Source organism: Brassica napus, chromosome C6, assembly GCF_020379485.1.
Source record: "Brassica napus cultivar Da-Ae chromosome C6, Da-Ae, whole genome shotgun sequence".
Taxonomy (NCBI): Eukaryota; Viridiplantae; Streptophyta; class Magnoliopsida; order Brassicales; family Brassicaceae; genus Brassica; species Brassica napus.
The window spans coordinates 16659297-16769380 of record NC_063449.1 but is presented as its reverse complement, the minus strand read 5'-3'; the positions used below and the strand labels follow the sequence as shown (position 1 = coordinate 16769380).

General features: G+C 34.6%; 10 protein-coding genes, 2 long non-coding RNA genes and 1 other non-coding gene across 20 annotated transcripts; 6 read left to right on the top strand and 7 right to left on the bottom strand.

Moving 5' to 3' along the window:
* Positions 1 to 14717: 14717 nt before the first annotated feature.
* LOC125589296 lies at positions 14718 to 14824 on the bottom strand. Its single transcript, XR_007325484.1, has one exon. It is a non-coding gene; the product is annotated as a small nucleolar RNA R71 (small nucleolar RNA).
* Positions 14825 to 17539: 2715 nt separating this feature from the next.
* On the top strand, positions 17540 to 17948 carry LOC111208331. Its single transcript, XR_007324988.1, has 2 exons — positions 17540 to 17619; positions 17722 to 17948. It is a non-coding gene; the product is annotated as an uncharacterized LOC111208331 (long non-coding RNA).
* Positions 17949 to 22541: 4593 nt separating this feature from the next.
* LOC106402411 (PTI1-like tyrosine-protein kinase At3g15890) lies at positions 22542 to 24394 on the top strand. Its single transcript, XM_013843133.3, has 4 exons — positions 22542 to 22776; positions 23035 to 23182; positions 23272 to 23534; positions 23605 to 24394. The coding sequence occupies exons 1-4, from the start codon at positions 22730 to 22732 to the stop codon at positions 24209 to 24211; spliced, it is 1065 nt and encodes a 354-aa protein (XP_013698587.2). The 5' UTR covers positions 22542 to 22729; the 3' UTR covers positions 24212 to 24394.
* BNAC06G09750D lies at positions 24271 to 25965 on the bottom strand. Of its 4 annotated transcripts, none has more exons than XM_048760671.1 (3): positions 25846 to 25965; positions 25654 to 25741; positions 24271 to 25448 (listed from the first exon to the last, which is right to left on the bottom strand). In XM_048760671.1, exon 3 carries the CDS (start codon positions 25363 to 25365, stop codon positions 24406 to 24408), a length of 960 nt encoding a protein of 319 aa, XP_048616628.1. In that variant the 5' UTR covers positions 25366 to 25448; positions 25654 to 25741; positions 25846 to 25965; the 3' UTR covers positions 24271 to 24405. The 4 variants fall into 4 exon arrangements, with proteins under 4 accessions (XP_048616628.1, XP_022562873.2, XP_048616629.1 ...); XM_022707152.2 differs by having other exon boundaries at positions 24271 to 25408; positions 25846 to 25959; XM_048760672.1 differs by having other exon boundaries at positions 25654 to 25738; positions 25846 to 25895.
* An 8589-nt stretch (positions 25966 to 34554) lies between these two features.
* Positions 34555 to 37194, bottom strand: LOC106402639 (protein FAR1-RELATED SEQUENCE 6-like). Its single transcript, XM_048760668.1, has 3 exons — positions 36831 to 37194; positions 34707 to 36691; positions 34555 to 34666 (listed from the first exon to the last, which is right to left on the bottom strand). The coding sequence occupies exons 1-2, from the start codon at positions 36858 to 36860 to the stop codon at positions 34739 to 34741; spliced, it is 1983 nt and encodes a 660-aa protein (XP_048616625.1). The 5' UTR covers positions 36861 to 37194; the 3' UTR covers positions 34555 to 34666; positions 34707 to 34738.
* Positions 37195 to 39917: 2723 nt separating this feature from the next.
* LOC111213371 lies at positions 39918 to 42663 on the top strand. Its single transcript, XM_048759686.1, has 4 exons — positions 39918 to 40193; positions 40288 to 40531; positions 41730 to 41978; positions 42176 to 42663. Exons 1-4 carry the CDS (start codon positions 39918 to 39920, stop codon positions 42661 to 42663), a joined length of 1257 nt encoding a protein of 418 aa, XP_048615643.1.
* A 411-nt stretch (positions 42664 to 43074) lies between these two features.
* On the top strand, positions 43075 to 46365 carry LOC106406039 (cis-3-alkyl-4-alkyloxetan-2-one decarboxylase). 2 transcript variants are annotated; one of them, XM_013846631.3, is made up of 11 exons: positions 43075 to 43381; positions 43474 to 43549; positions 43618 to 43703; positions 43798 to 43891; positions 43962 to 44038; positions 44114 to 44241; positions 44309 to 44380; positions 44482 to 44552; positions 44632 to 44851; positions 44935 to 44992; positions 46135 to 46365. In XM_013846631.3, exons 1-10 carry the CDS (start codon positions 43115 to 43117, stop codon positions 44972 to 44974), a joined length of 1131 nt encoding a protein of 376 aa, XP_013702085.2. In that variant the 5' UTR covers positions 43075 to 43114; the 3' UTR covers positions 44975 to 44992; positions 46135 to 46365. The 2 variants fall into 2 exon arrangements, with proteins under 2 accessions (XP_013702085.2, XP_013702086.2); XM_013846632.3 differs by lacking the exon at positions 46135 to 46365 and adding an exon at positions 45156 to 45387.
* Positions 44946 to 47571, bottom strand: LOC106406040 (formamidopyrimidine-DNA glycosylase). Of its 2 annotated transcripts, none has more exons than XM_022706342.2 (10): positions 47266 to 47571; positions 47107 to 47158; positions 46975 to 47032; positions 46819 to 46887; positions 46604 to 46729; positions 46377 to 46427; positions 46157 to 46234; positions 45930 to 46029; positions 45580 to 45614; positions 44946 to 45483 (listed from the first exon to the last, which is right to left on the bottom strand). In XM_022706342.2, the coding sequence occupies exons 1-10, from the start codon at positions 47492 to 47494 to the stop codon at positions 45121 to 45123; spliced, it is 1161 nt and encodes a 386-aa protein (XP_022562063.2). In that variant the 5' UTR covers positions 47495 to 47571; the 3' UTR covers positions 44946 to 45120. The 2 variants fall into 2 exon arrangements, with proteins under 2 accessions (XP_022562063.2, XP_013702087.2); XM_013846633.3 differs by lacking the exon at positions 45930 to 46029 and adding an exon at positions 45765 to 45867 and having other exon boundaries at positions 47266 to 47570.
* Positions 47572 to 50659: 3088 nt separating this feature from the next.
* On the bottom strand, positions 50660 to 52391 carry LOC106449387. Its single transcript, XM_048760667.1, has 5 exons — positions 52210 to 52391; positions 51963 to 52067; positions 51759 to 51876; positions 51587 to 51672; positions 50660 to 51452 (listed from the first exon to the last, which is right to left on the bottom strand). Exons 2-5 carry the CDS (start codon positions 52051 to 52053, stop codon positions 51391 to 51393), a joined length of 357 nt encoding a protein of 118 aa, XP_048616624.1. The 5' UTR covers positions 52054 to 52067; positions 52210 to 52391; the 3' UTR covers positions 50660 to 51390.
* A 14286-nt stretch (positions 52392 to 66677) lies between these two features.
* On the top strand, positions 66678 to 78535 carry LOC111207899. Its single transcript, XR_002660128.2, has 2 exons — positions 66678 to 66961; positions 78113 to 78535. It is a non-coding gene; the product is annotated as an uncharacterized LOC111207899 (long non-coding RNA).
* On the bottom strand, positions 78480 to 81720 carry BNAC06G09690D. Of its 2 annotated transcripts, XM_013847332.3 has the most exons (5): positions 81601 to 81720; positions 81408 to 81508; positions 80070 to 81062; positions 79229 to 79989; positions 78480 to 78913 (listed from the first exon to the last, which is right to left on the bottom strand). In XM_013847332.3, exons 3-5 carry the CDS (start codon positions 81028 to 81030, stop codon positions 78614 to 78616), a joined length of 2022 nt encoding a protein of 673 aa, XP_013702786.2. In that variant the 5' UTR covers positions 81031 to 81062; positions 81408 to 81508; positions 81601 to 81720; the 3' UTR covers positions 78480 to 78613. The 2 variants fall into 2 exon arrangements, with proteins under 2 accessions (XP_013702786.2, XP_022562155.2); XM_022706434.2 differs by lacking the exon at positions 81601 to 81720 and having other exon boundaries at positions 81408 to 81530.
* Positions 81721 to 83087: 1367 nt separating this feature from the next.
* LOC125588826 (TSK-associating protein 1-like) lies at positions 83088 to 87482 on the bottom strand. Of its 2 annotated transcripts, XM_048760665.1 has the most exons (23): positions 87251 to 87481; positions 87116 to 87173; positions 86997 to 87038; positions 86779 to 86903; positions 86611 to 86680; positions 86391 to 86450; positions 86260 to 86307; positions 86114 to 86170; positions 85981 to 86028; positions 85805 to 85873; positions 85684 to 85731; positions 85500 to 85568; positions 85380 to 85427; positions 85224 to 85292; positions 85099 to 85146; positions 84956 to 85015; positions 84827 to 84874; positions 84694 to 84744; positions 84555 to 84602; positions 84410 to 84469; positions 84290 to 84337; positions 84035 to 84219; positions 83088 to 83959 (listed from the first exon to the last, which is right to left on the bottom strand). In XM_048760665.1, the coding sequence occupies exons 1-23, from the start codon at positions 87338 to 87340 to the stop codon at positions 83276 to 83278; spliced, it is 2133 nt and encodes a 710-aa protein (XP_048616622.1). In that variant the 5' UTR covers positions 87341 to 87481; the 3' UTR covers positions 83088 to 83275. The 2 variants fall into 2 exon arrangements, with proteins under 2 accessions (XP_048616622.1, XP_048616623.1); XM_048760666.1 differs by lacking the exon at positions 84694 to 84744 and having other exon boundaries at positions 87251 to 87482.
* A 923-nt stretch (positions 87483 to 88405) lies between these two features.
* LOC106404156 (zinc finger BED domain-containing protein DAYSLEEPER-like) lies at positions 88406 to 90324 on the top strand. Its single transcript, XM_048759685.1, has 5 exons — positions 88406 to 88855; positions 88898 to 89096; positions 89143 to 89261; positions 89340 to 89867; positions 90250 to 90324. The coding sequence occupies exons 1-5, from the start codon at positions 88406 to 88408 to the stop codon at positions 90322 to 90324; spliced, it is 1371 nt and encodes a 456-aa protein (XP_048615642.1).
* Positions 90325 to 110084: the final 19760 nt, after the last annotated feature.

Below are 110084 nucleotides of genomic sequence, written 5' to 3'. Positions count from 1 at the left end.
AGTTTGAGATGATATGGATAATCTGAACAGAATAAAATAACCAATAAAACAAAAAAAAATTATGTGATAAGATCTAATGGTTTTAACTAAGAAATCTAAAGTTTCATTTTGTCTCATAAAAATATAAGGTATCTTGAAATCATAGAATTTTCTCTTCAATCTTATATGTATCTTTTAACTTTGTTAAAAAATTTGGTCATACTTGCAATTCAACTAACATCGCTATTAAGTCTTTGCAGTCCGTCCTCAATTGCTCGTATATCGAATGAAACAACATGCTTTTCATTGTTTATCGTAGCGCTTCCAGCTCTGAATGCAGACTATTTTCCTATTTTTTTCTTTGTGCTCATAAACTGTGTTTTCCAGTGTTTTCTTAGAAAATTGTTATTTTTTTGTCGTGAAATGTTAAAAACATATCTCTTATATATTAATCCTAAAACATTACAACATGTTTTCGTAGCCACGTGTCATCACTAGGATGATTCTTAGAATCTTTAGAAAAATAAGTTGGTTCATATAAATATATACTATTTTTTTATTAAATTAACTATCAAATTGATTATTAGTGTACAAAAGAATTTTTTCAATTATTTTCTTAAATAAAAGCTACGGAATTACTTAATATGGTTAACATATATATGACAGTTAATGATTATGAATAATACATATTTGATAACAATTTTTTTATCCTCTCTCTTTTGTTTAATTTTATATTACTAAAAAAATAAACAATCACATTAAGCATATAATAAAAAACTTGACATTTTTTCTTACATGTTATATTTTGAATTTTTTAGAAGGACTAGAAATTACTAAATATGGTAAAAGTCTCACATTGAAATTTTTTATGATCAATGGTTTAACGTTTTTTTGTTCAAACAAGATACAAATGATTATAAATCGTATGAATATGGAATCTCAATAGATTCTCATATATATATATATATATATATATATATTAATATCATTTAAATTAAATTATAAACTATATAAAAATATAAAATTCAAAATTTGCATTGAAAACTTATTGAGATCTTGATATTTTAATTTTGAAATTTGTATTGATAAATCTCACATTAAAAGTGCTGTGATTAACGGTTTAAATTTTTGTTACAACAAATATACAAATGTTAATAAAATCATATGAGTAGGAAGTGTCAATAATAAATATTTATATTGAAATATACTATATATATATATATATATATATGTATATCTATGTCAATATCACTAAAGTTTAAGTATATACTATATAAAGTAAATAAAATGATTTTTTTTTTATTTATTTACCAAAAACAAGATTGTAAATAAAGAAAATGTATTGGTTTTGATTTATGTGTTTACTCTAATATATATATATAATTTTATGTATACAAATTAGTTTTTAAATATGTGGTTTCTAATATGTTATTTGATCATGACAATCTCAGAAATAAAAGTCTTCAAATCGAACTGATTTTTAATATTGGAAGCATTATATATATAAATATTATTTCATTCAAATTAAATATTTTAGTCTTGATTTTTATTTCTAAAAAGTTTTTAATAAAATATCATTATAAGATTCCAATCACCTCCTTTTGAGTTTGTTCAAAGAATGAGAGATTTAATCATTCGTCTAATATTTGTTTTTTTTCTAATATATATATATATATATATTTATCGGTTTACTCTTATGTAACTAAACCTCAAAAGCGTAGGTTAATAAAATAAGTAATTTGTTTTATTGTTCTAGAATAGATGTTTTTAGACCGAACTAGTGAATATATACTAGACATACATTTATATTTCGAGTTTGCACTTATATTTTATAACAGTTTGATAAATAGATTTGAACACTAACCTAAGAATAGAGTTTGACGGTGATTTTCTTCAAAAACTTAATTTTTATATATGTATCTGGGGTGGAACTAATTTTTCCAGATGTCCATCTTTTTAAATTGACAATTGTGTAACTCACCGAATTCACAGAAGAAATTAAAAAAGAAAAAAACTCATATCAGTGAAACCAAAACGAGAACGAAAGCACAATTTTATAGAGGTAAAAAATGAAATCACTTATGGAGAGTTAATAGTAAGCAAATCGAAAGCAGAAAACCTAATCTTCTTTCGTCATTTTACAATTGATGTTTCCTATCTGTTTTTTGTGATTTATGTCGGCCGCAAAACTTAATTTTTTTTTGTACATATGAAGTCTTAAAAATAATTAAAATGAGTGTTAATATTTTAACTCTTCAACAATGATGATACAATTAAGATACCAATATTTGTATTTGTCATTTTATGATAAAAAAAAATCGTGGTATTGCAAAATATTAAAACTATTTAACGAATAAATTTATATTATAATGATTGAGTTTTTGCTCTCTCCTCAGCGCGCCACGTCAGCATTTTGTGGGTTCCACTTTTAAAAAAGTGTGAAAAAGTGTCAAGTCTATGGCTCGAACCCGGGTTATTGAGATATAAACACCAACATTTATACCACTAAACTAAAGGATACTTTGTACATTGATGGCCGAAACTAATATATATTTATGAAGGTCGGAAACCTTTGCTTCTTCGGCTTTCTCTGTGGACCGGGCCTAGGGAAGGAAAATAATATAGATTATTTTTAATTGATTTCCTGATTCTTTGTTGAATAATATTATTTGCAGATTCTGTGATTCATGAGTTTATTCCAGCCTGACGTGCTAATCATTACATGCCATCTTTGAAAGCCAGTTCCATTGTGTAAGTCGATCGTTTTGAGGTTGATAGGTTCTCAAGCATGTAAAAGATAACTGATCATTCATTCCTCATTCGTTTCATCTCACCAACTATTATTGATGAAGTCATCATAGATGCTCCTAAGATCAATCTCCAGTCATAATTAGATTGTTTGACAATTTTCAAGTGATTGCGAACACAAACCTAGAACTCTCAGGTATATTATCATATTGCATCTGAGTTTATATTATGTTTCGATATCATAACTGATATTTAAACTCGCATATGTGGTTGGGTAAATTCGTTCTGTCCAGGGCTCTGACCTTACCAAATAAACAACCCGAGTCATTATCCGTCTCCTCATTGATCCGTAAGAAACAATCAACACACAATTCCCTTTATATTATTATCTATATTGTGCTAACATCAATAATCAAAAATATTTCCTACCCAAAATATGTGGTCGTCTATTTATCTCTCTTACTTATCAAACTAATTTTACACAAACCTTTATTTTACAGCTTAAAAGAAACCACAACATCCCAAACAATCAAAACACCAAAAATTAGAATTCCAAAAAAGACAAATCATTAATGATCACCTCTGTTTTTTGTCTAATCTTAGAAATAAACTTCAAAACAAATATATCAAATCAATCACCTCAACTAAAACTCAACGACACATACATCGAGTCAGCTAAACAAATACAAACTACACGGCCAACTATTTAACAATTTACAAACTTACTTTCGCAAAGAAAAAGACGAAGACGACAACCAAGATCAGTGAAATTACCTAAACAAAAAAGCAGAGTAGACTACGAACTCTGATAAATACAACTAACAATGATTTTTGTTTACATATTACCCATCAAATAAAAGAGAAACAAACACAACCAAACTAGAAGATACAAGATAAAATCCTGACAGACACAAAGGCGGCAACAACATCTCCACCTGCTCACTCCTTTTGTCTTATAAAAACAGCTTACATGCTCAATGTCAACAGGTCAATGTTATTGTCTTCTTATGAGAAATACATAAATTCGTTTAAAGCGCATTAATGCCCAAATACTCAGAACTGTCACTCATTTTGTAGTTATTTCTACAAGTCTTCATGTATTTGTTTTAAATAACAACAAGTTTAAAAATTAAAAAAAACATATAACAAACATAATAAGGATAATAAAAATTATTACTTAATACACAAAACTTACACAACTAAACTGGAGAAATAATATCGAGAAAGAAAAGGTAATCTCAACAACTTTAATATAATTTAAGTACTCTTAATAGTACAAGAAACAAATTTAAAAGGCAAACAAACAATAAGTCTCAGTGACACAACAAACAACATCACGAACTATATCAATCACATTACTAACAGAGTTTAGTACTTCATAAGTGGAGAACAATGCATACACAATTCGTCATCATAACTCTAACCCTATAACAATAAAAAGACTTGAAAAAAAATTCAAAACGCAAGATTCACAACTATAATAACCCTAACAAATATTGAGATGAAACAAAAACTTTGTCCACAACAAGCGCGGAGGCAATGCTCCTGGTATTAATATAAAAATTCACTATGCCCATGCGCTCACGTTAAAGTCCAATCACTCAATCGTTTGCATAAAGTGAAGAGTATAGTGCAAGCATGAGTGTGAATATATATTCCGAATATTCGGCCAACGAATAATAAATGACATAACTTTAGTCTTTAGCATTGCCATATAAAAAGATTAGGGCTACAACGGATCATTCATTTGAATTAATCGATTGTTAGCAACTTTTCAAAATCGAATGACATGCATGACAAATACTATGTACAATTTAAAAGTCAAGTCTCCACATGTGGGGGGTTTGGTGAACCGGAACAAACCATAAGGGCCACACTGTCAACGAAACACAGGCGGTCCGAATCGCAAACTTTGCTGGTAGAGCTAAAACCGAAACCACGTGATGGTCCACCAAAAACACCACCTTTCGTGTCCACTATCTTTTTTCAGATTAAACTATGGCAATTATATATGAAAAATTATAAAATATGTTGCATGCAGTTAATACCACTAACTCAATAGTTTACAACTTATAATTAATCATTTGATTTATTTCACCCAGTTTACCCTCTAGGCTCTAACCGTTACCTAACCTAACATACATACCTTTAGCTTTTGAGAAAGTAGTTTTTTTTTTTTGAACAACTTGAGAAAGTAGTTAATTTTGCTTTCATTTGGCAACAGTATTTAATTTTGTTTAGGAGTATTGTATTGTAAAGGAGGATAAAACAAAAGTACTCCGACGCACTAATAAGCCAACGGTCTAAAGGTGGATAAAGTCGGTCCAAAAGCAAATAATTCGACAATAGTCTGGACACATGGCTTTCTAGGTCGTTTTACCAACCCCATTGTGTTTTATTGGAGAAAAAAAACAACAGAAACGGTTGCAAACCGGAGCATGGAACATGCCTTTGCACGATCCTCTCTTAATTTTATTCTGTTTGTGACTTGTTTTTTTCACATTAAATGACTATCGTATTTATCCCGTTGGTGATTTGTTATTAAGGTGAAACAACTTTTAATAATATAAATATAATTCACGATTTTGTCGGAATTGCTAGCTTAAGACGGTTGCTCTCGTCAAAGTGTCATGAATTTCTTTGTTCAGCTATTCATCTTTAATGCTAAATACCATTTCAGCTTTCGAATAATAAACTAAAACTAGATGATAATCAGCTGTCTGCGCAGAGTGAATTTTTGTAAAAATAGTGTACTTAAATATTATAAACAATACACATTTTGTTATCAATAACATTTTTACATTTGATTAGAGGTAGACATTCAAGTATCATTTGGTTCGATTCAAATTTTTGAGGGTTTAGTGCAGTTCGGATCTTTGTGGGTTTGGTTTGTGTTTGGGTTCGGATAATCTAATTATTTTTTTTTTCAAAAAAATTAAAGTTCATATATACTTTAAATTTTTTAAAAATCTAAAAATAAAATAATATGTAGCATATAAATTTTAATAATGTATTGTAAAATATTAAACTTGACATAAAAATTGGTTTAGCTTAAAATATTTGGATATGAAATCAATAGATATTTTAAGTATTTTAGGTATTATTAGTATCGTTTAGCTATTTTAAACATGTACTTATAACTATTTGTATATATTTCCAAGTATTTTGGACAACTTAAAAACGTCTTTTATATTTTGTTTATTCTTTTAGATATCAAATTTAAAAATAATAAATATATTTAAGTAAATAAATCTTGTTCGGATATATTTGGGTACCTAAAATATTACAGTTTGGATCAGGTTCGGTTCCAGTTCTCAACATACCAAAATTTAGAACCCATTCAGATATCTAACTAATTTTGGTTAAAGTTCAGTACTATTCTTTGGATCGGCATTGGTTCGGTTTTTTGGATTCAAATTTTTTGCCCAACCCTATATTTTTATTGTGACAAAATTTTAAATGGAAATGATGATGATTCATCTTGATTTTCGGTATGCAACAATTTTAAACCAAACCACATTTTACTATGTACGTAGCCCATTTAGTTAATCATTAAAAATTGTTCTAGGCCCCATTTAAGAAAAAACAATAGGCTGAACTTAAAAAAAATGTTACCATTTCAAATTGTCAATCGACACTTCCAAATATTATCTATCGGTGTTGTGACGAATATAAAAGGGGTTAGGGTTAGGAAAGCAAATTTGTTGTACAATACATATTCTCGCTAGGTGATTTCAATAACTTCTAATCTTAGTTGTATCGATCTCTTGTAAGATTTTCAAACAATTTTAATTAATAAAATCTTACACTTTCTAGAGTAATCAATTGTTTCTCAATTAATATATAGGAGATTATAGTAATCACATAAATCAAAACAATATCTCTTGTTTATTTACAATATATTTATGGTATAAATCAAAATAATTATTTTATTTATTTATTTTATATGGTATATAATTATATTTCAAAGATATTGAAATAAATATATAGTATCTTTTAATATAAATATTTATTATTGAGACTTATCACTCATGTGGTTTTATTAACATTTTTATATTTGATGTAACAAAAAATTTAAACCATTAATCTTAAAATTTTCGATATGGTATTTTTTGATGCAAATTACAAAATTAAAATATGAAAGTCTCAATACTCTTTCAATGCAAATTTCAAAATTAACATATTTATGTATTTTTAAATGGTACATAATTTAATTTAAACGATATTAAATATATATATATATATATATATATATATAAATTCAATATGAATATCTATTAAATAAAAATTTATATTAATACGATTGTATGATCATTTGTATCTTGTTATAACAAAACAATTAAGCCATTTATCACAAAATTTTCAAAGGGATTTTAAACATTTTTTGTAATTTAAAGTCATTTTAAAAAATTCAAAATATAACATATTTGAAAAGACATATTTGAAAAAATCTAATTTTTTTATTAAATGGTTGATGTGATTGCTTTGTTTCTTTTAATAATATAAAATTAAACAAAAATGAGGAAGGATGCAAAAATTGTTATCAAATCTTTATTATTCATAATCATTAATTGTCATATATATGTTAATCATATTAGGTAATTTCGTAGCTTTCATTAACGGAAAGAATAAACATTCTTATATTTTGGGTTAATATAATGTTCTCCAGTAATTGAATTTTGGACCATTAGTTTTTTCAATTGATTCTTAAGCTGCTGCGTATGCTAAATTGTCATCCTAATTATATGACACCTAAGCATGATCTCTTTTTAATTAGTACAAACTTAAGGTTACAACTTTTTAAATGATTCTCAATTAATATATAGAGGATATTCAAAAAAGAATAGAATATTGTGATTATCCAGAAAATGGTCGAATGAAACTACTTGTAATTAGAGATATCAATTGGGTTGTCCATGTCCAAATGAGTTTGTCCAGTTGAACAATCTCATTTTTGGACATGTATTGTCGAAGCTCAAATAGACAATGTCCAAATAAGACCAATCTCAAATAGGATCATAACCAAATGGATTATTCATGGGCCCAAAAATAAAATTTTTATACCTTTGTTAGAATTTTTTTTTGTGTGATTTTACAAAAAATGTAACTTCACAGTTTTAGTGGCAAAAACATGATTTTAATGGATTTTCCATGTTTTGGAAAAACACCATTTACAAATTTGGCGGGAAAACGTATTTTGTGGTTTTGGCAGAAAAACTTGATTTTACAGTTTTAGCGAAAACATGATTTACGGTTTGGGCGGAAAATATAATTTTACGGGTATGGCGGGAAAGTGTGATTTTGCGATTTTGGTAGGAAAACATGTTTTTGCCATTTTGGCGGGAAAACATATTTTGTAATTTTGGTGGGAAAATGTGTTTTTGCGGTTTGGCGGGAAAACATGATTTTGTGATTTTGGCGGGAATGCGTGATTTTCCGGTTTGGCGGGAAAACGTGATTTCCAGTTTTGGCAGGAAAACGTGATTTTTCGATTTTGGTGGAAAAACATGATTTTCCGGTTTTGGCGGGAAATCGTGATTTTGTGATTTTTTTGTCATCTGATTTTGTGGTTTTGGTGGGAAAACATGTTTTTGCGATTTTGATGGAAAAACATGATTTTGCGGTTTTGATGGAAAATGTGATTTTGCGGTTTTGGTGGAAAAACATATTTTTTATTTTTTATTTTCTGATTTTGATTTTCTATTTTTTCTCAACTTCAAAACCCCTAAATTTTTAATTTTATTGGACGCCATGTCCGAATAGTTTTAGCCCATAAATTTTTACTTAAAATTGGTTTTAGCCCATTTAAACTACCAACCCTTTGGATCTGACCATATCAAGACCATTTTAATTTGAACTGAGTTAGCCCATGGTCATCAGACCCAATTGACATCCCTACTTGCAAGCACTCTTCTTGTCTCTGGGTTTTCACAGCAAATGGGTTAAATGGATCATGACTTGTGTCACCACTGACCAATTCTAAGTAGGTGTTATTGGTTTATATATTTTGATTGATTTAAAAATCTATACAGTATTTATAAATCCAAGTAAAATATACAAATTTTCAAATTCTCTCGCATTAGTATTTACAAATCCGGAGGTTTTCCCTTGGATTTGAGCCTTTGTATTTTTAACAAAGAAATCCATGCAAATTCATTCAAATACATTATGAAATCAAATATATTAGTAAATCCGTATGATTGAATAACACTTGATTTGAATTAGAATTTATAAATCATTAAACGAATAACACATGATTTCAATACATATTTTAAAATCACAGAACCAATAACACTAGATTTAGTTTGGATTTTCAAATCCATCAAAATACACCAACCAATAACCCCCACTAAATTCTCATTAAAACTTAATTTCAGCTATGGCTGCTTTATGGTGGAGATTAACAGGAGACAAAGAAAAAATCAGTTGGCTTAGTTGGGATAAACTCTATATTCCAAAAGCTCTAGGAGGAATGGGTTTTAAAGATATTGAAATCTTCAATCAGACACTGCTAGCAAAACAAGCATGGCAAAGCATTCTTCACATGGTTGGAAATGGTCAGTCTCTTTCGGTACGGTCAACTCCTTGGTTGGTAATGGAGAAAAAATGTGTATATCTCTCATGAAGAATATCTTAATTGATCCTAATCTCAGAATCAATGATCTCTTGTTACCAAATTCTCATCTTTGGGATATGGTAAAACTAGAAGATTTGTTCTTCATGCATGACAGAGATTATTCTTAAGATCAAGCCGATTATTTCTTTATCAGACTTCTAGTTGGAATCATACTTGTCTAGAGAATATTTAGCGAAGTCTGGTTATTGGTTTGCAAAAAGAGATGCCATAAAGGACACTCTTGTGGCAGGATATATCATCCCCTCATTAAATGGTATAAAAGACTGTATTTGGGCTTTGGAGACTGCTCCAAAAATTAAGATCTTTCCTTGGAAAATAGTTAGTGGAACTATTCATGTGGCAGATCATCTCATTGAAAAATGAATGAAAGTGGACTCTTGTTGTCAGATATGTGGTTTGGAAGGTGAATCAGTTAATCATGTCCTTTTCACTTGCACAATTACTAAACAAATATGGGTATCCTGCAACTTTCCTATTCCGAACAATGGCTTTGATTTTTTCCCTGCAACTTTCCTATTCCAACATTTATTATGTTTGAAAGATGGAGAAAAAAATCAAAGAATTCCTATAAACATCAGAATGAGTGGTCCATGGATTATGTGGTCAATCTGGAAAAATAGAAAATCATTCTTCTTTGAAGGATTTTCTTTGAGTCCAACCTTCACAAGATCAATTTATGAGGAAGTGGATCACTGGTTTCTAATCAAAGATGTGGAAAACAGGAACTTGATTTGGAAAGAAAAAAGAGGATCATCTTTGGCTGGGAACCTCCTCCTCTTACTTGGCTTCAGTGTAACATTGGCCTTGCCTGAAATAAACAGCGTAATGAATGGTAGAGCTTCTTGGATTCTCAGTAACCATGAAGGAAAAGTGTTACTACATGGATGAAGTCTTTTAACAACACCCTTAGTAAGTCGGACGTTTCTTATGAAAGTTGGAACTGGGCTATTGATAGTATAAAGAACCTCCATTTTGATTCCATCATCTTTGCAAGTAAAGATCACAACATTGTAGGCTCCAAACCTTCTGCTTGGCCCTCCCTTGTATTTTACTCTAGTAAGATTCTCTTAAGGATTCAAGATTTTTTGAATTGGTGTCTCAACCTCGTCAAATTTATTAAAGGAACGTTCCTCATAGCAGATAGTATAATCAAGGAGGATCAATTTCAATCTTATATTGATGTGGGTTATCTAGTTTGGCTTAGAGAGCTCTTTTCTTAAGTCTTTTACTTTGGTTTATCCCATGTTGTATTTGATTTGCTGTGATACCATTTGTACTAGACTATTCTCAGTTAATGAAATGAAAGTATTTACAATGTTAAAAAAGAAAGATTATCCAGAAAGAGGTTATAGAAGAAGCAATAAGCTACATTGTATTTCAGGTTTAGACCTAGAAACTCTTAGAAATTTCCCTATCTTTATAAACATGTACCCAGTACAAGAAAACACGTGAATCCTGACGGACAAAATCGTCAAAAATTCATCGGGAATTTGTGAAAATTAACAAAAATCCCAACAAGGTCCGTCGGGAATTTGTGAAAATTAACAAACAAAAAAAAGAAAACAATTAATTTTCTTTAAATATTTTAAAATTAATTAACATTTACCAAAAATTAAATTAATTTATAGAAAAACTTTTAAATTTTCTCATAAGATTTTATAATTATATATCTTTAATCTTACAAATTTAACATATAAATGCTAAATTTATATATTTTAAACTAAAAAATTATAAAAGCAAATTATTTAATATTTTTAATAATAATTAAAAACATTTTAAATATTGGTTAAAAGCATTTTCAAATATTGAGCTTTTAATACTTTAATCATTGTGTTTCCTATTTATTATATGATCCGATTAATTTGTAAGAAAGCAATCATTGTTCTGAAAGATCGTAAAACGAATTTTAAACCGAATTTTAGGGTTTCTGTCGGGATTCCATGGAGAATCCGTTGGTAACTCCCTACAGATTCCCGACGGAAGCCCCGAAAATCGGATTTCCATGGAAACCCCGTCGGAATTCCTCACGGATTCCCTACGGAAACCCCCCCCAAAAAACTGTCCATCGGTATTCCGTGGGGAATTCCTAAGGGATTCTCCACAGAATCTCCCAAAATCAGTTATCCATCGGCAATCCATCGGGAATTCAGTAAGTTATATCGATAATATCTAATTATGTTATATCATTGATATAAATAAGTTTACTATCCTCATACACTATATCAAAACCACTAAAATAATTTTAAAATATTATCGAATAATTCCGTAAATTTGTTTATGTATGTAAACATATTAATACCTCGGAGTTTATTATTTAATCGTGTTACCTTTTGGTGATTTTATTTTGAAAATATATTGTTTCCTGTTCAAAATTATTTTTATACTTATCATATGCCATTATAATATTTTGAGACAGTTAACCTCTAAACTATTATATTTTCAATACTCTCAATTGACTTTGAAATTAAAAAAAAAATTGGCTTCGGTCGAAAATACCAGTAGAGAGGTTCTCAACTCTAATCTCTACCTTCTCTCTGACGTTCAACGCCTCCAGCATGCAGCCATCGAACCCATCGTTTGTCTTCCTCCTTTGTTTTCCTATTTTCTCTTCAAGAGATTATCAATTGTGACATATCCGTCATTTCTTCTTTAAATCTGGAAGTTTTACAATTTTGGAGTTCTTTGAAAACCAACTCTCTTTATTTTCGTGTTTGTCCTCTATTTGTTGCAGATTCTCTGATGAGAGAGGAAATGCTTACTGTGGATACCTAGGGACCCAGAGACGAGGAAGGGCGTAGTAAGCAACAAAATGCTTATGGAGTTAAAAATAAGCGTAGATCCGGAGATTCTCGAATATGTTAACCTTTTGAACTGCTGCGTTTTTTCTCTCTCTTATATGCAAGTAGCTCCGAGTATGGTGGTGACACGTAGGCGCCTTCAATCCTATTTGGTGCCTAGTTTCTCCTCCATTGTAGCAAATGGGGTGTGTGTGTGTGTTGAAAAGCATAAGGGTGTCTGTAGAAGGGTACCATGTTTCACTGTCTTGGGTGAGATCCATGCTATCTGCTCATTTTGGAGTTCCTCATCCGCTGGTTCTCTGGTGGTGGTGCATCTGCTGTGTTACCTGATATCTTGCATATTTCCATTATCTTATCCATTCATCCATGTGCATTTTGATCATATAGACTAGGATTTAGCCATGTTTAGGTTACATTTTGCATACATGAGTCTCTATCAGGTGTTGGAGTGCCACATGGAGTTCTTGGGGCTATTTGGATGCATTTGGAGCTCAAAAGAGGTGAAATATGTGATCATTGGACGAGCAGAGCAGGGGAGCGAGGTTCCGCAGCGACGTCATGAGGTCACTCCAAAGCACCTCTCAGAGCGACCTAGCTGGAGCGACCCCGTGAAGTCGCTCGCCATATTCACCCCGTGAAGCGACTTGCCCAGAGCGACACGCCGAGGTCGCTCGCATCTCACACCCCTATGGGAGCGACCTCCCGGAGCGACATCACGAAGTCGCTGTGTCCCACTTCTCAGAGCGACCTTCCTAAAGCGACGCCATGAAGTCGCTCGCGTTCTCGTTACTCCGAACAGTCTTAGATGAACCTGGAGCGACCTCTCAGAGCGACCTACCAAGGTCGCTCCCGATCCAGAGCGACCCGTTGGAGCGACACACCAAAGTCGCTCGGGACCTCTCGCCCGGAGACACCAAAAATCGGCCCTGGAGCGACACCTGCAAGTCGCTCCGCGTTATTTTGCTGCCGAAAATCATGATTTCTCGAGGACCTTTTTGCAATTTATTTTGGACGTTTTGCACTTGGAAAAACCTATGTTTTAAACATCTGGGGTAGCCATCAGGCAGACTATCTTTTGATCTATTGAAATACACAAAAACTCTCTTGAGAAGTTCATCTCTTGGATTTTGATTGTTATGTTCTTGTGTTCTTGTTGATTTCTTATCTATTTCTCTACATGATTAATCTGAAATCCAATATGGGTTTAAGAGGAATCATGGAGATTAGTGAGTAATCACCTTTTGAATTCATGGGTTAGGGAGATCAAGGGTGATTAGGTTAGTTCTAGGATGTTTTAGTGTAGATCATTCTTGTTCCTTGCTAGTAGAGTATTGATAATGCATCTTCTGAGTTGGCCACTCAAAAGTTGATCAATAGACATTTCCCAACCAAAAGGTGTTTGATGAAATGCCTGAGACAACTCTCCTAGGCTTTTAGTATACTTTGCCAAAGACATTTGTTGTTAAAGATGCTAAGATAGCTAATAGACTTGTTAGTAATGATTGCTTTCATATTATTCAACCAAAGACATTTGATGTTTGAGATATGTTACCAAATGAGCATTCATCTAGACATAGAGCTTGCTTAGAATTGTGTCTAGGCTTAAGGTTGATAGTTTGATTGATCATTTGCCATCCTTAGTTCGATACTTGATCACCCAAGGTCTAATCCCTATGCCCATGAGTTCTCTTTTCCCTTAGTCAAGAAAGTATAATTCTGTTATTGCTTTTTAGTTTTAATCATAGCTTAAAACTCATCTAAATCATTGGTTGCGCTTAGATTAAGTGAGTACTTGCATTCTCGGTGCTTTGATATCCCTCAGAACTGGTTCGACAATCACTATACTACAACATTTGTCTTAGGAGCCTTGAAAACTCCTAACATCAAATTGCCGCCGTTGCCAAATTCTGAGTAGATTTAAACATTGAGATTTAGTCACTTGCTTGAGACTAAGTCATTTTAATTTTGTTTTGTTATTGATTCTTCTTCTTCACCTACCTTTCACTTTCAGGTGTATGAACTTGAGGAGCAGAGGTCCATCAAACCTAGTTCCAATAGTAGCAGACATCAAAGCTTTCGAGAGGGAGTGTGCTAGAGCTAGAAGAGAAGAAGAACAACAAGCCCACTTGCAGAGATTGGATATTGATATGGCAGATCTACCGCAAGGGGCAGAACACCAACCGCGGGCAGCTCGACCCATTGGTACTTATGACCGGCCCAACATTCTTGGTCATAGACTAGGAATCCGAGCACCGGCTGTGGCAGCCAACAACTTTGAGGTCAAGTCAGGACTCCTCAACGTGATCGAGAACAACAAGTATCATGGCTTAGCTCCAGAGGACCCATTTGACCACTTGGACAAGTTCGGCAGCTACTGTGGGTTGTCAAAAACCAATGGTGTGTCCGAAGATGCCTTAAAGCTCAAGCTATTCCCTTTCTCTTTGGGGGATAAGGCACGTCAGTGGGAGAAGTCTCTACCCAGCGACTCTATCACCACTTGGGATGATTGCAAGAGAGCATTCTTGGAGAAGTTCTTCTCTACTTCAAGAACTGCTAAGCTGAGAAATGAGATTTCCAGTTTTCAACAGAAGAACTTGGAAGGCTTCAGCGAAGCGTGGGAGAGATTCAAGGGCTACCAAGCTCAATGCCCACACCATGGTTTCTCTAAGGAGAGCTTGCTGAGCACATTCTACCGTGGTGCTCTTCCTAAGTACAGGGCCAGACTAGATACAGCTAGCAATGGGTTCTTCTTGGGGAGAACTGAGGAAGATGCAGAGGAGCTGGTTGATAACATGGTAAAGAGTGATGCAATCTACAGTGGAGACCACGATAGAGGCAGTCGAACAGATGATAAGCAGACGAGGAAAGAGTTGAAAGCTCTACAGGATAAGATAGACATCCTCCTTGCTGATAAAGCCACACAAGAGCAGCTGCACTTTGTTGGTAACCCAAGCCAAGAGACACCACCTGTTGTCCATGAGGTTGAGGGTTTGGAAGGTCAGGAAGAGCTGTGTTTCATCAACAACAATGGTAGCTGGTACAAAAAAGAGTCCAACTTTTGGTACAAAAAAGAGTCCAACTTTCAGTACAACAACTAACAACAGAAATCCTATCCCAACAACCAACAGAGTGGTTATCCGCCTCGAAACAACCAGCAAGGCAGCTATCAACCTCAGCAAAACCCCTCATCTGGTTCCTCTGCTCCTCAAGAGAGCAGCACTGACACCCTGCTGAAACAAATCTTGGAGTCTCAGACTAGAAGTGAGAAGCATGTTGGTTATGAGTTGAAGAACCTTCATTCCAAGATTGATGGGAGCTACAATGAGCTCAACAACAAGTTCTCACATCTTGCTTCTACAGTCAAGAATTTAGAGGATCAGTTTGCTTCCATGAACACTCACCAGACTCGCCAGCAAAGATCTCTACCTGGAAAATCTGACCAAAACCCCAAGGAGGCCAAAGCTATCACCCTTAGGAGTGGTAAGCAGTTACCTCCTACAACCCTCACAAGGGATGCTGAGAAACTATGTGAAGAGGTGGCCATAAACTTAGATGATGAAGTGGTGATTGTTGATGAGAAAATCAATGATGAAATTTTGGAGAAGATTGTGGAAGCCAAGGGTAAAGGAAAGGTTGGGGAAGCGAAGAAAACAGTGAAAGATGGTGAAGTTCTTGCTCCAGCAAGTGAGAACTCTTTTGTTCCTCCTCCCTATCAACCCAAACTACCATTCCCTGGTAGATTTAAGAGGCAGCTGCTAGAGAAGTACAAGGCTTTGTTTGAGAAGCAAATGAGTGAAGCTCAGGTTGCAATGCCCATCATCGATGCTTTCATGTTGATTCCTCAATACAACAAGTTCCTGAAAGATGTTGTAGCTGCAAAGAAGAAGGAAATGGAAAGCATGATGATTCTTACCCATGAGTGCAGTGCCATCATCCAAAGGCTTGATGTTCCAGAGAAGTTAGAGGATCCAGGATGCTTTACACTACCTTGTGCTCTTGGACCTATGGTATTTGAGAAATGTCTCTGCGATTTGGGAGCTAGTGTCAGCGTGATCGTTAAGTGAAGTCGCTCGCCATATTCACCCCGTGAAGTCGCTCGCCATATTCACCCCGTGAAGCGACTTGCCCAGAGCGACACGCCGAGGTCGCTCGCATCTCACACCCCTATGGGAGCGACCTCCCGGAGCGACATCACGAAGTCGCTGTGTCCCACTTCTCAGAGCGACCTTCCTAAAACGACGCCATGAAGTCGCTCGCGTTCTCGTTACTCCGAACAGTCTTAGATGAACCTGGAGCGACCTCTCAGAGCGACCTACCAAGGTCGCTCCCGATCCAGAGCGACCCGTTGGAGCGACACACCAAAGTCGCTCGGGACCTCTCGCCCGGAGACACCAAAAATCGGCCCTGGAGCGACCTTCCGGAGCGACACCTGCAAGTCGCTCCGCGTTATTTTGTTGCCGAAAATCATGATTTCTCTAGGACCTTTTTGCAATTTATTTTGGACGTTTTGCACTTGGAAAAACCTATGTTTTAAACATCTGGGGTAGCCATCAGACAGACTATCTTTTGATCTATTGAAATACACAAAAACTCTCTTGAAAAGTTCATCTCTTGGATTTTGATTGTTATGTTCTTGTGTTCTTGTTGATTTCTTATCTATTTCTCTACATGATTAATCTGAAATCCAATATGGGTTTAAGAGGAATCATGGAGATTAGTGAGTAATCACCTTTTGAATTCATGGGTTAGGGAGATCAAGGGTGATTAGGTTAGTTCTAGGATGTTTTAGTGTAGATCATTCTTGTTCCTTGCTAGTAGAGTATTGATAATGCATCTTCTGAGTTGGCCACTCAAAAGTTGATCAATAGACATTTCCCACCCAAAATGTGTTTGATGAAATGCCTGAGACAACTCTCCTAGGCTTTTAGTATACTTTGCCAAAGACATTTGTTGTTAAAGATGCTAAGATAGCTAATAGACTTGTTAGTAATGATTGCTTTCATATTATTTAACCAAAGACATTTGATGTTTGAGATATGTTACCAAATGAGCATTCATCTAGACATAGAGCTTGTTTAGAATTGTGTCTAGGCTTAAGGTTGATAGTTTGATTGATCATTTGCCATCCTTAGTTCGATACTTGATCACCCAAGGTCTAATCCCTATGCCCATGAGTTCTCTTTTCCCTTAGTCAAGAAAGTATCATTCTGTTATTGCTTTTTAGTTTTAATCATAGCTTAAAACTCATCTAAATCATTGGTTGCGCTTAGATTAAGTGAGTACTTGCATTCTCGGTGCTTTGATATCCCTCAGAACTGGTTCGACAATCACTATACTACAACATTTGTCTTACCAACCTTGAAAACTCCTAACATCATTTCCCTGGTGGCTTCGCGTTTGGTGTGGTGTGTAATTGTGGCATGTTGCATATGTGAGTTTGCCTCTGACTCTGTTGTGGTATGCTCGTTGTCCCTTAGATTTTCATGGCGCAGGTTGTGCGGCTCTCTCTAATACTCGCTCTTCTCCAAATAATCACATCAATTATATCTGGTTTTTTAGGAGGCTTCTTCGAATCTGGTGTTTTTTGGAAAGTTAGTCAACGGGTCATTTAGCTTAACTGGCTTGGTGTTTCCGGAGGATGGGTCGTTTTCATGTCCAGTTCTCTATATGAGTCCTCGATTTATGAGTGTACACGATCACATTGAAACGTTCATAAGGCAGCAAACTCTGGGTTGAGAACTTGCTTGATACATAAAAAAAAAAAGCATGCTTAAACTTTCGCGTTTCTCGAGATTGCAGCAATAAACATAAAAAAGGGTCGCATACATAGACTGGAAATAACACAATTTCATTTGTACCAGTCACGCCCACAGAGTAAAACTTGTCCCCTCTAACTTCATTCCTCGAAATGAGAAACTTGTAAGTATGCTTCGACCATTCTTGCTTTCCAGGGTCTTGTAGAACCCACATGTCAAAACTTATAATTGCTTCAGCATTAATATAATACCTTTCCACCATAAGTGAAGCCAATTTACCGTTGTATAAGTTTATCAGAGTTGTTGTAGGATGCAGTACTGCTCCTATGGAACTTTCCCTAACTCTAATAAACTTGTATTTCTCAGATCATAAGTCAAAGCACACAATCATAGAAGCATTTGAAAAGGCTTTCTCAGAAGCTCTGTAGTACAAAACACCACTGATGCATAGACTGGTACCAGAACTAGGAGAATGGGGTGTACCACATTCAATCCTTCTCCATGAAATTTTATCAGTTTCTAATGTCAGAACATGATGCTCGTCATCAGAGATCGCATTATCCTCTTCTTCATGTTCCCCTGTTATTGTCAATACCTTGACTTGTTTCTCAATTGGATCATACCCAAAAATGGTTCTCACCAAACTGAATTCCTTGTGTGTCTTCAGTTCGGGTAAAGTAAAGCATTGTCTGGTACTAGGGTTACATATCTTCCACACAAACACATCTTCTCTAATACATAGCAAACCACTGATATGTATTACTGTCCAAATACTTTCACATGGCAAACTCATATGATAGTTGGCTGCTATGGAAGACGAGTTCTCGTGTGAATTTTAAGGCTGAGGTGAAGAAAATAATAACAACGTGCCATTATCCTTTACGCAGGCGAACAAGAGCTGATCAGGTTGACTAAATTATCTTGCAAAGAAAATCTCGGTAAAATCTTGACGTCTGAGTGTGGAAGGCCAGAACTTGGATACACAACGACATCTAGCTACAGATTTGGTCGGTAATCTCAAGACTATCTCGATAATAAGATCAGCTGGGATTGGTTCTGAATATTCTTCAGCATTGGTTGAGTTTGAAGATCGTGTAAGAAAGGTTTGATGATCCTTCTGCTGCCGTGATTCCATGGCTGCTAGACTCTTTGCGTTAAACCTAGTTTGTGTTCCAAACTATATACTGTATATGTTAAAATATTGGTTGTAGTTATTTATGATATGAAAATAAATATATATCTTATAAAAAACTGGAATGATGAAATTAACCAGCTCATGATTTGGTTGGACCTATTATGTTAGATATGAAATGTTTGTGGTAAGAGCAAGTTTTATTTCTAGATCTCAAGTAAATATCTAGATGATGTATCTAGATACAAATACTCAAATAATGTTCACTAAGTGATAATCCGCGCCCTGCGCGGAGCGAGTAGATTTAAAAGTATTATAACTTTTAATATGTAGACATAATAAAAGTTAAAGTCATAGTAAGAAAAATATATGTAAGAAAGTACGAGTTATAGCTAAAAATTTTAGTATGTCAATATAAATTTATATGCGATGGACTTTAAAATTGAATTGTATATTTGTTTGCATAAAGGTAAATTATAAATATAATATTAAATGAAACATAAGCAATAGTCTAATAAAATATAAAAGGAACAATATATCAGAAAACAAAAGAAAATGAAAAGTATAGACAAAATAACTGCTGTCAATATTGTCTTCGGAAGTCTTCGTTTGCAATCCTATTATGAGCAATAGCAAAGAGATCATCTTGAGAAATTAAAAACATTATTTAACATGTGAATGCATGTATTACATCAATCGTAAATCATCAATTTCTGGAACACCAGTAGGGTCGAAGACAATTTCGGAAAACCCATCAATGTTAGTAACCTTCTTAAGTCGGCCTTATTATGAAATATGAAAAATATTAGCAAGATATACATATAATATCAGCTCCAAAAGCTTTATTATATACAATAAATACAATAGATTACCTTGTCCCCAATAAATTTGCCAACACTGTAAAACACATAATACTATGTCTGCATCTATAGAATTCCATAAATCATTGAAAACATGAGCAAGTGCACCATAAGCGACACACTTAATGACGACGTTACTGTAAAAAAAAAAGGGGATCAAACCATGTGATACTATACAAGTTCTGGTCACGCAAACTTTATTTCACAAATATTCTCCGATCGATTAAGGTAAGTATTTCAATTCTTCGAATTTTGTTTCCTTGAATACGTTAAAATTCTCATTTTTCTTTTCTATAATATATTCGATCCCGTGATTAATTCAATTTTGTTTCCTTTTAAATTTGAAGTATTAAGTTTTGGGAATAAAAAAGGGATTTTCGATGACTTGAATCTAAAAGATCATAAAACGATTTGAAGCTCATATTAGTTTTTCAAAACATTATGATAAACATGGTTTACTTGTTGCAAGATTAGATATGAACATCAATACATGTTATGATATTTTATTACAAATCGGCATATCAAGTTAAAATAACCAATTCAAACCGTAAAGAACTTAGTTGTACGAAGTTTAAAGAATCAATTATTTACTCAAGCGTAAATGACTTAAAACACACATATATTTTATTGTCTTATTTAAATGAACCACTTCCAAGTTTTCGAACAAACAATAAAGTCTCTCTTTGAATGGTAATAATATGTTGTCTTAGTTAAATCCCCGTTTTTTTTTTTTTAATCCGAGTGTAATGTTGATCGAAAATCTTATAGTATAATGTAATGACCAGTGGCATTTGTTTGTAATTATTCTAGTTGAGAAAGAGCTTTTAAAAAAATGAGGTGAGAGTGCATGTGGTGATGACACCTATGAAATGACACACATGTAATAAACACATGAAGCCAAGGTTATTTTTATGAATGATTCTCAAATAATAAAAAAAAGGGATTTGGACACAGTAGCATCAATATCTTGATAATGTATCTCCATGCAAAATCTATAGTATTTCGCATATCTGATATTTAAGATACAAAAATATAAAGTTTAAATGCAAAATTTGCATATTAAAATACTTAAATACACTCAATACAAATATAAAATTAACTAGATTAATTATTGTAATTATTAGATAATATCTTCTTTTTTCTTAAGTGAAATCATATTTTTCTCGGTAAAATGGTAAACTAGAGATTTTCTGCTAAAACAACAATTGAGTTTTTCCATCAAAATCGCAAAATCGATTTATGAATCAACTTTGTCATTTTGGCTAGAAAAATCTTTGATAGAAATTAGAGTTTCCTACCAAGACCAAAATTCAAGTTTTCTCGCCAAAATCGAGTTTTTCGTCAAAGTGGAAATTAAGTTTTTTCACCAAAACCGCAAAACTTGGGGTTTTCACCAAAACCCACAAAATCATATTTTCTCGCAAACCCGCAAATTTTTTTTCTGCCAAAACACACAAATTAAGTTTTTTCGTCAAAACTGCAAAATCAGATTCTTTCACAAAAATTGCAAAATTGGTCGGACCGCTAAATTGGATTTCCCCACCAAAACTATAAAATCAAGGTTTTTTACAAAAATCATAAAATCAGATTTTCTCTCCTAAACCATAAAGTCGGAATTTCCCGCTAAAATCGGGATTTTCCGCAAAAGCCGCAAATCAGGTTTTCCACTAAAATAACAATATTCGCTTTTCTACCAAAACAACAAATCATATTTTTCCACAAAAACATAAAATCAAATTTTCTCTTCAAAACATCAAAATCAGATTTCTCCCACCATAACCGTAAAATTGAGTTTTCCCGGCAAAACAACATAATTGACTTTTCTCGTTTATACTATTTTCCGCCAAAATTACAAAAGATTTTCTCCAAAACCGCAAAATCGGTTTAAAATTGAAAAACAAGTTTTCTATCAAAATCCCAAAATATCATTTTCCGTAAAAATAACAAAATCATGTTCTCATATTATTGATAACTTAATGTGAAAATTATTTTTATATAAAATTATTTTGTTACCAATATAATTTTAAACATATTTATTCAAATATACTTATTTTCTCATTATTAATAGTATAAATCATATTTTTTAGTCTTTCCAATTAGTAGCATTCAAATGATATTATAAAATTAACAAACTAACAAATTTAGGATATAAATATTGTATCTTGATATAAATTCTAACTACGAAAACGAAAACATTTAGATGAACATGTTAGAAGTATTCAGATGTTGCATCCAAATACCAAAACATTAAATTATATATTTTTAATTTGATTATAATAAACAAATTTACATATACCTTGGGATTTTCAAAAATAAAAGAACTAAAAAAAAATTGATTAGTTGTCATGAGCCATTATCATCAACAGGTCATAAAAAGCTAAGCTTTAAAATTCCAAATAATAATTTTAATATATAAATAGGGACCATATAAATAACACCTAATTATTTTTAACAATACACTATTTATTAAATAACCATATATATGTAGATATGTACAATCATCACTCACACTAATATTTTAATAATATTATAATTTTCAAAAATTAAAAACAGCTCGACATCCCCATTAAAATTCAAAGGCGACAAAAGCCAACCGGGTTTTAAAATTAAGAGAGAGAGAGAGAGAGAGAGAGAGAGAGAGATTCTATACTAAATATTCGTTTCTCTTCTTCAAGAAGTAAACAAAAAAAAGTTCATTACAACGAGATTTGAGTACCAAAGGAGTTTCCTTCGCTTTACTGTTTCATTCTCCAGGCAAAAAGGCGTTACCTTTTTGCTTTAACCCTCTCTCTCTCTCTCTCTCTCTGGCATCAACGAGGATGATGCAGTTTTTTTGTTGCTTCTGTTGTGGAAAAGGATCTAATGGGTAAGTACAGTTTTCTTGTTGGTTTGTGGGTTCTTCCCAAGTCTTTCGCTTGGTTTCATCGGTTTCTGATGTTCTTCCTAATCTGGGTTTTGAGATTCTTTAGAATGCTTGAGTTTAGGAGCCTACGCATGTTCAAAATCTCTTCTTTTAGTGTTGGGATATTCGGACAAGAACCCACTGTCGGATTAGCTTCAGTTTCAGATTTGGTAACACAAGGATGAGGAGGAAGTGAGAAACTAATGTTTTGATGTCACACAGGAGAAAGAAGGTGAAGACTGAACCATCATGGAGAATTTTTACACTGAAGGAACTTCACGCAGCCACAAACAGTTTTAATTATGATAACAAACTCGGCGAAGGTCGATTTGGTAGTGTGTATTGGGGTCAGCTCTCGTCTGGATCTCAAGTAATCTTTGAATTTTTATCTAGAACATGCTTGAACTTGGTCTCCTTTGGTATTCATTTCTAATAATGAGCTCTTGTCCTTGTCTGTAGATTGCAGTCAAGAGACTCAAGGAATGGAGTAGCGGACAAGAGACAGATTTCGCTGTAGAAGTCGAGATTCTCGCACGTATTCGCCACAAGAATCTATTGAGCCTGCGAGGCTACTGTGCGGAAGGACAAGAGCGACTCTTTGTTTATGAGTACATGCCAAATCTTAGCTTGGTTTCACATCTTCATGGTCTGCATTCCTCTGAGTCCCTTCTTGATTGGACTAGGCGGATGAATATCGCAGTATCCTCTGCTCAGGCTATTGCGTAAGTCCTCCAGAATCAAGATACGTTCATATAAATATGGAAACTGATTATTCGTTTTCATTTTGTATAGATACTTACACCATCATGCAACACCTCGGATAGTCCATGGAGACGTTAGAGCAAGCAATGTGCTTCTCGATTCAGAGTTTGAAGCTCGTGTTACTGATTTTGGATATTGTAAGCTGATGCCAGATGAAGATGGAGCTACTAAAACCACCAAGGGTGCTAATAACATTGGATATCTCTCACCAGAATGTATTGAATCAGTAAGAGGATCATATATGGGAGATGTGTACTGTTTTGGTGTTGTTTTGCTTGAGCTTGTAACTGGTAAGAGACCTATAGAAAGGCTAAACCAAATAACAAAGCGGGGTATTACCGAATGGGTTTTACCTCTGGTTTACGAGAAGAAGTATGGCGACATTGTGGATCAAAGACTGAGTGGGAAGTATGTGGAAGAGGAGCTGAAAAGAGTAGTGTTGGTTGCGCTTATGTGTGCTCAGAATGAGCCAGAGAAGAGACCAACAATGTCTGAGGTTGTGGAGATGCTGATGAATGAATCTAAGGAGAAGATGACTTATCTTGAAGGTACTCCTCTCTTCAATAGAAACAATGGAGGGGAAGCTATAGATGAAATCCCTGAAGAGAAGGAACATCAAAGACAAGACCAAGAATAGATAAAAAAGAGTCTGTTGTTCGGTTTCACACATTCTTTGTTTCTTTTGCAAGAATATGATTTTGGTTTTTCTTTTTCGTTTTTTTAAAAAAATCATTGATGCTTGAGAGCTTGTAAGGGAGTGTAATGTAGTACATATATGGTCTTAACGGAAAGTCTTTTTGATAAAAACAAACTACAAACACTCAATAAGATTTAGTTGGAGCCAGGATCCAAGACAGGAAGCCGGCAATGCAAACTGATAGATTTGTCGGTTTGGCGAGTCCCTGGAACCATGAACTGGAAGATGACAGTCAAGCAAGCACCTTGAGGAGCAATCCCATAGAAAGCTGAGTCTGGTTTGGTTAAGTGACACTGAAGGCTCTTTAAGAAGTGCTTAACACTCACCTGCACAGACTGAGCATCTCCTCTCGCAATCGCTCTCTCTGACCGAGCCTGAGCGCTCAAGTTCCTATCCTCAGCAGGAGCTTGAGACTTGTCTCCAATAACCGAAAGCCTCTGGAACTCAGAGCCAAGCCTTATCAATGTCGTGGAGGTCTGCACCTGAAGATCACCATGCTTGCTTATCGTGACGTTAAGAACATCGCCCACATGTTTCATACGGTCCACAAAGTTCAGTAACTGATTCGGATCCTGGACCTGAACGAGAGTGGGAGGCAGGTCTTGAGCCGAGTCAAGAGCCGTCTGAAGCTCAACAACCTGAGACCGAGAGAGCGGTTTGGAGATGGGAACATCTTGAATGACAGCAGATTTATACCCTTTAGTCTCAAACGTCAAGAACGGCATTGGTTGCGTACAGTTAGAAGGCAGTTTCTTCACAAGCTTGATCTGAAGCCTATTGGAAGCCAACCCGCCGCTGAACTCAGTGCAAATGCTGACACTGCTCTTGACAGCTCGGTAGAGAAGAGAAACGTCTAGGGAGAAGGCGATACGGTCCTCGTTCTGGCTGGAGATACGGTAGTCGTCGAAGAGGACGTCAATGCGGAACTGAGCAATGCATTGGACTCCGTCGCCGTTGAGAAGGTTGTGGAGGAAGAACAAGTGGTGTTTGGTGAGGAAGAGGTAACAGGTCTTGCCCATTTTGTCAAACGCTGCAAGGAACCTCTTCTCTAAGAGATTCACTCCGTTTTCAGTCAGAAACGCCTTGAACTTCATCTCTCTCTCTCTCTCTCTAGCCGAAATCGCTACTGTGAGTCCACTGTAAAATTCATATAAACGCAGTAGTTCCTCTGAAGCAGCTACAGTTACCAATTCGACAGATTATCATCGGAGATCAGTCAATTGAAAACGATTTAGCTAAGTGAATCCACAAACATAGGTTAAATTGCGAAAGACTATCGAGTTCCCCTAAAGCAGCTACAGTTACTAAATCGAGTCGAGGGATTATTATCGGAGATCAGTCAATTGAAAAGGATTAAGCAAATATTATCTTCATCAGCTTACCAGAATTTAGAGTTGATTAGATCTGTTGCTTCTGATCGGACTTTTTCCCGGAAACTGAAGAGATTATCGGAGAACAAGTCCCTAGCTGCTGCGCGAATCAAAGAAGGAATCAAACAATCTGTATCACAATTCGCGATATGTATATGAAGCAGGCGACTGATTCAGAGAAACTTGTGAATTTGACGAACTCACCGGCTAACAAAATATCTGGGGTTTTGCGCCAAAAGTGAACTTGAACTTTATCCCAAGAGAGGGAATCGTCAAATTTCCGGAGACATTTTTGTTTTCTTTTTGTAATTTTGGAAATTAATTAGAGAAAATGACTAGGATAGCACTAAAAAAGTTTTTATCACAAATATAACCTATAAAAATAAAAATGATCAAAATAGCACTTAATGTTTTATCAAAAGAGATAAATATACACTTATACCCAATGGTAAATTAATTTAGACATTAGGGTTTAGAATTAAGGGGTGAATTTAGGATTTAGGGTTTAGGGTTTAGGGTTTAGAGTTTAGAGTTTAGAGTTTAGGGTTTAGGGTTTTGAGTTTAAGGGTGGGGTTTAGGGTTTAGGATTTAGGGTTTAAAGTTTTAGGGTTTAGGGTTTAGAGTTGGGAAGTAGGGTTTTGGGATAAGATTTCAAATTTTGGAAAATAAAAAAAAATTAAATTTTTTAAAAGATAAAATGCTATTTTGATCATTTTAGTTTTTATGGGCTATTTTTGTGACATAAACTTAAAAGATGCTATTTTGAAGATTTGCCCAATTAATTATACACATAAGCTTAAAGGCCGGCCCATACCCATAGGGATATACGGGAAACTGATCATGAAATTTTGGATCAGCTATACCATAAACATTTGAACTCATTAGTAAAAAAAAGGTTACTGATAGTTTGCATATACAAATAGTTTGTGTTGTTAATACATATTCATGAAATTTAAAATACACTAGGTTTTTAACCCGCGCTTAGCGCAGATAAGAATTATTCAAATAAAATTAGTGTTCTTGAAAGGTCATTTTACAATTTTTAAAAACTTAGAAGATAAATTTAGGGCAAATCTCCAAAATATCACATTTCTAAGTTTATATCACAAAAATAGCACTCATAAACTAAAATGACCAAAATAACACATTTCTAAGTTTATCCTTTGAAAATTTTAATTTTTTTTATTTTTCAAAATTTGAAATCTTATCCCCAAAACCTCATTTCTCAACTCTAAACCCTAAACCCTAAACTCTAAACCCTAAACCCTAAACCCTAAACTCTAAACTCTAAACCCTAAACTCTAAACCCTAAACCCTAAAATCTAAACCCTAAACCCTAAACTCTAAACCCTAAACCCTAAACCCTAAACCCTAAATCCTAAACTCCACCTTTTAACTCTAAACCCTAAGTTTGTGACTTTTGATAAAACATTAAGTGCTATTTTTGTGATTTTTGACCTTGATTGCTAGTTTGGGAACATAAACTTGATTTAGTGCTATTTTTGTCTTTTTCTCATAAATTTATGACAGAAAAAAAAAAAAGAGAAAACAATAGCATTTTTAGGATCAAAAGAATGGCGTAAAGAGGTAGGATGGAGTTTTAACAACAGAAGTTTCCTTCTCACCTTCGTTTTTGAAATTGACTTTCTGACCATCTCTAATGCACCTATAAATACAGTAGGTCTCCCATGAATCTACGGCAGCAGTACTACAGTTGAGAGATTGTCGAAATATCTTTGGTATTTTTCATTAACTCTATTCCTATAAGATTTTGTATAAGAATGCATGTTTATAAATAAAAGGATTTTGGTTAGTATAGGTTCAGTCTCATAATGAAAAAAAAAAGAAATATTAAGTCATAAAAAGAGAAAAAAATATACGGTATGTTAATAAAGTTGATTTTTTGTTTGATATGGAATATTAATAGTAATCCACAACTAAAATATATCACATAAAATATAAAATATAATTCTAAATTAATAAATTAGATAATACTTAAATGGGATAAATATTGTGTAACCAAACTATAGAGAATGTTATATTTATTTCTAGTGAGATGTGAATAGATCTAAACTTAAATAGTAACTTTTTTAATTAGATAAAAAAATATGATTCTAAATTACTAGAGTAGCCGTTAATAAATGGGTACAAATTACAAATAACTGCCAATAATCGGAGAGAATTTTAGGATATTCAGGTTCCGATCAGCCGTATACAACATTTAATCATCTGAATGGATTATTTTCTCATATCAAATTTCGAACATTGATCCAAAGATTAAGATATTCATAGATATTATTTCTTTAAAATATAAAAAAAAATACATATAGTTTGAATATACAAATAGTTTATGGTTATATACACATTCATAAACATTTAATCCAACTCACAATACTTACAAAATCATGGATGTGCTAGACTTATTGTTATAAATCATGAGGTCGATTGTCATTAACCAGGTCCAGACCGAGACCGGTCCAATACCTAGAAGATGAAGAGATGGCCGAAGCCTAGAGAGAGGGGAGAGAGCCGACTTCAGGAGAGAGAAAGGCGGCCACAAAGATTGGAGAAAAAGAAACTCTTTCCTTTTCCTAATAGATGTAATCTTTCCATTATTATGTATTAGTAGTTTTCCTAATCCTAGTGAGTTTAGGTTTTGGATACTTTCCATTTATCTTCATCTTGTAATCCTTATATAAAAGAACCCTATTGATCATTAATAAGAACACACAGAAATATTCAGTCTCTAAACTCTCTATTTACAACACGTTATCAGCACGATAGACTCCAAAACCCTGAGACAAAACCTAACCTAAAATCCGTCACACATAAACCCTAATCCAGACGCAACTTAAAATCGATCGATCTCTCTAACCCTGAGGAACCTGACTATGAGCCACATATCAAATTGAAGCTCTTGACGCGAAGAATCTATCAGCGCAAACGGTTCGTCAATCCGATCTCAGACGCGCCCTCACTCGCAGAAACAATACGCGGCGCCGTCTTGGTCTTTTGGAACCCTAATCCGAACCAACAAGATTTTCTAGCCAAATTCAAATCCTGTGAAAGATAAGTTTATCATACCTTACTTCTTTGGTGATATCTTGTTCAGATTATGGTGTTTCATGTGATCTAATACTCCTTGTTTTTATTTCATGAGCTGAGAGGAGTTGGTGCAAAGATCTCAAACACAAAGCTGTTCGCGATCCATACACAGACCATGAACCGACGATCTCAAGCTTGACCAGCTCACGGTTCTTCTCATATTTCTTCCTGTTCACAACAGAGCCAGCCCACGTTCGCATCACAGCCAGGTCGCAATTAGATCAGCCGCTTGCAAAGGCAGCAGCTCGCGAACTAGATAAGAAGAAGACGCGTCCCGATCGCGTCCGACTACCTCTGCACACATCCGTGACCAGACGCAAGACCGTTCCAGAAAGCTTGCGCCCCGTCCCAGCTTGCGACCCGATAAGGAGCCAGCTCACGTCCGTGTGCAACTAGAGGTTCATCTGACTTTGGTGGTCCGGTTCAACCCTACAAAATAAAGGTAATTCGAAATCTGAAAACAAGAATCGAATTTGGTTGTTTTGTAAAGATTGAAATCCTAAAAGATAATCTCTAAAACAAAAAGCCATAGGTTAAATAGATCAATCCCCTATGAGTAAATCGAAGCTCTATAAGTTCGATCTAAACCTAAGTACGAGATTGATCCATTGATCAATTAAAATCAGAACCTTAAAGGTTTTTGAATCTCAAATCAAATCCCCTTGATCAAAGGTCAAAGTTTTCGAAATCCCCTAAAACCCTAATTTTGGAAAATCGGTTTTAATTTTGATTTGAAACTTGAGTGTTTGATTGATCGCCTAGAGCTATGATAAGGATTGTTTTAAAACTTGAATCTGAATCTTGTTTAAACTAAAATCCTAATCTCGAATTTTAAAATTCCTAAAGGCCTTGAAACCTTAAATCACTCATTACTTAAAGCTTGAAAGATTGATTTAAAGAATTTACATATTAAATGAGAGTTAGGTTGCTAGATTATTTAATTCTAAAACCTAATAGATATGCAACTAAGAAATATGATTGAATGCATCTAGATCCCGTTTTGTATATGGCCGTGTGGCCTGATACATTGGTCATACTTGCGGCCTTGTGCCCTTGATTGATTAAAAGCCGTGTGGCTTAGTGCATATCAAAGTGACCGTGTGGCCTAGTATCCGGATGGTTATATAAACCGGATTGCATCATGAACCAATCTTTAGGATTGCTGTATCACACCAAGATGGTCGTGAGGCCTAAGCATCACAATACTTGACCGTGTGGTCCAAGTATCATAGAGAGACTTATGAAATCATATGCACTGATTATTTTGAATTGGTTGCGTTCTAAATCAATGAATTGATTGATAATATGATTTTAGATGCCGAGATTTGAACCCATGGATTATGCTATTCTAAATCTCTCTGGAGATAATTATCTAGAATGGGCAATGAACACTTCAGTTACCCTGAAATCAAGAGGACTCGTAAGGAGTATCATTCAGGGTGATTATGCAACTAGAAGTGAAAAGTTAAGAGCCATTACAATAATGCGTCATCATCTCACTAAGGAACTGAGAAATCAGTATCTACATATTGAGAATCCTCGTGACCTTTGGACATAATTAAAGTCCAGATACACTATGGTATTATTACCAAGGTTCAAACATGAATGGATGAGTCTCAGATTCCAAGACTTTGAGACAGTGGCCGAGTTTCACTTTGCCTTGTCCAGGGTCGTGTACCAACTGAGATTATGTGGAAAAGAGGTAACAGATAATGATTGTCTATTCAAGACATACTCCACATTCCATCCAGAAGATTTGTTGTCAAAACATATCTACATAGAAAGAGGTTCTACCACTTACAATGACCTGATCTCTTGCCTAACGGTGATTGAGAATGACAAGGTACTAAAGAAAAGCAGTGAGATGAAATATCCTGAGGAAATGGATCAAGATGAATCCAGGGCAGCCGTGTCCAATGCAATAGATGGACAGGCCGGCTTATCTATTTAACTAAAGAAAGATCTCGACATGATAATTTTATTTTAAGTCTATGATTTTGTGATTTACTTTTAAACCTATTTGATGTTTCACGATTTTATATATATAATAGAATTGATTTTGAATTCATTATCTTGTCTGATCTTACTTGAACATATGAATGTTTTAAAGAGTTGCCTAAAGGGCATAAAACCAAGTAAGAAATCATGAATGAGTATAGTAAGCATAGTAAAGAAACTATGGCTAAGGCATTGCCTTAAAAGGCATTATACACACTCAAAAGTACATGTGACCCATTGAAGTTATAATGTATGGTTTTCAAGTAGAAACAATGGGTAAGGAAAGAAACAAGTTCCTTTAGATTTTAAGAAGAAAAACGCCTAAGACCTTAAAAGAAAGTGGTCGAGACTATACCTATGATCTCTACTGATCAAAACTATGCTACAGATCAGTATGATAAAGAGGCAAGAGATGTGGTAACCATATTGAGATAACACCACGAAATTTTACACTATATGGCATGATAGGATTAGTCATCTTAAAGTCTAAACTTGATGCAAAGATTGAAAAGGCACAGAGTTATCCCGTAAAAGATCTCACGTTGTGAAACATGTACACAAAGGGAAACTCATTAGGCTTAATTGTCCCAAGCACCACGACCTTATAGTATGGTCATGAGGGGAGAGAGGATAAACCCATGATCAATACTACAAGTTCGTATACCACTATGGTCTAAGACCATGTTATAAATGGCTCGGTCATTACTCGGCCATAAAGGACCATTCCTTGGCCGTAGAGGCCATTACCCGGCCGAAGAGACCATGTTATGGTCGGCCACAAAGACCATCACCTATAAACAGCTTGGCCACGACTTGGCCATGACTTGGCTGTATAGTGCAGGCTTGTCCGCATACAATCCATTACCTATAAAAGGTTCGGCCATGTAAGCCATTATCTATAAGACTAAGATTCTAAAGTCTATAAGCTTGGAGACATTATGTTTTACATGTATAGAATGATAATATGATCATATGCATCAGGCCATATAAGTGAGCATAGATATTCTCATCTCAGATTGAATACGGGTCATAAAACCAGACATACACCATCTTAAGAGATTTTGAATAAACAACCACATACATACATGTGCCGTTTAAGATGGAACCTCAGAAGAGGATTGGGAATATATAAGAATAGGACTTTCTCCATGAAATCAAAAGGACCGAGAGCCAAAACATGGGTGATCAAATAGTGGCCAGGTACGGATTACATAAAACAAATGAATCCGAATATTAAAGGAGAAAGATTATAAGCTGGATAAAGAATGTTAAAAGTATGAATGGTTTTAACCATCATTGTCTTGGCAAAGATCCTCGGACTAGAGATTATGATTTAAGACGTCCAAAGAAAGATTATATAAAGCTAGCTAATTGAGAAGCTAATCGAAATGTCAGACACTGACCCAAGAAATGACTAACCAGCTTAGCACCAAATGAATGTCCTAGAAGAAACATAATTAAGTTGCTATAGAGTTTATACAAGATAGACCAAGTGTTCCATAAGATAAAGAAATTTCGGATAGAAAAGAATGGTGCATAGAATACAGATCCGAGATTATAAGAGAAACCATACCAGACATTGAGAAAAGGCTGCGCAGCTACACATCTAAGGTACCAAACCATGTAGTCTTGATGCCAAGCTACTAGATAACAAAGGTCCTGGATAATGAAATCTCAAAGTGATCAGATCATGTCTGGAACATAATGGAACCACATGAAAGTGTCGACACACACACACATTTGTATAAAGATACATAAAGTTATAGCACTTGAACATAAAGAGATGAACGAGGATCATGAACCCACGAAAGAGTACTCATACAATCATAAAAGATCATAGAGATTAGAAAAGATAAAATGTGGAGGTTCAAAGTATCTAAAAGAGAGATAGACGTATTGGCCATATACATATACAGAAACGCCATCTGATAAACCAGTGAAATAGATGGATCTTGTGAGATAAAGAAACCGTGAGAGAAGGCACATGATCACAAGGTCTAAGAGTGTTCATGTCTTCCTACTTAACAGCATTAGATTATAGCTTGTTGCACAAGGTACTCACAGAGATCAAATGAACAGACAGATTATAAGGAGATCAACTCCTATGTGGTGGATGCTGCTACAGATTTTCGAAATTGAAAATGGTCTGGTCATAAGAAAGAAATTAGATACAATGATGTAGTAACATACAGATCACTGGATAAAATTGAAAGAACAACTTTGTTCCTAAGCTGATTCATGGACTGAAAAGCAGCTGCATATAGTATGTAAAAGAAAGTGATCACGCATGATCTTGGAGTTGTATAAAAGACAATCCAATAACAGTCCATATACATTTGAAATCCCTTTTGTTTGTACTAAACCTAAAAGAGGTTAGTAGACTGATACATAACGTATCTGTAGGCGTCCGGTCCTTCGACTAAAGACGTCCAGCCCTTAAGCTAAAAGGCATCCGACTTTCAGATAAAGGCATCTGGCCCCTTCTGCTAAAAGGCGTCCGGCTCTTATCCTTTGATCACGGGCTAGTAGAAAAGATCAACCATCAGGTTGCAATCCGACAATCAGATCCCTTAAGGATCCGACATAGCAGAACGGTCTGCTGCTGTATAAACTCCACAAAGTTTTGTTGTAAGGATAAGAAGAGATGTTTAATCTATCCTTACCTGTCGGATATAAAGTATTGTAGTCCATAAGCTCGTGAAAGCCGAAGTCCATGACCTAATAATGTATGCTTAGCGTGTGATATGATCCACAGCAACTGAGGTCATGAGACGCCATCATCATCATTAAGATAGGAATGCAAAGAATAATGAATATGGCATTACCTAAGGCAAAGAAATCGATGTCCACATCCATGAGAGTGTTCGGCCACAGAGCCATAATGAGAAATTATAAAACTCACAGCAATGATCATTGATCATGAACACTCATGAGACAAGTAATGGACATGTATAGACGAGGTCTATGACCCAGACATGGATCGGCCAGATCAAGACATAGGTTCATGATAACCATGTCTGGTACATTGTCCATAAGTACTTATTTTGTCCAATCAAAGTAAAGAGTTAACAGTAGACGATCACATCTAGACTATGGACACATGCAAACACGATTTGCAAAGACCCAATAGTGATTCCTGAGAACAATATGGTTCACATTATTTAGCACACATGCTTTACCGGGACACTCAATGTCAAAGGACATGAGAAACGACCGAAGAAGTCAAAGTGGTCTAATTACGGTTCAGTAATGAAACTGGCCGATTACTCCCTTCTTACATATACAGGAAAGATCACGCATCAGATGTGTAGAATGTAGAACCTACAATGAGGTTCACATCAGGGGGAGTAGTGCGTGTTGTACTCTTTTTCCTTCATCATGATTTTGTCCCACTGGGTTTTCCTGATAAGGTTTTAATGAGGCAACATGAAGCGTACTACAAATCATGTATGGTTATGGCATCCAAGAGGGAGTGTTATAAATCATGGAGTGGATTGCCATTAACCAGACCCGGACCGAAACCGGCCCAATACCTAGAAGATGGAGAGATGGCCGAAGCCTAGAGAGAGGAGAGAGAGAGCCGACTTCAGGAGAGAGAAAGGCGGCCACAAAGATTAGAGAAAATGAAACCCTTTCCTTTTCCTAGTAGATGTAATCTTTCCATTATTATGTATTAGTAATTTTCCTAATACTAGTGAGTTTAGGTTTTGTATATTTTCTATTTATCTTCATCTTGTAATCCTTATATAAAAGAACCCCTTGATCATTAATAAGAACACACAAAAATATTCAAGTCTCTGGACTCTCTAATTACAACAAGTCTACCTATTTGCATTACTTTTGGCTTTATGCCTCTTGGCAAATATTATTACAGTTCTCTTACAGCAAAAGAAATAACAAATAGTTTTCTATATACAAATATATAAGTTTTTTTATTTGGTAAAATGTTAAGCTACAAATATATAAGTTTCACAAACCCCTTCTTTTATAAACACTACTCTTGCTTTTCTTCTACACTATGAACTTTATCCAAAGACTGTTCAAGAACTTGCATCGCCACTTTATAACGATCCAAAGAAACCGCTCCTTCTTCAACTACCCCAAGAGCCCCTTTATACAACTGATCAAACCTTTGAACCCGGTCCGCGCCATCCACGAAACCATTATCAGCAGCGTGGACACGTTTGTAGTCTTTTCTCCACCGTGGTAGAACATACCTCAGAGGGATCTCTTCAACGCCATTGAAGTTGAGAACACATAGAGCATGTCTGCACAAGTATCCATAGTAGTTGAAGCAGCTACAGATGCACCGTACTTCCCCAACCGACCTATTGTACAGGACCTCGAAATCTCGAACTTCTCTTCTGTTGGATTCTCCCTGGACCCGTTCTTTAACTAAAAAGATCACCAAAGGCCCGTCTACGTGGACCTGCGTCGTGCTGAAACACGAGTACATCTCCTCCACCTCTACCTGGAACTTCTTGAACATCTCTCTAGTGTAGACTCTCGAGAGTTGCGTCTCGAAAGAACACTTTGTTTTCAAGGTGAGAGACTCTGACTCAGCTAGAGTCTCTTCCCTGTGCTTCCTATGAAGAGCTAACTCGTACTTATCAAGAAACTCTTTCAACGGTGTCTGCTTATGAACGTACCTCTCGAAAAAGGGACTTAAACTCTCTCCAGGACGACAAGTAGCGAGTCCGGCGAAGAACGTGTCAATGAGATAAACAGGAGTCCATCTAGCTCGGTCTTCGTACAAGGAACGTAGCCATTCGTTGTCGACAATGCCGAAACTGTGAACCATAAACCCCCAAGCTGCTTCAAAGTCCACAACTTTCAACGTTTCATACACTGCTTTCGTGAAAGCCTTCCTCACATCATCGTAGCTAACCAACCCACCTAGCTTCTCCGGGACTTTCCTCATTATATGCGCCACACTGAACCTGTGATGAGATCTCGGGAACACTTGGGAGACCGCAGCCTCCAAAGGCTTGCATCTGTCTGTGACAATAGTCTGAGGAGAACACTTCATGAGACCGAACCATGCTTTGAGTAACCAGTGGTAAGACTCTACCGTCTCTCCAGCGAGAAGGCCGCATCCAAGCAACGTAGTTTGCCCATGGTGATTCACTCCCACTAATGTCACAAGAGGAATCTCGAATTTTCCGGATATATAAGCGTTGTCGATGAAAACGACGTCGTTGAAGTAACTGCAAGAAACTCTAGAGAAACCATCTGCCCAGAACACGTTCCTTAGCTGACCTTCATCGTTTATATCCATCAGGTAAAAGAAGTTTGGGTTTGTCAACTGCATACGGCAAAAGTAGTTGTAGATAGCTGATGAGTCTCCTCTTCTAAGGTTGAGCACATCAGGTGAAGAGCTCTGAAACTGTTTCTTCGGAGTCGAGTTTGTGTTCACACTGTTTCCAACATCCATCACACGAGCCTTGTAAAGCTTAATAGATGAGTCTGCGCACTTCCTCTTGGTCCCAGTCCTTTTAACAGATTTATAACCTAGAGAATGGTTATGGTCAAGCGTGACTTCAAGCACCCTCCACCTCTTGGAATCAACCTGCCTCATTCTCACCATCGCAGGACAACCGGTTCGCGTCTCTTTCCTTACGCGGTTCGCATCGTTCACCCTCTTGAAGCCTTGGCTGCTGCAGCAAAGCACCGCGCCGTACTTCTCTTTGCTGCGACGCTTGAACCACGAGTTCTTCACTCTTACACGAAACCCAACTTCGTTAGCGTAGCAGTTGTAGTAGTTGTAAGCATCGTCGTATGAATCAAACTCCATGCCAACTGCTGGAGCATCAAACTCTTTCCCCTCAACAAACTCTTCTTCTTGGTGTTCACTCTTTCTTTGTTCGTTTTGAGTAAAAACTGCATCATGGTCAGCTTCATCTCTTTCGTGGGTCTCATCGGTTTGTAAATAAGCAGATGCCTGTACCTGTTATGACAACATCAATGGTGGTAAAGCTACGAACTATATCAATAAATCATAAACCAAGCTTCTAGAAACACGATCCGGGATGCATAATCGTTATTAACAAATGAAAGGGTTTTTGAGTTTGTTGGAAGACACATACATCTACATCGCCAGAATCACTTCTCTCCATTGAAATGAAAGTTCCTGTCTTTATTCGATTTGTCTTGAGAAGAATCGCGAAACTTGATCTCGGTCAGGGATGGATCCGGTTGGGGGTTTGAACGGGAGATCCGACCCGGGAGTGAGTTTTGCGCGGGTATTGACCGTTTTGTAAGGCGGTTGAGTCTTCTTCTTTGGGGCTCGACTGGTGACTCTAGCATCTCCATAGAACAAGTCATCTTAGGGTTTTCTCACAGGTTGGATAGCACGTGCGATTGTAGTACGCCGCCGTTTCGCAACACAGCTAAAAATCAAGCCCCTATAGTTTTGTTAAATATCAAAATAGGCCTACACATTTTCATATGTGTAAGAAACGAAGTCATTTCGAAGATAAAAGAGAATTAAAACCCTATATTTCAGTGAAATGTCAAAGCTACAATTTAAAAATTTCTAGATTTTAGTATCCTCAATTTGATTATCTACTAATTCTGCAATTATTTTTTTCTTCGCAGGCGGACATATAAATAAAAGTTTTTGTTGACAGTAAAAAAAGGTTTCTAAACCGTTTTGTTCTCTCTGCGATCAGAAAGGCGATGACATTATTCTATCATAATTCATGATTTTCTCATTGATTTCTACTATTTGTGTCATAATGTGTGGTTTTAGAGCATCAAGGATACTAGAGGGGTTCTTACCGTATGGATCCCGCGCAGGACCCACTTTTTTTAAAAAAACCGGTTACTAAAACTACCAAATAGTAGTCGGTCCTTAAGGGTTTCTTACACTGTTCGCGGACCCCACTGACACGTGGCGACCCGCGATTGGTTCGTTTTTAAGTTTTTTTTTTCAAAATTCGAAAAAGTAAAAAAACAAAATTAAAAAAATTAAGAAACCCCAAACTGGGATAATGATGCTCTTAAGCACTGAGGAAGTAGATAAAGAGCGAGGGAGTCTGTACTAACAGTGTTGCTGTAAAATTTTAATATCGAGTTTTCAGCCAAAATTGTAAAATCAAGTTTTTATGCCAAAATCGCAAAATTGAATTTTTTGCCGAACCGAGTTTTTTTTGCTAAAATCGAGTTTTCGCAAAAAAAAACCCCGTCAAATTCGAGTTTTCCACCAAAGTCACAAATTTGATTATCTACTAATTCTGCAATTATTTTTTTCTTCACACATATAAATAAAGGTTTCCGTTGACAAAAAAAGGTTTGTGGAAGCCCCCTTGGTCCAGTGGTTTGACCAAGAGTTCATTAATGCTTCTACACCAGAAGATCTGGGTTTCAATTCCTGGAGAAGACGTAATTATGCGAATTAAGGAAGAAAATGCTTACAAGAGATCTGCAGCATGGCGCGAGGACTACTGTCAAGCGTGGATTCCATAGGGCGGCATTAGGTGATGCAGTCAGGTGTAAATCCTCATAAGGCAGATAGATTTGTCGGCCGTAAAATCGTGTGTAATATTTCTTATAGTTGTAATTGCATAATTATCCGGAGTTAAAAAAAAAATCTGTCACAAGTTGATTTTGAAAACCACGTGCCATGAAAACGATGTCGTTTACACACACCGAAGAAATCGAACCCTTATAGTTTTGTTAAATGTCAGAAACGATCCAAACGTTTTCAATATAAGACCATCCGCAACGGTTGATATAGTGTTTATTTTAGCGCGAAATCTTAGGCAAATGTTAGTATAATAATCGTTTTATTTTTACTTTAGCTAAGAAAGAGTCCTTAGGCAAGGAGGTTTAAGGATTAATCCTTAAGTGTGTGGCATCACGTGATAGGCTAGCGGAAGGGTGTGTTTCGCTTGGGGAAAAAAAGAATCATTTGCTTTCTCCATCACGAAAAAAAAGAGGTCTCGCGATATCAAAGGCGATTCGGCGACTGGAGAAGGGTGAAGGTAAATCGGAGCTTTCACTTTTTTTTTTTTTTTTGCATTTGGAGTTGTTGCATGTTGATTTCATCTGGTTTTAGGGTTCTGTCGAGGGGTTTAAATCGATTTTGGGTCTCAAATCGAGTTGGGGATTTTATCGAATTAGGGTTTTCGTCTGGGTTTGCTATTTTGTTCATCTCGAGTCGCTTCTTTGTTGTTTTCGTAGTTATTAAGGTTCGGGATTGAGTTATAAATCGTTACACGGACTGGATTGAGTTCTTAATCGATTTAAGTCTCGGGTATAGGGTTCTAAATCGATTATTTTTTGTTCTTGCAGGTGTTGAAATGGAGGAAGAATTAAGAGATATGAAAGCACACAAAGATTACTACAACATGCTTCATGCCGTTTCAGATGCGCAACAAGGTATTCCTCAACTCTGCCCCTGTGGAGCACTCACGAAGGAAGTCGTTGATGAAGAGGACACATATGACTACCTCCCTGGAAAAAGATACTTCATCTGCTGTGAGTTCGAGGTATTTAGTGTTCTTTATTATTAAAATTCTTCTTCTTCGAAATGAATTTGCAGTTTGACAATGGTAATTATGTTTTGGCAGAATGACGTGATGCATTTCAGGCAACCATGGGTTATGGGTATGCACCAAGAGGTTGAGAGGCTCAAAAAATTATTCAACGAGCGGGAGAAGCTTCTGAGAGACTGCCAAGCGCTTAAGGTGAGTGGAAATATTAATTGTAACATGTAATTGATGGTTTGTTAACGCAACCTTTGTAACAAAATGATTGGTTTGTCTGATATATGTTCAGGAGCAGGTGAAGATGCTGCATTTGCGTCTGAATGAACTTGAGAGCAGCCATTCGGAGGTTAGTGTCTAAACTTCCCGGTTAACTTTAGCTAGATAGTTTGCAAAACTTTCTAGTTCAAACGTAAGTTTTTAGTTTGAGTGAATTAACTTCTGTCCTTGAACTAGTTAACTTTCTGTTGTGATTTCGAAAGTGAACTGATATGTTATAAATGAAAAGTAAACCAACATTAAATTGTGTCTAACTGCTTATTTCGGGGTAAAGCTTCATTTAAGTGTCTTTAGCCGTAATGAGAGGACAATTTCCTACTAGAAGTAAATACATTTGCGTAAATAATCCCCTATTTAGTCGCCTCCATTTGCTTAGAGTCCAGTAAAACATAGTCTTCTTCCTAAATGGCAAACTCCACAAGTTTTGTTAACCTTTTAGCGAGCCAAGGGGTAATTGACCTTGACTCATCGGAACCTCTGTGCGTTAGCAGTCAAAGGGTAGCCAGCCAATGTTCCGATGAGTCTACTGTCAAAGAGAGGAGAAAATGGTCACCAAAGGAGGATATAATCATCATTGGTGCTTGGCTCAACACGAGCAAAGATCCAATAGTTAGTAATGAACAGAAAGGCCTTGCGTTCTGGAAGAGGATTGTAGAGAACTACAACTCCAGTCCTCTACTGGTTGGAACAATCCCACGATAACTTGGGCAAATCAAGCAACGATGGGCTAGGATCAATGATTTGGTGTGTAAGTTCTCTGGCACTGAGGGAGCAGAGAATCAGGCAAAATGACAACGATGTGATGAAGGCTGCCTTGGATACCTTCTTCAATGACAAGGGCTTTAAGTTCAACTTGGAACATGCGTGGAGAGAGCTTAGGCATGATGTCAAATGGTGCTCCACCTATCTCGAGAAGGACAGTGGAAAAGACAAGCGCAAAACAGGTGATTCTGATGCTCAAGAGTCACTGACAGAGCCACAAGAGAGACCCATAGGAGTGAAGGCATCTAAGGCTGCTGGCAAGAGGAAGAAAATTGAAAAAAAAAGAAGAATTAGGACAACTTAAAGAATTGATGGAGACGAAAAGGCAAATCTCAAATCAGAGTTTGCTTGCAAGTTTGTTTGCAAAGACCGATCCACTGACTGAGATGGAATTAGCTCTGAAAATGAAATTAATGTCTGAGATGTTGTGATGGTTTGTTAACGCTAACTTAGTGATGTTTACTTATCTTTTTACTCATGCTTACGAATCTCATTTTACGTGTTTCAGGTGAAGTACAAGCCCATGTGAGTACTGAAGACAAAACCTGCTGTGTGTTTTGTTTGTTTCTGCTCCTGTTTTCATCTGAACCAAGTCATGGGTTGTCTGTTGCCCTTTCTTGGCTTTATAACTATGTTGTCTCGGCTTTGTAACTCTACTGATCTTCTTCTATTACCTGAAAAAAACTTGTATCTCTCTGTTTTCAGTTTGTGAACTTGGAACGTGAAACTCTACTATTGTAAGCTCTCTGTTTCTTGAACTTGAAGTTGTTTTCAGTTTAAAACTCGTGTTACACTTGTTTCTTCTAGCATTATAAGAGCAACTCGTGTTTCTTCTAGCTCTCTGTTTCTTGAACTTGAACTTGTTATGCCACATATCATCACTTGATCATCACATATCATCACTTGAGAAATCACTTTTGAACTTTCCGACTTATTCATCATCAACATATCATGATTCATAAATCAATTTCAAGACTCAACCACAATTCATAAATCAATTTCAATTTCAAGATTCATAAACTGCTAAGTAATTTTTTTTTTTTAAAGACTAACCATGATTCATAACTTGATTAGTAATTTTTTTTAAGACTAACCATGATTCTTAACCTGATTAGTAATTTTTTTTTTAAGGATTGCCAAATATGGAAGATGAAGTCAATCGAAGATTGAATGCGGCTTTGGATGAGGCTGTCGATGAATATTTTGAAGATACATACAACAACATCGCGAACAACCAAACAAAGAAACAGAGCAAACGTGCATATGTCAAACTAAACCGCGAAGAGGGCCATACCCGACTATGGAATGACTACTTTAGTGAAAATCCGACATTTCCGCCTCATTTATTCAGACGGCGTTTCCGCATGAACAAGGCAGTATTTATGCGTATTGTCGATCGCCTCTCAGAAAATTTTTCATTCTTTCAATAAAGAAGAGATGCAACTGGGAGGTTAGGTATATCTCCACTACAAAAGTGTACGGCGGCTCTTCGTAGGCTTGCTTATGGCTGTGCTGCTGACGTCGTTGACGAATATCTCCGACTTGGAGAAAGCACAGCACTTTCATGTTTAAGCAATTTCACAGAAGGCGTAATACAATTATTTGGAGATGAGTATCTACGAAGGCTCACTCCAGAGGATCTTCAACGACTACTCGATATTGGAGAGATGCGCGGCTTTCCTGGGATGATAGGAAGCATCGACTGTATGCATTGGGAGTGGAAAAATTGTCCAACCGCCTGGAAAGGACAATACACACGTGGATCAGGAAAGCCAACAATTGTCTTGGAGGCTGTAGCTTCACAAGATCTTTGGATATGGCAGGTTTTTTTTGTCCTCCAGGTATCTTAAACGATATTAACGTTCTCGATCGGTCTCCTGTTTTTGATGACATTTTACAAGGTCGAGCTCCAAGGGTACAGTACGTGGTCAACGGACACCCGTATGATTTAGCGTACTACCTCACAGACAGCATATATCCAAAATGGTCAACATTTATCCAATCTATCTCAAACCCTCAAGGGCCTGAAGCAGAGTTATTTGCTAAAGTTCAAGAATCAACCAGAAAAGATGTGGAGCGTGCTTTTGGAGTATTGCAAGCTCGATTTGCAATAGTGAAAAACCCGGCTATTTTGTGGGACAAGAGACAAATAGGGATGGTTATGCGAACATGTATCATACTGCACAATATGATAGTAGAAAATGAACGCAATGGTTACACTCAGTATGATACATCAGAGTTTGAAGAAGGAGACTCGAGAAGTTCACAGGTGGATATGTCATATTCTCCCAGGTCTTCAAATCTCCGTACTATGCTTGACATACGGAGGCGTGTTCGTGACCTGCACATACATGCACAATTGAAATATGATTTGATTCAAAATATTTGAAACAAGTTTGGTAATGATGAAGATGTTTAGTTATTGTATGTTTACATTTAGTAATTCAATAAATGAAAAATTTTAATTTAATATTTAATAATTTTAAATTTCAAAGATTCAAATCAAAAAAATAAAAAAAAATTCCTAAGGACTTCATATCGAATAACACCATTGGATCTACATTTATGATTAGAGTCCTTAACTATTCAAAAAAAAATATTATTAAAATGCTAAGGATTCCAATGATGGGTAACACCATTGGAATTACTCTTGGAGTCCTTAACTATTAAAAAAAAAATTATTATTAAAATGCTAAGGATTCCAATGGTGGGTAACATCATTGGAGTTGGTCTAATAGTTTACCCTCTCTATCGTAAACGATGTCGTTTCATAGAATAGCGGACATATAAATAAAGAAAATACGCTTGTCCACTCGACGAATAACGAAAAAAAAAAGAAAATGCCTTTGTCTCTGCTCTCTCCTCTTCCTCTGCTCCACTCATTCTCTCCGACAAAATCCACCGTCTCTAGAATCAGAGCCACGCAGTCTAGACTCCGCTTGTCCGTCGTCAAAGCGACGTCGGAGAAGGGGAGCAGCGGGAATGTTCCCGAGGACGATCCATCTTTCAACCCATTTGGCTTCGTTACGGACAATCCCTCAAGCCGGAGCGCAATTCAGCTGCCGGAGTCTCCTGCTGAAGACGGTAACGTCGGTCAGATGCTTTACGTGAGTTCACAAACCTATCGAGTGTTGAATACTTTGAGACGAGTTTCTTGAGAGTTTGCTTTTAAACTCTCTATGTGTTGGTTATGTTTTAGAGGACAGAAGATAAGGGAAGAGAGTTTGGTTCCACAATCAAAGCAGGGAAGCTTAGATGGTTTGTGAGAGAAACTGGTAAGCTAGCTTTTGTGTGTTGTCTTCTTTGTTTCAAGAAGAGTTTCATACTTGTTTGTTTCCGACAGGATCAAAGGAGAGTCGTAGAGGAACAGTTGTGTTTCTTCATGGAGCTCCAACTCAGTCTTTTAGTTACCGTACTGTCATGTCTGAGGTGCTACGACATTCAAATCTTTACTTCTTTAAAATATTATGAATCCTCGTCTCAATCTCTTAGTGTGTGTTTCTCAACAATGTGTTTCCAATAGATGTCAGAATTTGGTTTTCATTGCTATGCACCTGATTGGATAGGATTCGGATTCAGTGACAAGCCTCAGCCAGGATATGGTTTTAATTACACAGGTGTTTGTTTGTTTATATTTACCATTCATAATCAAGTAGACATGGTTCATTGTTTGAAAATCTTTGTCAGAGAAAGAGTACCATGAGGCCTTTGATAAACTGCTGGACACGCTGGAGATCAAGTCTCCTTTCTTTCTCGTTGTTCAGGTTCGGATCCATGCATTTCTGTATAATGTGGTTAACTTGTAACTTATGCTTGCATTTGTTGTGGTCTCTCTCAAGGGATTTCTTGTAGGGTCTTATGGTTTAACATGGGCACTGAAGAATCCAAGCAAGGTTGAGAAAATCGCCATCCTTAATACTCCCTTGACGGTTTCATCCCCAGTTCCTGGATTGTTTAAGCAGCTGAGGTAGCTCTTTGTGTCAGCCTTGTGCTACATATGATTGATTGCCTCTCTCAGTCATACTCTGATGCAGGATTCCCCTCTTTGGTGAATTCACGTGCCAAAATGCTATCTTGGCCGAGCGGTTCATTGAAGGAGGTAGCCCGTATGTATCTCATTTATCTTTTCTGTGGATTGTATTCTCTTACTTTTACTTCAAAATGCGTGTGCTTCAACTGGTCTTTGCCTTGTTATCTGTGTTGATAGATACGTCTTGAAGAATGAGAAAGCTGATGTGTATCGTCTACCATATTTGTCAAGCGGAGGGCCTGGCTTCGGTAGCGTCTCGTTTCTTATGATGATTCAGTGATGTTTTATCTTAAGAGACATCTCACTGTGAGTTTCTGATGTTATCAGCCTTACTCGAGACTGCTAAAAAGATCAACTTCGGAGACACCTTGGGTCAGATTGCAAATGGGTTTTCATCAGGCAGCTGGGACAAGCCTACGCTTCTGGCTTGGGGAATAGCTGATAAGTACCTCTCTCAGTCTATAGCAGAGGAGTTTGAGAAACAGAACCCTCAAAATGTCAAGCTTCAACTCATCGAAGGTGCTGGCCATTTGCCTCAGGAAGACTGGTATGTTACACCATACTGCTCCTCTTCACTTAAGATTTTTTTTATAAAAATATTCCTAAATTTTTGAAACTTTTTGTCTACAGGCCAGAGAAAGTAGTTGCTGCCCTCCGTTCATTTTTCTAACTTCCAAAGTTAAACAAGGTAATGGACAACGCCTTAGTGCACCTAATATAACTAGTACTAGTAGTTGTACATCGTCGCAAACATGGAAGCAAAGTAATATAAGATCCTTACAGAAAAAAAATAAACATCTTCGAGTCAGTGGCTTATTAACTTCTCCTTCCCTTCGGCTTCTTGTTACCAGCTTTCTCTTCAGGTTTCTTCTTAATCGCAGCCTTCGTACCACGGCCTCTGGGTTTCACAACTTCCTCTTCAGCGTCACTATCATCTTCTTCACCATCAGCATCATCGTCCTCATCCTCACTATCTTTTGTTTTTCTTTTCAGTGCAGGCTTCTTACCACGACCTTTAGGTTTTTGATTCTTCGGTTTATCACTATCATCTTCTTTCTCCAATTCTTCTTCTTCATCGTCTTCTTTTGATTTTGCACCCCTTTTAGCCGGTTTAGCCTTCGCTGCTTTCTCCGCATCTTTCCCAGAGAGTTTCTGCAGCTCTGGGACATAAGCTGTTGTCTACAGAAGAAAAACAAACAAACAAAAACATTTCTTCAGTTCACCACATGAATCAAACACCCAACAGTGGCCTAACAATGTATTAGATACACTTACCCTTCCACCAGCAGTGATGAAATCAATCTTCTTCCCTGCAATAACCAAAACAGACTTCATCACCAATCACATACTCTTACATCAAAAAATCACTGTCATGACATTTAAGCCAACTATTATGTGGATTATCAACCAAAGTTGGAGGTTTTGAAAGATCAAAACATTATAATGAACTGGGCTCAGACCATCAACAAAAGCTTTTCCTGGCTTCTCTTCCCTAGCATGAAAAATCCAGTAACTAGGAAACTGACTACTCTCTGCATCAACTTCCACAGCTTTTTCTATCACCTGCAAAAACCCCAGTTTGGCTCTTCATCAAAACTATGCATAGGTGGATGAAAATAGCTTACCATTAACATTCCCAGGTTTTTTCCCCCACCGAAAATGAAATAACCATTCAACAGGAAACTCTTTGCTATCAGCACTGACTTGAACCGCATGTTGAATAACCTACAAATGCGTTTGTCTGTTTTGTGTGTTTTCTCTCTAAGTCCCGTATACACAATGCATCATATGCAAGTTAACAGATAGTTCTATTATGCCCATGGTTTGTAGGTAATGGTGTTAAGAGTATTACCTCTTTGATGGATGTGTGCAAGGCTTCACATTTCTCTTTGGAGAGGCTAGAAGCAGTCTGCAATGGGTGGATTCTTGCCTGCGAAAGAGAAAGACAAGCAGGCATGAATACTACAACATGTAAATCAAATCGTAAAATGTACAAAAATGTGAATACTTTGTGAACCAAATGAGTGGTTGCATAGATGATTCATTTGATCTCAAGTTAAAGGTCAACTTACTTGGTACAGCACTTCATCGGCAATCCAGTTCCCAATACCTGAAATGAAAGCCTGCAAAAGAAGAGGAAAACCCTCAATCAAACAGAAGATCATTTCAAGTTTATTGCAGGTTTAGTTATGTCAGTATCCAAATTCAATGTTGTTTGTGATGATAATAGTAAGGACAATAAAGAGCTGAAAAATGCATAGAATAGAATCCAAGAGGAAAAATGAAACGAACTCTGAACCTGATCAAGTAGGAGAGGTTTGATGGCTATCTTCTTCTTAGCTAAGCTTTTGGCAAATTCATCAACTGTCATAGGCTCCAACAAGGCATCAGGACCAAGCTCTGATATTGGACGCACAGAAACCGGCTGCAATAGCGAACATCAATTAGAAAACAATAAATCAACCACAAGATCAAGCTTAGTAAAGAAAAGCAAGCAAGATAAAGAGTTAATACATTTTCCAAAAGCCGAACTTTGGCAAATCTCCGCTTGTCAGTAAATGAAAGCTCCAAACCATCATCAAGCTGTAAACATTAAAATCCGAATTCATCATGACAGAAGCAAGTAATCAATTAAAAAAACAAAAGACTTTTTCCAAAATTTCTTCAAACCTCAACAAAGAACTTTGAGTACTTAGATGGCCACTCCTCTGAATCCTTAACAGCAGACCTATACAAACAAATGCATATCAATCTTTTATTCATAGGAACTAAACAATGTATACTTGCAGCAAAGCCCTTCACCTTTTATATTTAGTAACTGCAACGCCTTTGATGTAGATAGCACCAGCCATACCTGAACAAACCCCATCATTCAAAACCAATAAAGGTCGAGACTTTAACTATGAACAGTGCTGCATGTTCGATTTCAATCTATCAAAAACCCTTTAGATTGTTTATTACCGAATTGGAAAGAAGGGAACGGCGGAGAATCCAACTCGAGCCAGAGGTTTTTGCCCTTCCTACGAGCAGAGACGATGGTTTTCCCGAGGATTGAGTTCTGGAAATCGGAGGGCGAGATTCCATCGATCACTTTGTTGTCGTCGGCGATGAGGACTCGGTTGATCTTCTTTCCGAGACAGTTATCCTCTATCGCTCTCCTCGCCGCCTCTACCTCCGGCAGCTCTGGCATCGTGCGAATTTAGGGTTTTGGTGGTCTTGGCGCGCTTCTGGTTCCGATTAATTAGTCTGCTCTCTCTTTGCTCTTCCTCGTTTAATATATAAGCAACTTATTATTACTAGATTCGATGTCCGCGCTACGCGCGGAAATTGTTTAACGTTTAATTGGCATACACTTATTGATTATTTATTTTGTTTTTGATGATCTGTGTGTATAACGTTTGTGTCATTTTTGAATGAAACTCTTTTTTTAAAATTAATCAAAATTGAATAAAAATTAACGTTTGTGTCATTTTTGGATAAAATCTATATAATATTTTAACTGATACTAATTAATAATAAATTTTTGGCTGGTAAAAAAAATATTTAATACTATATTTTCAAGCATTTCTTTAAGCCCGCAAACCCTAAGAAAGGTACTGTTTAAGAATAATTATTCACTTGAAAATTGATATTAAAAATTAATATATATAGGACACATTAAAGGAAAAAGATTTTAAATTACAAAAAAAAATCTAAATTAATAAATATGCCGTAAGTTAAAGATATATATACTAATTAAAGATATCTGAATATGTAACTATTTAAGTATGTTTGTTTTAAAATTAAAATATGTATTGATATTGATGCAAGTTGTTAACTTTTGGTAAAATTATTAGGTTAAGTTATTTAGATTTAAATGTAGATTTAGAAAAGTTTCGCCCAGAATTATTTTGAAAATTTATTTAGTATTACAGAGTTATTACATCAAATAGTTTTTTGGTAAGCTTTCTAGCAAAATTCCAACGGTGAAATTTCTGAGTGCAATTCTACCAAGTTTTTTACGCTCTCATATTCTACAAAGTTTTTTACGCACGTTTAATATATTAGCTTTGCCAATACACTCCCTCGCAGCAGAGAAACAAATCTAATAGAGATTCTCAATCTTATTACAGTAAAACTTATCAGCTTAGAGAGCTTTCTTCACCTCTGAAAAAGTTTGGACGTGCACGTTCGCCGCATCAATGTCTTCGGCGGACGCCACAGCCACAGCCATAGCAACACCTTTGTCTCTAACCACATCTATTGCTTCTGCGAACGCTTTAAGGTCCTTTAGACTGTGGAACAAAGAGATGATCAAAACACATTAACACCTTTTAATCATGTAATATAGAGAACAATCATTGAGAGAATGTCTTGTTAATTAACCTCGGTTAGCTTGAGCTGGAACGCAGAGAAACTCAACTATCTGTGGAACGTCAAAGAACATGTATAATGAGTAGTGTAATTTCCAGAGGTTTTCAATTTACATAAGTGAATATGCCTGAGGCTGGGCAGCGATCACATATTCATTAAGCTCAGAGATGGTGAGTGGCTCAATTTTCTGGACATGAGCTACCTTTGACGACGCTGCCGTCTGCTCTGTGCCATCAGCTCAGTCTGGTAGGGGTTATTAAGTGGGAGAAGACAGTCAAAGAAAGAGGAAATCAGATGCCAATACAATCTAAGTGGACGAAATGGTGTTTAAAATGAGTGGTACTTACTTGTCAAACTTCTCTTTTCCTAGAGCTGTCTCAGTGTCAAAGTAAATATGTGTTCCAGATGTTAAGCTCAGAAATAGCCGGCCTACAAAGAATACATCAAATTTATGTGAAGTTATATCCGGTCAAAAACAAATTATATGCAATGCATTACTCCAAAGCTATATTAAAATGAATAAACTACACATAGTAAAATTTACAACCTCCAACTATCTTTGGATTAATGCTGGTGGCAAGGACAATTTTTGGCTCACTTCTGTAGCTTTAAAATTATTTATGAAAGGAAATAGCTAAGGAGTCAAATATACTGACACAGAGGGTTACATCCCTGAAAAAAATGCAATGATGTTGAGACAACAGTAGGCATACGTATGAATATAGACTATAACCACTCGAGATTAAACAATCCTAAGTACCTCTCTAGACGTAGAGTAAGCGCATTACATGTTGAGACCCCTGTGAACGGTCGTTGATTGTGCTCCTGACTGCACTTACCTCACCAAGTATGTCTAAAAAATTGTTAAGTGGAAATCTGTAAGTATGTGATATAACAGAAACCAACTAACTCCTAAAATCATAAAAACATACCAGGTAGCTGTCTGTTGGTGTTCGCCTAAGCACGTAGTTGGTCCGACGGACGAAACCCGGAAAAGTTCAGTTGGTTTCGGCTTTGTGGATTCCGTCAACTTTTCAAAAGAAGTGGCATTATTGAAGCGTATGGCAAGAGGGGGGGGGGCATCAGGGAGTCGGAAAAAGTGTTCAGTACTGCAGAGAACTAAGGTTTGCTAAGATCCTCTGTGTGGCTTTTCGGAGTAACTAAGATCCTATAATCTGCAACTAAACTTTATATAGAAGATTCTCACTTCTCACAAACGTTTTATGTAAAAATCAAAAGGCTAATTTTATCTGAAAAATAAAACCTTTTAATACACATGTGACCATTAAATTAAAAAAAGATATCAAACATACGATTCATGTGAATATTAGAGCATATTAAATAACTTCATGGGTTAACTAACCTTTAAACTTTTATCTGCTAGAACCAGGAGCAAAGTTGATTTTCCAGAATCTGGTCGTTCTAATAGCAAAGTCATCCGTCGAGATGTTTAGTGCTTTAATAATCTCACTGATATCTTCAAAATCATTCGCTTGTGTGTTCTTCTGGAAACATGTAAGAATATAGTCAGAAAAGAGATATTAACAACTGGAAAAAAAAGGAAGTGGAGACCTTGTTGTTGGAGCTCGTCATTGGGCCGAGAAGCTAGGTGTACTTTTCTGAAGATTTTCATCTCTTTGATAGCTTTCCTGGTAATGGCGGCCGGTTACATATGAAGATGGTGAGGTCGGTTACATGCTATAGAGTGGGAGGAGTGGGATGAAGCTAGTAAATGAACGGATTTAAGGGGCAAATCAATGGAGTAAGAAGGCGTTACAGGAGATTCATCGGAGGAGGAGGCTTTAGCGTCAGAGAAGGGTTGGCTAAAAGTAAGAGAAGAAGCCCTAATAAAACACGAAGCCCAAACCAACTTAACACGCCGATGACGTGGCTATTTGCTGCATTACTACTGGACGATTTTTTCATCCGACGTGGCATGCTTCAGAGGGCTTTATATTTAGCTTTTAGTATAGTTTAGATTATTTGTTACTCTTTTTTTTAACAACACAACTTCATTGTACTTTCATCTAAAGCCAATTCTCACATAAATTTCTTTTTTTTTTGTCAAGATGAGTTATGGAATTTTTTTTGATTTTTGGTTACTCTTAAATGTGTTGTTAGGAATTGAAAATTCAGACTTATCAAGTTACAAAAAAAATATAATCGTAGATAAATTAAAAAGTACTCGAAACTACTTTTTAAATAGTTTATTGTATTCAAAACATATTTATTTATTAAAAATGAACAAAGATTTTTAAGAAATTCAGGAATGAATCAAGTTATAGAAAAATTGATATTTCTTGCAATATAAAATAGAATCTCAACTACAAAAAAAGTCCATTGTACCAAAAGTGACAATCTCATGCAGTTTTATTAATAGGAACACAATCTCATGGAAGAAATATCATAAGCTGTAGAGTCTGTTTCGTTGCAGTTTTATTAGTAATGTTGGAAATATCAACGACAATAGTTCACTAAATAGCGCAACGAAAATACTGGAAAAAAAAATAGATAACAGTTCATGGATGATATTAGTTGGGATCGAGTGGAAGCTTCCCGTTCAACCATACTTCGACCTTTTTCAGTACGCTCACAGTGATTTCAGGACCAAGCCTGCACAATGACATAACCTAATTAGACAAAATGTTCAAACAAAAATGGTAGAACAAAGCAAAGTAAAATCATTAATGTATGTTTATACATTCGGAATTGTACAAACGAAACTTCTCCAAATCAATCATCTATAAGGGATACAGCAGTTTCTTTTGCAAAGTATAAAGGAATACTAGGTTCGACTGCAACACAAAACAATCACAAAGAGTTATTATATATATATATATATATATATATATCTTTTTTTATATATATCTCATGATCCTTGTCTATCTATTGCGAAAAACAAATATATAAATCAACATTATACACATACGATTTCCACGTATAAGTAGGATTGACTGCCATGAAGCACGAATTGCAGCCCCAAATGCATAATCTATCCTGTTGGTAGGTATTCTCCTGGGTGAAGTCAATATGTTATATCTAACTTTAGTTATAAAAACTAATTAAATATTAACATGAGTACTAGAATTGTATATACACACCAAGAGTTTATCCCTATTACAAGTCGCATATTCATCGTATGATCTCCAACGGCGTTCCACTTTGCAAAGTTCAGAGCTACTTGTGCACCTTGGCCGACACCTCCTACTCCTTTTATGACTAAAAGAAAAAGCGCCTAATGATTAATATGCTTGATATATAATGTAGCAATGTTAGGTGTAAATAGATCTCTCTATATTATATACCATTTTCTGGTTCTGTCGATAAAATGTTAGCAACACGTACAGCGGCAGAATCTAACTCATCCCGACAATCTTGCGTAGTATCAGTAATCATACCCACGTTGCACCCTGATTCAACAAAGAGGGTCTTGCCAACTATTTAAATTGTTTAACCTCACAAATATTGGGCTTTTTTTTTCTATAAAAATGAAAAATGTATTTTTTGAAGTTTTAGAGCAAGGAAAGATAAATATAACCCAAGTGATCTTACAGGAATTTCTGGGCACTGCGAAAATACATCAACATGTGTACCAGAATCCAGACAAATCCATTTGATCTATGCATAAAATATTTTTTGTACAATGTTAATAAAACAACCATGCTTTAATTGGTTTATTATTAGCATTCTATGATCACTGATACTTACATTTCGAAGATTTAGACTCCTCACAATCTGAAGTGATCTGAAAACAGAACAGAAACACAATGAAAAAGCACAATTTGAGTACAAATATGTTTCTTGACAAACAAAAAAGAGTACAAATAATTTAAGAGTTAAGATAGACAAGATGGAGTTTGAATGGTTAATACATAAAACAGATAAATTAGATTAGAAGAAATTTCTCTGATCCTTAAAGACAAAGGAATATATGCAATGATATGAGACAAGGAACGTTACATATAGCTATTTTCATGCACATCATGCAGCCAAACTATAGTGACTCTATGCTCTCCTTGAGGCTCCAAAACATATCCATCTTCAGTTCCAATTGAATTACTACTACTACCTGCGAAGATTTTAGCAACAGAAATGTTAATACTCAAACAAAATGTTTTAGAGTAATATATATTCCACATTTTAACAAAAATGACAAAAAGCAACATTCACAGTAACATTTCGAGATAAACGTATGATACAAGGTATAGAGCCGCCAAAGAAAATTGAGAAGATTTGTTTATGGTCATCTAATTTAGACTTTACAATGTTATATACCAAGAGAATCGTAGACCTCATGGCCTCAATAACATATACAGAGTGCGTATAGAAGGAAAACCAAACCAGATGCCATGGGTTTTATCAGAATAACTTATATAGTCTGCATGTGTACTTATTCCATTCGAAGGTGACGTGAAACAGAAGAAAATTGAAGGGAGAGAATTATGCAAATGCACACAAAAGAGGTAATGTGAATATATGCTAAACAAAATTGATAAACTTCACAACTTGATATCATTTTTTTGTTATAGATATAACAGAAGAACAAGCAATAAACAAACAAAACATGCAAAAATGAAGAGAAAATACATACTAGAAGCCGCCATGTTATGATGATCGACTAACTTTATTTAAATAAACTCATGATTGTAAGTTTATCTTTTCAGAGGAGTTTTAAAAAGTCAGTGATATAGATGGTGATTATGTGAGGAGAACTTAATGTGTATTTATACACCAGAAGTGGCAAAAAGATAATGTCAGACTGTGAGAGAGAAAGGCTTTTCTGTCTGTATAAATCAAAATGTGAATTGTTAGTTTTTTTTTTTTTTGAGAAGGGGCTTAAATATGAATAATTAGTTGGCCACTAATTAGTAATTACTGTAAGGAATCGTTTTTAAAGAATGGAAGGAATCACAATAGTATGTTTATCATCGATCGTGCGTAACTAAGGACTAAAAATAAATTCTTTCTAGTTCTACAAAATAAATAATGTAAACGTCCTGAAGGAAAAAATATAATGAAATAAATCTAAAATATATATGCCATTTATTTACTATTACTATCAAAATGGGACTTATGAGCTAGACTTTCATGTAGTAGACTGTAGACCTAACGCTTGATCTAGAAACCAATTAAACAGTTCATTTTCTAATAGCTTTATTTTATTGCATGCACACCTATATGTACATTTTTTTTTTGAGAAAATAAGTTTAGATCTATTCACATCTCACTAGAAATAAATATAACATTCCTATAGTTTGGTTACACAATATTTATCCCATTTAAGTATTATCTCACACCTATATGTACATTTCAAATATTACTAGATCTTTTTTCCGCGCTACGCGCGGAGTATATATTCTAAAATAAATATAATTATATTTAATTTGATTATTTATTAATCATATGTATTTTTATATTGTATTTTATTTATATCTCGATAATTTATCCAACATATTTATTTAATAAATAGTCATTACTCTTTTTGTATGTAAATGTGAAATTAATACTATATCGAAAACCACATTGTAACATAGAAGAATCTGTGTTTCAAAAAAAAAAATATAGAAGAATCTTTATCTCTTTATAACAAAAAAATATATCATAATTGGCCATCAAATATCTATCATAATTATGTATGTAAATTTATGACTCAAAATTTTAATTTATTTAATATAAAAACTAATAAATGATAAAAGTTTATTTAAGCTTGGGCTTTATTAATTTAAAAATTATTTCTTTAAAGATTCCTTCAAATATATATTTTTAAACATAATTTCAGTATAATTTAACTGTATAACTTTTCCCACAAAATTTATTGTAATAATAAATTCTTATTAGTATATTTTTTAATTCTTATGGGTTCTTACTACAGATAATAGTTTAATTTTTTTCAATGAAAGGAAACTATGTATTTTCAATTTGAATATGGTGTCTTAAAATGTTTTTTTTTAACGTACTACAAAAATTTAAAAACTGCTTTTAAAATATTCTCATTTATAATGTCACGCATCCATTTTTTCTAATTACAATTTACCTTTTTATATAGCTTCAGATCATTGCATAACATACCTACTGACGGGGGCGAAAGGTAAAGGGGTTAACAGACTCGTTTGGTGACAATTAGTGTATTAATATCAATGTATCAACTGTTATAAATTAAGCATTGAAATGATCATCCACTTCTTTACCAAACTCAAACACTATGATCATCCACTTCTTTACCAAACTCAAGCACTATGATCATCCACTCCTTTACCAACTCAAGCACTATGATCATCTACTCATCAAACACTATGATCACCCACTCATTTACCAAATTAAGCACTATCTTTGTTATTTTATGTATTGTTGTTCACTATAAATACCATCACTCATCTCACTCTTTTGTACACCATAAACAAGAACAAGAGTTTATAATCAAAGAACCATTACATCTTCTTCTTCTTCCTTATAATAAACTCTCTCCCTTATACTAGTGTTATTTGCTTCCTACGGGCATTAAATTCTACTCTTATTTAAATTTCTCGATACTATAAATTATAAGTTATTTCATAACACGTTATCAGCACGATCACTCTGCGATTCGGTAAAATTTATTTGTATCATTTATACCATGTTATAATGGTCGGTATACCGCCTCTACTATTATTTATATCATGTTATAATGGCCGGAATACCGCCTATATTATTTACTAGTAATTTAATTTATTTATTGGTCGGCCGAGCCGCCTTATATCCTGTTTATTATTTATTGGTCGGCCGAGCCGCCTTATATCCTGTTTATTATTTATTGGTCGGCTGAGCCGCCTTATATTCTGTTTATTATTAATTGGTCGGCCGAGCCGCCGTATAATTTATTTGATATTATGCATTGATCGGCTGAGCCGTCGCATGATTTATTGTCATATAACATAAATATTTCATTGTCATAATTTTTCACTTTTATGAAATTTTATAGATTTGATTGACCGTTTAATACGATATTTTCGGACTAATTTTTGGTGCACTCGATTTAACCCCAACGGTCACAAAGATTTTTTTTTCAAAAATTTCCCCTTTCTCCAACGGTCATGAACAGTAATTTTCATCTATAAATACAACTCATTTTCACTTCATTTCATCATCCAAAACATTTCATCTTCTCTCAAAAATTTCAAAATCGCTCTCCTCCGATTTTTCAAGAAAGATGATTCGCGCACTTTTGTTTTTATGTGCCATTTTTATTTGTGTTTCTATTTATGGTTTATTCGATGGAGAATTTACTCCGAGTGAATTTAAGATGATTATCGGTTTAATTTTCTTTACATCGCTTCTCCTTGTAATTGCTTGTATGATTAATGTAAACGGTTTTTAAATTATGAAGTTCATAATAAATGGTTCATTTTAAAATTGCGAAATTCTAAATATATATATATATATATATAGTCATTTTAGACGATGATATATATATATATATCAACGCTTGTCTATATGTAAGAATAATAGTTATTTGATGAATTAAATTTTGCTTATTATACTTTAATATGCTTCATGGTTTAATGGTATTAAGGAAACATACTTTATGATTCATGGTCTAACATCATAAAAGAAATTATTTGTAATCGGTTAGTTTTGTGGTCGATTAGTCTTTGGTCTAATATCATAAAAGAATTTGGATTATATGTTGATATTTACTAATGTAATGGCCATGTTTATATGAGCAAAAATTTAAAGTTTTCAGGATTGTGTATTCTCTCGGAAAGATATGTACAAGTTATCAGCCAATTCAGAAACGTGAACAGCTGAAACTTTCATCGCCGATATACTTCTGTTTATAAGATAAGTATTTTTATGCTTTATATACAAGTTTAACAAACTTGATTAGATAAATCAATGCACATGAAGTTGGCAGTGATATAAATTTGTTCATTAAATTGATTGATAGGTTAAACTTTGTTAAAAAGCATGAGAGTAATAATATAGTCTATATAATAATTACTATGAAAGTTTTATTTATTTTCTGATATAATAAGACACCTTTGTTAATACATATTTATATATATTTGAAATATTTTGATTTTATTACCATTTATATTGAGGATTTTAAGTTTAAAGCTTGACTCTAAAAGATCCATAAGTTTTGGAAGATAATATATATAAAAAAGGTATTATCACCTGAAGTGATTACCTAAAGCTCATTTTGTATTTTGCATTTAAAGATTACAAGACCTGAAGTCGGTAAATAAAGCCAACTATGTTGGATGTTAAGTTTAAAAGTAAAATTTCTTCAAGAAATTGTTTTATGATGCATATATATTGAAAAATATCTATTGATAAATCACGTCTAGTTGATTATGATTCATTCTCCTGAAGAGAATATGACATTTAAAAAACTCATAAATAGTGGTTTTAGACGTGAGCATAAATGAGGTCAAGGTCCAAAGAGTTTCTTTATAGAACTCATACTCTCACTTAAAGTTGAGAAAATAAACATGGTAATAAAGAAAAGAAATTATGAATTCATCTGAAGATGAAAGAAAATTTATTGTGTGTACAATACAAGGTAGTAAAAACTTATAGAATGCTTAAAAAGAGGATATATATGATGCTCCAGAAGTATACATAAAAATTTAATTTAAAGTTCTTAAGAATGCAATTTAAAGTTCTTAAGGTATTGTATTTTTATAAGTATCAAAAGTTAAAAGGATCTACGAAAAATACATAACCCATGTAGGATATGTTGTTGATTAAGAAAATGAGATACATTCGAGATTGATAAACCTGTAGTATTATACTCTCGAGGGGAAGAGTTAAAGAATCTCACTTTTTATGATAAGTCAAACATCCAGAAGATTATGTTTACACTAAAACTAAGATTGATGAATTTTTCTCAAAGTAAATCCGTAAGATTTTGAGACACTTATGTTGAGACAATAAGCAAACGAAATGATATATACATTTCAATCAGAAATAATTCTCAAAGCAGTATAAGTATTTTAGAGAAAATATCTACAGCCTCTTATATATTGTACTACACAAAGATTAGTATAATGAAGATAAATGTATAGTAAACTAGAAGTTTACATTTGGCATGAATCAGTTAGACCATTTTGGTTCATTAATAATGCGAATATATACTTAAAGGTCATATGCATAGTCATATAAGAACCAGAAGATTCTTCCGAATGATTTGACATATGTTGCTTACCCATAAGATAAAAGGGTAATATGGTTTTCACCAGCCAAAATAAGATATTGGCATAAATAACGAAGATGTTAGTGGACTGATCACCCACTATGCATTTTTATAATATTGGTGAATTCACTTCTTAAAGTCTTTAACGACTATAGCACATTCACTGAGATAAGTGCTAAACATTTTGAGCAACATTGGATCGCATCAAGCCAATAAATTTTCACTAGTTCTCCCCATCATTGGTATAGAATCAGAAACCAATCATTTTCATCTAAGAATGTTGGATGTTGCTCCGCCACAGAGCTTCAAATGAAGATGTGTTTTCAAATGAGGTTGGAAATATATGTTGGATATAAATCTCTATTGACACTTAAGAATCCAGAGCCATCCCCGAAAACTATAAGTAAGGCTATACATGAATTCTAAAAGTGAGTTAGTACTTCCAACATAAGGGGGAGAAAATAAACAGCTGGAAAAGAAAATAAGTTGAAATGAATTATCATTGATCCTCGGGCTAAACACAATGTGAAATAGAAGTCCAAAAGATAATTCATTTCAAAACTTACTAAAGCAGTTGCCAGACACGACCCATATAAATATAGTGATCAAGTCACATATACCAGCTGTAAATGCTCCAATAAGAATAAATGTTCTACAAGAACAATATCAAACTGCTAGTCACGCCTGCAGCGTGGTAGACAGATTGGTTCCAAAGATAAATCCTCGTAAATGAAAAAGGAGCATATATTGATAATGGTCAAAACGAGGCAATATAGTTTTGTATGATCTCCAGAAGAGAAATTAAACATGACTGACGAAAATTCAGGTACCTGAGACAAATGAAGAGATCTCAATAAGTTATGTCATGTATGAAACAAAATGGAACCGATAAGAAAATTGACGTCGATGATATTATACATGCAAAGTAGCAGTTGATATAATAAATGAGAAAGAGGATCATGAAAGAAAGTCTATTGAAAAGTGTACACAAAGAAATGATTGGCCAAATCAGAAAGATGCAATAGACAAAGATATAAACTTCTTGTGAAATAGAGAAGTATTTGGACCAGTAGTCCATACACTAAAAGGTGTAAAACAAGTGAGATGTAAATGAACCGTTGCACACAAAGAAGGATCAATATGAAATTAATTGTGAAGAGACATAATTTCATGTGGTAGATGCAACTAGTTTCAAGTTCCTTATAGTCTGGTAATAAAGGAAGAACTTGAATGAAACAATCCACTTGAAAAATGTTAATCCCTGAAAGTATAATCCATGAAGGATTGATGATATCAAAATCATGTTCCCGGGAACTCTGCATATTCGATCGAATTGAAACAAACTATTTTATGGGATATATGAAATATTATAAGGTTAACAAATGTATCCATTTGTATTTATCAAGAGATTATAAATCAATAGAATCATGATTTGAATATAATCAAAACTCCTGAAGAGTTATAGAAAAATTATATTTTGAAAGAAAACTCTTGACAATACTATATTGTTTTTATGTATTCTAAACTGGAGATCTAAAACTGAGATGTTATCATAAAGATCCTTAAAGTATTTTATTTAAGACGCTCGTATATGTTTGGTCCTGAAATACCATACGTAAGAGTGTTATTTAAGAAAATTATTAATCTTTTTCATTACTGAAAGATGTAATTTCATATGAAAAGAAAGAAAATCATAATAGTAACTTCTATAGTTACAAATGAATAATTCGTATGTACGAGACGAATTTCTATACGATTATATGTAAGAAATTTGGTTTGAAATCCAAATAGACCAATAAACTATTGTCTAAGTCAAAAGAGAATTATGGACAAGAAGTCTAAAGGCCCTAGATATCATAATAGAAATGAATAGAGTTTATTCTCTTAAGCTTAATTCTCTGAAGAGAGTTGATTGGAATGCATATCCTGAAGATATTGTTTCCAGGGAAAGAAATATGATAGTAAGTGTGGTTGTACTCTTTTTCCTTATCATGGTTTTTTTTATCCCATTGGGTTTTTCCATGACAAGGTTTTAACGAGGCAATAAAGAACATACAAAAGATAGACACCCAAAGAGAATGTTACAACTTGAGAGATGAAAATCTATCATTGTTCTAAAGGTTCTATGACTACTCATTCGAGGGGGAGCTTACGTAGTTGTACTCTTTTTACTTTTACTACGGTTTTTCCCATTGGGTTTTCCATGACTAGGTTTTTAACGAGGCACCACGTAATACAAGATGGATGATCAAGGGGGAGTGTTATAAATTAAGCATTGAAATGATCATCCACTTCTTTACCAAACTCAAACACTATGATCATCCACTTCTTTACCAAACTCAAGCACTATGATCATCCACTCCTTTACCAACTCAAGCACTATGATCATCTACTCATCAAACACTATGATCACCCACTCATTTACCAAATTAAGCACTATCTTTGTTATTTTATGTATTGTTGTTCACTATAAATACCATCACTCATCTCACTCTTTTGTACACCATAAACAAGAACAAGAGTTTATAATCAAAGAACCATTACATCTTCTTCTTCTTCCTTATAATAAACTCTCTCCCTTATACTAGTGTTATTTGCTTCCTACGGGTATTAAATTCTACTCTTATTTAAATTTCTCGATACTATAAATTATAAGTTATTTCATAACATCAACCATAATTTTACTGACTTTTTGTAGCTATTATTCTTCTTTTATTAACCATAATTTTGCTCAGGTCTCGAGTCTTCAAGGTTTGATATGATTCTCGCTATACTGTTATGTTTGAGTGCCTTTAGTTGACTAATAATGAGGACAGAACACTGCATGATTTTAATATATGTTTCGTATACGAATCAAGTCATGTATTCCATAAAAGTGGGTTCATTATAAAATAAGAAAAGAGTAATATTAAAAACTTCAAACAGCTAGCAAATAGAAACAAACACAAATAAATTTTAAATTAGATAGTGGACCAACTGTCCTAGCATAAACTGAGCGACAAAAGACAAAGCGTATGTCACGTTGGCATAGTTTCTCATATCTGCTACTTAAAGGACTTTGCATTCCGACCCTTTTTCGGTGGATTCCCCTTCAGGTGAATCTGGTGGGACGTTATAAACAGTCTCAGAATTGTATTCTGTCTGCTCACGACTTGCTATGGTTTCCTCAGCATCAGATGGTTCCTTGGGGTCTTCACCCCCCTCGGCGGGATTACCGCCAGATGAGACACCAACATTGAACTTGGAAGAAGCACTTCTCTTTCCATGCATATCATCATCAGGGGTGTGGCCACCACCCTGTCGATCAACAATATTACCTATTACTATCTTATATAAGGAGTCAAGTAAATAAATAAGTTTTGTTGACATACATGTGGTGCAGAAGAAGGGTTAAATGGTATAAGATGTGTGTGAATACAAAAGTTAAATTCATAGCGACGAAGTACAGATGAAGACATACCTGGAAGCTCAACGTTAGTATTAGCTAAAGACATGAGTTGCTCAACAGATCGAAACCTAAACATCTCAGTAGAAATCAGATGAGCAACAGCAGAAACTTCAACCATCTTCGTAAACTCTTTTAGACGGATGGCCACAGGAGAAACACAAAGCTTGAAATAATTGTTGCTTCTAGTCACATCGAATCCACTAAGCTCAGACATAGCTCTCTCTCGCTAAGAAGTTCTAGGAATGTGTTCAGGCGATGGACATATACAGATGCTTCGATGAGATAAGACAACAAAATAAGGATAGTTTTGTGATCAGAAGCTAGAATCCAAAAATATGGACGACATGACAACGAAGACGTAAGACAGAAACTAGAAAAAAATAAAAAACCTTATCGACGCCCATTAGTGCACCCCCCTTCTAAACATTCCTTGCTTCCCAAAATCAGAGTAAGCAAGCGTGTGACAATGGTTCGAGTACAACATCCTGTCTTCAAGTCGGAAAGGGAGATATGGGAAGCAGCCATCGTTCTTGCAGGACTTTGTATGAGTTATGAGCTGGAAGGAGCGATGAATCTGTGAGGACCATCAAGCCAGAGACGTTTATTTATAGGTTCATAATCCCGAAGAATCTGAAGAGATAGAACTTTCTGAAGTAAACAGTCGTAGTGGAGATCGAATTAACTGTGATTAATGGCAATGTTTAATGGCACGAAGGTGAAGCCGTTACAAAGATCTGCAGTTCGACGAAGAACTATGATTAGGGTTCAAAGGAAAGCGGCGATGAAGACAATATAGAAAGGTTTTCTACGTCTAACTCTGGGCCATACTAACCGAGGGCCCAAATATAAATATTATACAAACCCACACAATTCAATATTTAGAAAGCCCAAATAATACATACCGTAAATGAACAAAACGCATGAGAGAGTTTGCTCACGTGTCAAAACGGGATCTCCTGATTGGTCGATTTTATTGTCCGACGTGGACACCCTCTCTACTCCTCATATATCCCTTTTAATATTGTATATTGATATCTTAGTAGTTTTGTTTGGTTGATCCAATTGATAATTTAAAAATGGTATATACACTATACACATTTAGAAAATCCAAAACAAGCTATATAAATTCAGTTTAGCATTTTTATATTTTTGTCAGCAGTATATATTATCGATCTGTATCAACAATTAGTATAATATGTATCGATTATGCGTACTCATATAATATAATAAGAAGTGAGTCGTTTCCAATTACCTAGTGAGTCAGGAATGTGGTCCAAAATCAAAGTATACACATTTGGCAAATTACTAACAGATATTAATCCTATAATTAGTATAAAATTAAATCGAAGAACCACAAAAGAAATGAAAATGTTGACTCATAGTTACAAAACTACAAGGAAATGAGTAAATTTCATTGTTCATTTGAAGAAATAAGTGAGTAAAACGTCCAATATTGCCAGTTTCGTTTTTGCTATTTTTTAGAAAAATCACAAAACTGCCTTAATGTTTGTGGAGAAAAGCGATGAATTTAGATGTAAAGGAGATCAGCAAAAATAATAAAGTTGTGTTATACATAAAATTATCACAAAGAAAGCAAAAAAGTTGTCATCATTAGCTCAGTATAGAGATGTCAAACAGGTTTACCTATCCCGTTCCGTCTCGTACCGCAGCGGGTTAGTCATTGAGCGGGTCACAGCGGGCCTGTCCCGCGCGGACTGCGGTCTTCAAAATACCGGCCAAACCCGTACCGCAGAATATATAGGCCTTCGCGAGGAGTCCCGCGGGACGCCTCCTTATCAAACCGCCTGCTACAGCTTCTTTCATGAATGTTCAACTAGAAAAGTTGTGTAAGAGAGTTGAAGAGAGCTCGTTAAGCTTCACTAAAGCCTTATCAAAATCAATGTCACAAAGCTCCGTTTGTACTTGCGTTCTTGAGTTAAAAGTCTTCTTTTGTTATCAGCATAAGCTTTTGTTAAGTTTGAATCTGATTGATTTGTTGTCTTTGTAATAATTTGGCTTAAGTATTGTATGTCTTCATCAAACCATCTCTCTTTTTAATTATTTGGATTGCAAAAAAATTCGTGAATCACTTTGCCAAGTTATACAAGTGACGTGTTATACAACTAACTTTCCTCCTAAAAAATACTATTATAACCAAATTTAATTTAAGAAAAACACCACTTCACAGTACTGAAAATAAAACCATTCAACTTAAACAAGAAATATCACATTGTAATAAAACAATTCATAGTTGTGTGTAATAAAAAGAAAAAAACAAATCAAAACACCACCAGAGCTCGAATCTTCATCGCTGGAGCTGGAGTCGTCATCGCCGGAACTCGAATCATCATCACCGGAGCTCGAATCATCATCGCCGGAATTCCTTATGTTTTCTGGGGGAAAAGTCACAAGAATCGCTTTCTTCTCACTCTCTTTCTCATTTTTTTCAGGTAAAATAAAAAATGAAGAAAAAAAATGCGGGTCTATGTAATCCCGCATGACCCGTTTCGGTCCATTCCGTAAAAGACCTAGTCCCGCAAAGACCCGTCCTGCGAGGCCCGCAAATTTGCGGACCTAGAAAACCTCGTCCCAATACCATCATGCGACAGTCCTTTACGGGTTAGGTCCGCAGTCCAGATTTGCGGACCTAGAAATCCTCGTCCCAGTACCATCCTGCGACAGTCCTTTACGGACTAGGCCCGCGGTCCAGATCCATGATTGCCATCTCTAGCTCGGTACTTTGTTACAACTCTGCCTTACTTTGTCCATGCCTAAAATCCTCAATATTGCTCATGTCGCCAACTATCAGAGAGACAAATGTTTGTTTTTTTTGTGCAACAGAGACACAAATCTTATGTTTAGAATTTAGAATGAATCGCTGCTCCTTCGTCGTTGTACTCTACCGTCGACAACATGTCACAAGTTTCTTTGGGCTGGGCCACTACCTCACGTTTGTGGGGGAGCTCAAAAGTTATTAATTTCCTAATTCTCAGCCCATCATTTTCATCAGTTTCAAAGTCCCACATGTACGTGGAGGGACTTGACCACTTTGGTCAATTTTCTAAAAATTACCGAGGGGTTCCTTTGGATTTTTACGGAAACTGGAATGCACACAATGTATTTATCCATCTTATGTGAAGAGTTCACTTAGTTTTTTTTTATTACTGATGGGTTCATCGGGACAACCTACTTCATCATCATCACTTTCATCCTTCTCGCCGAAGAAGAGAGTCGTATTGTTCACCGCCTCATTCATGAGAATTTTTTCCCCTCCAAACGTTAAATGGAGGTGTGTATCTTTATCTATAACCGTTTTCTCATCTTATGTAGCGGTTCGTTCGGGCCTGAATATGCAATGGATGTTGTTACGATGATATTCCGAGTTGTGGATTGGATATTAACATCACAATTTAAGGTGACTAAATTTCAAGTTTCTGTTGAACTTTGCTTTGACGCATTCGAGTTTTGCTTTGAATCCACTGTCTTTCTAAAGTAAAGGTGTCTTTACGTTTATCTTGTATGCTTTATTGTATCTGGTTGGATCGAGTTTGGTTAAACTCCATTTTCATTTGTAATCCGAATGTTTAAGAAATAACGAAAGTTGTGTTTCAAAAAAAAAATTAGAATGAATCAATAGTCTCAGGATTCAGATGAGTTACCCCACGCAATTTTTAAAGCTGCTGGGCCAGTTCTTGGCACTGAGGTCAAATAAGAACAATCCATTTATTGTTTATTTTTTCGTGTTAACATATGTTACCATTGGGAGCCTTAGTTATATGGTGTGATAGCTTAGTATGAGTTTTTTTTTTTTTGAATGGTTCACTCTTTAGCTTTGATGTAATTGTGATTATTCTTAAGTTATGTATAAGTTAACAAAATGATATATTTGGCTATTGTAAATTTAATAATTATAAAATATCCAGTTGTAATATTTATGCAGACGGATATAATTCTTTAAACCGGATAATCAATTTAAAATGTTAAAAATTGTGTCAATATTAAGCACATTGCATTAAAGTTAGTATTTAACTATTATCCCTAAATTATTTTCATTTCATAAATTGTCATATATCCGGATAAGCATGTACATAACCCGTTTGCTTGTCTTTTTAGTAGCCAAATATAATTTTGTTAAACCGGATAAAAAATAATATATCCAAATATACTTTTTTATCTGGATTGACTTTGTAATATTCGGTTAAGACTTACTAATACATATTACCCATTCTTCATATAATATCTTAATTCAAATTCATAAAGTATTATCCGATATTAATATGCAATCACATTAAATGTACATAAGACTATTTTCCGGCTATTATCATTATAATCAAGATTATTTATATAATATCCAGTTATAATACATATTTGTCATTGTTCAATTAGCTAACATTTTACCAAGCTTCTCTTGTAAGCCAAGGAGACATTTTCATTTGTTTCATTATTATATTATTTTGCTTACACCTGTCAATTTATCTCTTAATCTTAAACATAGAAGGTTCTCAAACAGGCTAGCTAACATTTTAATTGATATGTTTTTCTTAAACCGGATTTCTCGAGTATCTGCATCGTTTTTAACAGCTTCTTACCAAATTTTTTACCCACAAATTATCTTATTAATTGGCACGTGCAGTATTACGGCCACGAAGCTTCTTTGTTTATAGGATAAATATGAAGCTATATTCTTTTTCATCCTTATCAATCTCCTAGTGCCAGTAACAAAACAAATATCTCACCAATAATATATTAATAATATATTAGATCTGAAAAATGCCTGGCACATTATTGTTCATAACCTGACAACTCTACTTTTCTACGAAATCGGTTTACGTGAAGCCCATCTTCAAACAGCTGCTCAACTCGGACAGAAAGTTAATATCACCTTATCTCTATCACCGTTTAGCTAAATACATAAAGATTGTGTATGATCACCTAATTACCACTCTATTTATGGTTATTGAGTTAAATAGCTCTAAAATAAATTGGTCAACTAAATGAAAACAAATTTATTAAATCAGGAGTCATATTAATATTAAAGAATTTTTTTTATCAGCTACACAAATATTACAAAATATGGTAGAAAACATCTCAAGTATGAAATATGTGAATAACATCGCCACCTTTATGTTAATTCATGTCACATATACGAAGTAAAAATTAATATGTTGGGAACTACATAATCAGGTTCCGGACTCCCACAAAGGGGGAGAGAGTCGACTGAACATCTCAGCCATTGGCAGAAATTTCACATGCATCTGATCCCTATTTAATTGAATTTAACCAAAAATAATGGGGTCAATCCGTAATTTATTAAACTTAACCCCGTTTAAGTAAATCCGACCGACCCAACTCATTAAACCCAATCCATATAAGATTTAACTTATTGGTTTGCCCCAAATCGACAATTTTAGGTTCATAGACCAAATAGATTTGGAAGAAAAGAGAGTAGAATCACAAAGAGAAAGAGTCGTTTTGAGAGACATAGAGAGAATCGATTCCTTCGCAAATGAGACCGAGAGATGCTTCGATTTTAGGGTTCATTAGAGGGGAAAATATGAAGTCAATTTTAGGGTACTAAAGAGGGGGTAATGTGAAATCGATTTTATGTGAAATTCGTGGGTTATACTTTGATTTAGGAGGTTTCAATCGAAAAAGAGGGCCACTCTTGGATTCAGGATGAGGTAAGTTTTCGCGATTTTTTTTTTTGTTTCAGGATAAATTTTTTAAAAATATTAAAATTGATTTCCTTGTTTGTTTGTGATTTTACCTTAGGAACCCTAACTAATCGATTTGGGAAAGGCATTAACAAGAGTTTCCTCATGTAGGTTTAATTAGTTGGGTCAGGTTGGATTTAATTAATTGGGTTTAAGTTACATTTTGATCTGGATGATCTTTGATCGGGCTCTTGAGTCAGAGATTTTTTTTTTATCATTTCCCCAACAAAAGGTGCTGAATTGTGGACGTTAAACTCGCAATCATAATTTGAATGTGAATATAGTATTGTTTTAGGAAACTGTGAGAAAAGATTCTTGTGAGACCTGAAGATGTGGTTTTCTGTCTTGAGGTTATGGGTTCACATGCATAGTCAAAAAATGGGTAATTGGAGATATTGACTCATGTAGTGTTATGTACCAGTTCACGAAGTACTACAAGAGATAATACATGTGTGTATCATGACGATGGGATGTGTTAGAGTTCATATATTATGATGTGCGTGGACTTGTTAAGCTTGAAAAAAAAAGAAGATATTTGTGTGAAGACAAATGGACGTTTTCTATTAAGAACAATGAAACTTGCTTGAAGAGTAAGTTTTCTATTAAAAAGAAACGAAAGTTGCTTAAGTTGACTTTGGTTGAACTTGGGGAGCAAATTTAGTTTTTGTATACAATGAGGATGTGCCTATATGAAGAAAGTTGTCTATGTGAAAAAGAAAAGTAGAAAAGATCTTTTGTTTGTGCTTGTATGATTAAGCTTTTGGTGTCACTGCTTTGTGTTAGGTGCTGACGTAATTGTTGACGTACTTCTAGAGTGTTGGAAGATTGAAGTCTAGATTCACAGGGAGTTTAGCTCAGAGTTAAGTGATCATGATAAGTCAAATTCTAGATTCTAGGATGCTTAAATTGTCTTTGGTTGAACTTGGGGAGCAAATTTAGTTTTTGTATACAAGGAGGATGTGCCTATATGAAGAAAATTGTCTAAGTGAAAAAAGAAAAGTAGAGAGATATTTTGTTTGTGCTTGTGTGATCAAGCTTTTGGTGTCACTGCTCTGTGATACGTGCTGACGTAATTGTTGACGTATTTTCAGAGTGTTAGAAGATTAAAGTATAGATTCACATGAAGTTTAACTCAGAGTTAGGTGATCATGATAAGTTAAATTCTATACTCTGGGATGAGTTTTCGCTTAGGATTAATTTATTCTAAAGAATTTTTGTAATTGAAAATGATGGTATTTTAGGAGGATTGTGCATGATTTATGATTTATGCATAATTAGATTGGTGTAATTTACTTTCTTATTCTAGTAAATTAGAAAAGAGAAAATTGTGTCTTATTTATTTTTTACACTTTATTATTTTGACTTCATTGAACTTACAAGATCTATAAGATAGTTTACTGGAATTGGACTAAAATATTATGGGAAGTTTACTCAAATATATAATATTTTAGGACAATTGACTAGAACCATACAAATCTTTTTTTTATTACTGGCATTTTTTAAATACCAAGCGTGCCCTTTTTTTACGTTATGAGAAAAAACGTATTTACGAAAACGCCATTACTTTTTAATGCCACGTAATCAAAAACCCGGCGCCACGTAGGAATTTGGTTCTGTGTTTTCATTAAGTCGGTCGTAAACAGCTATATACGTCGTTACGGCTGAATTAAACAACGCGGGTGACTTAAGAGAAAACGGCTGACTTAAGAACATAAATCAGCTGTTAGTTACGGCTGATTTACATAAATCTGGCTCATTTATGGGATAACGACTGACTTACGTACACAAGTTACGGCTGACTTATACATCGGCGGTTTGATTTCTGTAAAATTTGGCTGAGTTGTAGTTAAGACACGACTGAGTTATGTTTCCACGCCTGAGTTAATGAACATCGACTGACTGGGTTATTTAATATACGGCCGACTTATGAGATGTTGTTACGGCTGAGGTATATTTAACCAGCCGTCATTGGATGGATTAATAGTAAATTCAGCTTATTTACGGCTGACTTATTAGTGAAAGATTAATTACTAGAATATCATTTGTTTGACGGCTTTATTTGACGATATGGCCGACTTAAGATTTTTCATCCTAATTACAGCTGATTTATTAGCAAAATATTAATTACTGAAATAGTATCCACGTTTCGGCTGACTTGAATTGTACATGAGGGCTGATTTATTTAGGCTGAGTTATATATTCGTTTGGCGGCTGACTAACCGATTTTCCATGTCATCCGCCATGTCATCGATTCGGATTTGCCATGTCATCACTAATGTTACAACAATAAAATAATGGTCTATGTTATTCTTCATTCTTCATCTTCTTTATCTACCTTCTTCAACTTATTCTTTATCTTTCTCTGAGATCTTATGGTTCTGGTAATTATTGTTTCCACAACTGGGTCTGAAAACATAAATTTTTAAAATTGAAAATCTGAGACAGATCTACTACAGTCGTCGTCATTTTTGATGATGATCGGTTAAAGAAGAAGCTTCCTCTCCTCCAGTTTCATGTATGGCGGTCCTATATCCTGCTGCTCCCTCTCTCATTGGATTCGTCGTCTTGCAGAAGAAAAAAGACTAAAAGAGAGAGATGAAGAAGCTAAGTCCCGTAAATTGTAAGAAAAGAAGAGAGTTGAACAAAAAAAAAAAGAAAATGAGAGAAGACAAAGAAGATGATGAATTTGAAAGCTGAGTTTATATGTTTGATGACTCAGATGGTGCGTCATCTGAATCAGATAACTTTAGTTCATACATTAAGTCTCCAACACATAAGTTATGGCTGAATTATCCTTACGTTACGGCTGAGTTATGCATATGTTACGGCTGAGTTTATAATTTTTATAACTTTATAGTTTTAGGGTTTGAAGTTCAAATTTAAGAAAAGATTTAAGTTTTAATATTGTTTTCAAATGATTAACTTTATAATTTATATAACTTTATAATTCTATAGTTTGGGGTTTGAGGTTCAAATTTAAGAAAATATTAAAGTTTTAATATTGTGTTCAGAGTTGAAGGAATGAGTTTGTTCCCGCCCAAATATTTTGTTCCCGCCCAAAATACGAAACGTAGCGAAACAAATTACACTTGACAGATGAGTTATAGGACGGCTGGCTTATACCATTCAGATACGTTACGGCTGAGTTATGCATACTTTACAACTGAGTTATGCATACGTTACGGCTAAGTTATAATCAAATTACGGCTGAGTTATGCATACGTTACGACTGAGTTTATAATTTTTATAACTTTATAGTTCTATAGTTTTGGGTTTGAGGTTCAAATTTAAGAAAAGATTAAAGTTTTAATATTGTGTTCAAAAGATACACTTTATAATTTTTATAACTTTATAGTTCTATAGTTTAGGGTTTGAGGTTTAAATTTAAGAAAATATTAAAGTTTTAATATTGTGTTCAGAGTTGAAGGAATGATTTTTTCCCGCCCAAAATACGAAACGTCGCGAAACATATTACACTTAACGGCTGAGTTATAGGAATATTACGACTGGCTTATACCATTCAGATACGTTACGGCTGAATTATGCATACCTTACGGCTGAGTTTAATTATAAACCAACCCTAATCTATAACCTAGAAACAAAAAAGCTTGCAGCCGTGTCGACAAAATCTAAACCTAACTAAACCACCGCGTGTTTCTTCCATATCACGAGAGTTGGGAGGTCATTATTGTCTTCTTCCTTTGCCACCGCAGTCTCGTTACCACGAGAGCTCCAACGTCTTCAAGCCACACAACGGTTTTGTTATCTCCTCCACCATCAAGCTCATCTGCCTTATCCAACTTCTTCTAGTAACAAGAACAAATTCAAAACACAGAGAAAGAGCGAGAGAGATTGAAAGAGAGAGACGTGACCAGTGTGGTGACAAGCGGTGGTAGTGGCGACTACGGTGAAGATGGAGACCGGAAAAAATGGATCTGAGAAACAGAAACAAGGACGACGTTGGCACGTATAGATGGCGACGAGCTCAATATCCGTGACGACGGCGAAGACCAGTCTTCTTCAACACTTTTTCTTTTTCTCCGACAATCTTCTTTTCTTACTTTGATGTTTCTTCTTCTCTCACTTCTAAGTTTTACAAACCAAATATACTAAGGCATAAGAAATGAATGATAATGTATGAATCTCTCTTGTTTACAAGACAGAAAGTGAGAGAGATGAAGAAGATCTGGAACTGTAAAGAGCTCTCGAAGGAAAGAGAAGAAGAGGAGGAGACGTCAAATAGAAGAGAGAAAGTGAAGAAAAAATGCATTTTAAACCATTAGATTAAAACTAATCAATGGTCAAGAATTGTAATCCTTGTACTAAAAAATATAACCAATGAGAAAGAAGTTAGAAGATAAGCACTAGATGGATTTGTAGCCCTTAGATTAAAACAATCAATGGTTAATGTTTTAATTTTGATGGTTAAAATTGTATTTTATATTAAAATGTATTTTGATAAAGCTTTAAATTTTAAAACTTGGATTTTATGATTATATGTTGATTTTTTGATGTATGGTTTAAATATGAAATTTAAAGTTTAGGGTATATAACTGAGTGAGTTTAGGGCTTGGTATATAGTGTTTTGGGTTTCGATTTAAGATTTAAGATTCTATTTTTAAATAACAAAAATATTAGAGTTTTAACATTTGTAGTTAGAATTTATGGTAGATGATTAATTAATTTTTTTTAAAAGTTTGAAGTTTAATGTTTTACGGTATAGGTCAAAGTATGTGGTTCAAGGTTTAGGGTTAAAGGTTTGAAATGGATATGGTTTGAGATAATGTTTTGAAAATATTTAACTTTATAATTTTATATTTAATATTTTTAGTTTAAATTTTAATACATTATAAAATATTATAATTTTATATTGAAAATATTGAACCCTTAGACTAAAATCAATCAATGGTCATGAAAAAAATTGCTTAAACTTAAAAAATGTAGTTACGGGTTTAAATCAAAATTTGAAATGGAACTTTAAATTAAAGATTTTTTTTTAAATGATTCAAATTTGAGTTTAACTCAAAACTACATAAACTTTAAACCTAAACCTTAAACTTTAAATAATAATAAAAATATTGAATTTAATGTTCAAAGATAAATTTTAAATTTTTATAACTTTATAATTCTATAGTTTATGATTTGAGGTTTATATTTAAGAAAAGATTAAAGTTAGAGTCTTGTAAGTCAGAATTGTATAAGTGATTGTAAGAGAACATATATCTCAAGATCAAGTTAAAGTCTCAACTTGAAGTTTAAGAAACTATACACATTCAGTTGATTTATATTCACTTGATATTGATAAGATGATCTTCAATATAATTTCTTAAAGTACTTGAATTCAATTTTCTGATTTTATGGTATGTTTGAGGTATTTATAAACGATACGGCTGAGTTATCTAAACGATAAGGCTGAGTTATCTAAACATTTTTTGATTTTAGGGTATGTTTGAGGTATGGCTGAGTTATGTAAACGACACGGCTGAGATATATAAACGACACGGCTGAGTAGTATAAACATAGCATAAATCAAACACACGATACATGGGTGAGTTATGTTTTTTACATAGAAAACCAAAAATACAGGTTTTCTGCACCATTCCGGTATTCGTCCATGTATCCAAGCTTCAATGAACTCCTTTGTGTCGTCTCTGCTGAATCTGTCACTTCTTTTCATCTCCTTCATTTTCTTTTTGTTCAATTTTCTCTCACTCAGATCTGAAAAAAAATTAAATTATCCAAATATGTGTATGAAATCACAAACAAAATTAATTAAACACATCCCACAATTGTCGATCTGAGTGTTTTTTGGAATGTATTTGTCTTTTCTCTTCGGAATGCACACTTCTGATAGCTAGGTCTTCGGAGATTGACAGAAAGTAACTCAGCCACAACTGCATATATAAACGAAACTGCATATATAAACCAGCCGTAAAAGAAAAGTAACTCAGCCACAACATAAATTAAAACTCAGCCACAAACTCGAAAAACGCAGCAGAGAAGATGATTTCAGACAATTACAGCGAAAAATATTTCATAAAAACGATTGGAGACGACGATTTCAGGGAAGACGATATCGGAGAAGACAAGACAGAGAGTTAGTTCGAGAAAGACGGAGTAAACACAATGTCGATGATGATTTCAGGGAAGACGCGGTTAGGGTTCCTTTAGTTCTTCGACGAAGTTGTGCTGTGTTGTTGTGTTTTTTTTTTCAATGTTATGTAATTAAAGAGATGGTTGATTGTTCTCTATTACTGATGTGGATACTTAATTAGTGATGTGGATTTAATTTTTAAAAATAATTTCAATTAAAAAAAACTAACCAAAGGCCCTTACTGTCATTTACTAGGGGTATCCAAACACTCTAGTAATTTTTAAAAGATGTATAACACTCTAGTAATAAACCAACTTTTCTTATACATTCTAGTAATTTTCTCAAATATTATTAACGATGATATTGATAATTACAATGAATAAAACACAAGTTAATATAAGGGTTTTCTGCAAAATTGACCTAAAACTCAAAGTCAAATACAAAACTAACCTTTTTTTTTTTTGGAAATGAGTTTTGTCCTATTCACCCCACAAATTCATATAATTCTCGAAAATGCCATCAATTTTTTTTTTTCTTTCGAAAATAACATTTTTACTCTCTCACCCTCATCATCTTCAAGTAATTACAAGATTGCCGTTGTCATCAATACCCCAACCACCATGAACAACCAATTTGAAGCTCTTAATGCTCCCAAAATTGATTTACCCTTCTTCTTTCTCCATTCTTATGAACTAGACACAACATCTCTCATTTTTTCTCCACATTTAACTAAAAAAACCCAAGATTTTGATTCTACATTTTTATGGTTCATAGGGTCATAGAAGCTAACAATTCTGGGTGGGTCACTTTCGTTTGAGATTCTGTGTGCTTGGAGAAGCCTTATGTGTGCTAAGGAAGTTATCTCACCAATTTAAGGTATGAAATCGAGTTTTTTTCCAGATCTGTTCGTCCTGACGACCTTCCAAGTAAGTCGTCTGGCTGTAGACGACTTACCTGGAAGTCGTCTGGTCAAGTCGTCTGGTCAATGCAGAGGTTATTTTTGCAATTGACTTTAAAATCTATTTTCTGAGACGACTGAAATATAAGTCGTCTGCTTTTGTTTGGTTACAAAAAAATCTCCAAAGAACCTAGACGGCTTACATGTAAGTCGTCATAGGTTAGTTTTGCATTTGACTGGATTTTGTCAAAATTTTGTCTTTCCTGGACGACTTATTTTACAGTCGTCTGGTGGAAAATTAAAATATCAATATTTTATTAAAACCCGACGACTTACATGTAAGTCGTCGTAGGTTAGTTTTGCCATTGAAAAAAAAACTTCAATATTTAATTATACTCAGACAACTTACAATTCAGTCGTCCGCTCGACGACTTACTTGTAAGTCGTCCATGATTGTATTCCGAGATTCTGGTCAAACCTCGTAAATCCTGGACGACTTACATGTAAGTCGTCGGACAGACGACTGAATTGTAAGTCGTCTATATATAATTAAATATTGAAGTTTTATTTTTCAATTGCAAACCTAACCTATGATGACTTAATTGTAAGTCTTCGAGTTTTAATAAATTATTGATATTTCAATTTTTCACCAGACGACTGAAATGTAAGTCGTCCAGGAAAGTCAAACTTCTGAAATAATCCAGTCAAATGCAAAACTAACCTTTGACGACTGAAATGTAAGTCGTCTAGCTTTTTGGAGTTTTTTTTAACCAAACAAAAGTAGACGACTTATTTTTCAGACGTCTCAGATAACAGATTTCAAAGTCAATTGCAAAAATAACCTCTGCGTTGACCAGACGACTTATATTTTAGTCGTGTGGAAGACTTAGATTGAAGTCGTCCGCGTTGATCTTAAATAAACTTTCGTTTTCTTTGTTCTATGTTTGCTAATGTGTTTTATTTTGACTTTTTCAGATGATGCGTCAGTTACATGCAGTGTATGGAAAATGTTTGTTGAAAGATGGAATTTGGAATTTTGTGGTTGATCAATTCAAAGGAGCGAGAATGTTATTTTTGAGTGAAGGTTCGACACATGCTGATCTTGTTGCAATGGCTCAAGATGATTAAAACCTGGACATGAACACAGAGTCTATGGAGTTAACCTACTCATTACAATAGAGTCTTTGTAAAATTTTTATTGCAAAAATGACCTAAATGGACGACTTCTCTGGAAGTCTACTAGACGACCTCCGTGGATGTCGTCTGCGTCAATGTTTAATAAACTTGCATTTTCTCTAAAACTATAAAGACTTTTTAACATTTTCTTGTTAATTCATGTTTATTAATGAATATTTGGGCTACTGAATGAAATTTATAACTTAATTGGTGATATTTATGAGGTTACAAACATTCACGTTAATTAAAGTTTCTAACTGATCCGAGAAGACTTCCGTGAAGTCTTCTACGCTAGTTTTTAAGTCTTCTACGCTAGTTTTTGAATAACTTGTATTTTTAAGAGTGATAAGTTTCATCAAGATATGTTAAACTCATATTTTCAAAATATGTTTTCTCCCTTACTTTTACTAAATTTTACTAAGTTTTTCAACACAAACTTATAAAAAATATGATATACTTTTACTAGTTACTATTGTTCTTTTCCATCTCTTAAATATTATTGTTATAGACACTAATGATGATTATTGTTATGAGTTGGAAGAAGGGTTAAAATGCTTCTTAAAATGTTGTATCAATATGAAGCTACCAACATTCTTGTTTATTAAGATGAGAAAAGGGCCATTGGAGTTTATTATTGCATATGAGAGATCCAAAGATAAGAAAAAGGCTATTGAAGTCTATTATTTCATTGATTTGTAAATGTGTAAACACATTGTTAGCACATGTATTACATCTTGAGAAATATTATTACTGATTTTACAAAAAAATCACAACTAAAAAAGTAGACATGCAAATCACAAAACAGACCACAAATAAAAAAAATTATAGATCATTCCTCTACAAAGACAAGCTTGGACTCCACTTGATATGGAAGAAGACTTCGTCAGAAGACTTCCAGGAAGTTCAGCCGACTTCCTGGAAGTCGTCTGGAAGATTTCCTGGAAGTCGTCTAGCGCATTATATTTTAGAAGACTAACAGGTAAGTCGTCCCAGAAGTTTTCCAGATCTGAAAAACCTGCATTTCAAACCAATATCTGAAAAACCTTCATATTAAAAAACGTTCAAATGGGTTAAAAACAGAGAAAATGGGTGGAAGATTATATAAAATCTACTTTTATAGAACACACAAAAATACATATCTAAAATTAAGATCTACCTTCAAATGAGTGGAAGATGAGTACCATCTGATTAAAAACCTGTAAAAAAAGATAGATTAGTAAGAAAGACATGAGACAAAACTGAAAAATTCATATAAAGTTTGGTGTTTTCAAGTCAAAGAGATTAGAGTGGGTTTGGAGAGTTTTAGTTTGGGAAAAAAGTAAGAACTTTATACAACAAGAAGTTACCAAATGAAGAAAAATCAGGCATAAAAACTTACCAAAACGGTTAGATCTATTATGAAAGGGAGACTTATCTGACTTCCAGGAAGTCGTCTGGAAGACTTCTTGGAAGTCGTCTAGTGCATTATATTTTAGACGACTAACAGGTAAGTCGTCCCAGAAGTCTTCCAGATCTGAAAAACCTGCATATCAAAAAACGTTCAATAGCTTAAAAACAGAGAAAATGAGTGGAAGATTAGATAAATCTACCTTTATAGAACACACAAAAATACATATCTAAAATTAATAGATTTACCTTTAAATGAGTGGAAGATGAGTACCATCTGATTAAAAACCTGCAAAAAAAGATAGATTAGTAAGAAAGACATGAGACAAAACTGAAAAATTCATATAAAGTTTGGTGTTTTCAAGTCAAACAGATTAGAAGAGAGGTTGAAGAATTTTAGAATGATGAACATTACATTTTTGTTGCAACCATTTGAGAAAAGGAGAGAGAATGTGTAATTTTTTTTATATAGGGAGGCAAAAAATCCAATTAGGTTAAATATTTTTGATTCAGACGACTTCCTAGACGACTTCCTAGACGACTTACTTGTAAGTTGCCCAGAAGACTTTAATATTTTTAGCGGGAAAGTAAAATATTTTTAACGGAAAAATAAAATAGAAGACTTTCCAGACGACTTACAAGTAAGTCGTCTGGTTTAAATTTTTAAGCGGGAAAATATTTTTTTAAAAAATTTTAGGTGGGAATATTTGGACGACTTACATGTAAGTTGTCTGTTTTAATTTCTTCACCAGAAGACTTCCATGGAAGTCGTCTAGACCCTAAACATAACCCCTAAACTTAATTAACTAACTAAACACTTCATAAAATCAAATTAAACTTCAAAAGTGTTTACTATGCACAAAAATAAACACGTATAGGTAAAAATTTAATTTTTCAAAAAAACATTCAAGCTTTCCAAACTCTAACCCTTAGAATACATACAATACTACAACATATGTTGCCAAACCCTAGACCAAAGAGTACCATGATTCACTACCTACACTCATCTATGTTGAAAACAATTCAATTTTGTTATATTTTAATTTATATCACTTAAAACTGTTTATAATTACATGATTTTAATTTTTCGCTTATCAAAATATTTTTTTAAAAAATTATAAATTATTTTTAAGATCAGCTACACCAGAAGACTTACTTTGAAGTCGTCCAGACGACTTCCAACATCTCAGACGACTCAGACGATTTACTGGGGCTATATTCGTAAAAATGACTTCTGTTTTTTTGTTTGCCCACAAGGGACTGGAGTGTAATTTCATAAAGCTTTTAAGTTAGTTTTGCATTTGATTCAAGTTTGGATACATGTTTGAGATTAAAATCAAGTTGTAGATTAGTTTTGGCAAATTCCCCTTAATATAACTTGAAAAAGAGTATTCTAAGCCAACATGAACGCTGAACGCTGAACGCTAGTTTTTTTTTCTGACTTCCATCAAACTTTCTTTTTAGTTCTTGATCATTTGGTGGCGAAAAATGGAGCTACGAAAAAGATCAAGGGGTTTTCAAACCAACGTACAAGATGATAATCCAGTTTTTCAAATCGTGACAGATTTGCTAGGAAGGTTGAGAAGGACATTCTTGAAGAATGACTTGGGAAATAAGAAAAGGAAGTGTCTCTATTTAATTGTATAACATGCGAGAAACAGTGTTTTTCTGAAAATTTATCAAATTATTAACGTAATTTACTGTTGTTTTCTCTTTTTCTAGTTCTATGGAGAATACTCTGATCATTATTGGATAGCAAAGGATGACCATCATCAGAAGAAGGGTGTATCGGTTGCTCGAGGAGGGAAAATGTTGCAGAACAGTACCAACATCGTTGGTAGTTGCAGAGCTTTTATCGTCTCTCATGATCTTATGTAATTGTTTCATGAGTCATGACCATATAAACATCACTCTTATAACAATTCGAAAACCAGGGAATGGAATATTATAAGAGACATGAAATATAATAAGAGAATTTTATTCAGAATCTCGAAAAAAATAAACTCCTAAAAATCCGAGTTGGTAAAAGAATCAATGGGCTGTGATATAAGATACAAAGGTGTGTTTATGGTCTCATGCATTTGACAAGAACGTCGACGAATCGCTTGTACATATGTTGCTTCATGTACATCTTCTCAACCTTCTTGCGTCCTTCGATCCCCATTTGTCGCCTTGCATCTTGGTTTCTAAGTAGAAACAAGAGATTGTGGGCCAAATCTTTGTTACCTAATCGTCCCATTGGGTGAAGTAGACCGGTCACGTTATGTTCCACAATCTCTTTTGTTCCTCCTGCATCTGTTCCCACCACTGTAAGTCCATACGCCATTGCTTCTATCGTCACTCTCCCAAATGTTTCACCAACTCCCTGAACAAAAGACATACAAGAGGTGGGCAAAATAAACCTTTTAAGTAAAAATAATAGCCAAACCGAACACGCTTAATCCAAAACCAAACATGAATTTGTCAATAAACCAAAAACAATCTGAAATGAAAACCGATATGCTTAATCCAAAACCAACCCGGATTAAACTATTTGGTTTCAAAATCCATCAAATCGATAAAACCAAAACCAGAAAATCTAAACCAAAACCAAAAAATCTAAACCAAAACCAAATCATAAACCGGATAATGCAAAAGAATAATGTATTTGAGGTCTGAGGAAGTGAGGAGGATATGTTACCTGAGAGTTTGTGACGTAGACATCTGCTGCAGAGTATAATGAAGCAACACGAGTGGTTGCTGGAGTCCAAATGATTGACTTAGATAGGTTTCCGTTGCTAGATAAGAAGCTTAACATCTCTTTAACGTATTCAACTTTGTTGCTCTTTGAACCCACTGATCCCAAGAGAAGTTTAAGCTCTTGTTTCTGTCTTCCCGCTGCATTATCAAGTGTGAGGGAAGTACTTTGCATCTGTCGAGATGAGCCTCTTAGGCGATGTTTCCTTGAGGGGTTAACCTTCTCTTTCCTAACGGTGCCTTTGTGATTCCTTTGAGCTCCTTGTTCTCTCTCAGCAAGTGCTAAGGAAACAGATTCGAGGAGAAGAAGTTGTCCCTTTCCTGGGTTTATGCTGCTAAGAGACATCACGAGCATATCTGCATCTGTTAAGCCCAACTCCGTTCTGACTGATTCGCGTAGTGTTTGTCTCTTCTCCCTCATTTTCTCTGGAGATAGTGTTGGTGTGTTGAGTGAGGAAGGAATCCCAGCAACAAAGGCCAGCTCATCGTTAACAGATAAAGGAACAATCACTGGTTGTGATCTAAGCCTTATATGCTCCTCTTCGCACCATGTTAACCATTGTTTGCTCTGTGATTCCGATAGAAAAATTAGCATCTTCACTCGGTCAAGCACCGGTTTAGCTCGGTCAAAGTATTCTCTTCGGTTCTCCATTATCCACCAAGCTATTTGACTTCCACCAGCTGGATGATGATTCATGTATTGATCTACAAGAAAATGAATAACGGTTAATAAAGATCTGCTTTGCTTTGATTGTTAATTAAAAGGGATGATGAATCCTTATTACCTATCCATGAGGTACAAACTGCTGACCCAGCAATGATCAAATCTGCTTTCATGGCAGTCTTGAAGCTGAGTTCTCCTTTGTCTTCAACCACTTTGACCCTTCTCCTAGTGAGCTCTTGCATCAACCCACCTCTTCTGCTGAGAACAACTGCACTGACTGTTGCACCGCAGCTCAAAAGCTCCGAAGCCAGCTCCATCATCGAAATAGGAGCGCCAGTCATCGAGAGCTCGTGAAAAAGCAAAACGAATCTCCTCGACCAAACAAGGCGTTTAAAGTCTGACTTCCTGTCGCAAGTCCCGGACCGTCTATGCGGGCTCCACTCGAGAACTTTATCCTCTAGTGATCCGAACGGACCAAGAAGGTTGGCGTAAGTAGCATTCGTCATTGGAAGTTGCGGGTCTTGCTCATCCTCCAAAGCCTTACTCTCAACCGCTTTAGACACCTTGTGCTTACTACGTGAAGTCCGGCTAGCTTTTCTCGTCTTCCGCCTGGAACTCAAGCTCCGCCGAGAAGCCACGTCATCTATCTTGCTCAGACTAACATCCGTCCTCTTCTTATTCACGCCAGCATCATCTTTACCGGGAGTAACACTCACCAAAGCATCAGAAGTCTCATTAGCAACGGAACCCATCCCTTTGCTCTTATCCACATCCACATGTACAACAACATCCTTTCTCAGCTTGCCTCCAAACCGTAAAAACTCAACTTTGTTTTCGTTATCATGCGCCCACCTAGACTGAACATAGAACCCAAGATACGTCCAAAGAGTAATCAAAAGCAGCCAGTAGACGAGGCGGCTGCTACGAAACCACTGAACCGCACCTCCTCCACCTCTGCCCTCTCTACGAGGAGGAGTCCTACCAGAAGAATGCACTCTAGGTGAACCCCTTGGAGTAGACCTCCCAGAGAGTGAAGACTTAACGCTTATCTGCCTCAGCGGCGACAACCGAACCTCTTCCATACACAAATCCACGAGCCTCTCAACACAGCAACCTGGAAAAAGACATGTTGCAATCAGTATACAATGTAATCTGATAATTATATTATTCAATTGATCATCATATATATATATATACAAGAGTTGGTTGTGATCATGATCATTGTAGATATATACTAAAATACGATTTTAGCAAAGATTGATATGCTATATATAGTAAGTCTAAGATGATCAAACTCTCTGATACTAGAAGAGCTATAGGAAGGTTCTAAAGCAGTATATCTATTGACAATTCAGATCTAAACCACTCCCCTTGACCTGCATTAAGGTGTTTCAAAACCAAATCTGGAGAAAACTCAACACAAATTCTCAGATAATTACGATCGGTCAACTAAACTTACCAGCAGCTGAGTATGGATCCCCGCCGATACGCCAATGTATGAGCTTCCGAAGTTGGAATAGCGAGAAGAAGGCGGCTAATTGACGCCAATTTTGCAGCAATCTGTGATTTATAAACACGAAACCTGAAGTCAATCATCAGAATAATAGTGTGAAGACGAAGTGGAAAGAGACGAGAAACGAGAAGCTTCTTACCTTTTCTAGTAGTCTTCGTCTGATGATAGATGATTTATCGCAGAGAGTGCGGAGGAGTGTCTTCTTCTTCTTATTTGTTTCCTATTTAATTAGAGGATTAGCCACTTGTTTCCTTTTTAATTACTTACCTTTATCTCTTTAATTATCTTTTAATAACCATGGGGATGGGGATTGTGTCTTTTGTTCCTTTCTCCTCGTTTGGTTGGATACTTAAAAATAATTTGTCTTTTGATTAAAAAAGAAAAAAGAATCCCTCTTTTGATAAATTATTATTATTATTTAAATACGACTAATGTAGGTAATTAAATTCTAGGTTTCTTAAAATAACTACACTAATAAATTTCTTTATTTTTTTGAACTGAAGAACTACAATAATAATTACATGTGGTTAGAAACTTCTCCTAAAATTTTCATTACATCCTTTTCAATGAATTTTTAAAATTAACATAATGTAATAAATAGGAAAGGTATTATTGTGAAGAGAAATATATATATATATGTGGGAAATAGGGTTCAATGCTCTCATGAGTTCTTATCATTGATTTCATATGTATATTTTAAATTTTACTGTAATATTAATATTATATTATAAATATTTTAATAAGAGGTTTTATCAATGCTCTCATTAGTTCTTATGCTTTCATATATAATTTTTAAATATATATATAATTCTTAATATGATAAAATATCTTAGAATATCATGAATAATAATTATCAACTTTGATTAGGGTTCTTGGAATTATTTTGGGGTATGAATATTCCAAAAAGGAGTATGAATTGGAAATATATATCAGAATCTAATTTGTTTATGGATTTTTGAAAACTTATTCTATTAGAAATCTGAAAAAACATTATTTGTTTTCGTCTCTATCACCAACCATATCCCAAAAAGGGGTATGAATTTAAGTTACATATCAGGATCTAATTTATTTTTGAAAATTTTTAAAGTTATTTTATTAGTTAGAAATCATATCAGGATCTAATTTATTTCGGAACCAGAAGAATGACTAGCGTTTGCAAACTACTTGACATATATAAAGACCCTTAGTACTGGATTTCAGAGCTCGGAGATCATCTATGTACCAAAAACGCATAACACACAGGCGGACAAACTAGCACGGAGTGCAAGAATTCAACTGTTTTTCGTCGTTCACATGGATGCAGAGCTACCCTTTTGGTTAACAGAGTCTATATAAGTCTGTTTTCTTTTGTTGATGTCAAAAAAAAAAAAAAAATTAGTTAGAAATCTTAAAACATTATGTGTGTTTTCTCTCTACCTCCCATCCTGTTAGAAAAAGGAGTTTGAACTAGACATAATATATCATGATCTAATTTACATATCAGGATCTAATTTATTTTTGAATTTTTTAAAGTTATTTTATTAGAAATATTTAAACATTATTTGTTTTTCTCTCTATCTCCGATCCTCCTGTTAGGAAAAGGAGTATGCATTAGACATCTATATCATGATCTAATTGACATATGAATTATTGAAATCTTAAATTTTATTTGAAATCTGAAGAACATTGTTTATTTTATTGTCTATCTCCAATCTCTCTCTCCTGATATAACCACCACACAAAGTCTGAAACAAAACATGAGCACAAAATACAAAACAAGAACAAACAAGACCTCCAAATTGGCTCTAAACACAACCAAGAATCTCAGCTCCTCCCTAAAGAGAACTAAGAAACTTAACCCATATGATCTGTGCACTCTCCATTGCCTCTCTCGCAAACTCCTCAGCCGCTTGCTCCTCTTTCGCCTTCCTCACAGCTCCATGATACTCCTCGTAAGCCTCTGAAGCATCAACAAGAAGATGAGAGAGACCTTTCACAACCTCCTTAAACTTCACGTCAACAGCTTCTCTCTCTGTTTCAAGCTTCTTCAACAGTTTCTTGATCGCAAAGATTTTAATGTACAACGCGTCTCCTCTCTGAGCAAGCCTTTTAGCCTCCTCGAAGTTAGCGTCCACGAAGGTTTGCTTCTCAGTGGCAGTCTCTTTGAGCATTGTAGCTCGTGCCTTTGCGATGTTGACACGCTCGGAAGCTTCAAGTCCTTCTGTGATGACGTTTCTGTACTTAGCTAACCTAGAAATGTAACTGATGGGAGCTGAGCTAAGCTCTTCGAAAGTTGCAGCCATAACGAGAATCTTATCAAAATCTTGACGTGTCACGAGCTGACGAGCGGTTAAGCCACGAAGCTCTTTCAGTTTAGCCCTAAGGCTCTCTACAGTCTCTGATGTGGCTGCTGATTCACTTGTGGATGAAGTGAGAACATTATGAGATTCCTTTTCTTTCCTGTGACTCTCAACTAGTTGGGTTAAAGACTTAGTGAGACTAGAAGAAGTCTCTGTTCCCTGCATAAGTTAGGGTTTTGAAATTAGGTTGTGATTTTGTTTCTTGCTGCTCAAGAAAAGGTCAGAAAACAAAACCTGGAGTTCAGATTCTTCTGAGAGGATCTCTTCTATGCTATACTGTGTTGATATAGAGATTGAAGCAACTTCGTCTTGCTTTAAACCAGCTTTGTCTTGATTGAAACAGCCACAGACACCTGACTGTCCTAGTCCAAGAAACTCTGGTGTAATGGAACCGCTCTGTTTCATTCCACTCTGAGCTTCTGCAGAACAAGAAGGTGGAATCATACATTTTGAAATTATATTAAATGCTTAGTGTAATCTTCAAGTTACCTTCAAATTCGCGTTCGATCTCTTCCAACATTAACTTTCTCTTAGCAGCTGTAACAAGAATTTATAGATTAGGGTTTGAATGTTTGCATGAGAAGGTTGTAAAAGAGAAGAGAGTTGTACATTGTTCTTCATTGTTTATGGAATCATCAGATTTTATCTGTTGAAGACCTTGAATAGCATCTGCAAGTACAATATTTAACATGTTCAAGATTTTTTCTGAAGCATATGAGCTACAATAAGACAGATAAATAATATGTTATGATACCTTCAAACTCACGTTCCATATCTTCAAGTATACTCTTTCTCTTTGCAGCTGTAATAAAGAGACAGAGAAACATAAGTTTCTTATTATATTAGGAGATAAATAGTTGAAACACACACACAGAAAAAAGTAAGTATTTTACATTGATCATCATCAGTGAACTCATTTAGTTGTTTAAGATCACGTGTAGCAGCTGCAAGTAGACATAGATAGACACATTCTTAAAAATTACATTCACCAAGTTTGGTTCTATTGCATTTTGATAATAATATTACCTTCAAATTCACGTTCAATTTCTTCAAGCATACTTTGTCTCTTTGCAGCTGTAACAAATACATCAAAACTTGTCTGAGATTAACCCTAGAGGGAAAGAAAAGCAGATCAGAAGGGAAGGGTATGTCTACTTTGTTCTGTGTCTTCACTGGAGCTTTCAACTTGAAGTTGCTTAAGGCTATCTGTAGCAGCTGTAAAGAGACAAGACTCTCAGATTACACTCAGAGATGTGATATGAACTAGTTAAGACCAGCAAAAGTAATGTGGAAGATACCTTGGAAATCGCGTTCGATCTCTTCTAATATACTCTGTCTCTTTGCATCTGCTTAACAGCAAGATCAAGATCAAGAAAACCATATACAGCAAAATGGTACAAATAAAGAAGAGGGGATTATATACCTTGTTCTTCTTCAGTTTTGTCCCCGGTTGAATCATTAGCCTTGAGTTGTTCAAGCCCTTTTGTAGCAGCTATGAGAAACACAACACAGAAACATATACTTAAGTAACATAGAAATTTCTTAGTGATAGATAAAACCTGATTAAGACGGTTAGTACCTTCGAATTCGCGTTCTATCTCTTCAAGCATACTTAGTCTCTTTGCAGCTGTAACAAGAAGTAGAAGCAGCTTCAGAGACAATGTATCAGAGTAAACATAAAGAGATCATGAGACTTTACATTGTTCTTCATCATCCTTGCTTCCGGTAGAATCAGAAACTTTTATTTCTTCAATGCCTTCAATAGCGGCTGAAAGTAGAAAAATTTAAATAGAAAATGCATAAGTAAACACTTTTTCATCATTTTACTCACATTTTGTTCATAATGAAACTTAAGAGCAGAAAGTAATGGTGTCTCAATAAACCTTCAAACTCGCGTTCAATCTCTTCAAGCATACTTTTTCTCTTTGCAGCTGTAACAAAGACACAGAACCATTTACAAAATGCTAAAGCAAAGACAAATTTGAGAGGGAAGAGGTTTATTACATTGTTCTTCATTATCTTTGTCCCCAGTGAAGTCATTAACCTTTAGTTGTTCAAGATCCTTTGTAGCGGCTACAAGTAGGAAGTTAAACAGAAGACAAAGCAATCTTTTAGATTAAACATTCCAAAATAGAGGAATTATTCTTAGACAGGTTTCAAAGGGTATGTTAAGAATATACCTTCAAATTCGCGTTCGATCTCATCCAGCAAACTTTGTCTCTTTGCAGCTGTAAAAAGGACACAGATGCTGCTGCATCAATGAAGGATACAACTGAATCAAAAATACAAAGTAAGAGAGGAAGAGTTCTTTACATTGTTCTTCATCATTTCCTTCATCAGTCTTTAGTTGTTTCAAACTAGTTGAAGCAGCTGAAAGTAAGAGAAGCAAAAGAAGACAATTTAATTAGTGAGGTTTGTATAAACTAACTATAACCATACGGATTGAATCTGTGAGATACCTTCAAAATCTCGTTCAATTTCTTCCAACATCTTCTGTCTCTCAGCAGCTGAAACAAGAGGCAGATAACAACCACCTCAGCAAAAGACAGAACTTATGAAGAAAAGTGTAAGAGAGAAAAGCTGTTCGTACATAATTCTTCACTGTCCTTGGCACCATCAGATCCAGCTTGGTTCAGACCATTGAGATGGGCTGCAATTAATCAAGAAACAATCACTTTACTAAACTCCAACTTCTAATTAGTTATGGACTTAACAAAGATTTGACTTTCTATCTTTAGAAGGCATTTTCTTCCTATAACACCATAAACACAATCACTATGAGAAATAGAGAGATTAAGATCTTAACATACCTTCAAATTCAAGTTCTATTTGATTCGAGAGACTCGACCGTTGAACACTTTCATCACTAACAGCTCCAACCTAAACACAAAAGAAGACAAACGGCCCCTTAGTTCTATAATAAACTAACTTTGCAGAAATCTCTTAGGCAGATTCATCATCTAAATCTGAATCCTAACCTGGTTTGAGTTATCAGCTGAATCACTGAAAGTAGTGCCCTCAGATTCATCAGACAGAGACAGAGAAATAGTGTTCTGATCAGTCGCTGTAGTGTTCTTCTGGTTCTCAGTCACTATATCTGAAGCTGTAGACACAAAAAAAAACACAGAAGCTGAAGAAAACAGAACTGAGAAAAGAACAATAAAGAGGCAGAGAGAGAGAGAGAGGGAGATTTTACACTGATCTTTATCTTCCTTGCCTTGAAGAGCATTGACACTATCTGCAATTCAAAAACAAATCAGTCCAAGAAAACAAAAATAGAGGGAGAACCTTAATGATTCTAGGTATTATCTTTACCTTGGTATTCACGTTCAATTAGATCCAAATGACTCAGCCTACTAGCACCACCATCATCCTAAGAACACACCAAATGAATCATTTTTCTTTAGGGTTGAAAGAAGCAGAAAAAAAGGTACATGGTTTGTGTGTTACCTGACAAGAAACGTCATGGAAGCTGGAAAGAACAAGACACAGAGACAAACCCAGAGCAAGAAAATTCATTCTCATGGCGGATACTTTCATTAAAGGTCGCAATCTTTTAGCTTGAAGAAAGCACAGTGGAAACGTTTTTTTAATACAAAACAGTTGTAACTAACTCAAACGTGTGTCATATTTTTTTTTTCTCATGGCTCTCTCTTCTAGAGAACTCATATGGTGTGTGTGGTGTGTAGTAAAACTAAACAGATGCATAAAATAATCCGAACGCACTAGAGCAAAACGTATCTATACACTTACCCTACTATACTAGGATTGAACTTAGAACTTCATTTTTAATATTTACATTTAATTTAATTTGATGTGATGTGATAGTTATAATTACTTTATAAATTTTTCACCTTGTTCGGGTTTTATGTGATGGTTATAACTTTATAGTATTACCTAGCCCTGCGATTCTGAACCGAACCAAACCGAAGATTGTGGATTTCGGGTTAACAACAAACCGATCGACAGATTTTTAAAACATCTTCGGTTATTGCATCGGTTCGGTTCTTTAATTCCAATCGGTTATCCAAATTTTAACATAAGTATATATATCCTTATAACCTAATTATCGGCTAACCTAAACATAATCAGTTAATAATCTCTTTTCTCTTTCTCTCAAACCCGAGCTTCTCTCTTCTTTGTTTCGTCGATTCTGAAATCCGAGTAATCTCGTCTTCTTCGTTTGATTCTGACCATGAGGTAAGCTTATACTTCTGTCTTTGTAGTTCTATGTCAGTTTTCAGGGTTGTTTGTCCATTGCAGTTTAGCATTCGAGTTGGATTTGGGATTTAGAGTTTCTCTAGAAATTGATTTTCGGGTTTAAACATTTTGTGTTTGGGTGTTAACTTGATTATTAGTGTTTTTTGTTGATATTCATATTCTCTCTATTTTCTAATTGGTATTCTTTCATCTTATTATATAGATGTCAGGTTGTAAAGACAATGATAAACTACTTGGAGATGGCATTGAACCACATGCAAATGTAGCTACCGGAAAAAAAGATCAGCTTCAGAGAGGTCAAATTCTGACCTTCCTCTGGTTCCAAAGAAAAGGCAAGCTCAAAGAGCGGCGGTGTGGCAACACTTCAATCAACATGAAGATAACATGGGCCTCTGCAAAAGTCGCTACTGTGGGCAAGAGATCGGATGCGACACCAAAAAGAGTGGGACTAGCACTATGAAGAATCATATTGCTCGGTTTAAGTTCTTCAAAGCTTTTGAGGAAAGTGGTAGTCAGCATGGTTTAGGAATTGATAGTAGTGGTGTAGTTACTGCGGTTATGTATGATGATGGGTTGTTTAGGAGATCTGTGAATGAGATGATTGTGTTGAATGAGCTGCCATTTTCTTTTGTGGAATCCGAGGGGTTTAGGAAGTTCTGTCATAATGTCTTGCCCATGTATTCAGTTCACTGCAGAAGGACAATAATAGAGGATATATTGGGCATGTTTATGAAGGATAATTCGAGTTTGAAACCGTTGTTTTCTTCTGAGAAGAAGAGAGTCTCCTTAACCACTGACATTTGGACAGCTCCTACAACATCCTACAACTACATGGTAGTCACAGTGCATTGGATTGATAGAAATTGGGATATGTAGAAGAGGATTATCAATTTTAAACTTGTGACACATCACAAAGGAGACACCATTGCTGAGCATCTGAGTCAGTGTCTGGCGGATTGGGAAATTGAAAAGGTGTTCACAGTGACAATGGATAATGTTAAAGGGAATGACAAGGAACTGCGTTTGTTCACTAAAGCTTGTAGACAGCTAAGACCTAATGCTCTAATCAAGGATGGCATTATTACATATGCGTTGTTGTGCACATGTACTGAACTTGATAGTCAGGGATGGTCTAGCTGAGGTGAAAGAAAGTGTAGTAGCTATTAGGAATGATGTCAAGTATGTCAGATCATCTGGTACATGGCTTCAATCATTTCAGTTGAGGGTTCTAACTAGAAAGGTTAGTAGATGAAGCTTGTCTCTAGATTGTATTACACGCTGGAACTCTACATATCGTATGTTGTCGGCTGCATTGAAGTTCAGAGTTGCATTTGAGAAGTTATTGTCTGAAAATATGCTATACAATGATTACTTCAAGGAATCAGAAGAGAATGGACATAAAAGGGTTGGGCCTCCAACTGCTCACAGAAGGGATGAAGTCCATAGGTTCGTTAAGTTTCTTAAACTCTTTTTCGGAAGCACTTTGGCATTTTCAGAATCTAAGACAGTTACCTCGACTAGTTGCTACAATGAGGTTGTGATCATTGAGAGGAACTTGATAGCTTTGAGAAACAGCAGAGATGACCTTCTACGGCTTCAAGCAACAGATATGAGGACCAAGTTTGAAAAGTATTGGGATGGATTAATCAACATGAACCCGCTTGTCATTATTGCAAGCATCTTTGATCCTAGAAACAAGATGCAATTTGCATCTATTTGTTGTGATAAGATTTATGGTAAGGACAGTGTGGAAAGTGCTCATCTCAGAACCTCCATTAGGGCACTGATGAAGCAGTTGTATGAAGAGTATGTTGTGAAGATAGGTCCACTTGTTAGGAAATACGCGGTCAAATTTTGCGGTAAACCAGAATTTATGGGAGCGGGAAAAAACACACACACAAAATTGTTAACGGAGTTCGGCCAATGTTGCATACGACTCCGGACCTGCTACAGATCTTTTATTATCAACCCGGAAAATTTTACAAGCTCTCAACTCACACCCCGATCCCAAATACACCAAAAAATAACTCGTAATTTCTTAAAGAAGATTTTTTGTGAGAAAAAAATATTTTTTTTTCTCCTTCTTCTTCGATCTCTCTTTGTTCTCTCTTTGTGTTTTCTTGTTTTGGGATGCATGAAATGGTTCACCATATCTCTCCTTTCATAAGCATGAAGAAGGTGTTTGGTGAGCTCACAATCTTTGACAAAACCAACGTCAACAATTTCAGCCGCCTAACATCACCGTCCATGCCGTCACCGTCCAACACAAAAACGTGTTCTTTGACTTACAATCTCCCACTTGAAGACTGATTTCAATCTGTCTTCACATCTTGATCAATGTAGCAGGTGTTCCCAGCTTGTTACTCCAACAAACCAACTGAGGTTTCACACAACCTCAGCTTATCATACGACACGATGCCGGATTCTTGCTTCCTGGGATCTTCTCAAGCATCAACATTTCATCTTCCAACGCCGATCTGATGAAATGATACCGACGATGTATGTGCTTCGTCCGAGCATGGTAAACCGGATTCTTTGCCAAATCGATGGCACTTTTACTATCACAGTACAACACACTTTTCCCTTGGTCATGGCTTAGCTCTTCTAGAAAAGACTGTAGCCATATCATCTCTTTTGTTGCCTCCGTTACCGCAACATACTCAGCTTCACAGCTTGATAGATATACAATTTTCTGCAATTTTGAAACCCAACAAATTGCAGTACCGCCAAAGGTGTAGACATACCCGGTTGTGCTCTTCGTGCTGTCAATGTCACCTCCATTGTCAGCATCAACATATCCCTGCAATCCCGTCTTAGACTTCGTGAAACATAGCGATAAGCTTGGATTTCCTTTTAGATATCTGAAAATCCACTTAACGGTTTCCCAATGTTCCTTTCCTGGATTGCTCATAAATCTGTTGACGACTCCCACTGCATGTGCAATGTCTGGCCTTGTACATATCATCGCGTACATCAAGCTGCCAATAGCAGAAGCATATGGAACTTTATCCATATATTCCATCTTGTCTTCTGTCTTTGGAGACTGTTCTCTGGATAACCAAAAGTGACTTGCCAGGGGAGTACTGATCGGCTTCGCGTCATCCATGTTAAACCTCTTGAGGACTTTCTTCACATACTCCTCTTGTGATAACTTAAGACCTTCCTTGCTTCTACTGATTCGCATCCCTAGAATTTGTCTTGCTTCTCCAAGGTCTTTCATCGCAAGCTCTTCTGAGAGTTTCGTCTTCAAGCTATTGATCTCGTGTAAGTCTGCTCCTACTATCAGCATGTCATCGACATATAGGAGCAATATCAAGTAGGTTACTTCAAGCCTCTTGAAGTAACAACAGTGGTCAGCTTCACACCTCAAGAAACCAACGCCTTTAATAAAGCTGTCGAACCGTTTATACCACTGTCTTGGAGCTTGTTTTAAGCCATACAAACTCCTTTTCAGCTTGCAAACAAGTCTTTCATTCCCTTTGATCTCAAAGCCTTCGGGTTACTTCATATAAATTTCCTCATCCAAATCACCGTGAAGAAATGCCGTCTTTACATCCATTTGTTGAAGATGCAGATCTTCTTGTGCTACCAGCCCAAGAACTGTTATGATGGTCACCATCTTGACTACATGAGAGAAGATTTCAGCGTAGTCAACACCTTCTTTTTGTTGGAATCCCTTCACAACAAGCCTCGCTTTATAGCGCTTACTCCCATCAGGTTCTTCTTTTATTCGGTAAACCCACTTGTTATGCAATGCCTTTTTCTCCTTAGGAAAATCTGCTAACTCCAACGTGTGATTGGATAACAACGAGTCCATCTCGTCGTTCATTGCAAGCTCCCACTTGATCGACTCATCAACTTGCATAGCTTCCTCATAACATTCAGGCTCGCCTCTGTCTGTGAGCAGAATGTAGTTGAGTGATGGAGAAAATCTTACAGGCTTTCTGATGATTCTGCTTGACTGTCGTAACTCTGTGACTGGTGTATATGGGACCACTTCAGAATCATCACTTTCTTCAGCTTCATCACTCTCGTCTTGAGAGATTTCTCCTTCTGCTATTGCGGTATCCTATGGAAACTCCGGTGTCAGGATATCTTCTAAGTCAACAACTCCAGGCTCTTTCCTCTCTGAGCCTTCTCTTAGCTTATCCTTGTACAACTCTTCTTCGTTGAACACAACATTCTTGCTGCGGATGATCTTTCGATTTTCATCATCCCAAAACTGGTAACCAAACTCTGCGTTACCATAGCCGATGAAGTAACACTTCTTAGACTTCGAGTCAAGTTTACTTCTTGCAGCATCATCAATATGAACATAAGCTAAGCATCCGAACACCTTTAGATAATAAAGATTTACTTTCTTTCCGCTCCAAACTTCTTCAGGGATCTTAAATCCCAACGGTACAGACGGTCCTCTGTTTATTAAGAAGGCTGCGATATTGATTGCATCTGCCCAATACGTCTTTGGCAATCCACAATGCAATGTCATGCTCCTTGCACGCTCATTCAAGGTTCGTTCATCCTTTCCGCTATTCCATTATGTTGAGGCGTTCCAGGAATAGTCTTCTCCATCTTGATCCCATTATCAGCGCAATATCTCTTGAACTCATCGCTGATGTACTCTCCACCATTATCAGACCTTAGACACTTCAACTTGAGATTCGTCTCAATCTCAACTGTGGCTTTCCATATTTGGAAAACCAAAAACACTTCATGCTTGTTCTTCATGAAGTAAACCCACACTTTTCTTGTGGAGTCGTCGATAAAGGTCACATAGTAGTATGAACCTCTCAGCGATGCGACAGGAGCGGGTCCCCACACGTTAAAGTGCACCAGCTCTAATTTCTCAGATTTTGGTTCTCTTCCTCCTTTAGAGAAACTAACTCGTTTCTGTTTCCCAAGGATGCAGCTTTCACACATCTGATGATCCACCGTCTTCAGATCCGGAAGAGCGCCATTTTCCACCATGAGTTTCATCCCTTTCTCACTCATGTGTCCCAACCTACAATGCCACAACTTGGTCTGTTTGGCATTCTCGACAACAGCAACAATGTCTTGATAACTCGTCGTCATATAAAGAGTGCCTCTTTTATGACCTCTAGCCACCACCATGGAACCTTTCTTGACTCTCCAGGCTCCACCACCAAAATTAACATCGTGCTCCGTATCATCAAGTTGACCTACTGAGATCAACTTTGGCACATGTCTAACCTTTGTAATCTTCCACACACGCCCGTCTGACATCTTCAGGTTGATATCTCCAATACCAACTATGTCCAAAGGTAATCCATCAGCAAGATATATCTTTCCGTAATTTCCCGCAACATAATTTTCCATGATGTTATGGTGCGGTGTGGTGTGGAACGACGCTCCTGAGTCAAGCACCCATGAATCAACTGGGCTATCGACATAGGAGATTGACGCTTTGGTGGTGTTTGCAATTGGATCACGAGCTTTAGTTTTCCTCGGGGAATCAACAGACACTACCAATGCATCAGTGATTTCACGTGTCACTGCATTGGCTCCGCCACTAGTGTTGTCTTCCTTCTTCGGTGGTGCTCGGCAATTCTTCTAAATGTGACATGTCTTTCCACAATTTCAGCACTCTGCAGGTTGTCTGAATTTGGACTGACCCCGTCCATTCCTTGACTTCGATCTGCCATTACTTCAGTTATTTCTATATGGGTTTCTCCCTCTGTTTTCCACGTTGAAAGCAGAGCTCGTTGATGCCTCCCCAGAGTCTATCCTTTGAACTTCCTCATCAAGGATACTATCTCTAATATCATTGAATTTGAGCTTTTGAGTACCCACAAAATTACTAACCGTTGCCCTCATCGGCTCCCAACTATTTGGCAGAGATGCCAACATAATCAGTGCTCACACTTCATCGTCAAACTCGATTTTAACTGATGACAGTTGGTTGACAATCGTGTTGAACTCGTTCACATGTGCAGCAACCAGACCACCTTCTTCCATCTTCAAATGAAAGAGTTTCTTCATGAGAAACACCTTATTGTTTTCCGAAGGTTTCTCATACATATTCGAGAGAACTTTCATGAGTCATTCTGTGGTCTTCTCCTTCGCAACGTTGTGAGCAACGTTTTTTGACAGTGTTAACCTTATAATACCCAGAACTTGTCTGTCAAGGAGCTCCCACTCATCCTGATCCATCTTCTCAGGCTTCTTGCTCAGCGGTTGATGAAGCTTCTTTCTGGAACCACCGTGTATTAGAACACCTTCGTCGACAAACCGATGTTACCGAAAAAATTCACTATTCACGAATTACTGTTCACGTGAATGGTAATTCCACAAAAAATTTGACCGATCACCGTAACTCAAGCTCTGATACCAGTTGTTAGGAAATACGCGGTCAAATTTTGCGGTAAACCAGAATTTATGGGAGCGGGAAAAAACACACACACAAAATTGTTAACGGAGTTCGGCCAATGTTGCCTACGTCTCCGGACCTGCTACAGATCTTTTATTATCAACCCGGGAAATTTTACAAGCTCTCAACTCACACCCCGATCCAAAATACACTAAAAAATTACTCGTAATTTCTTAAAGAAGATTTTTTGTGAGAAAAAAATATTTTTTTCTCCTTCTTCTTCGATCTCTCTTTGTTCTCTCTTTGTGTTTTCTTGTTTTGGGATGCATGAAATGGTTCACGATAGCTCTCCTTTTATAAGCATGAAGAAGGTGTTTGGTGAGCTCACAATCTTTGACAAAACCAACGTCAACAATTTCAGCCGCCTAACATCACCGTCCATGCCGTCACCGTCCACCACAAAAACGTGTTCTTTGACTTACACCACTATCTCAAGGTGATAATGGTGGAATCATGAGTGAGAATAAGGAAACATTTGGATGCTTGTTTGAGATGTCTGACGCGATGAGGAGTATGAAGGGAGTGATTCTTTGTATTCTGAGATGGTTTCAGAGGCTGCGAATGAAGAGGCTAGTAGTGAGCTTGACATATATACTTGATGGAAAGGCCTGTTCCAAGAAGCTCTAACAATATGAGATTTGACTACAATGTTCTATCATGGTGGAAGCGTAGTTTTGTGAAGTTTCCAATATTATCAGAACTAGCCAGGGATGTGTTTGCTATTCAAGTCTCTTATGTTGCTTCAGAGTCGGCTTTCAGTACAAGTGGTCGGACTTTGGATCCTTTTCGTAGTTGCCTGACACCGTATATGATTGAAGCACTCGTGTGTACACAACAGTGGCATTGGAATACCACCAGTGCCGAAAAGCTTGCAAGCTTGACATAGATGTTTGAAGAACTTGATTTCCATGAGTCTTTAGGTAACCGTTTGGGCATTTCACTCTTCCTTTCATATTTCTCATGTTTTTAATTCTGCATTTGACTGTCTTTCCCTATATGTGGAGACTTTAACAATACCAGGTTCAGGAGGAGATTAGAACATTTAGAGGTAAATTATCTCAGTTTGCTGTTTTGGTGTCTTTTGTGTGTTTTGTGTCTGTTTTTAGACAATTTTTGTGCTTTGTATAAATTTCAGGTTCAAATTCAAGAGACTGATGATGTGTTTTGTTTTTGGTCCCTCATTTTATTTTTTGGACATTCTCGATCTTTTTATGGATTATTTCTCAATGAATCTATGTCTCTTTAAATGTCTATTCATTGGAAAGAGTTGTAGATTCAGGATGATCGATCTTTTGTTGATGATGATTGAGGAATGATGAATGTTGTTTGTTTATTTTGCTACTTCTACTGTCATTGTATTAGTTTTTTCAGATGTTTCAGGTCATAACCAAAAATCAGAAAGATCCAAAAGTAACCGAATAACCGATAATATCCAAAAATAACCGAAAAAATTCGGATATTGGTTAAAAAAACAAAATCGGGTATTTCCGGTTTAAAACTTGAAAACTGATTATAACTGGTTAGTTTCGAGAAAATATCCAAATTCCGAACTATCCGACTAACCGAAGTATCAGACCTGAACCGAACCAACTATCTGAACTCTCAGGACTAATATTACCTACTGTGTCCTCGAATTCAAGAACAACTAATACCGGTAGAGGATCGTTTCAACGTGGAAAATGTGATGTGATACATATCTGTGTGTGTATGCATTACTAATTTTACTGGTATACTCTTTGAAAATGAATGAGACAACGTGTACGTGAGTTCATCACCTCACTCATAATTCAACTTAGGTTTTTTTAAAACCAAATTGGGTTTTACTTTTAGTCTCGACATCATTAGAATGAATTAAATTTTATGTGATGTCCATACTAGGATCTAGAAACTATTGGTAGATTAAATTCTTAGAGGTGTCTAGAATTTATTGATTAATACTTATCGGTTTTATAATCTAAATATTTCAAAAATTAATATATAATATATAGTTATATATTTTCTCGAAAAATATATAACTAATATAAATTTTATATTTGAAATTTAGTGTTAGTAAAGTATTAATTAATTACAATTTCATTCATCATACATAAATTTCCAAATATTATAGATATATGTTGGTTATAAATAAACAAAATATTATTTGACGCATTTTAAACAAGTTTTTATATATTAATAAGTATATATCTTAACTTTAAAAGTTAACCAATGTTTAAAAAAAATAGATGCCCCTAAGTTTTAACTCCTTTCCTCCTAAGTAATGGTTTTACAAGTTAAAGGAAATATACTATATGAAGATAAGAAATTGTTGAAGTGAATTTTATTTCAAAGTAACTAGGTTGAAATACGATAAGATATGTTTTTTTATCGTGATTTTGTTTTGTCAACTTTATCGTGATTTAACCATTAGAGAATGTGTGGTTTGTTTTTATGTCTTTTATATTTTTAGATATTTTATTATTTAATTAACGATCTTATGGTTTAGAGTTTTTTTCATATCATTACTGTAATACTAAAATGAATACTCGTTGACAAAAAAAAATAAGCACATGTTTTTATAACATGTGTTATAGTGTATTTTAGAGGTATTAGAACATATGTTACAATACTTTTTAAAATAGTGTAGTATTTTTATAATATCCCCTATATATTAAAAAAAAAATTATTTATAATAAATATGTTCACCCACTAATTGACACTTGACAACCTCAAGATTATTTAAAAATTAGAATGCTGACAATTAGAATGCTGACGTATCAGTTTCACAATCATTTAAAAATTAATGTGTTCACACTAATTTTCTTTAATTCATGCATTTTTAACCTTTGTATTAGTGAATTGAAATTATCTTTGTGCAACTATTGAATAATATTATTGTTGAAAGAAATAAATTACAAAATCATTAAAATTTGCATCAACTAAAATGTTGGAATGTGAATGTTTTTATAAATTGAAAACTTTGCACCTTTCCGAACTTGGACATTGTTGAGGCTTCTGTACACGAAAACAACAAATAGTTGTGAGTGGTTATGAATTAAAGAAACTGAAGTGAAAAACACCACACAAAAATTCATATTTTTAGTTTAGCCAAGTATTGTTTTTCTTTACAGAGTTTTCATATCAGACCAAGAATTGGAAACATAGTCAAATTGCTAGAAAAAAAATCAGAAATCAGAAAAGCTTTAGAAGAAAAACAAATTCGCAAAAATCGATTGAAAAACAGAATTCAGATGCCGAGTGAATAGATCACATGATATTTGATGCAACCGTAACCCCCTTTCACTAGATTGTACCATTTTTTATTATATTTACAAAGATTTTTTTATAAAAAAAGTACTATCGGATATAGACTACATCAATTTTCCAACGTGTCCAACAATATTGACACGACGTACAACCATTTCTATTAGCATTCTTAAAGTATGTTCCAATAATTATGTATGTAAAATAAATCCAAAATATTGTTTTACATTTTTTTATTTTTTGCTTTATATTAGTAGAAGAAAGTATGTCTAGGTAAAATATATGGATCCGAATAACCAAATCGAACTTGATTTGAAAGTAATACTAAACACAAAGTAAAACTGATTAAATACTCAGCTGGATATAAAATTTTAATATCCGAATAACGAGACCCAAATCCAATCCAAACTGATATATTTTGGATACTGAAAATATCTAAATCAAAATTATATACTTAAATATATTAATTATTTTTAATTTTATATCTATTAGATATTCAAAAATATGAAACTATCAAAATATTATCAAAGTAGTCACAAATTAATATCTAAAAATAACAAAAAGAAAATTCAAAATACTGAAAATATCTATTAATTTGTTCTCTATTAAATATTTAAATTGAACTAATTTTTATATAAATTTAAATATTTAGTCTTACATTATTTAAAATTTTATGTTTTATATTATTTTCGGATTTTGAGGACTAAAGTATATTTGGATTTTTCTTAAAAAAATTATATATTTAAAATGGGTAGCCAAACTCGAATCCGAACTGAATCTGCATGGTTCTAACCATATCTTATATATTAAAACAGAAGTCACGACCTTAATTCATGTGTGATTTTTTAAAAAATGGACCTAATAGACATATTCCTAGAAAGTCATGTTACATTTAATCTCTAATCTTTTCATTTAAATGTTAGGCATACCAGAAACTTTTATTGGGCTATCAATAATTGGATTTAAACAATAGATAATCCATTGGATTTATAGATAGTATAAATTAAATAGATATAATTTAAATATTTGTCGATGTTAACTTTTAAAATATAAAGATTTTTTTCAATTAACAAAAATCATATTATCTAACAATGATTAATCTTTACTAACTTAAAGCAATGAAAACAAATTTTAAACTATATAGTTTATTTTAAAAATTAAAAAAAAAAACTAAATGTTTAATTATTTACTCGATAATTTAAATCTATGAAGCGAAAAATTAATTTTTAAAAAACTTTCTAAATTTGTGAAATGTTACATTATCTTTGAATATGACAATAAAACAATATTTTACTGATTTTTATATATATAGTTACGATTTTAATAATGAGATAATAATCCGAAAATATATATATAGAAGAAGATACAAATACATGTGAAAGTTTGAAACAATCTATTCAATGAAAAAATATACCGTAAACTTATTATGTTTTAAAAATTGATAGACACATATATATTATATTACATACCAATTTAGAATTGAAAATAAAGTATTTATATAAATATAAATGAAAAAAATCCGCGCGGATGCGCGGATCAAGATCTAGTTCAAACTAAAATTTGTAAATATCTGAATCATATTTAAATTTCTAACTCTAAAAATATGAAATCCGAATAAATCAACTGAATCCAAACGGATATCTAAATGCCAATCTCTAAAAAAAAGCTATACGATAAATCTTTTAGTACAACTTAAAATAAATAATCTAATCAACTAGTTCACTCCGCGAATGGTGCGGATCACTACCTAGTTTTATAAGTAATTTTTATTCTCTGCAGCTCTGGTGTTGTATGTTAAGGTTAGATTGAAACCTCAAAAATGTTGTAGGTTATTTACAGAGGTCACACTAATAACTCTTGTATCTTACAAGGATTGACAAGTTTCTATTGCACTTTTGAATCATTCTTAGTTGTTTGTTTATGGCATTAATCCAGTCTCAACAACATCAAGGATCTACTGTTTGAGGAATTGGTTCACCATTTATTTCTCAAAACAACTTGATTCAGTGTTACAAAAAAAAAACAACTTGATTCAGATTAATGGGATTCATACTTGCTTTGAGATTCCAAAGGTCTGTGACGTGGGCATGGGCATAAAAGGCGTAATCTACTTGTGTAGTGTAGTTCTCAGAGAAACTCTGGCAGCGTACAAAAGAGAGATGAAAACAAAGCGGTTCACTCCGGTTTAATAGAAGGAAAGTTGTTAATTCTCAGTGAACTTCTGAGTGATGGATGCACTTGGCTTTGGGAGACTCCACCAGCTGCCAAAAAAGAATATTCAGGTAATTCACTCCAGCCACAACTATCTATAAGACTAAAACTGAATTTTCTAAATATCAAGGACAAAGAGATAAATTTGGATCTTTGGTGATGATGCAGGTGGTTAAAAAGCTTATAGCTTCATATATATGTTTTAATAATGGACACCATAGACAACCAAAGTAATTAAAACGGCTTTGCACGTAGTGCAACGTTGATCTCGTGGAAACTCTGATCTTCGTCGGAATAAGTTCATTCCTATTGCTTTCAGTTCTTTAGTTTCAAGCATTAGAAAGCTGATAACTTTTTAGTTCTATCGACCTATTATAAGTATAGGTGCCATCGAAGAGGTACTCACCTTGTTGGCTAAACCACATACTTAAATAAATGCTAGGGATGAGTCGACTTTGTATTTTTAATATGAACTAAGTATATTTTTTTAATATGAGTTACAAGTTCATTATTATAGCTTCTCTTTAGTTTTGAAAATCATCTACATTTGTTATAAAATTTATCAATTTGTATAAGCTTTACTTAAATCTTTTAGTACAAAAATTGGCCTTGGGCCTCTACTGGCATTAGATCATCTAAATTGTAATCTGTTGCAAATTTTGTTGAACTTTCGTTGCTAATTAGAAACAAATAGTTTTATTAGTATAGCGTTGGCAATTTACAATGACTTAGCAACATTGTTATTGTATAACGAATTTACAATGATTTATTCTTCCTCGTCATTTTATTGTAATCTCTATAATATTATTTGAAATATCATTTTGTTATGTGCTCACGTTAACTCTTACTACTGTTATTTACAGAGGTATTTTTAATGAATTAACAACAATAAATTTAAATACTATTTTAATTTTTTATTTATTTTCCTTTTACTTTTTCCAAATAACATATATAATAATAAAGAAAAAATTTATTAATCTTAAACGAAAATATATGTATATATAATATGATTTTATCAAAAAGGAAAGTTCACAAAATAGTAATATTCCGTTTGAAACATATTATTACATAACTAAAATATACTTTCAAAGTAATAAAAATACTTTCTTTATATCTATATTTTTTCCTAGATGAAAAATATTTTTTTTCATATAATGTGATTTCATATAAAAAAAGTTCACAAAGATAATCCTGATATTAAAAAAATATTATTCCTTTAAAACATACTTTATACAATATACAATAAATATATTTTCAAAGTAATAGAAATATTTTCTTTATATCTATCTATTTTCTTAGACAATTACATAAAATAGTTAAATAGCATAAACTTATATATGTTTAATTGACTAAAAATAGTTTATAATAATTATTATTGAATGTTTTTTCATAATCTTTAGCTTACTATAGTATCTTACAATTACAGCAAAAAACACCTATAAATTATATTTTACTTATATAATACGATTTCACAAAAAAAAATCACAATTTTAGTGCTGATTTTTAAGAGGTATTAAAAATATAACCTAAAAATATTTTTCTATGATAAGAATATTTTGATCAAATAATTACAAAATCTTTTTAAACAGCATATAATTAAATGAGGTATATATATTATACTTTATCATTGTTAAAAAATATTTTTTTCTTAATATTTAGTTTTTTTTTAGTTTTATGTTTTATTTATGTTTGTGGAATTTAATGTACCCATAATCAAAATACCCAAGGAAATCTGAATTCTAATTTTTAAGATGATTTAAAATAATTTTTAGTTTACCATCTCTGTAAATCTAAGGAATACAATTATTTAATAGTTACAAAATATTGTTGACAAAAAAAGTTACAAAATATTTTAATTATTGTAAATATTTGTATTCTTTCATTAGCTTACAAAATTTTATCAGTTATATTTATGTTTGTAATTTTCTATTGATCATCTCTTTATTTCTAATATATTTTAATAATCAACATATAATTTTTATAAATATTATGAAAATACTTGCACATTTAATCGAGAAATAAAACTAATTTGATTTGACTTAATAAGAATAAAAAAATTATACTTGAGTTTGAATTTGAAAGAATATATGTAACTCAATATACTCACAACATGAGTTACTCGACTAATTCAACTTATATCCATAATCAAAGATCTAACTAAAATAAAAAATATATAATTTGATAATAAGAATCTATTTATTTTTCTACATATAAATTACAGGATGACTCAAAAAATAGTAATAAATAAAAATAAAATATTAACTAATTGTTACAATATAGTTTTTATATGTATATGCATAAGACTTCAAAATATTACTGTTATATTCATTAATATAATTTTGAAAATATGAATTTAATCAAAATTAAATATATTTAAAATATATTAGATTTGAATTCAGAAAAATAGATGCAATTCAATATACTCAATTGATAAACAAATTGATTGTTTACCCAAAAATAACCAAACTGACTAGATATAATACATCCAAAATCATATGTCTAATTAAAATAATATAATATTATTAATATTAATTATACATATAAATTATAAATTGATTTAAAACCAAAAGTAAACATCAATTAAGTATAATATATTATTTTTATAAAAATTTATATCCGTGCTCAAATCACCTAGTTTGATGGTAAATAACAAAAAATAATTTTCATTGGTAATTTCTGTTGAAAATTGATTACTTTTCTTGTAGTGATAAGCATAGTAAAATTCACCACCGTTCGTAAAACCATTTTGTTGTGATTTTTTACAAAATATATATTATAAAATCTTACCGATGATAAACATTATACAGTCTTAATCTGAACTATATCGTTCATAAAACCATTTTGCAGTTTTGTCGGATCAAGTGGATTCGGAATCATGTTCTATTAAATCATATTTTTATAAGGGAGATTTGCCAAAAAAGAATTATAAGACTCACCTATTGTCCCCTAAGAATTATTTGGGAGTTCTTGTCCACTTAGAATGAATATTAACGTTAACCTCATTCTAACCCTCTAGTTATATAATTATAAATTTTCTAAAAACAAACTACTTAAAAACCATTTTTTTATTATTAAGTTTACTAAAAAGGAATTACAGAAACAATGTTCGTCGTTCCTCCTCTCTAGTAGCCGGCTTACTTCTGACTCAATGCATTCTTCCTAGCGTTTTTCAGGTCAATCTAAACATTTTTAATTTCGAGGCAATATGATTGTAGTTTCATGTAAGACATCTTTCTGATTTGGATATTGCAATCTCACATTCACTTGTTATTCATGTTGGTTCTTGACATTGCACTGCATATTTTGTGTTAAAAAATTCATGTTTGTCTGTTAAATGCCAAGGCTAGTGCTTTGTCCACTGGTATTTGTGTTAATTCTTGAATGAGATTATTACCTTTTTTTTTTAATTCGGATTAGTGATTGTTGGAGAATCAACTTTAGTGTTCGTAGATGAAATCTGGGTTGATGTTTATTATTCAAGGACAATAGAATACTTTGAATAATATGCTTCTGTTTTTGCGCTATATACTTTGGATAAACATTGACAAAGAACAGAGTATGTTCTTCTGAGGAGCTTGTATCAGTTTAAAATGAGTGAACCGAACTGTTACAAGGCAGAAGATAATTGTATAAATAATAATGGTCACACATTGCTTTTCATCTTTCTCCATTCCTTGTAAACATTTGTCTAATAGTTTTTTCTCGCCTAACCACGTAAGGACAATACTGATTTGACAGGTTATGCATCATGAAATCGAACAAAATAGCTCATGTATGGCCATCAACAGCTTAGGAATTTTTTGGAACTGCAAGGTCTGCAATTTGGGATCACCGATGGGTTTGCAGGGATCCCATGACCCGATGAGGTGGTGATGTAACCCGGATCAGCAGCAGAAACAAAGCATATGACGGTTTGGCTTATGGGTATGTGTGTGTGGAGGATTTGGGCTTATTATTATGATTTTGGCTTGTGTTTTGATCAGGAAAAAGGCCCAGGAAGTTATACATCAAAGTAAGCCCAATTTTATGAAGTTAAAAGCCCAAGAAAGTTCAAAAACAAGTGGCTTATTTGCTGTCCAAGAAAAATGACGAAAATCAGATATTGGATTGCATGTGAAGCTTCTCTCTCTTGCATGCAAAGAAGCATTTAAAGTCTTTTATGTTTCCTAAGTATTTATACCCTTCCCCATGTTGTTCATGCAAGTGTTTTTTTATTTTCCCTAGTATTATTTCTACATTTTCCTATGCTGGTCATGCATAGCTTGTTGTTTTCTATTTAAACTCTTGTATGTTTCATTTCAAATCATTCAACCCTTTTTAATAAAATCTACTTTTAAATTTGTTGAATCCTTTGTTCTTTGGAACATCGTAATGCTAGGAGAGTGATCTCCGTAAGCACGGTCTTGTTCACTAGTGGGGCTGCCTCTCACGGACTAAGACTAACGAAGCAAGTATTTGGCCTTCCGCAGCCTTATACTGAAGAATCATCGATCCACCATTCCTTTGATCGTTCTTTTGGATCAAAGCTTATCCATTTCACCAACCTTCGAATGCATTCCTTGGGAGATTTTCATCAGGTGGCCTCCATATAAGAGAATGTGAAGCATCTCGTTTTTTCTTGGAAAACAAGACACGTGAGGAGTAGAAACATGATTTTTTATCCTGTGTTGGTCCACTCGGGTTTAGTCTTGGTAACGTTGACGAGCTGGTCACAAACAAGTCTATATCACACATGTATTGCTTTGGCTTAACTAGATATGTAAATACAAAAAAAAGTTAGTCTTTTCTAGAGTCGAACTTAGGATATGGACATTAGAACTTTTCTCTTTTAACATTAGACCATGATGATTTATCAATATTTTTTGCAAATCATTCATTAATATAGACATTGTGGAAGAAGAAGGATTTGGTCAATCTTTTGCAAAAATAAGAAAAGGAAAGTAATTGTTGTGTATCAAGAGAAAGAGAAAATTGGTTGTTCTTATTATTCCATAGATAATAGTACATATATATACGGATACAAAGCTAGGGTTCTAGAACCCTAGACCATAGGCTTAATGGGCCTAATGGACATCCACATAATGGGTTCATAACACTCCTCCTTGGATGTCCATTGTACAAAATAAGTCCTAAAGCGCGTATGATGCTGCCTCGTTAAAAACCTTACCAGGAAAACTCAGTGGAAAAAACCATGGTTAAGGGAAAAGGAGTTAAGCGCGCATCTACTCCCCCTGATGAGAACATAACTTGAGATATCTGATAGGAGACGATCCAGTGTGATGAATTAACACCTTCGTCTTGAGCTTGGACTGTTCAATTCTGTTGGCAGATTTGACACTCCTCGCTAAAACTTGAATATCTTGATGTTTGTAGGATAAAATGACTTCAAACCACTTGGAAATCGAAGCTAACATCCATTTCTAACTTTAGTCGCCGGTCTAGCTCTGGTAAGATGGAAATAAGGAGCGATATTTGGAATACCAGTCGAAATTACGCATTCTAAGACAGCTTGTACATGTCCCACGAAAACAACTATATCTCGAGTTCTATCATGGAGAATGACTTGATTCAAATTGGAGATGAAATTAGACTCAAAGATCTTTCTCTGAACACTAATTTCATATTTTAATTCCATCTATAGGGTCTCCTTTGATTGGAACACTTTCGATCTTTGATTATGTTACACGAATGGAATGCGTTCATCTCTTATTTTTCTTCAAGTATGATTGACCTTGATAATTCTCTTCTCCTTCTATTAGTCTCCAAAATACATTAGAAGATTGATATATATTTATCACTTAAGTTATAACATTTCTCTCAATGTATCTATCATTTGCGTGTTCTTTGTTGTCTCGTTAAAACCTTGACATGGAAAACCCAATGGGACAAAACCATGATAAGGAAAAAGAGTACAACCACGCACATCATCATATTCTCCCCCTGGAAGCATCATATTCGGGAGATGTATTCTCATCATATATATCATCTTTTTAGGAGTGGATATAAACATATTCTCATTGAATAAACTCGTTCGATTTTCAGATAATCTCTTAGACCATTAGGCTTGTAGTCCATAGCCTCTCTTTCATACAAAATGTCATATTTTGGTCTATTTGGAATCCATGCACAAATTTCCTTTTATAGATAATTTTCTAAACATTCACATTATGCATAATTATACATACGAGTTATTCTTTTGCTTCTTGTGAAAGTTACAAGTATGACTATCCTTCTTCTCATATGAAATCACATCTTTCAATCATGAAAAAGATCAGTAAATTTTCAATATCATGGTACTTCATGACCAATACTTTTTCTTTCTTTTATATGCTCAATATACTCGCGCGGTAATGTTCTCGAGAACTAGCATTTACTGCTTCTAACAGTCCAAATCCTTATGGGGTTTACTGCTTCTTGCAGTTTATACATTTTGGATCATTGTTATAATTGTCATTTCCAGTGGCTTTCAATTCTTACCAGATTAAAGAAACTAGGAAGTTGATGCTTCCACCACATGATGATGTGTTTCTTATAACTATTTCGGGTCTTTGTGAGAACTCTTGTGCAACTACTCTTTTCCATCTCACAACTTTTCATCATCTCATTCATTCTTTCACATAAAGACATATTTGTGCGCCACTGGTTTTGCACCATTAGGTGTACGGACTATCGGTCTGAACACTCTTCTCTTCCAAGAGTTTTAATCCTTCATGTATTGCTTATTTCCATTTTGGCCTATCATTCTCTTTGTGTACACTTTTCAATAGATGGTTCATGATCCTCATTTTCATCAACTGCTACATTGCATGCATAAGTATTCACGACGTCGATTTGATATCGGTTCATATTGTTTCAGACATGACATAGCTATTTGAGATTTTTTTATTCTCAGGTACCTGAATTCTTTCTTGTCATGTTTTCTTTCTCTTTTCGAGATCCTTAATATTTTATTTCTCGATTCTGCCATTCTCATTCATGCCCCTTTTCTTTTCCGAGGATTATTTTATTTGGAACCGATAGGTCTTTCACGCTTCAAACGCTCTTTATACTCATTAGCAGTTTGATATTGTCCTTCGGGGACATCCATTTTAATTGGAGCATTTACAACTGGTACTTGTGACTTAATCTTAGGGTCAGTAAATGAGTCTGGCAACTCATATGCTAATCTTTATAATCGAATTATCTCTATACATTTATTTTGGACTTTAATTCACGCTCTTTTGTCCGAGGATCAATGATAATTCATTTCAACTCATTCATTCTTCAGCTGTTTATTTTCTTCCCCTAATGTTAGATAGACTTACTTTCGAGTGTTTAAATAATTTTATAAAATCTTCTAGATTTTATCATCAATGGAGATCATATCCAACATATTCATAACCTTCTTTGAGGTCTCATCTTTAGTGGTGTGGTGGAGAAACTACAACTTATCCAAAAAACTTTAGATGGGGATCTTTGGTTCCTGACCCAAAACCAGTTTGATGGGGAGAATTCTTAATTACTCTTTGGCATTATGTGAATCAATGCTGATGCATCTTAAATATGAACATTAGCTACAAGATGTTCATCATGTATCCACACATGCATAAAATAATCATCAATTGCTTGTGATTTCACGAGTTTACCAATTAGTCTCGCAAACATCAGATTGCAGATCTATGACAAGGATACATCAGACCTTATTGTCGATGCATATGGTGGATGATCAGTCCACCAGTGGGTGATCAAGCCCACAAAACCTCCTTCTATAAATAGACTCTAGATCTATTTGACTGGTAAAAACTGTATTCTTATATTGCCTTGTAAGCAAGTAGCATATAGCAGTTCATTCGTAAGAATCTTATGGATCTTCAACGAATGTCTATATGATTATCTTTCGCATCATTACTAAACCGGGATGGCATAACCGACTTGCCAAACATTACACGTTTAGTAAACTTCTGGTTTACTATTACATTTATCTCTATTTTCTAATCATTGTGTAGTACAATACAATAGTGCCTTGGGTAATACTTGTGATTGAAGGTATTCAACATTTCCCTTTACTTAGTGTCTCAAACATTGTTTGATTTTAAATCCCCTCGTTTTAATTTATAAATGACTCCTTGAGTCTCTTTCTAGTGTGAACATACCTCTGGATGTTCCACTTATTAGGGATGTGGGATTATCTAATTCTTCCCCTCGAGATAATGACACTCCAAGTTAATATATCTGGAATTGAATCCCACTTTATAATCAACAACATACCCAACTTAAGGTCATGTGTTATATCTTGGATCTTTTTGATCTTTGAGACTTGAAAAAGTATAACGAATTAATGATTTTAAGTTGCGTTCCCATAAGCAAGCATGTATCTGCTCCTCTAGAGCTTCCAATAATCTTGATACCACAAGACATTGTACTCACAATAATTTTTTTTCATCTTTAGATGAATGAATCATATCTCTTCTTTATTACCATCTTTATTATCTCAAATTCAAGTGAGAATATGAATTCTTAAAAGTAACTCTTTGGATCTTGACCTTTATATCCACATTCACGTCTACAACCACTTTTAGGTTCATTCTCTTGAACAATACTATTTGTGGTGTAAATGTCATATTCTCTTCAGGAGAATGGATCATAATCAACTAGACGTGATTTATCATCTGACGTCAATAGCTCATTATTTTTCTTAGTCTCAAAGAGACAAAATACAAGTATAAACTTCTTTAATCTTTTTTCTTAATCATATGTCTGCTGGCCAACATTACTTGTGTGAAAAATATATTTTCCAATATATATGCATCATAAAAAAAAATCAATTTCTTCGAGAAATTTTCCTTTTGAACTTAATATCCAACATATTTGGCTTTATTTACAGACTTCAAGTCTTTGTAATCTTTAGATGCAAAATACAAAATGAGCTTTAGCTAATCACTTCAGGTGATAATACTTTTCTTTATATTATTCTCGAAGACTTATGGATCTTTTAAGGTCAAGCCTTAAGTTTAAAACTCTCATATATATAATGGTAATGAAATATGATAATCAAATTATATAAAATATGTATAAACAGAAGCATCTTATTATATCAAGAAATAAATAATACTTCTCTAGTAATTATTATATGGACTAAATTCTTCATTTCATGCTATTTAACAAGGTTTGACCAATTAATCAATTTATTGAATAAATTTCATATCATGTATTAAATTTCATGTATTTTATCATACCTAATCAGATTTTAATTAACCTTGAATATAAACATGATAAATAAAAATAGAGAAAATTAATAGGATAGCACTAAAAAAGTTTTTGTCACAAATATAGCCTTTAAGAATAAACATGACCAAAATAGCACTTAATGTTTTATCAAAACAGATAAATATACACTTATACTACAATGGTAAATTAATTTAGACATTATGATTTAGAGTTAAGGGGTGGGGTTTAGGATTTAGGATTTAGGGTTTAAGGTTTAGGGTTTAGAGTTTAAGGTTTAGGGTTTAGAGTTTTGGGGTGGGGTTTAGGGTTTAGGGTTTAGAGTTAAGGGGTGGTGTTTAGGATTTAGGGTTTAGGGTTTAAGATTTAGGTTTAGGGTTTAGAGTTTAGGTTTTAGGGTTTAGAGTTAGGGAGTGGGGTTTTGAGATAAGATTTCAAATTTTGAAAAATAAAAATAATTAAAGTTTTCAAAAGATAAAATGCTATTTTGGTCATTTTAGTTTTTTAGGGCTATTTTTATGACATAAACTTAGAAATGTAATATTTTGGAGATTTGCCCATAAAAATACTTATCTTAGTAAGGAGGAGTGCAACATAGATCCGAAGTCCGCCCATTCATGTTTCTCAGGCTATAATGTGTTGTGAATCAATAGAAACAGAGAATTGGTTGTTCTTATTATTCCATAGATAATGGTACATATATATACGGATACAAAGCTAGGGTTCTAGAACCCTAGACCATAGGTTTAATGGGCCTAATGGACATCTACGTAATGAGTTCATAACAGTAATAAAGATTTAAAAGATTTTCAAAATATTTTCTAACCATTTTGGCTAGATTTTCGGATATTAGTTACAAATTTAGTAGAAATCACATTCTACCCAAGTTAGAAAAGAGATGAAGTGGTAGATATGGAAAACTAAGATCGTAGATAAAGGAAAAATGTGAAGAAAGTATGTTCTACCGAGGGAGGTATGAGAACTTTTACTATGCCTTATAATCTACCAAATATACAGAAC

Coding starts and splice junctions, on each gene's coding strand:
- LOC111213371 (XM_048759686.1), top strand. CDS start 39,918: ATGGCAAACTCCACAAGTTTTGTTAACCTTTTAGCGAGCCAAGGGGTA. Junction 40,194..40,287: donor ACAACTCCAGTCCTCTACTG/GTTGGAACAATC, acceptor CTGAGGGAGCAG/AGAATCAGGCAAAATGACAA. Junction 40,532..41,729: donor GAAGGCATCTAAGGCTGCTG/GCAAGAGGAAGA, acceptor CTGGGAGGTTAG/GTATATCTCCACTACAAAAG.
- LOC106449387 (XM_048760667.1), bottom strand. CDS start 52,053: ATGATTACTGATACTACGCAAGATTGTCGGGATGAGTTAGATTCTGCC. Junction 51,877..51,962: donor ATCGACAGAACCAGAAAATG/GTATATAATATA, acceptor TTTTTCTTTTAG/TCATAAAAGGAGTAGGAGGT. Junction 51,673..51,758: donor GTAATAGGGATAAACTCTTG/GTGTGTATATAC, acceptor GACTTCACCCAG/GAGAATACCTACCAACAGGA.
- LOC106402639 (XM_048760668.1), bottom strand. CDS start 36,860: ATGGAGAGAAGTGATTCTGGCGATGTAGAT. Junction 36,692..36,830: donor GTGATTCTGGCGATGTAGAT/GTATGTGTCTTC, acceptor TTGTCATAACAG/GTACAGGCATCTGCTTATTT.
- LOC106406040 (XM_013846633.3), bottom strand. CDS start 47,494: ATGCCAGAGCTGCCGGAGGTAGAGGCGGCGAGGAGAGCGATAGAGGAT. Junction 46,428..46,603: donor AACCTCTCCTACTTGATCAG/GTTCAGAGTTCG, acceptor CTTCTTTTGCAG/GCTTTCATTTCAGGTATTGG. Junction 45,484..45,579: donor TCATCACTGCTGGTGGAAGG/GTAAGTGTATCT, acceptor TTTCTTCTGTAG/ACAACAGCTTATGTCCCAGA.
- BNAC06G09750D (XM_048760671.1), bottom strand. CDS start 25,365: ATGAAGTTCAAGGCGTTTCTGACTGAAAACGGAGTGAATCTCTTAGAG.
- LOC106404156 (XM_048759685.1), top strand. CDS start 88,406: ATGGGCCTCTGCAAAAGTCGCTACTGTGGGCAAGAGATCGGATGCGAC. Junction 88,856..88,897: donor CAACATCCTACAACTACATG/GTAGTCACAGTG, acceptor TGGGATATGTAG/AAGAGGATTATCAATTTTAA. Junction 89,262..89,339: donor TGAGGGTTCTAACTAGAAAG/GTTAGTAGATGA, acceptor GCTGCATTGAAG/TTCAGAGTTGCATTTGAGAA.
- LOC106406039 (XM_013846631.3), top strand. CDS start 43,115: ATGCCTTTGTCTCTGCTCTCTCCTCTTCCTCTGCTCCACTCATTCTCT. Junction 43,704..43,797: donor ACCGTACTGTCATGTCTGAG/GTGCTACGACAT, acceptor TGTTTCCAATAG/ATGTCAGAATTTGGTTTTCA. Junction 44,852..44,934: donor CATTTGCCTCAGGAAGACTG/GTATGTTACACC, acceptor TTTTGTCTACAG/GCCAGAGAAAGTAGTTGCTG.
- LOC106402411 (XM_013843133.3), top strand. CDS start 22,730: ATGATGCAGTTTTTTTGTTGCTTCTGTTGTGGAAAAGGATCTAATGG. Junction 22,777..23,034: donor TGTGGAAAAGGATCTAATGG/GTAAGTACAGTT, acceptor GATGTCACACAG/GAGAAAGAAGGTGAAGACTG. Junction 23,535..23,604: donor TCCTCTGCTCAGGCTATTGC/GTAAGTCCTCCA, acceptor CATTTTGTATAG/ATACTTACACCATCATGCAA.
- LOC125588826 (XM_048760665.1), bottom strand. CDS start 87,340: ATGAAAGTATCCGCCATGAGAATGAATTTTCTTGCTCTGGGTTTGTCT. Junction 86,308..86,390: donor CAAGGACAGTGAAGAATTAT/GTACGAACAGCT, acceptor CTCTTGTTTCAG/CTGCTGAGAGACAGAAGATG. Junction 85,016..85,098: donor GATCGAACGCGATTTCCAAG/GTATCTTCCACA, acceptor GTCTCTTTACAG/CTGCTACAGATAGCCTTAAG.
- BNAC06G09690D (XM_013847332.3), bottom strand. CDS start 81,030: ATGGAAGAGGTTCGGTTGTCGCCGCTGAGGCAGATAAGCGTTAAGTCT. Junction 79,990..80,069: donor AGTTTGTACCTCATGGATAG/GTAATAAGGATT, acceptor ATTTTCTTGTAG/ATCAATACATGAATCATCAT. Junction 78,914..79,228: donor TCTACGTCACAAACTCTCAG/GTAACATATCCT, acceptor TCTTTTGTTCAG/GGAGTTGGTGAAACATTTGG.